Raw genomic sequence first — 144,179 nt, forward strand, 5'->3', positions numbered from 1 at the left:
CTGTAATACTGGGATCCTCTTACATACAGTATGTGGCATGTTGGGTATGAGTCTCAGCTTCCTGCGTTGGTTTAAACTGATATAAAATGTAACCGAGAGGTCCCTAACTGAGCTCCGAGCGGGGCTTCGTGGACAGGTCTTACACTGAGGCGAGCGTCTGGCTTAGTCTGACCCAGTTGTAACAGATGTTTACAGACGCAGGTACCTGCTCGTGCACGTGAAGAGAGTGTTGTTGTCTGTTTTCATGCTTTGGCACACTCCATCGCAAGGGGCCTTCACACTTCAGGAGGTGCAATTTGTTCTTGTCTGGAACACATAATATCCTAATATTACTATATTTAGATAGCACCTTAGCTCTTTCTCTCCAAAACAGAAATCATTCATGCGTTGTTATCAGGTTACTCTTGTCCATAAGACACTGCAATGCTATGTATACATGATAGTTGGTTTGTGGTGCTGGGAGCATCTCCATGGGGACCCTTGTTTTATTTATTTATTATCTAATGCTTTGATGGCTTATTGCTGTCTATGGTCCTGTTATGTTGGGGTTTTTTTAACCACTGGTCATGTCAGTGTAGTTGCTTTTTTTTTGTTGTCTAGTTTGTATGTTCTAGTAAGTGAGCACAACAAAACAAATTCCTATCAACTCCTGTACGTTGAAAAGGAAATAAAGTACTGAATCTCGAATCTTTATTCTTCGACCCATCAAGATGCCGGTTTTACCTTATTGTTGAAAATACCAAACAGGATGTTGCCGGATTTTGCTGGTAACTTCCTACAGGTTCCGATGTGCACAATTTGTAGCAGACAACGCTTCCTGGCGACGTATTATCAGCGAAACCGTTCTGCTCACCCGACCCCGCGGTTTTAGCAAACGGCGATAGCAAAGGAAACGAAAACGACCTGCCTCATGCTGGCGAAATAAACGTCAACCAGTAACATGCAGTACCAAGCAGCCGATGGTGTGCGCGCTGACTTGGCTCATCGGCGGGACAGTCAACAAACCCGCCGACTCTGCTTCCCAACCTATGACCGTTGGCCATAAACAGCTGTGGCAGATGCGGACCCGCGACAAGACAGCGCTTGCTTTTATTCTGAAAATTGCAGCCGGACGTGCCGGTCTTCCGTATTCTGACTAGCTTGCGATCTGTCATGGCTTAGCTAACGTGGACTAGCCTGTTATGGAAGGAGAAGGAGCACAACTGTGTGAGACAGCGGGACTGGCTGGGACTAGTTCTGGGACGTGATTTGGAGAGATAACGCTGCACACCGGAAGCCTTGCGGACGTCTTCCTAGCTGCAAACAAAAACACCGCAGCGAGTGCTAAAATCACGGGGCAGCCACAATTACAAGTAGAACATGGATCCGGCAGCTGCGGAGCGTCGGACAACCACCCGCCGCCGTCGAGTTTAGCTCTCCGCAGCCGCAGTTGGACTTCGGCGGCGGCGGCGGCGGCGGCGCGGAAGCCGCGGGAATCTTTGTTCGCGTTTTTTCATGGGACGCGGCCGGGCTCCCCCTCCGCTTCGTCGTTGTTTTACCCCCGTGACAGCGCTCCCCTCGGTCGGTGTCGACTGGCCGCCGAGGTCCCCGCATCTTATGGACTCCTCACAGTAGTTTCTTGGCTTTTCTGTCGCTCGGTCCCCCTCTGACGGACGCGGCAGTCATGTTTGCCGTGCGCATCGTCACCGCAGACTACTACCTGGCGAGACCCATTAAAGACCTGGACGTCTGCTACTCTGAATTCAGGGAGAGCGACGTGAAGAGGGTGCCGGTGGTGCGGATATTTGGAGCAACACCCGCAGGTGAGTCCCCTCTTCTGCTCGTTTCTCTGGCTTGTCTTTTTTTTTTTTTTTTTTTTTTATTAGTAATGGTAATGGTGGCCGTGCTTCCTCGCACCGCACCACGCGGCAGGTTACGGTGGTCGCGGCTGCTGTTTGAACGAGCGCGCACACAACACGCATACGTCCGCATTGTATTGTTTGGGGGAAATCTGACGGCTGTAGCAGGCAAAACGACGACAGGAAGATGATTAGGGTGTTGACACACCGTACCAACGTGGCGTGCGCCGCTGTTGCCCTGCATACGGGCTGCCTGCGGCGGTGGGAGACCTCCCCTGCTTCCCCCTCCTCTCCCTCCTCACACGGCTCGGCTTTGTTTTCGCTCCCTTGCTCCATCGTGGCATGGTGGCGGCGGACACCGTTGGCTCCCGGGGCTCGACGTATGCCTCAGCCAGCCTCAGCCTGCCTCAGCCTGCCTCGTGTGGCATTCAGGACCCGCTTGACGGTGGTTTTTAATGTGCTCATAGCAACCTGTGGAGTGTTTGACAGGCTAGACTACCCACTGCTGCCGCCCGTTTGGGGCTCTCCTCCATTTTTGCAGCTTAATACGAGAAAAAGAGAGAGGACAATAAAGGGAAACTTTGGTCACCACCGCAGTGAAAGTGGGGGACTTGCAGCAATTTCAGCAACCAAAGAAATACCGGAGAAATAGTATATCAGCAGCAGAGAATGACTCTGATTTTGGGGGGTTCTGTAAAAGCATGTGGTCCTTAGAAGACAGCGCAGTCTGAGAAGGCAGGAGCCATCAAGACAGCACATTATTATGCAGCAAATAAGAACGAGGGACTCATGATAAATGGACACATGTTCTGAGGTTGTGTAAAAACAATTGACAAGACTTATGTATGGAAATGTCATGGCTTGCAGATTGCGGCTGTAAAAATGGTACATGTATACACATTGTCCAACGAGAGGTTAAGATTTCCTGTAGATCAGTGTTTTTTTTCTGAGCTTTGGCACATCCACTGCTCTCTAATAAAGCCATTACAGCCGAGCACTCTGGGTATCTTAATCCCCATGCCGCAAAACAATAGAATCATTTCCTGCACAATGGCACAGCATTAACATCCCAGCCAAATCCTCTCGGTATTGCCCTGCCCCTCTCCAATCCTATTTGAGAGGCGAAAGCACCATTGTAGGTGCCTGTGTAAATTTTAAGAAAGGTTTGTCCCCAGCGGGAAAAAATGGCAGTCAAACTAGTCCCCGTTACTGTGTCGTTGGTCCTTCGCAGGACGACCTGGAGCGTCCAATAGGATGTACCTCAGTGGGGATTAAAGGCTTTAGAGCAGAGAAATGAAGGACAGGGGGTCAGGGTTAGGGTGTCAGGTCTAATTTCGTTCTGTCCTAAACCTGCAAGTTCGCATGTGGTTGTGCTGATGTGAGGGGGCTGCGCGCGCACACACACACACACACACACACGGTGCAGCAGAGGACGTCTGGGTAGCTTGTCAGTTGAATCTATCTGAATTGAGCAGCGATTCATCAACACTGATTCGAGGTCAATAAACCCAATTAACATAGCGTTGCAATTAGGCTCCCAAGCAGGGAGTTACCTCGTATGCTGATATAAAACTGATATTATCATTCAAGACCAGGACTGCTTGGGATTTTGGATGGCATCATGATATGAAAAGTATTATCTATATCATATAAACATTGGCATATCGTTGCTTAAACGTTTTCTTCCATTTTCTGGTCTGGTCTCAAAGGCTTCGATATAGTTCAGTGGTGCACTTTCCTGAGCTCGTGAGACAGCTCCAGTTGAGTGAATTAGTGTTGGGTCCAGAGCTAAAACTGTAAGTCAATGAATTGTTTGTTGGATCGGCAGAGAGTTAATTGACAACAATTAATAATATATAAGTACATTTTCAAGTAAAAATGCCAAATATTTGCCTGTTCCAGTCTTGAATGTGATGAATTGCTGCTTTTCTTCCTTATAGTATGACAATATATTGAATATTTTGACTGTCTGTTGGATAAAATAAGCGTTCAAGCGACACCCCGGCTGTAAGAAATTGTCATGGGCATTTCTAACCATTTTCTGATATTATATCTGATGCAGTAGACTAAAACCCGAAGATGTGCAATTTACAATGATATAAAATAGAGAAAAGTAGCAACTCGTCACATTTAAGAAGCTGGATTTTGGAGCTTTTGCTTTACCCCTAACTGTCTGTCAATCAACAAATTGATTAATCAACTAATCATTTTAGCATTTTTCAACTGGGGTCACATTAATGTAGGCACTGTTCGGTCATTGTTACTTTGCACCTACAGTAGCATGCTGGTTCCTGTGCAGTTAACTAAATAGTTAATCCAGGGCTTACATTCTGTGTTTACTTTTGTTTAGACTCAGGGACAATCATTTGAAATGATTTTGGTAAGTTTATTTAGAAAAGGCCTTTATATTTGCCCTGATATATACTTGGTCTTGGCATAGTTATTTCCTGAATCTCTAGCACAGAGGTGGCAAGTACAAAGGTATGCATGATCCATAGTCAGGACAGGAACAGTTATGAGAATAAGACCCAGGCTGAAAAATACTAGAATTTACCTTTTTAATAACAAGTGCCTTAACTTGAATTTTCTTGTGTGTAAATCTCTGCTGAAATCACCTTTATCCCCAAACTATTTTTAGTATAGTTTTAGAGAGAATTTGTTCCTAGTATGTAGAGATAAAATGTTTTTTTTTTTTTTGCTATATTACACAACCTGTAGTTTCCAAATTGACCTTTTCCACAGCAAACCGGGAAAAGTGCAGGCTGAGTTTCATTTATGTGTCCCAGTAAGCCATTCAAGAGCCATCCAATGAGCACAATACTAGGACTGTGGAAGAGGCTCACCTCCACGAAATGCAGTCGCTGTTAATGTTTTTAAAAACCCCTGCTACCTCTTGCCATGATGTGAAAATGTCTGCTATGAAAAAGGTTTACAACAACAAACAGAGGTAACAATGTAATGACCTGATAGCGGTGTGATATTTGTCATAATGCTCGTAGTTGGAACCCGGTCTAAATGCAGACGCCTCTGATCCTGTCTGATTGGTTAACATTCCTGGCGTTGTGGTATTGAAATGGATTTCAGTGTCCCATTGGAGCACTAAAAGATTTCACTGATTGAGTTCTTACACAAGTATGTACACAAACACAGCAGCTGGAATTGTTTCTCTGCTGTGTATGTGGTTTGAATCAGACTCTGTGGTGTTTCAAGTTTCAGTACTGACAAAGTAGCCTGTCTGTAGTTTGAGTGCTGTGGTGGGAGGCCCGCAGATTTGCACAGTTTGACTCTCCTCTTGCTCAGTTTATGTATCACTTGTGGCGAGCCAGAGTCAGAATCAGCTCTGCGTTTCCAGAAATAAAATTACATCACCATCTGGAACACATTGAAGCAGACAGGAATCTCTTTCTTTCTCTGCTTCCCCCGAAGCTCAGAATCAGGCCACACCTACCCCAAAAGAGTTTTTTTTTTTTTTTAATATTTCCTTTTGCCTTTATGGTGGTTGTCATTGTCTGGCCTGAAGGGAGGAGTTAATGAGCAGTTTTGCTAAATCTGCGTCTTCTTTTATCTCATCACTCTATTAACCCTGATGTAAGCGGTCAGCAGTGCATCCGCACCATGTGGCTCTGGCGACAACCCCAGGTCTCATATTCCCTGTCCTTTCCTGACCTAAGCCGCGCACATTCCCACCAATCAGCCCAGTGTAATTCGACGCCACGCTTCCTGCTTTTTTTCCCTCCCTTTTCTTTGTTAGCATTCAGTGGCTGGCCTGCCTGTGTTGCACTCATCCTGTACATGCAAGCCAATCTCTGAAGTAGCTCAAGGAGAGGAGGAAAAAAACAGGAATCCCTTTGTTGTGAAAATTGCAGCCGTGATCAGCTTTGCATTATGCTTATTAATAATCGCTGGTTGAAAATTTCCTAGGGCGGTAAACAGCGAGCATCTTCTCTCACTGCTGAGAATTGCTGTTGAGGCGGCTGCAACCTTTTGAGGTTTGACAGCATTGATATCCGTCCTTGATGCCGACAAGCTCGGCCCAGATGCGCTGACAGGCCCCGGGCCCCCATAACAACAGGAGGCACGCTGTTGTGGTTCTGTGCTTGAACATGTGCACTTGAGTGTTTGTTGGGTGTGTGGGTGAGAGCAGAGAGGGAGGATATGCCTGACCAAATGCACTGAATGAGGGGGCCAAGAAGTGAGGCGCAGCGAGGAATAAAACCAACCCCCCCACCCCCGGTTTAGCTCTCTCCAGGGGAACCCTTAATGCCATCTGAAGGAATTCCTCCCGGATCCATTAGTAGGATAATAGGGGGATTTGAACAGACTCTTTGGCTCATTAGGCTGAAGGTTATTGTCCCCTTAACTGTTTACTTTCCCTGTGTTTCCCCTATATGCACCTAACAGTGGCATTATGCTTCTGAAATATGACTGCTGCTGCTGAATTTTTTTTAGGAGAGGAGAGAGGGTAACGTCCTATCTCTTCATAAACTAACGTTATCTTCTTTTGTGCTACGGACGTTTCATATCCAGATCAATTCACACACCTGTGAGCAAAGCATATACATGAGAAACTTTGTGCTTACCTGAGAATGACAGTAGAATGATTGTAACAACAAGCACTGGGTAGATGTCAACAATGAAGCAAGCGATGCTGATCATGGACTCAGGATTATCAGTCATTATCAGAAAACAGTCCTGCAACTTCATGTGAGTATTGCACAACAACGTTTCAGCAAATGCATTAATTTGACAGGTATATGCAAGGAAACACACATCTGTGAAATAAACTATAAACACAGAAGGTCCATCTCGATACAAAGTTATTGGGTATTCCACATGCACCGACTGTTGTCTTCTTCCTGGAGACGGGCCTTACTATGCGCATGGGCCTAGGGCATAAAAGGGCATAAAAAATTGCATGCGAGCAAAAACCAAAATATTTTTATGCGTCCTTCTCTACTCCTACTTCTCCATCCTAGAAGAAACACTGTTTCCTCTCTTCCTGTCGATAACTCTGGTCCAGTTATCATTCTCTAACCACTGCTCTAGCTGCTTCTAATTACTTTATAATTGAGAGCGATGTTCTTTGTTGATATGGTGTCTCTAGATTTGATTTTCATTCTTTTGTCCTCCTCGATTTTCCAGTTTTGCTTCAGGCAGTGTCTGATTTACTCTTGATGAGTGATATATGTAATTGCTGCAGGTTTATCAGAGGAAAGTAGAGCCATACAGTTTTACTTGTAAGTTAGGACTGTATGTACAGGGACAGAACCTGATCACACTAGCATTTATAAGAGCAAAATTTCTGGCTGAAATCGATTAATTTAAATAGAATCCTCTTGATCACTGGGTCCAAAATAAGGAGGCAAAGTATATCCCTACAAAGTTCAACTTTGGTCAGATTTGACACGCAAAATTGAGTGCTGGAGAGAAAATGAAGGAAGCTTAGACATCTCTGCGGCCTGGGGTTGGGGCACATGTTTCTTTATGTATGTTATTATAAAATTCTGTGTTATTGCCATCGGTTACATTCTTTCAGCCATTGTGGGCTGCCAGCTCACCTTTTTGTGCCACAGCAATCCCTGCCTTCCTGTTACCTGATACAAGGAGTTGAGGTATCAGAATCAATGGTGTGAGAGAAAAAGCTGGATCATTGCATCCTTAGTTAGCAACTGAGAGTGTAAAGCCTTAATCGTACTCCAGGAAAGACGAGGACGTGGTTGTTTTTTTTCTTGTAATATCCATCATTATTGTTATTATGAGGAGGAGGCTTTGTCTCACTGAATGCCTTGATACCACAGGTTGCATTTGTCCTGGATTACAATCAGACAGGCTAAATAGACTGTGGTTAATGAGCACCATGTCAAAGGTGATATATTGGTAACGATACTGATGTCTTTACAGTCATTCAGCCATGTGATCAGTTATCTATAGGTAGTGAAATGTAACTGCATCTCTACTAACAGAACTACACTGGGAATTTACAGAAAACAAATCTCTCTGTCGCTCTTTCTTACAGTTTCTCTATTCTGTCCTGTGCATACAGAACTCTTTGGCAGTGCTTCTTTGTCTAATGCATCCTTAACGTCACGATCCTTATTCTGCAGTTTGAGAGTACACTAGGACCTTGAAGTCATAATGTGTTATTTGCTTAATCAGCTGGCATCAGAGTAGTTTTTTAAAAATGTATAATTTAAAGAGCCAAATAACCACATAAAGAACAAACTGTAGCACTAATACACTTACTTAAACATAAAAAACACAAAAAACACAGATGTAACTCAGATGTAACATCATATGCAGACATACAATGGCAACATGCTACAGTAAAGACTTGGTGATTGGGGGTTTGTGCAGAAAACAAAAATCTATATAATTACATGGCTCTCTCCACTGCCAACAAGTCCAAGAAAATAACAGTTCAATTTGCTATGTTTGAAGATTGTCAAAATTATTCGTTTGACTGAAAGGCAGGCCAATGGGACAATCTGGTGCGCAGTTTTAGAATGCATAGTGTCCATTTTTAAACCAAGTAAACAAACTATTGTACGGGGTTTGATGTGCAGGTTAAGAACACATGAAAGGTTTTTTTTTTTTTTTTTTTTTTAAATACATCAACCCAAAATCTCTTTACCAGCAGACAACACCACAATAGGTCCATCAGTTTTTGTTCTACATCACAACCATACCAGCATAGAGGAGATACTCTACAATCCATTTTCTTCGATATGAATGGTATAACATGTAAGTTCTGTGTATTATGTTGATGTGTGAAACTTTATATCTCACACAGCTGGTAGCTGGCAGTGATTTGCTTTTGTCTGGAAAGAGCTGTATATGTGCACCACCTGCCTCAGTGTCCTTGATGCTGCAGCCCATTCAGTCTGATTGATGGCTACAATAGCTCCCTATGGCTCCTCATTGGGTATCCGAAGGCGTCACTATCGAGGGCACACGCCTGACACTGCAGCAATACTCATACCCAATGTATTTCCTGTCACCTCGATTTACACTGAATCAGGTGGGAAAGTTGGCTGTACATTAACATCTGTGCTGTTAGATGCCTTTTTCCACTATTGGAAACTGGTTCCTTATTGGGTAAGCTTGACTAAAAGTGGCTTTTTGTGATGCGGCATCAATCCCCCCAAGGAGAATTTCTCCTTACTGTCAAAGCACCTGCTCAGCTGCCCGTGTTAGTCAGTGTCTTGCCCAAGGACACTGAAGCAGTGGTACCGTAAGCACTGTGAAAACGTCCATCTAGCCAATCTACACTGACTCTCTTACTGCTGTCACTGTCCTCTGAATCAGCTCTCCATTCAGCTCCAGGCTCTTGAGGTGCAGAGACTTCACCAGTATATATTAGAAATATTACTGGACAGGCCGCCAGTCTATGACAGGTTTTAACATATAAAACACATGGCCACATTCACATTTGAACCCAGGAACATCTGGCCTTACTTATTTATTTTTAGAAAATTAAAAATATTGGATTTGCAAAAAACAGACTTGATGTAGGGGTAAAATGTTGCCTAGACTAAATGAGATACATTTTCAGTGGCTAACAGATGTTTGTTGGATGTCACATCTTCACTGCCATCCGACTGTACATGAGATTGCTACTAGAGCTTGATAAATAGGTATAGCTAGTCACACTGTCAGGACCTTAGATCTGTTGTCCAGTTGACATATTATTCTGTCCAGAGTGTGCCCTCCTCTGGTGACATCAGTGTGACGGAAATTATTGGGGGGGGTTTGAATTGCCCTGCAAAAGGCTATAAGAAGATAGCAAAGCGATTTCAGGTAGCCGTTTTCTCTGTTTGTAATGTAATTAAGAAATGGCAGTTAACAGGAGCAGTGGAGGTCAAGTTGAGGTCTGGAAGACCAACAAAACTTTTCCGAGAGAACAGCTCGTAGGATTGCTAGAAAGGCAATTAAAAACCAGTTTGACTGCAAAAGACTTGCAGTGTTCTACTGTGCAGCAACACCTGCACAAATGTGACCTTCATGGAAGAGTCATCAGAAGAAAACTTTTCATGAATCCCCACCACAAAATTCAGTGTCAGGTGTTTGCAAAGGAAAATCTAAACAAGCCTGATGCATTTTGGAAACAATTCCTGGGGACTGACGAAGTTAAAATATAACTTTTTGGCCACAATGAGCAAAGGTATGTTTCTGTGTGGTGCACCTTTAGGTGTCTCTTCAGGTTTTTGGTTTTCTTCCCAGCGATTTTATAGCTGCAGGGCTTCTCTCCTGACAATAAGTTACTACACACTGACTTTTCTCTCAGCGTCGTTATATTTACAGTGGGTCCAAATATCAACCCCTTTTGTTGACCTGTGTTTCTTTTCCCTTCACTACGTGTTATCTGATCGTAGCTAGGTCCAGTCTAGTTCATGGGTGCGCTGGTGCGCTGCTGGTCCCCAGAATCTACACAAAGATGATTCAAGCATGCAGGAGGAGAAATGGCGTAGCCATTTAAAGGAGGACATTTAGATTATGTTATTGTTTGGAAAAAAAATGCTATGTGTTATTGAGTCTTTTTTCATCAAGGAAAATATAGAGAGATTTTGGTAAAGTTTTTATTCTTTAAACTACAGTTTAGTCAAGTCTATTTTTCATCATTTATATTGCATGTTGATATAGTCACAGTTAGTGTTTAATGACATCGGTGCTGTCATTTTCAGAGGCATGGAACCAAAGGTCGTTGACGAACATATTTAGTCATAGTTTTCATTAAGGAAATTAACACTTTTCCCACTGAAGACAAATGCCAGATATTAGAGGGTTTTTTTTTTGTCCAGTGTGAAAGCAGCTATACACCAAGGCTGGAGTTCGAGCCAAGGAATTGTTGTTGTTGTTGTTTTCTTGTAGCTGCATGCCAGATGGCTTTACCAATGTGGTAATGTGATTTAGTTCATCTCCATGGTGAGATGGCTTCCTACTGGTGGTGGTGGTGGTGGGTTTTTTTTTGTTTGTCTTTTGATGCAGCTGTATTAAAAAGCCAGAGTTTGATGTGAAGTGCCTTCTAATGCAGGGGCCTGTTGAGGGCCGCAGTTGGACAGTGTTTGTAAAGTCGCATTTTCTGGCAGCACCTCTTCTTTTTCCAAAGCAGGTTTCTGTAATGTGGTTCTGTGTGGTCTGAAGAGAGAGGCCTGTGTTGGCACGTGGTGTTGGGTCATTTCAGGTCCTCTGCTCAGTGTCGGATTCTTCCTCTCTCCTCCTGCACAATTGTCCCCACAGAGATAGGGGAGGAGCCCTGCTTTGTCTGTCCAGCCTGTGAGAGAGGGAGACTTCCCACTTTGTGTTCCCTCGGGGCCACTGGCAGTGCTGCAGGAGAACTCAGCAGTGTTTCAAGGCAGATTAAGACCTTGTTTAAAAAGAATGAAAGAATTTGGCAGGCTGAGGAAAGCTTGAATCGCTGCTTGAGGGGGGAGAATGCTTTGAACCGGCCATGCTGCGCCATTCAGCATGGATGTTAATGAGGCCTGTGTGTGTGTGCGTGCATGTGTATGTGGTGGGTGTGCACATTTGCACGCGTACACACAAAGACAAACAAAGCGATTAAGTTTTCATCTGTAGCATTGGGGGTGTATCTGCAAATTAGGGTACAGAAGCACTGCCTCCTGTTATTACAGGCATGCACCAATTCTTCAGAACGTAAGCATACAAATTTTCTATGCTGTTGTGCAACAATAGGATTCAGAGGATTTTTGCCTGTCCAGGATAAGTATTACTATTTCGCATATATAGCTCTAGATCAGACCGGATGGATGGCTTTAAATTACTGAGGTACAAAGTGATAGTAACATTAGTTTTCATGGTTTCAGTCCATGACATGTCCACCTATGTCCATGTATGCAATGTATAGTCTGTTAGCCTGCTTACAGGAGTTAGAGAGTACTGCTTTGAAAAAGTTTTTAAAACCCTTTGTGTCTCTAGAGGGAGCGATGTGAAGTCTGATTAGTTGCCTCATGTGGTGTCACTTGAGTCAGCGTCAGTTGGGGCTGAAGACTGAAGAGCCGTTTTCTCATATGAACTTCGGACAACGTCAGTACAATCAGGTCCGGACATTGTCTTTCACACATGTAGCACACAAGAGGAGACTGTCCGTGTCAGACGTGATCTCACCTAGTGGAAGTCCTCTGTCGGTTTTAGGCGAGGGGAGGCGCCTGGGTGGAGCGTGCAGGAGGCAGGATAGAAACGTCATCGACACGCCCACTCTCGCTGTGAATTCTCCGGACAGTGACCTGCTCTATTCTCTCATCGGCTCAATTCGGACAATACGCGGACTTTGTACTAGGGAGCTGGCAGGGGGAAGTCCGTTTAATGTCTGGTCCACCTGATTCGGACATTTGTGTTCTCACATACAGCTCCTTCAGGTAATGTCTACATCAGTGCAGGTTTGCGGTGCATGTGAGAAAGCAGCTCAGGTTTGAAAATGAAAAAAAATTGGGATTGTGGAATTAGATAGAAGTGAGCTTTCCAGGCCTCTGTAGCCTGCTCCTCATCTCTGTTTGAGCCCAGTGACCTGTATCTCCAATTGAACTGTTGACAGTCAAGTCGCACTGTGGGTAAAGCAGGGGCCATGTTTTCAAAGAGGAAGAATGTGTGAAATAAAATAAAAAAAAGACAATATATCTGGTTCTGCTGCATCGATTTTGATCCTTATTTTTTTTTGTCCATTGGGAGTCTGGCAGTGTGATATGACTTTGTTGTCGATTTATTAGTCAAGTGTCCTCATGTGAAAGGCTATGGCACATTTTGTATGAATTTCTTGTGAATGGTTAGAGCTGGAAAAAACATAATTCTGTGGGGAAAAAGTAGGCTAGTAACATTACCTACTATTAGCAGCTAAGTAGCAGTTTAGTCACTTATCAACGGATCCCCAGTAATGGTAATAGCCAAGAGTTGTTTTGTCAGGTGTAATACTAATAAGAAACAAAATCCCAATGTAAAGTTTTATGTTTTATCCAAGGCTAGAGACTGTCAATAACTTAATTTGCCTTGAAAAAAACATATAAGCAAGACGGTCAGTGTCTGTTAGGAATTTTAAGTGCTTGCTGATACCTGCATTTGGTCAGCTGTCTTTTTTTGGGGAAAACCCATATTAATATATATGTGTAAATCTTCCTGTGTTTTTTTGTCCTTTTAACAATCCCATCCCTAAATAACCTCAGATTTGCACACAGTAGAAGAAATAAAACTTGCGCCATGGTCACAGCTTAGTAATAAAATCCTTGCGGAATGCAAAGCTCTGCTGTCGGCATTGTCAGCCCAAGTGGCAAAAGTCCGGTTCCCAAGTGGTTGAGCTGACTTTCATAGCATCCAGTAGCAAAGTTGAGAAGATCAGAGGGGCAAGCAGAAAAGAGGTTAAAGAAAGGGTGAATACATCAGCATTGTTCGGCCCTGTGTCGAATCCCTTCTCAGTTTCAGTTAGACTTTGCTTTGCATTTAGGTAACTTTGAATCAGGACCCGGTCGGTAAAAGTTGATAACCTCTCATGCTGCTCTCCTGTGCTGTTCCTTGTATAATGATATAGCAAAGAAGGGGATGTAAGTTTTGACCGTCAAATGAAGTTTGAATGGGCTGGGGCTCCTTTACTGATGATGTGAATCATCCTAGTTCTGGGGGAAGCCCTGGAAACATGTAACAGATGTGGAGCTGTCCCTGCTTAGTCCAGGGATCGACTACACTGGAGGATCTCATATGGTTTGCTCAGATAGAATGAGGAGCAATGTTTTTCCGTGCTATATTCATGCAAATACTGATTGCCAGATTGTTTGTGCATTCCACATTTATTCACCACGGTCAGCCACTGTACCAGCTGGATGTTAGCTGTAGCTACCTAACAATGTGTGCATTGACTGAGTGATCCTCCTTCACATTGACCTTATAGGCTCTCGCTCTGCCTCTTAAATTTTCTTTGTGTTCAGTGTAAACAAAGCTTTAGATTACCCAGACATAACTTTCTTCTTGATGTTGGGTAGAATAACAGTTCAGCTCGGTCGTCCATTTAATGTACATTCCCTGACATTGTCATTTTACCCAGTAGTGCCCTCAAACTCCCTTAACTGTTGACTAAACCCAAATTTCAAAAATACTAACAGTGAGCTTGGACACAACAGGGGGATTTTGGGGCACTGTTGCACCCTAAAGTGTATCTTTAAGGTCTTGGGCGACTGGTGATTTTTCTCAGCTAGTTTTTTTTGTTCTCTTCTTATGATAGAGAACCGATTTGTCACTATTGGAAAATGTTAGTCACGTCTCCAATCTCAATACAATACAACAAACGTGCTTTGGTCTTTTATAGGCTCAAGATTGTGCTAGATCGTTCTGCACAGATTTATTTGCAGAGCATATTTGCTTAAAGTCAGTGCATTCCTGTACCTGTGCAAAATCCACTTTTCCTTTTTAAAAAGCTGTAGACCAACGCCCATCAGTCTTTCTGCCACTGCTTTTCTTAAATATGAGACTGCAGTGGGAACTCTTATTTGATCAAATTTTAATTCCATAGCTGTGTACAGTCAGTATGAGTGCAGGCTTATTAAAAAGGGGATGGGGAGGGAAATTCTGGGAGCCCAGCTCTAAAAATAGCACAGCTTTTGTGTGTGTGTGTGTGTGTGTGTGTGTGTGTGTGTGTGTGTGTGTGTGTGTGCCTGTGCGCCTGTGTGTTTTAATGCAACTGCACTTGCGTTTGTGCAGAAGACGGAGGGCTGGTTGTTGTTGTTGCCACTTAGCACAGGCCACGAACTCTTAACTGTCTGAGTGTCTCCAGTTGCTTTCTGTGAGCCGTCTCTTTTTGGGAGACTTTTAGCACCTCAGAACTAAAACCTTTTATTCCTCGAGGAGTTATGTCTGGACCTGCTCTGTTCTTTTGGTATCCGCTCTCTGTTGCCTGACTGAAACCTAGTCCAGTCAGAGCAATATCTCACTTGCAATTTAATGTGTCTCTCTCTGTGTCTTTATGGCTGTCCTTGTGTTACATTAGCCTCTCTTAAACAGAGAACCTGCTATATTGCCATTAAGAAGTCCCCTCATTATGCCGGCTTTGCATGTTTACACTCAACCCAACAAAGCCAACATAATGCTACCCTGGAGAGGAAGAGAGAGAGCACCTGTGTGTGAGTCTCACACGCCCAATGCACCAGCCGTGCTGCTGTCCCGACTTCTTGTAATGCGCGGCAGTGAGCGATACACGCCATGAATATCAAATTTCGTCCAAGCTGAGAAAAGGAGGACAGGCGGCGCTTGGAAATCTCTCCTGTTGTCTGGTGAGAGAATGCTGCCCCTTATCAGAGAGCAAGTCCGGACACACGCGTGCATACACACAGCATGTTCTAGCACTGTGGCAACCACTTGGCTCCAACCAGTTCTTCTCACACTCTTTGTGAAATCTGTAGCATCTCACTGCAGTTTTCGCTGTCACGACAGGGTTTTAGGGGCTCAAGATTTCTATTTTTGATTTATTCGTTAATACTTCATTCTAAATTTCTCTTAAATTTAGATCTCCTTTCTTGTACATTTTATCCTTGAATGCCCTTTGTTTCTTTTGACTCCTGCTGTCCCCATCATCCTTTCCCTTTTCTTCCCCTTGTCTTACTCTCAAGGTGGTCCACAGTAGATCTGCCACTTCCCCAGATATAAATCTACAGGACTGGAGGAACTGAATTGCGTCCCGAGAGACTGCTTAAAATGGAGACACACAATCAAGGTTCAAATTACACTCTGGTTGTGACAACAAAAAATGACGACATAGCTGAAATACAGTATTTTATTGAAGCTTATACAGTTTTGGAGGTGATATACAGTCAAGTCCGGAAGTATTTGGACAGTTACACATTTTTGTTCTTCAGGCTCTGTGCTTCAGCATACTCAATTTGAATATAGAAGTGCCATATAGAAAGAATTGTGTGTGAGATATAGCCTTTTAAACTCATAGTGCTGAGATTTTAGGGGTTCAAAAGTAATTGGACAGATACAAATTTAGTCAAACAAAATCATCATATTGAATATTAATTCTTTGCAGTCAAAGACTGACTGAAGTCTTTGAACCACAGCCACCAGCACACTTTTTGTATCTTCCCTGGTGGTCGTCTCCCAGAGTTTCACTGCAGCCTCCTGCAGCCTCTGCTTGTTGTGGGGGTCTCTCTGCCTCCAGTCTGGTCTTCACGAAGTGGACTGCTGCTCAGCTGGACTGAGATCAGGTGATTAACTCGGCCAGTCGAGGACATTCTACCCCTTCACCCTGAAAAGCTCTGAGGTTGCTTTGGCCATATGTTTAGGTTCATTGTCCTTCTGAATGATGAAATGCTCCTGTATACCTCTGCATTCATCCCGGTGTTTCCGTCAGCAGGGAAATCATCAAAAAATGCCAGTGGGCCAGATCCATTGGCAGCCGTACATGCCCAAGCCATAAACAGAACCACCAGCATGTTTGACAAATGAGGTGGTAGCTTTGGGCCATGAGCTGTTCCTTTGTTTCTCCACACTTTCCTCTTTCCATCATTTTGACAGAGGTTGATTTTTGTTTCGTCAGTCTATACAACTTGTTCCAGAACTCCACCGGTTTGTTTTTGTCTGTTTTTGTGAAATGCAGCCTGGCCTTCCTGGAGAGCGTTCTTGACTTGCTTTGCAGTCATAAAGGGGTTTTTCTTCACCATGCTGATGAGTTTCTGCTCATCCACAAGACTTGTGATCATTGGTCTTTCCTGTGCACACCTGCTTTTTTTTTTTTTAAGAGTGCATTCAACGGCTGATTTTGGGAAACCAACTACTTTCGATATCTCTCTGATAAATTTTTTTTTTTTTTTTGAGCTTGAATATTGTTTTCTTCCCTTGCATGGTCACCTCTTCACTGAACATATTGTCAGACTATTCCCACTCAATCTAAATGGCAACTGTCAGTCAACTCTGAGCCACTTGTGCATGAACTAACATTGAAATGACACACAGCTGCCAAAGAAACATTAAGTAGACAAGTGTCCAATTACTTTTGAACCCCTAAAATTTGGGCATTGTGTTTAAAGGACTATATCTCCCATACAGTTATCTTTATATTGATATAAACCTTCTAAAGCTGAGACTTGGCACTTTAATTTTATATCCATTATTTTATTTCAAATTGAATATGTTGAAGCACAGAGCCTGAAGAACAAAAAAAATGTGTAACTTTTTGACTGTATCTGTCACAAAAACATGTCAAAACCCTGGACCACTTCAGGAGGGGAGAGAGCGAGACACTTTATTAAGCTATCGCTCCCTGTAATACCAGATATTGCAAGAAAAATAAAATGCTCACTGTTTCTGTTTTAATAGCAAATTTTTTTCATAATTCATTTTTCATTGTCTGGAAAAATCACTACGGGGCGGTGTTAATGAGGTGAGAGAGATGCTGCTGAACTGAATTTTCTGTCAGCATGTGTGCTGCAGTAGCTGGTTGTTTTGAATCACTGATCTGACACCAGATCCACGCACAAGAATGGCACACGGGCGCACAAAAAAAAGCATGGAAGCAGCCCATGAGCCATGATAAATAACCGGTAAATTACAGATGGCATCACATTCCTTTATCATTCATACAGCATTAAAAATGTTAATGCCTATCAGTTTTCCGAAGCCCCCCCCCCAAAAAAAATAGACAGATTGTAGCAGACTGGAACAACCACTAAATAAAAATTGTGATTAAGTGGAATTTTTTTTTCTCCAGCCCTAATTCCGGGACTGTTTCTAGCTCCGAATAAAGCAAAGATGCATTATTGACTGGCAGCATACAGTTTCTGCAGCGTGCTGTCTTTGTGACCAGCGTTACTGCAGAGATGTTGTGGCCAATGTGTTTTCAGTGAACCACTGTGCTTGTGTGAATGAGAAATATCCCTGCATGTGTGTCCCAATAGCTGCAGGCGCCCTAAGGGTTTCCCCTCTGCTGGTCACTGTCTATGCCTGTCTCTGTTCTCCCTCTCTCTCTTCCTCTGCTATACTCGGCCTTCACTCATCCTCCACTCCTCCTTCTCCCCCTCTTCTCTCACTCCTCTCCTCCTGTCCTCCACACTTCTTTGTTTTCATTGACATGCCGCTCCAGTTTTGAGGGATTTCACTTTCTCCCTGAATCACATCAGCCTTTCCTTTCATCTCTCTCTAGCGCCCCTCCTCCTTCTCCCCGCCCACGCTCTCACCTACCCTCGGATTGTCCTGGACTGCCTCTACAGGAGAGCAGCCACAGAGAGCAGGGCACCGAGAGGGAGTATTTACAACTGGAGCTAGTTTGACCTTTGCCCTCATCCTGTCAACCCCCCTTACCCCTCCTCTCTGTCCTCCTCAACTCAAAGCTCCACAAACTCTTTAAATCCCCTTCTAACCTCCACACCCACCTCTACTTCTAATCTTGTAGCCCCATTCACTTGCATGCCTGAACATTGGCAGTCATTGAGGGCAAATTGAGAGGGGGTGTAAGTGAACTGGACAGGTCCTTTTGTGGGGCTGGGGTAGTCTAGGGTTTATTCAGCCCAGACTTTAATATTTGTCCCTTAAGCCTTCCTGCTGAGTGCTGGCATAACCAAACCTTTTATAAAGAGTTGTGTGAGTGGTCTGATTGAACTCCACTTGGACCTTCTTTCTTTCTGTCTTTTGCATTTTTTGCCTTTATTAGATGATAGACAGTGGAAATAGAGTCAGGAAAAAGAGGTTATGATTGTATGCATCTAAACTACAAAGCCCCCAACCATCATAAATTTCTGTGTGAACTGCAAAATCGTCTTCAAACCATCACATTGATTTTGTTCCCTGAATTAGGTGATTCACTAGCACTTGAGCTGTTTTCTTGTGCACATGCACACGGGCTTGTGGTTTCACCTGATCCACTGGTATATAGGTGGCGGTGACAAACAAAAAGAGGGAAATTTGTACTAAATAGACTGTAACTTTGAAAGATACCGGCTTGATTTAGCCTGGTGGGACTGCTGAAGCTTGAATGGAATAAGGGCTTTGCGTTTAGTCCCCCACTTCTTACAGTGCAGTATGTTCCAGGTGAAAAGGTTCAGGACCAGTATGGAGAGTAGGAATAGTTATAGTGACCAAGACCTATTCTCATAGAGAATACATGTGGGTTTGTTTTAAGACAGCCTTGAAAATCCTGAATCTATCCTTTAATGTTTCCTTATAGGGCTGGAGCTAAATTAGATTTCACTCCTCTTCACTTGTATAGAAAGGCGCTTTCATTTGTTTCACATTGCATGTTGGTGCAGCCTAATTGAATCTCTGCACTACTCTCCTCCTCACCCTTGCTGGTGTCTTTCCTCCCTCCTCCTTATCATGCTTCGCTGCAGGACTCACGCTTCCACCAGTGTGTGTCCCTCCTCTCCTGGTTCTGCCCTGCTCCTGCCCTTGGGCTATGCTTGGCCTGCATGGCCTACGCTGATGCTCCCCATATTTCTGCACAGCACTCTGGCCAAACAGTCCTGCTTTCTATCCCACCCTCCCTCTCTAGTCTGAGGAGTAGGTCAGCTGAGGTTATATGGGAATAAAGTGTCCTAGTTCACAGGGTTCTTTGTGTAAACTCTCAGCCTGCTAATTACACTCTCAGAAGATGGACTGCTCTTTTCTCTCAGCGCCTCTCTCTCATTGCTCAATTTGCCTCTCCCTCAGGCCCAGACGCTTGCTTTTTCTCTCTTCTTCTTTTCAGTTTGTCTCCCCTCTCTCGCTTTCTCTCTGGTTCTCTATGTCTCTCTGTTTTGTTTCTGTCCACACTGTAATAAAAGCCAATTTATTGGCTTTCTCTCCGGACCTATTGCCTCCTGTCTCTTCGCTCTGTAGCTGTTTCCCTTCAAAGGTTGCATTAATTTTCCGTGGATTTCCAAATTGTTGTCCAAATTGGATGAAGGACAAGATAAGATTACTGAACCTGAAACTTTATATGTGCCACATAAAGGCAGTTCATGGCTGCTTCGCACCTAGTATGAGAAAGCTACTGTTTTGAATGAATGAAATTTCTCTTTTTTTCTTTTTGCATTTTTGCCTTCGTTACTCAGTCAGGGTGGGGAAAGAGAGAGAGACCTCAAACCTCATCTGGTGACAAAGCTAGCCACTGATTGTTGATCTGTGGATGGACATTCTGCCTGATGCTTTGCCATCAAATGACTGCATGGTTGTGGTAGACTTATGATATGCTAGCTTTGCCTGGGAGAGGCAACTGCACTGCACCTCATTTTGGTTAATTTTTTTTTAAAGAGTTCCACGCAGAACTTCTTGACGGCTTTAGTAGTCTTTGCTATGCACGTTTCTCCTGTTTTGTACAATTGTATCTACTCTCACAACACCAAACACATTTTACTGGTGCCTCGTAGTAACGTCGTCTTCTTTGTTTTGTTATTTAGCGGTGGTTGGCAAACAGCTTTTAGGTGCATTACCACCACCTTCTGGTGGTAGTAATACATTACTTACTACCAGGTGCCGGTAAAAAGGAGGGAAAATATATTTTTGAGGACAAGATGATTGTCGCATCAACTATATGATGCGAACTATGATTACTACTGAACATTGTACCAGTTAAGGTTGTTCACTGGACTTGAACTGCAGAAATGTCAATAAAAACTGGAAAAGTGGGTTCTAAAACTTTCGACTTGTGTGTGTGTGTGTGTGTGTGTGTGTGTGTGTGTGTACAGTTAGGTCCATAAGTATATGGACAGTGACACTTTCATAAAGTTGCCTGTGTACAGTGCCACAATCCATTTGTAACATCGACAAATCAAATGTGATTGAAGTGTAGACTTTCAGCTTTAATTCAAGGGTTTTTTGCATTGCAGTAACTGTTCAGGATTTACAGCCATTTTTATACATACTCCTTCTTTTTTAGAAGCTCAAAAGTAATTGGAAAATTGACAATTGATCACTTTCAAGGCCAGGTGTGGCCTTCGTTATTTCATGACAAATTACGCAGATAAAAGGTCTGGAGTTGATTTCAACTTTTGAATCTGCATTTGGTTGCTGTTCGTGGGAACTCTCAATATGAGTCGAAAGATGTGTTGATGCAAATGAAGGAGGCCATCATTAGGCTGAAAAAACAAAACAAACCTATCAGACAGATGGCAGAAAACTTCATAAAAAAAACCTGCCCAGGTCTGGAAAAAGATTCTTTGGACAGATGAAAGCAGGATGAATTTGTACCAGAATGATTGGAAGAGAAGAGTATGGAGAAGGAAAAGAATGGCTCATGATCCAAAGCCACCACATCGTCTGTCAAACATGATGGAGGCAGTGTTATGGAATGGGCATCTATGGGTGCCAGTGGAACTGCGTCACTGGTGTTTATTGATAGTGTGACTGCTGTTAGAAGTAGCAGGATGAATTCTGAAGTGTATAGTTCTATATTGTCTGCTCAGGTTCAGCAAAATGCTGAAAAAGTGATAGGAGAGTGCTTCACAGCCCAGATGAATAATGACCCAAATCATACAGCAAAAGCAACCCTAGAGCTTCTCAAGGCAAAAAAATTGAATATTTTCCAATGGCCAAGTCAGTCACCTGACAAAAACCCAACTGAGGATGCTTTTCACTTCCTGAAGCCAAAACTGAGGGCAGAAAGACCCACAAACAAGCAGCAACTGAAGATGACTGCAGTAAAGGCGTGGAAAAGCATCTCAAGGGAGGAAACCCAGTTTTTGGTGATGTCCATGGGTTCCAGACTTCAGGCAGACATTGACTGCAAAGGGTTTTCATCTAAGTATTAAAAATAATCCTTATATTCATAATTATGTTGGTTTGACCAATTACTTTTGAGTCACATCTTGATGGCTTAGTTTCAAAGGCATTGTGGTGGTGTAGAGAGGCAGAATTACAAAAATTGTGTCACTATCCAAATACTTATGCACCCAACTGTATGTGTGTGTGTGTGTGTATTTATATGTCACTGACATGACATATGTCTATGTATATACAGATATATGTATATAAATGTGTGTGTATGTATGTATATATTTATTAGATAGATGCATACACACACACATGCATATATGTGCATATGTTTATCTTTTTTCGCTCTTCTCTTTCGATCTACACTTAATGTACAGAGTTCTTCTATTAATAGGGTTTGATTTCACACCAGGTGAGAGGAGGATGGAGAGGCCACCAATTAGCAGGTGGAAGAGTGGACAGACACCTGGCTGAATAGGTGTTACCCCGAGTGCCAGCTTTTCTTCATCTTTTAGAGGGATGGCTTAGAGCGATCCTAGAGGGGTTGGTTGTTAGAATGTGTGTTTCTAAGTTTGATGCACAGTACACAGGAAATCCCTAAGCCACAGTGAAACAGCTTTTCTATCTCTCTCTCTCTCCACTCCCCTGTCTCTGCACTGATTGTTAGTGATTTATATCTTGTCTGCCCTTCCTAAGACTCCTGCTCAGGTGACTGGAAACATTCAGGCTTTGATCTGTTTGACATGACATGAGTGTTTTACGGCCTCATTCTTTTATCCCAGAAAAGTTGTCTGAGCATGAATGCTCTTCCTCAGCGCTGACACCGCACTCATTCAAACCTGAGAGCTGCAAGGCCACAAGCATCCACTGTTGGCTGCTGACTACCTCTGCTGGAACAAAGCTGAAGTGCCTTGGCTGGGGGCACCTTGGCAATAGCTGGGAGAGGAATGGGGGCGTCAGCAGGTAAATTTTAAATTAAAAAATGCCGAGTACTTTTGTCCCTTAAGGGAAAGTTGGGCAGGGCGAGAAGCACAAGCAGTCAGTTGATTAGACAGGTCTCAGGAATGCAAATTGTAAACAATTTCCTTAATCGATAGTCGGCCACATTAACAATCAATAGTTGGTCAATCGTTAACAATTAATGAAGTAAAGATTTTTTCCCGTAATAAAACTGTTTAACTGTGTTTGACGCAAAATCAGAGTAAAGATCAAGTAAACCCCAAGATATTTGAATTCTAAATGAAACAACACAAAACCATGACTTTGTTTAAAACTGCAGCGCTTCTACTCCCATCTGTTGCTTTTCAACATTTGGCCAGATACAAACGTAGAAAACAATGCTGCACAACTTCCAAGCTTGATTTTAGAACATACATTAGATCAGACTAAATGTGCTGGACATACCTAACAAATAGGCTTCAACAGTAAATAACCTATAACGCATTTTGAATAAACATGAAACGGGTGAACCCAATATCCCCACAGCGGACTCTGGTTTTACCGGTTTTACATAAGATTATACACATACCCTATCTACAAATGCTGCTGTGCTAACTTTATCAGTAATAATAAACTTAATTGGGTCCAGTTTGGTATTAGCATGAGCATCAGATAGCTGTCTAGACCTGGACAGCGGCCAGACATTCACTCAGTGGAATTTTCACCACTTTATGCTGCAGGGTTAATCTACACGACTTGTCACAGCACGGCCATGATGCATCTTATTTCTTTTAGGATGGCACGGAGGTGTCTCCATACATGCACACCTTCCCAATTGTGATTGATTTGACTGATGCAGTTTGGTGCGTTGAGACCGGGAGACACTGGGAGATTTCCATTTGTCTGCCATTCTGTCCCATGCCTCCCTCCAGTGTGCAGCTGTCTGTGAGCTGACCTCATTGAGGTGGAGAACATCTGACTCACACATGATGAATAGTAATCTTGGTAACAGGGGATCTGGAGTGGACCAGCTCAGTTTGGACCATGATCCTCTTGTCTTACAGATCTCTCTGCAGGCTCTCAGTCCTCAGACAGATGACAGATTACTTGGTTGGACTGGACAGATTAGAATGCTGTCCAAGCGTTTGTAGTTTCTCTTTTCACATATCTCTTTTAGATCCACAGTTCTTGTCTTACATTTTCCACAGCTCCTAAACAGATAACAGATTAGTTAATCTGTTATGTTGAAGAAAAATGTTTTAATTTGAACCGATTTAAAAGAAGTGACACATTCTCCTACAAAATGATGTTTTGCTTAAAAATATAAATAATTAATACTGAATCTCTAAGTTGTTTCAAGAAGGTTGCTTTTAAAGCATAGACATTTATTTTCCCAGTATAGATTCAGAATGGACTTTTTATATCTTTTCCACTCATTACTTGTAGATGCACATACATATCTACACCTGTGCTGGATGTCCTCAAAGGGCACTAAGTGTTCGCTCAGCACGATGGAAGGTTACAGACCAAAATTCTAGGTCTGCAAATGTAGAAAATTTATTCCCAGAAACATAAAAATCACACTAAAGTATTGTTGTTGCATCTTCATATACATAGTCGGTTTTTCAGACATGTCAAAATTATATTTAGGCAGAAACTTTGACTCAGAGATACTTTCTTCTTCACAAATGTAGCCTGATAATCAGACTGCCATTTTGTTTGACTTCAGACTGACTATGTGTTCATATTAGCCTTTTTTGTGGTATGGAGGAGGTGTTATTTTGTCCTAACCAATCAGTAGCAAGTGCTGTATCCATGGTCAACATCTTAAACCCTTATGCCACAGGACACCCCTCAAAATCCAATTTCTGTCTGAAAAAACTACGTGCCTTTGAAATAGAAAATATTTAGATGCAGTGCAGCCGGTCATTTTGCCAATCACTTTGCTGAAACATAATGACAGGATCAAACCTAACAGATTTAGAGGTTAGAGGTGTCATTACATCCCCTATTGTTTTATGTTTTTTATTCGTGGTGTTTTTACCTTTACTTGGGGTCCAAGCACTGCAGGTGCTGGAACCCTGTTGGAATTGTAAAGATTATTATTATTATTATTACTATTATTAATATAATTATTAGCGATCTAGACACATGCCCTGTGACAGCAAGGTCACTGGTTTGAATCCAGCTTGACAACTTTGGTGTGTGCATCTTCCTGTTTCTCTGTCTGTCTGTGTTCATACAAATATTGACAACTGTGTTCATACACATATTGACTCCTTTCATGTAATGCATATATGTCAAAAAATGTGCTTGGACACATTGCGCATTGTCCAAGCACATTGTGGCTATATTTTGAGATGGGTAAGAATGATGGGGAATGACGGAAAGAGGGATGACATTTACCAGAGGCCCCAGGCCCGCTCTGAACTCATAGCTGCATAGGACATGCCTCAGACCAGCTGCTAGGATGCCCCAGTAACACCCACTGTTTTTCATGTCATGGGTAGAACAGGTGAGAGGTGGATGGATGGACAGTAGAGAGGAAAGAGAGCAATCAGCTGTAGAGTTTCTACTTTGCAAAGAAATCCAGGACTTAAGAGGGGGCATCATCATGTTACACCCGCTGTTCATTGTTTGAGAGGCAAAGAGCTTAAATAATTGAGAGTGGGATTCATAAGTCTAGTCTGATTGGAATGTCATTTGAAATTCCTGTAGGTCATAGATTGGGGGTTCTTGATGTTAAAGGGTATACATTTTCACAACTCTTTGATTCATTGCAAGTAGAGAAGAACTACTTTTCTCCTTTTTTTTTTTTTTTTCCTTCTCCTGGTTTTGGTGTCGTTCTAATAACACCCCTTGAGTTGTCCATCTCGCTTTTGTTTCATCCCTGACCCAGTCTGGATCTGTCGAGTCAGCTGCCTCCATCTGAGCTCTTTTCAACAGTCAGGCAGACATACAGGAATCTTACCAAGAATCAATGGCAGGGAGACCGGCCTGCACAACCACAGCGTAGGCTGGCCAACATCACACTTCAGCCAACCTCGATTTCGGTTTTCATATTTATGAAGATTGATATATCCTTGCTTTGTCTGCTTAACGAAGGTCTGGCATGAAGCACAACCAAGTCACCATCTGGTCAGCCTCATCCTGTCTGCTCCAATGACTGGCTCTACTGTGCTGTCAGGCATAGCTGGCATGGAGGTACGTCCATGCCTGTCCGACAGCAGGCTCAGTTTGAGCAATGGGGACATGCTGGCAACAAAGTGATCATTAAGGATTGGGAACTGATGAAACTGTCATTCCCTGTCATGAAACTGGGGCAGAGGGACAATTACTTGGTTGCCATTCATCCTGTCCATCACAAGTTTTACCTTAAACACAGCTGACAGGAATTATGCACTTTACAATTTGGTTCTTGCTTAGTCCAAATTACACTGATTTGATTAAGGTTGTCTGTACATTTGCAGGTCAAAAATATATTTCATGCATTGGTCTAGATGTGGAAATATCTGTACTGTTGTCTTGTTGATATGTGAGGATTTGGCACAAAATGCTGCTATCAGAAGGAAATATGTGAGAAAATACATCTTTACTTTGCCTTAACCAGGCCTTAAGCATTGTGCACAGGAGCAGTGTAGGAAGTCCTCCAGCTTGTTTGGGAACAACCAGGCTGGGACGTCATCTCTCCTCAGCCCTGGCTTGTTGCTCAGGCATCCAGCCAGGACAAGCCTGGCCGTACAGCAGGAGGGAGGGCCCACCTATTTGTCTGGTTAACAAAGCCCAGACACAGTTAGAGAGGGAGACTTACCCAGCAAGTTGCAGGCTTGGACACCCTGTTATTAGCTCGTCCTATTACAGTGTGAATTTATTTTTGGGAGACGCTTTGCTGATTATACTCAAAACATGTTGCATGTTATGTTTGAGTTTACATTTTTCCTTCACTGTACAGGACTCAATGGTCATCGTTGGTTGTTGGGAGGCAGGGGTGGTATATTAAAACAGTTGGATTCAGAACACTGTTAGCTGCTTTGCTTTTTACCAATTAAAGTTAAGAATCGGAGTTTCCTTGAGAATGATTTTGCATTCATGTATCCCCCTAAATGCTGTGCCTATCGTGCCGGCAAGCAATCGTGACCAGAGACAGTGATGTATTGGAGGTTTGCCCAGACTACAAAAAGCACTGCCTGCCTGTAGCTCTCTCAAGGTCACTGAGCCTGCCTCTTCTTTTACCTTTCTTTCCTTGCAGTATTTTAAGAAATCCTCTGACAACTTTGCAAACTCCATCTGCTGAGTAAGATCATATGTTATGATTGAAAGCTCCATTGTTTTCTATTTGCCACAACAGCAAATGCAGCGGATAGATTGATGGATTCTTGACATAAATACATGATTTCATGTCTCTTTCTTGCAGTAGCACTGCCAAGTTTTCCAGGATTTGTCTACGATCTGCATAACAGTGTTGAACTGTTCGATCTCACTGCAGCAGTACTACAGCCATTCTCACCACCCAGTCTAATCAGAACAGTTTCCACTCTAACATGCATGTGTTTTATACTGACCACTTGAGTTAAAATACTTGAATTGCCACATGCTGGGCACCTGAATTGGTATTTTTAGAAAGGCAGTCTCATAACTGCTTCGTCCCAGGATTGAGCGCCGTAACAGTCACTCTGTTTATTCACAGCCATGTTTTTTATATTTTTTTGGATGATCTAAATGTCTCCCTCTTGCATGATGTATAAGGGTACACATTGTAAGTAAGTTGAACCAGCATGTTTATATTTGTGGTTAAACTATTTCTAATACACTAAGCATGCACAAAATTTGTTACCTTAGGGCTGTACCAACTTTTGCATCATCTCCTTTGCAGCTGTGTCTGAACAATCTGCAGCAATTAGTGTGTACGCACTCCCTCAACACATACACTAGCTATCTGAATTCCAGTGTGTTTTTAGAAATAGCCTGTAGAGGAAGTGATACCACACACTAATAAACAAGGAGCTGTCAGCAGTCAGTGCAGCAGAGGTTTGCAGATGAGTGCGTGAGTTTGCAGTGACTGGTGTTAGAACCATGTGACAGGCTTTATTGTACACCCATAGCACCTCTTGCAAAAGTCCATTAATGAACCAGTGGATGTTGAGTATTGTAAAGTGCTCGTGTCAATCTTTACTCTTGATGGTTCATTGAGAATCCTTCAGTCACCTTCCCATCATGTTTCTAGAAAAGCTTAAAAAAAAAAAAAGCCCCCTCGACGTAGCGGTTCAGTTTGAAAACATAACAGCTCTCCCACCGTGGCCGGGCTTCAACAGTTTGACTCCTTTGCAAAGGTGCGAGCACACCTGGCCTGCATTTTTAGTTTCTAAAGCAGGGAATTTAAAGTCCTCTTCTGCTCTCATTCATACACTTACTGCTCATCTGCATATTTCATCACCTCTCTCCTCTCTGTTAATTCGAGGGGCAGATGATGTCACCCTCCTCTGTTCACGCCTCCTCTTATTGTGGTCATTTTGACCCCACCCCTAATAAGACACACACAAACGCACACACACATAAACACACACAGTATATACATCAATCAGCCACAACATTAAAGCTGGTATGTGGTTTTAATGTTGTGGCTGATAAGTGTGATATTTGTTTCACTGTTCCTTAGTGAATTTATGTACAATCTCTCTTTAAGGATCTTAATATGAGTGATGTACTCCTTAACATTTACTGGAATCCATTTGGAAAGCCCCCAACATCATGGAGGGACATAACCACACACCACCAGCAATTAACTCATTAGAACAGTGGCAGAGAATATGAGGGATGGTGCCAGTGATGCTACCCTGGCAGTGTTAGGGTTAGGGCAGTTATTTCTGTGCGGACTTGACAATATTTATACGTTTGCCGGGCAATATACACACACACAAAATTGGAGAAACACTTCCAATTTCCTCGAAAGGCTTAAGGATTTTGCGTGGGTGGGGGGTGTTTGTGTTTTTCTGTGTGGGCATGTCTTTTCTAGACCACCGCCAATATCAGGGAAAAATTGTTCCTGGAAGAGCATATTGGGTTTAGGATTGCATTTTCCATAAATGGAGTTGTGGAGTGTGCAGTGCTTGTAACCAGCAGAGAGAGAAATGCTGAACAGAGGTGCACCCGAACTCAGAATAACAAAGACAAGTGGTTTCGACACATACAGTGTTCACAGCGTTGTGTCATAACCCTCTCTCTTTATATTTATGTTTCCTGTCTGTATCTACACTGTAAGCTGCCCCATAATGGCAAAATGCCAGAAAAATTATCTTAAAAAAAATTTAAATGAAGCATCATATTGGCTCAAGACATGACATACTCAAATCTGGCCTGGGATCTGGTATTCTCCCCCTTTCTCTTTCTTGTCTGTCCACGCTTCAAAAATATTGAATACTAGAAGATTATTTTTGCACGGTGCAATCACTGCTATTAATGCGCTGCATGTCCATTCGCAAAACGTAGCATAGCAGCTAGTGTATTTTGCAAAACAGGGTCATGTCATGTCCTTGAGATTTTATTATTCACATCTCCGGTTGATTAATTAATTTGATCTTAACATCATTGTTTTTCTAATGCAATTTCACTTACTTTTTACTTTATTACTTCATTTGCTATGTCTGATTAGAAATGAGATGGTTTTCAAAATAATCATTTTTTCAGTAAATAGATTTCAATAAGTACCCCATTTATACTCAGCAACTTCATGTGTCTCATGCTGATTGGACAACTATCAGATATCAAAAAAGTGTTGTGTGAAGTGTAAATGCAGCCAGCAAGCATTCGAGATGGATTGAAACCTGATTGTTCAAACCATCTGTGGAGTTGGTTTGAGACACACTTTAGCTAGATGTTTGAAAAGTGTAAATGTATTCTTGTCTCTCAAAGTCACATATGCAATCTTCGGTCCTCCCAAGTGTAATGGTATCAGTAAGCGATTTTTGGAAGCAGCCACTTACAGTGTTTTGCCCAAGTAGTAACTGCAGCTGGAGTGACACTGGAATTGACAATCTGTCTCCTTATCTGAGAGAGTGGCTCCAGTACCTTTTAACACATACTGTCATGGAAAGATATAATGTACTGCTGCTGTGTTTATTTGATCACTGATCAATGCAACACCAGAATGATCTGTGTGGGTGAGAAAGAAAGGGGTTATAAAGGTGAGGGAGTGGTGTGACGTCCCACAAAGACAAGCAAAATTTTAGTCACGTTTCTGTGAGTGTCTGTTGTTAGATAGTTATCCCGAAAGTTATTGTTGTAACTAAACTAGTAAAGTCCAAAGGTGTTTTCCTTCTGGCATTTGTCAGAATACTGGCCCTTTATTTTATTACCTCTCTTGACCAAATGTGTGTGGTGTATATTTTCTAGTTTGCTCACCTGCGTGCTCTCACAGACCACCACTCTGTACATTTACATGAACATTTTGGCACTTGATCAAGTTCTTGAGGGAGAGGTGACCGCCCCCCCCCCCCCCCCACTTCGTCCACCACCATCATCGTGGATGTGAATAGTGAGCACATATTCTGTGATTCTGGTGTTTCGTCTCCAGGCGGTGGGAGTGCTCAGCCCTAGATTTCACACAGCTCTCCCTGTGCCTTTTTAATTAATACCAACACTGGTTTTATTAACATGTTCTTCCACTCCTCCCTGTGGCAGATGTCTGTCTGATTACAGACAGAGTCTGACTGCTCCCAAAACCTCTGAGAGTTAGGAATGAAAAATGAACTCAATGCACTGCGCTCACATGTAGAACACAGTGAGAGTGAGTGAACCTGAATGTATTTTTGCTCCTTTTTTTTGCTGTTTTTTTTTTTTTTTTTTTTTAATTTTACATTTTGAGCTTGAGGATAATTGCTGTCACCATATGCTACTTTCTGAACGTGATTATTTCTTATGGATCTCAGATAAGACTGTGGTTTTGCTGGGCATCTTTCAGGTGTGAATGTGTCTAGATGTGTATGTGCCTGGAAATATTCCTGGAAAAGAGCACTTGTACTCGGCAAACCTACCTTGGACCTCGAAGAAGTCTCTTCTTTCTGCTTCTGTGTTCCAGTAGGCAGTCATGTGTTTTGAGCTTGTAGAAGTAATGCTTGTAACAGAGTGAGAATTTGCTGCTTGAGCAAAATCAGTAGTTCTGGATATTGGCTCTTTTTTTTTTTTTTCTTTCATATTTTACCAGCCCCTGAAACTCACTTTTTTTGTCCTTCGGCACCATCACTCACTGATTCTAAAATTTGCCCGGAAATGTGACTGTTTTTCCAATAACAAGTAGGACTCTCAAACTGGATCGGAATCTTTGTAGCTGGTTACCAGGCAGAGCAGCTGACAAAGTCAACAGACTTTACTGCCAAGGAAAAAGTTAGCAGCATGACTGATGGCAAGTGCTGACTCTACTCTGTCCTGAGGAAACCTGGCTTCTTCAGAGCTGTGTGTTGCAGCTACAGAACGAAAGTTTACGACATGAATACACACCACTTAAACAGAACATTTGATGTGAAGCACTGCAGGTTGGTTGTGTGGTGTGCTTAGAGGTCAATGAAGTTTGAAACCTTAAATGCTGATAAGCCAAATATAGGACCACGGCCCAAATTTCAAAACAGACGCAACATTTCAGCAGCACACATGTGCTACTGAAGCATCCAGTCTGTTCCATTTACATTGCCCTCGGACCTCTGTTTGGCCATTATTCAGTTTCTTCATCAGACCGGCTAATATCAGAAAAACCATCAAAACTACTGATTTGTTCTTCAGACAAAATAGCTTTCAATAGACCATATAAAAATTTTGCAGAAGGAAATGATTGTTGTTTCTGTCAACTGAGTCCTCCACCAAAGCTTTACATGCCAATAGTGAAAGATTTGACATATGCAGTTGTTCACATCATGTAGCCAGTCGGAGACACGTGGCAGGGTAGCGCATTCAAACATGTCTCTGGAGTCCCTGTGGTAGATCTACAAATTGAGGAATATCTGTTTGGCGAGATGGGTGAGGGACAAACATCAAAAACACTTCAAAAGATGCTGGCGTTGTGAATTGCCCTTAATTTTTGATTTTGATTGACCAAAATTTCATCAGGTATTAATTCAGCTAGGGCTGCAACAAATGACAATTTTTATTATTCGTTAATCTCCCACATATTTTTCCAATTAGAGGATTCATTGTTTAGTCCATAAAATGTTGAAAAATAGTGAAAAAAAATGCTCATTAGAATGTCCAAGAGTCCAAGGTGATATCTTCAAAAATGCTTGTTATGTCAGTGAGGAAAAAGGAGCGAAACCAGCAGGAGCCTAGCATTTTTCTTTATGAATAACTTCAAAGGTTAATCGGCTGTCATGTAGTTTTCTAATGATCGACTCATCACCTTTCATGGTAGCTGATGTATGTATCCTATTGTCCAACTTAGAGAACCTGCTTAGTATGCATGCAGTTGTTCAGGCTCCAGTTTATACTGCAGAACGTATGTATTATTGTAGTGATTAAGAAGCAACTTGCCCAGCTATTTAGCATGTTTGTGTGTTTATTTCATTCCATTTTTTAGAATTACTGCTTTTCTTCTTTTATGCAATGCTTCTGTGCAAACTCAGACTGTAGACACTGCGTACAGTTTGCATTGTGCACCAGGTCTCTTTGTCTGGTTATATACACAGTCATAATACTGTAGATATGCACCATTCAGCCACAACATTAGAACCAGCTACCAGTTTTCATAGTGTGGCTGATCAGTGTAGATTGCAGGTCCCTTCTCTGTCTGTGGCCCAGCATGCCAACAACAGGTCGACCAACAACAGCTGTCTGCTTGGCTAAGTGGCTGATATGCTGTCTCACAGACCCACTTACTGACTGGTTTTATAACTAAGCCTGAGGCTGACTGCCTTACTGACCCAGTGGTGGTGTAGGGGTGCGCCTGTTGCGGGTGCTGAGACACGGAGCTGCGGTGCTGATTACTCTGAGGAAATGGAGTTGGGAGGAGAAGAGATGGAGGGAGGCACTTGGCAGAGCGGATTTCCTCTGCCTCAGTGCTCCTCCCCTCCGAGATAAGACCCCGAGGCTGTCACAGCCCCTCCCTCCCTCATTCAGAAATCCTCCAGCAATAAGGTAGACAGGAAACTGTAGATGTGGCTGAGTGGGAGAAATAGTAGTACTAGTGGGGAAAAACAATCAGGTATCTGGGTGCCCATAACACACAGGTCACCTCACACACACTCTGTTTAAAAAAAAAAAAAAAAAAGCTCTCCAGCAAAATGATTAGTTGATTTATTGACAAGTCAATTGATAGAGAATTAATCAGCACTGATAATAGATCCATCTTATAAGCCAAACAAATGTAAGGATTCACTGCTTCTCTCTTTTTATTATCATTCTAAGTTGAATATCTTTGGGTTTTGGGCTGTTTTTCAGACAAATCAAGCTATTTGAAGGTGTCACCCAGGGCTCTGCCACAGGCATTTTCACTGTTTCCTGACATTGTATAAACTAAACAAAAAACTGAGTAATTAAAGAAAAATGCAGAAATTCTTGGCCCCCTTCCTCCACAGAGCTGGGTCAAGATGTACATGGATTTCAATGAAAGCTATGAAGCGTCCAGTCACTGAAAACATTAGCTGTTATATTTATTGAGGGAAAAGCTACAACTAAAAGTTTAAGAGGGGCTTTACTGATATCACCTGAAATCAGCATCACCATTTATCATCACATTTTTCTGGACAACAGCTAATAAACCAGTATCTTTTTAAATACACTCTTATTAATGCTTTATACTGAACACGAAACAGAAAAACTTAGATTATGTCTCTGAGTAACATTTATTTAAAATGCTCTGTTAAGATCCACAGAATTGCTGTTGGTCCCAGTATGAATTTTTTCAAGGGGATTGGGCATTGGCCAGATGTGACTGTTCATATTAAGTACAGTTACTTCACCAGTGTCATTATAAAATTCAGTGTTTCCACTGTCTGTTACGATTCATACAGTTGTGGTCGGCCACCGACTTAATTTTGAGTCCTCCTGGTAAAAAATATCGCCATATTTATACTATATGCAAGGTCATGTCCTGAGTTGAGAATAGTTTAGGGAAAAAAAAAAGAAAAAAGATCAAGAGAAATTGGGAAAGAAATAGTTGAATCAATGTATCCCATGTGTAAATACATCTGTATATAACCCATCTCAGGGATGCTAGAGCATTTGCAATTTTCATTGACTGTTATGAACCCACAAAAAATAATGCAAACCAACAGTAATTGGCTGGTACTTTGTGTTTGATGTGTTTTTTGCTTTCTGGGGCATTAAAGGGACACTACAAATGGCAGAATGTCGGGAGAAATTTACTCAACATACTATCGTGACATAAGTAAGACCAGTTAGAGATTCAAAGTGTAAGTTTCAGAAGGTCCATGGTAAAATGCCCAGCAAAAATGAGCCATCTATCCATAGCAGTAGATGTTCTTTCCGTCTGACCAGGATTTCACGCGCTCCCTCTGGTCACCTCTTATCATGCTTACTTTTATCGCTGCAACCTATCTGCTAAGATCATCTTCTTTTTCACACACACACACTTTCTCTGTCATTAGAATTTTTTCTCCCTGTCTACTCTTCTTGTTTTTCATTCATTCTGTCCTGCTTTCTCAGACACACATGCACACACACACGCTATTTCTCCCTCTGTGTCTTTCTGTGGCCTGACCAGCTGGGTGGAAAGAATCACTTGTTTATCTCCTCCTCTGTCCGTCTGGGGTTTTTGCTTTGTCGGCATTGTTGCCTAGCAACTGCAGGAGAAGCCGGCATTGGCTGCCCGTGGTGTGCGTTGGCGTGTGCGTTGGCGTGTGCGTGTGAGAGAAAGAGTCCATGTTGACATGGAAGGCTGAGGACAGACAGACGCGTGCCGTCCTCACTGCTCTCTCACCGCAGGAGTGGCTGCCAGCCTTTGTGTAGCTTGCAGTGGAGCTATACACACCTTGGCCTTGTTCAGCAGAGACACACAAATACACACTGAGACCTACCGACCCCACTGTCTCACTTCCTCTCACTGGATACCATACCATAATCTATACATTTTTTTGTTTTGATTTTTTTGAATAACAGTTAAGTCACTAACCCTTTCATTCCCAGACCAAAAACTGCATTTTATCTCAGTACCGTTCATCTGCCTCTCACATTTTCTTATTAGCTTCCCGTATGGATGTATTACACTTTTTCTTTATCAGAGTTAGAGCTGCAATGACTAAGAAATATGCACCTATTATGATAATTGATTGATAAATGAAGTCATTTTTTTAAGCAAAGAGGCTCAACATTTGATGGGTCACACTTCTCAAAGGTGAGAATTCCCTGCTTTTCTTGGTCTTTCGCATCTTCCCCCATTAAGGAGAATAGTACTCCAAACTTCACCAAACTTCGATGTGCACATGTAGCTTGGATTGCCATTATGTCTGCAACAAATTATTAGTTTCATTATTGATTAATCTGCTGATGTCTTAATTAATCCATTAATCGTTTGGTCTATAAAACAATCAGAAAACAATGGAAAATTGTTATGGACCAAAAAATCTTATCTTGTTATTTTCAGGCTGAACGGCGATACTCGATGTACTGTATATATTGGTATCGTCTACGAAGTGGGTTAATGTTAGGCAGGGTTTCCTTCCCTGTTTGATATATTAAATAAAAACAAGCCCATCTTTGAGAAAACTCATTCAGTTGTTTTCAACAACGATAACAGACTGCTTAGTTCAGTGTTTCCCACAGGTTGAGAATTTTGGCTAAATCGAAATGTCCGGACTTCACCGTGGACTTGGCGGCGTTTTCACACGTACCTTCCAGAGAGTCCGCTTGGGGTGCAGACTTCACCTGATTTCACTGAATTAATTACCCACAATTCATTGCAGTACAGACGAGATTTTTCTTTTTTTATTATTGTAGTCCTGTTGTTATGGGACTTTATTAGCAACCCTTGAAGTCCTGATGTCAAGGACACTTGCTTTGAACCCTCTCAGCGATGACAGCTGTTCTTCCAGATGTCATTGTAAAGGTATGCCTATATTCCTAAACCTCTTAGCTTTTTGCAAATTCATTTGGGTAGATTGGTTGCATTGCACCATTATTTAAATTTTTTTATATGTATAAATATATACAAAATATATATGAAAGTTATTTCAACTGATTAATCATGAAATTACTTTCACAGTTAGTTGATTATCGAATTAGCTGTCGATTAATTTTTGACTAATCAACTAATCATTGCAGTTGTGATATGCATATCAACACTTAATGAGATCTTACAACCAAGTGGGATAGCTCATTTTGCTGAAGTGTTGTTAACCGGAGCTATTGATATGATGACTGACAGCAAGATAGACCTATTGGCTGATGTGCATGTTGCATTTTAATAGTGGGCAGATCACTAATAGGGGAAGATGTCCAAAAATGCCCATCACAATTTCCTAAAGATCAAGGTTGATGTCTTCAGTTGCTAAATTTGTGTGGCCAATTGTCCAAAACTAGGATAGGATAAGATACTCAATTTACTATTATATGAAAAAGAGAAGAGCAGCAAATCCTCACACTGGAGAGGCTGGAACCAGTAAATGTTTGGCATTCTTGCTTGTTAAATGACAATCAGTTATCTGAAACGTTGCCATTTTATTTTCTTCCATGAACTCATCATTTCAGCACTAATACGATTCCTCATCTCCGCTCACGATAATGTAACATCTTTGGTCACCAGTGCACATTGGACTTCACAGATCATGTGCTAGATTTTTCACAGTTTGGCGTTAAAAGGTGATTATTTCATAATGTAGCCCTGATTTAGTCGAGCATGGCATTCAGGTAAATATTGCTCCACTTCCAAGAAATTTCCCGTTTTATCTCATAATGATGATCCTGTGTGTGTTGCTCTCACACACAAACCTGTCTCGATACCACTGCCTTCCACAGGGAGCGCCGTCTGCGAGCCCCAGCATACGCTGCTCGCTCGGTCTTAGCAGTGCTGTAGATTTCTGATTCAGGCTTACACCAGGCCAGTTCTGAGAAGCTCATTGTCTTTCAACACCACATTCCATCTGGCATCACCCTCCCCTCCTGTTTGGAAGCAGTCATATGTATCCTTGTGCAGAAAGATGCTAAGAATATTTCTTCCTCATTTGGAGTCACCACTTTGGGTCCAGCAATCTCAACTGTCATGCCCAGGGGATTGCGGCATTGAATCGCCCACAGCATCTGTCATACCGTAGCATGAGGATGGACAGTTGGCAGGCTGTGGATGCATGGGTGTGTGTGTGTGTGTGTGTGTGTGTGTGTGTGTGTTCGAGGTGGAGGAATAGTGCCAAAAACCCCCCTTCTCGTTGCTCTCCTGAAGCTCCACTGGCAATTATGGTTGGGAAGACAGGGATGTCTGTGGGCATGTGCAGACACGTCTGGGCAAGAGTCAAACCTCTGCTCAACACTGCCTCCTCCTGTCCAACTCTCTGTCATTCTGTCACTAGTGCAAGATGAATGGAGACAGTGAAAAGCTTAGATTTATGTGAGCCTCAACACCCCCAGCCTTTGTTCTCTTAACTTTTACACTGACGGTATTACCCCGTATGTAACCTGAATAAACACATTGCAGGCTCCTACAGCAGTGTACAAATGCAAGCACTGGCCCCTTCTGATAATGGCTCAAAGGGAATGAATCGTAGCGTGGTTTCTGAAGCACAGTTTACCTCAGATGACTCTTGAGCAGTGTGCGTGTCTCTCTGGGAGTGATGATGTCACACCAGCCCCATTATAAATACTGCATCTCCCTCTCTCCGCGCCAGCTGACATCACTTCCCATCACTCAAGACCTCAATCCTCTCCACTCTGTTCCACCCACAATCCCCAGCAGTGTTCTTCCATCCTGTTTCCATTTAGTTATTTAGCTAATGGGCTGCTTTAACACAGTGTGCACGTACATCATGAATCATGGCATTACAGGCTTTTGTCGCACACATCCATCTGTGCTGCCTTGCAGTGATCGGTCAGAAAATGTACAGGTGGAAAGAACAGTTTACACAACCCTCAGAACACTCCATCCATCTCGATTGCACCTTGTCAGTAGATTTACTAGTGTCTGTAGAAGAGGTCAAATCGATGGTGGCTACAGCACATCAGCTGATTGTGTTTGTTCAGGACTGTGTCACTGCTTGCTGGGAAGTTAATGCTTGAGCAGAGTGGGTTGACTCATATTGCCCTGCCAGGCTGTTGATCTTTTTATGTATTTTGATTTGTTGATACTTCCTGGCAAACTTATAAACTTAAAATGAAACCACTGCTCCACCTTGTCATTATTGTCATGTAGTCTGATGTGCACCTTTTTATGCAGAGTTTTGACATCTGTTTTGTTTTGTCGGCATTTTTTTCCATTCTCTCTTTGCGGTTTCTATTCTACTGCTTCACCGGGCTCCTCCTATTTTTCCCAGTGAATATAGTCACAAGGTTTCGCCCATGAAATGGTTTAATGGAGGTGGTAGGAGCCCCCCATTTGTCTTTCAGCCGATGGTGGATTCAGCCTCAGGATGTTTTTGTGGAGCAGACAGTGACAGAGCTTTGGCTCTGTGCTCTAACTCTCTGCGTCATCAAACTTTAAACTATAACTAACACATTCCCCATCTTGTAAAAGCGTTGTTTTTTTTTTTGGCCCCCCCTCTGTCATTGCAACATCCTGCTATGGTTAATTACTGCAGCTTCACTGTCAAATGTGGTTGATCAATAACTGTCACCTGCTGAGCTTAACCCTGATGGCCTTATCAAATCAGTATTATACTGTATATTGTGTGTTGAAAATTGCGTTATTAAAGACCCAGCACTGTGGAAATTGTACACGAAACACTAACCGGTTGAAGAATAAATATACATATTGCAATATATACAGGAGACAGTACCATACAGGGGTCAGAAGCCAGAAAGATATGCCTCACCGAAGGTTAACAGATTTCAGCATTTATAATATTCCAACAAAGGCAAAATTACACGATTGGCCCTCTGTTGCTTACATTTGATAGTCACCCAATGGCAAACTGTTAGACCTCAGAAAGCATCGAAGTTGACATCAGCAACTTCTCCCCGAGAAAAGACTTCAAGCATCAAGTGACTGGGACAGGGTCACATCTCTGGGAGCCCCCTTCCAAGAATGGGCTCAGAATGTCTGCACAGCCAGCATGTGGTATTCTTAAAAAAACACAGTCACAGAGGCATGAAGAGGGGAAAACACAAACAGAATGAATAAATGATACAACTTTGATGCTTTATGCTTTTTTTACTTTCACAGTCAGCAACAGCAGCAACAACAGTCGCCTATCAAATAATTAATGACAGAGAACACACCGTTTGATTTGATAATAGCCAACATGTGTAACTTTAAAGAATCATATTGCATGTCTGGAATCCATTTTTTTTCTTTTTCTTTTATAAAAGAGGGAAAGAAAAATGTGTCTGAGGAATTACACACTACACTCTTGACATATTTGAATTGCTTTTCTGATTTTTCATTTTATTGTTTTTTCTTAATGAATATTTCTTCCAGTATGAATTAACATACAAAATGGAATGAGTGGGCTCTTCTATCTTTGGTTGTACCATTGTGATTTATTTTTCTTCATTTTTTTTCTCCTTTCTGCTTTGATCTTTGTGGGTCCCTTGATGACTCAGTCATGGACTTGTACCATGCTGATGAAATTAGCAGGCAGTTTTAAGATGATGCTGTCATTTTCTTTAGTTTGTGCAGTTAGGTTTTTGATTCTCGTTTTTATGATTATTTCTTGTGCTTGATATTTGTTTTGGTTTTTATCTCTCTTGAAAAGAAAAATAACTCGAATAACATAAAATAAACGGTCGCCTCCCTCATTTTCTATGTGGCCTTTGCAGTGGGAGGAAGCATCTCTGCTCTTATTCCATGAAATGGAATATTACACTTAAAAAAAAATGTAATCATTCATTTCAGGTGAGACGGCACTCGTTTGCTATATTACCCCTTCTCATTTCCAAGTTTCACTAAAAGACTATAGAATTCAAGTCTGTAAGGCTGGCTATCAAACCTCAGTTTCTTGGTACTAACCTATAGCTGAAGCACCAAGTATTGAAAACTGTCAAGTGCCAAAAGCTTGCCTCAAATGTCTGATCAGGATTTTGTCATTGTACTTGTACCTTCCTTGTGTTTTGATAATGTTTAAAATTTAAGAACTTGGACTTCTTAGAAAGTTATTTTTAAATGCTGTTGTATTTCAAGAACTATAGACTAGGAGTGAAAAAAGTACAATTTTGCTATACTGAAAGTCCGGTACCTTATCGCCACGATACCCAGCCCTAGATGTCACATTACTCAGGTACTATATCAGTTGTACTTACCAACATATATAAACTGAAAAAAGTGAATGACGATAACATAATTCAGAAATGGAGAAAAATTTGCATAATTGGATCTGAGAGCCAAATGAATGCAAAATAGAAACATTTCTACCTTTTTTTTTTTTTTTAAAGTACAAATCACAGGGGAAGATGGATGAAATGGAAAGAATTGTAAGCCTGTTGTTGAATAGATTTGTTGCTGTTGTGTTGCAGGTCAGAAGACATGTCTCCACCTCCACGGTGTGTTCCCTTACATCTATGTGCCATATGATGGCTACGGGCAGCAGCCAGAGCGCTACCTGCGGCAGGTGGCCTTCAGCATCGACAGGGCCCTCAACGTTGCCATGGGAAACCCCGCCTCCAGCGCCCAGCACGTCTTCAAAGTGGTGCTGGTCTCTGGCATGTAAGTGACTCATCATTGCCAAATTAACTGAGCTGATACAGTATAAAGTAGCTGATAAGATTTGCCCAAAATAGCAGTGCGAATGACTACAAAAGCATTTATAATTCATTAAACAACAATAAGGGGAAGTCCTTATCATGAATGAGGCTGGTTTATATGCAGTATGTTGATGTCTCCCATCTGGTCTTTTTCTTACAGGCCTTTCTATGGCTACCACGCCAAGGAGAAGCATTTTATGAAGATCTATTTGTTCAATCCTCAGATGGTCAAAAGGTAAGGTTACTGCAGATCGATGCAGTTTAGTGTGAAAGAGATCATCCCGGGCTCTTGTTGTTTGATGTTTCTGAATGCCAGAATGTGTGTGCGTGACTCCAGCTCACTAAACTGAAATTGATTGCTGTGTATTCAGTTGTAGAAATTGACTGGCTGTGTGTGTGTGGGTGTGTTTGTATGCGTATGTGCATGGAAGCGCACGGGAAGACAGTGAATTATTTGCCAGAGTGATCAGTGTTAGTGGTGACTGTGTGCGTGGAGTCATGCTGCTGATTGGTAGTTGGTAGAGAGCGTGTGACTCACAGGGAGGGAAAGAGGGAGAGTGACAGGAAGATGCTTTAAGAGAAGACAATATATAACAATGAGATTGGAGGGAGAGAGAGAGAGAATAGGAGAAAAGTGAAAAAAGGAGAATGAAATAGAGAGAACAAAAAAGCAAGATAAATAAAATAACTGACAGAGGGTAAGGTAGAAATTTAGGGAAAGGAAAAAAGGAGAGTGGAAAAGAGTAGAAGAAAAAGCAGGTCAGAGAGAAAAGGAGGGGAGGTTGAGTTGCAGGTCTGGCGGTCCTAAATGCCTCCTCAGTCCCTTGTCTCTGATTAGTCAGTGAGTCAGCACGGTGCTGTGACCTTTAGAGGGGAAACATGACTCCAGAACGGACCTTAAACATTCACACAGTGAACTGCTCCCCATTCACCTTTAAATATTGCGCAAGTACTGTAAATGTAAGGTTTGCTGTGTTTGACGATGGTTCTGGAAGGCAGGTTGTCCTTTTTCTGTGTGGACACTCACCACAAGGTTAAATGAAAGTATTGCCTCTATGTATTTAAAACGACACTCCACTGATTTTATATGTCAAAGTCAATTTGATATTCAGAACTACTCAGCATGTTTAAACAGTTGTAGTCTGTCCTCTGTGGCTCTGAGGAGGTCTCTAAATCTAAAGGCCTATTTGCAAAAAAATTCAGCTTCAAGTATGGGAAAGTTACTGATGTGACAGTGTCTCGGGTCAGACTTGGAAACCACAACTCCTACAAACTAAAACAGTAATCTTGCCTTAAAAATTGTGGTTGTGTAGTTTAAAGAGTCCGGTCTAGACCTGCTCTATATTAAAAGTGCCCTGAGATAACCTCTTCTATGATTTGGCACTTTATAAATAAAACTGAATTGAATTGAATCGTTTGAAAGAAGTGGGTGTTTAACAGGCAGCAAAGCCCTAAGTGGGGACTCAGACTGAACACAACTCTGCATTAAAACAAAGCAGGACAAGTTGTTTAAAGTACTGGTGAGACACTGAAATACCAGATGCCACACAACGTCATTTTGAGTTGCAGCAAAAGTTGAGCCTGGTTCCACTTTGTTGCTGTACGACCCTGTATTGTTTTATCGGAGCACTCTGTGTTGGTGCCCTGTTGCGCCGATGGACTGGCCTCATTCTAATGAAGGACAGGGCTCTGTTTTTTCACGCAGGGCTCAAGTCTGAGCCTGATGCTGCGTTTAGACAGCACCAGGAAAAAAACGCAGCCACTCATTCATTTTAATGAGGTCAGTTCAGTGGCTACACAGAGGGTTCCGGAAAAAAATGCAAAAAATGCAGCAAAAAGATGAACCTGATTAAGGTTTCACCAGACCACAATACAACATCATCCGGCAAGGCACTGTGTTGCCCAAATAAATACATACAAAAGGAGTTAAATTGGTCAGATTTCCTCGAAACATGCGTTCAGATGACACTCAGGTGAATTTGATCTACTCATCAGAGGCTTGTTCAAGTAACTCAACTTGCAGCCAGTGTTCACCTGTTATAAATAAGGCTGTGCCTCAAGGTTCCAGCAGATCATTGCTTACTAAGTAGGATTGTGATGGTGGGGAAATGACATCAGAGCTAAGTGAAAGTGTCAGAGGTCAAACTTATTATAGGCAAAGAGAGGCTTTCTCAGCGTGAAATCATGGCTAGAATCAAGGTTTCTACAGGGGCAGTGCATGGAACCCTACAATGCTTTGCAGAACCTGGATCAGTTGTATCCAAAGCACAATCAGGCAGACAAAAAGTGACCACACCACCAGAGGATCAATCCATCAAGTTTAGTTCCCTGAGAGGCAGAAAACTAACTTCATCCCAGAGACAGAATTTGCTAAATAAAGAAGATGAGACTCCAATCAGGAAAAGTACTGTCAAAAGAAGGCTGTCTTGTAGTGGTCTCAGAGGACGAGTAGCAGTTTCTAAACCACTTGTCAGGAGGGAAAACAAGCCGAACGCTTGGGGTGGGCTAAGAAATGACTGGAGAAAAAGGTCCTTTTTACTGATGAATCCAAGCTTGAGATTTATGGCAGTAACAGAAGGGTGTTTGTAAGGAGATGAACAGAAGAGAGAATGAGGCTGCAGTGTATCAAACCGACAGTGAAACATGCTGGTGGGAATATTCAGGTCTTGGGAGTGTTTTGCCTACTCTGGAGTTGGACACCTGCACCGAATTGACTACACCCTGACCAAGGAGAAGTACCCCTCTTCTTCAGAGACCTGCTACACCCTCTGGTTTGCATCTTTGTAGTGAAGGATTCATACTGCAGCAGGATAATGACCCCAAACCCACCTCAAAGCCTTGCAAGGACTACTTGAAGATCAAAGAAGTTCATGGATGCCTGACTGTCATGGATCTTCCTCCACAGTCACCTGACCTCAACCCCACTGGACATTTATGGGGACACCTGAGGACTGAGAAAGCCAAACATTCTGTGGCATTGCAAGAAGCTCTATGGAGCATTGTCAGATCGTGCTGGGATAACATGGGCCATCAGGTTTTGCACAAACTTGTGGAGTCCATGCCAGCTCCAAGTCAATGCTGTCATTAAAGTAAAAGGGTGATGTACCAATTACTAAGATATTCTGGAATTGTTGTTAAATTGTTAAAATGATATCATCATTTGTAAGGAAAAAAAATTACCAGCCACAGAGTAACAGCTAAACTTCCAGCGGAGAAGAGCCTTTGATTTCAAAGGGAGAAGCTAATCATTGCCTAATCTACACCGTCTCAGCTGCAGCAAGAGAAACCTGGTTTTGTGTATCTGGGGGGAAATGACTGCTACATTTGTGTAATTATCTCTAATCTGCAAGCATCTTTTTTACCCAACAGATATATATTATTATGGAATAACCCCTGTTTGTTGCAGGGTGTGCGAGCTGTTGCAGAGCGGAGCAGTGATGAGCAAAAGTTACCAGCCCCACGAGGGCCACATTCCCTACCTGCTGCAGCTCTTCATAGACTACAACCTGTACGGCATGAACCTGGTTAACTTGGGAGCTGTCAAGTTCCGCAGGAGCCAAAACAAAGGTAAGGGACGACGACAGAAAAGACTCGGCATTTAAACAACTCATCCAGTAATTTAGGAATTTTCCTTTTCCCAGGTTTTCTTTCCTGTTTATTTTCCTTTATCCTGAGATCATCTAACCAATAATGAATAGATAGTCATTGTTATCTAACTCTTCTTTTTAACATCTAACTAGAATGCTGACACCTTAAACTGATGTTTAAAAAATACTATAAATTAAATCTGACATTTGCCCTCACCCCCTATCTCCTTTCTCTTTGGGTGAGTTCTTAAGCTACACGTGTCTCTAGGTATTCCCCAGTGCTGCTGAGTAAGTGGCCTACTTTGGTTGTTTCATCAGCTTCAGAACAGAGGACACACCGCGGTTTTTGTCTTCGCTGGACAGTGTGCGCAGTGATGGGCTTCTTCATGCACACTGGATTGTTCCCTGTGGCTCAGCAGAGATAGAGAGCAGGCCAGGGATGGCTGCCCTGCCTTGTGTCGTATCGAATTAGCCCTGATCTCACCTCAGCCTCAGAATGCCACTTGTCTTTTGAAAGCCCTCTCTGTTTTCCTCCCTTATGTTGTGCTCTCTCTTCTTTTCACGTGTTTGGTCTCGTGGTCTGTCTTGCCCTTACACTTTTTGCTTTCATATTTCCTCTGCTTTACTCATACTGTCTGTCTTCTTTTTGGCTCGTCTTGCCTATTTTAACCGTTTTGTTCCTTTCATTGCTGTTCAGGAAGACAAAAGTAAAAACCAATGGAAGCACAAAGCCTCTTGGAAATTGTTTGGGAAGTGTCCACAGAAACAGGAAAAAGAGAGAGAGAGAGAGAGAGAAGAAAAATTCAAAAGGTGTTAGGACAAAACAAGAACAAGCAAGCAGATAATGGATGTCAGTAACAGGCACTTTGCAGTCTCCAGACTCTCTTTTGTTAGCCTGAGCTACCCAGGCACTTATATGCTTTCATATTAAGCAACACAATGTCTCTGCTTTTGAGTTACACAAAGGGAATACATCAGATATTATTGACTGAATTTTATTATTGAATGTAGTTCCAGAGCCCAAATAACAAGACACCATCATAATATTAAAGGTGATTTCTTGTTATTTAATTTCATTAAATGATGATTTTACATAATCAAAGTCAATGCCTTGAATCTTCAGGATTCAGTGTTGTCAGACTATGTGTTGGCAGTGTTAACCACTCTACGCTGTTTGCAATTCTCTTGGACTCCAGGTGTTATTTTATTAACTTGCTGCATAAGCCGTTGATTCTGTTGATTCTCCAGGCACACCTCTCTATAGGTCTCCTTCAGTTGACTGCACAGCAGCTGACTTAGCAGTGAATGAGCTTCTGACTTTCTCTCTGAGTGATCATTTTTCAAGTAAATACAGCTGAAATCACAGCACAGCCGTTGTCTTTAACTTATGTCTGGTGATTTTGTCAGATGGCGACGTGGTTATAAGATCAGGATTTTAGCAGTGCGGAGCAACAGCTTGGAAATGGCTTGTAAGTGACTGCTGGTTAACTTGTAGTCTTAATGGGCCACGTTTCAGTCACTATTCCATACTTGTTCCATTGTCTGACAACAGAAAGACAAAAACATGTAACTGAGAACAGCTTTAATGGGAATTCAGCTGTATTAAATTACTGTATATGTGAGCACAGAGAGTCGGAGAGAAGAAAACAGATAAAGAGCGGTCCAGCCACATAATGGGGTTTAACCTAGCCTTGTTATAATAATAATTTTTAAGCATTTAATGCCAGCATGCAGGAGAGAGATAACAAGTACCAAAGGGCAAAAAAGATGGGGAACAAGATGTAACAAAAGTCCATGGCTGGACGCAAACCAATGACACTGTGGTTCACAGGCTGTGCCTCAATCCCTAGTCAGCCAGGCCCAATGCTACTTAAAGTGTTGACGCTGCACAACAGATGTAGCATGGAGCTATTAAAGTGCCCAAAAGGGCCTTTTCCAGTACATATACTCCCTAATTCCTTTTGTTCTAAGGTTGGGTTGGAGATCCTTCTTTTTCCTTGTGCTGAGCCTGCAGACCTTTGAAATAGTTCAGCCAATTCACCAGTTAAGAGAAATCAGAGCCATAACAATTGTAGCTTCTCTTCTTTCTGAATGTCTCTTTCACTGTTTAGTAATTCTTGTAACCTCTGAATGTGTCTATGCTTTGCTGCTCCACTTTACCCTGAAGTATTTCTCAGAATTAACATCCGTCACCACCTACAGCAAAACAACACTGAGCTGGTCATTTGATATCTGCTTTAATATGTTTAAAGTGTGTTGTGAGTGGGGATACGGTTTGTTCTTCAGGCAGTGAACTCAACAGTCACTTTAGCCACACAGTGAGAGTGTCAGACAGAGGGTTTCCTCCTCAGATCTCGGGTGAACCTGACCCTCACAAATCCATCTGCACATCTTTCTTATGGACACTCAACCTCAGATAGCCTGCTCTGTTTGATCAGAGCTTAGTCCTAATCTCAGACCAGTACCTTGGCCCATCATGCCCCATCAGAGCTCTCTCTCCAAACTCCCAGAGAGCATCCGGCCCAGTAAAGACACCTTCACTTGTGAGGCCATTAATGATTCAGGACAGGAAATTGCACACTTGACTTTAATAAAGTTTCCTTTTCAAAATCCTCACGCTTGACCCTCCTCTGACAAAAGCAGGGTTCCCATGTTTGATCCACCTCTACACTGATGCAATCAATGGAAAGAGGAGTCCAATGCCACATACAACAAAGAAACCAAAATACTCCAATAATAGGTACACCTGTTTACATTTTCTTCTCCCCTCAAGCTCAAACTTGAAAGCAAGTTCTTAATCTGGGATCAAGTGAAGGAATGATAAAACGGGCTGGGCTGGTAAAATGGGCCATTTTAAGATGAATAGAACTCTTAATGTGGTTTGAAGTCCGTTATGCGGCTTGAACACTCGCCTACAAAAAACTTAATACCGGTGGAATTTGTCCTTGAAATGCCCCTATGTGACAAATGATCGTGCCAACCTAGTTTACTGCATTGTTTAAAAGGTCATTTTGGTCCATTATAACTGGATCTAATTTTTCGTAGTTCTGGCCATCATTCAAATCCATAATAACATTGTACTCACCCAGTTAATTGCGTGAAACTGGGAACAAAGCAACATTGCTAAGAAGAGGTCCAACTGAACAAGGAACACGAGTAGTAAAAAGATCAGACAGGTTGTTAACAAAACCCCAGGTTAGCCAAACTTGTTTGGAAGAAAACACATTCGTGAACAGTAAAATTATTTCCCAAACTGTCCTTTGTAAACATCCATCGCAGCTCACAGACCAACTACATGGTTCACCTTTGACTTAGTCAGTTTTTCTCAGCAACGAGGATTTATCACCAACATTTTGTTTGCGCTGACTCTCAATTTTACTTCCACTTAAAGTGAAGTAAAATTTGGCTATCTGTCAGCTAGTTTACAACCTGTCTGATTGACTGGTCGTGTTTCTTGCCCTGTCAGACTTTATTGTAATCAAGTTAACCTTTTCCTAGATCTCCACAATTTTATTGCCACCGATACAAAACTAAGACACAACAGTGCTGAAAAACTTCGGAGGTGGCTTATTCATTCCAAATTGCTGAGCATGAAAACATTAAGTTAACAAAGTTCACTTGTTGTGGAAAGAGCCCCTTTTTGCATCACGTGTCCCAAGTATGGAAATTGAGAGATCTAAATGTGTCACAGACACCTTAAGACGGCTGCTGGTACACCCTAAACAAATGAATGTTGTTGAAAGCTTTGGAAAAAGCTAATAAGGGGATATTAAGCTAATAATTTTACTTGCAGACTGTTGTTTCTACGATCAATAATAAACTTCACACTAAGTTCTGAGGTAGCTTGCCCTTTAATTCATCACTGGGGGAAAGACCTGCGTCAACAATCTCCAAATAATCACGGTCATTCCTCTTCTGTTGCCACCAGAAAATCAAGGGTAATCCCTTTTAGGCCTCCTGGCAGATCCTCTTAAGAGAAACACTCTAATACCATTCACTCTTCTCTGTTATGTCTGTGTGTGTGTGTTTTCCAGAAGTCCCAGACAGGCAAACTCCCAGCAGTCGTCCCAGCATCAGCCCCTGGAAGAGCCCCTGCGCCTCCAAGCTCAACGAAAGCACCCTGGGGGGCACGTTTGTCCGCTGGGAGGAGAACACCATACCTTGGTGAGTCCCACCTGCTCAGACTCTGCTGCATGTCTCTTATTGTAAGCAAAAGTCCTGATAGTAAAAGCGGAATCCAGTGTTTTTTACTTGATACCCTTCCTTTATTTGAATGTTTTTTTGTTTTTGTTTTTTTAAATTCATATAATAGTCCTTTAATTACAGAGACAACGTGTGTAACTGTCATGTCCCATGCACCAAAAACAAAGAAAACAGAGTAAAAATTGAAAAATCAAAAACAAAAAAAGAGATTAAGAAATAAATTGAAACAATTCAGTCATTTTTCTAGACTTTGCTAGCTCTTCAAGGATTTTATTAACACTTTTGTAACACCAGTTGTACATGAATTCACTGCCTGCAGTTCCTTAGTCCTGGATGAAGTGGAGAAGCAGAGCACCTGTGAGCTGGAGGTTGATGCTGTGGCTGTAGACGTCCTCAACCGGCTGGAAATGGAAAGTAAGTTCTCTCAGGACAACTTACTCACCTGCCTCAATCCTACACCAGTCATTGTCAGTATTATAGCCCACTCTGACACAGATGTAGGAATAAGACAGGGGAGAGAAAGAAAGATGAAAGGTCACCTGCTTAATCATCTGTGCTTAAGGTGCGACAAGTTAGGTTCAGAGCACTGATGGGACAATGCAGACAAGGCATGTCTCCGCACATCAAAACCGTTAGCGGCCCTAAACATTAACACTCTGGCCAACTGAGCAATGCTCTTAGTAAAAAACGGCAAGTTTGAAGACACAACTGGAATCACCAGTATTGGATCTTTTGCCTTTTTTCATCCCTTCAAACAAACAAATCACAGACGGGCCATGCTGGTAAACACATGATTTAGATCAGCCTGGACACAGGCGGGTAAACCACACTAAGCATCCGCCTTGGAGTGAAGAAAGGAAAGGAGAGGCCATTCCAGGGCAGGCATTGCATGTGTTCTGAGTCATGCTTTTCCATCTGCTCTATAAAAGTGTATTAAAACAGCACTGTTGAAAATAGAGTTACAGTATGTATTAGCTGCATTTTATGGTTTGTGTCCTGGCTTCGTGTTTACTTGTCATTGTAGCTTATACACAAAAACCAGAAAAGTGTTGACGTAGGGTTAAAAAATTCCATAAAAAGACAGTAATAAAATGTGATGGTATTGTTAGCTCACACACCGTGTTGTGACTCGTCTCTCTCCAGATCAGATCGGCAGGAACCCGGGCCTGCAGGCCATCTGGGAGGATGAGAAGCAGAGGAGGAGAGAGAAGAATCAGGCCACCCAGATCGAAACCCCTGAGTCACAAGGTGAAGAGATCCCGATGGAAACCCCGTTTGAGTTATCTCTTCACACGTCTATTCCTTTTCGTCATTAAACTGTAAACGTGATAGGAACCTATGCAATTGCTTATTATATAGAATTAAATGAATAATTCTGGTTTATTGCAAAGAAAATCCTATTTTGTTGTTTTTTGCCATAATTTCCCTCAGTTATGTTAATATTGTGCTCACAAAGTTAATAACTAAGATTTAGGAACAGGGCAACTTGTCCAACGGGGCAAGAAACGCAGCAGTCAGACCAGCCAAAATTAAGAAATGAAGGCCAATGGTAAAATGAATGCCCAAACTGTCCCACTTAAACATCCATCACAGTTTACAGACCAACTTTGTGGTTCAACTCACTATAGTTCTGTGTACACAAGGTTTCCCTGTGCAATGAGAAACCAAGACTTCCGTTGTGCTAACTTAGTTTGACCTTTAAATAAAGTGGTTCCACACCCTCGGGCAGGGACAGCAGGAAACCATATGATTCAGCAAAATCAGTTAAGCATTATATTATATATTTTGAATATTCTCATATATCATAGGCTGTTTTTTAGGAATGACCTTGCCGCAGTTTTTTCATTGATTCGAACGAGGGCAGCGCGGCAATGCAGCGGGGTTACCAATTCAGAGGGCTTTGGCCAGGAAACGCAAGGTCATTAGCAAAAAAGTTACACCAGGCTCAGTTTTTGGTGGATTGCAATGCAGTGGCATCCAGGAAGGTGCTACACTGGCCGAACAAATACACGCAAGCACACATTCCTGTTGGATTAATTTGTAACACAAGTGCCGTATTTCTACAGTTGAACTTGTTCTAGCCGTGAGAAAAAATAAAATAGATGAGGCCGTGATAACTCAGCAAAGAGTAAAATCCCGTCTCATAGTATTATAAACAGCAATCAGCAGTAAATGAAATATGTGGGAGGACATTAATAGTTGAGCATCAATGTCTATCTGTATTTTGTTTTTAAATTTTATTTTAGTAAGTAACCACAACGACACAGCAGATAAGACTGCATTTTATCAGTGCTTACTCTCTCTCATGAACTCTCTTGTATCCTACAAGCAGCCTTCAATATTTAAAAAAACAAAAAGGTCGGGAGGCCCCGGTTTAGGTTTCTGGCTAAGATGTCTGTATTAAACTTGTTTAAAAGAGTGGATACTTAGAAATAAGCATGATCTAAGTACATAATAAAAAGAACTTGTATTCAAAATGTTCAGAGCTTTACCAGAGCTAAAGTGAGCTGTTTTCATGTCAGTGGTGCCAGCCTTTCCACTTTTTATGGTAGTTAGTTATGGTAGTGGTTTGAGGTAAACTATAGTTAGCCACGAAAAAACTGTACTGTTTCATTATGTCTGGCTCCTAATTATCCATCTATGAAATCTGTCGTAGTTTTGTTTTAGAGCCCTGCTCCTGTAGAAGACAACATTTTCCGTTACCTACACAAGTCAGAGAATCAAAGCTGTCCGTGTGAGTGGTGATACAACTTTATCTTCTAACCACAAACAAGAACTTTAAACTTGCAAAACACTGAGTTATCTCCACACGCACGGAGGTCTCATGGAAACGGGGTGATAAATAATCACAGGATAATCTGCTGTGATGTGATGAAATGTGTTTGCTTTCACATGTACCGGCCTACATCCAAGTACACAGGGTTCCCAGGTCTGAAAAGTGTAGCGAGTGGAAATGATAACATCCAGGTCTTATACAGATTATAGTTTGTACCGAAAATATGACGAGTTTGGAAAGATTCTGCTGTTTAGGCCTGGTATGTAGAATAACATTATATTATTGTGATTAAGTGCTATAGATTCACTGACAGCAAAATTACCTAGTCACTACTAGCACACTTAACAGCAATCACTGACCAAAATGTTTTAATTGTAGCTAAGAATTTGAGGTCTGGAAAAACTCTGTTTGTCTGATGTGTTCCAGATCGTGGATTTGTCGATTCAACGGAGAGCGAGAAAGTCTTCATGAAGAGATTCAAGGAGATTCTGACGGAGAACAAGTTTGACGTGTAAGTTTCTCATCCTTCCTCTGATCTGTTGTTGTGCTGACAGTGTGGGTGGGAGCGATAGGCTCATCAGAAGTTTCAGAACAAATTATACCAGAAAGTCATTGTTGGACAATTATCCCATTCCCCTGAGGAAAGCCAGAGCAGCTGGCGAGGAATTTATGGAAGAGAGAAACAATGTTTGAAAATAAGCACAAGGTGCTTCCAGCCACATTCGAGAAACAAGTTTCTCACAGTCTCAGACCACAGGAATCTCAAGTTCATTTCATCTTTGGTTCTTTGTGTCGAACTATCAAGAAGCCATTGCATGTCCTAAATTTCCCAGTGCATCTCAGCTTCATGTCAGTGTGTTTGTCCGCCTCCTCTTTCCTGTCAGGGCAGAGAGGGAGGGAATAAAAACAGAGGTTGGAAGACTTGGGAAGAGGGATGGAGAAAGTGAAGTCAGAACAGATGTATGGGGGGGGTGGGGGCAGAACGGGGGTAATGCAGAGAAAGGGGGATGGAGAGTGAAATTATGTTGATGAGGTTACACACCCCTCCCTCCTACTCCCGCGATGTTCAGGCAGAAAGTATTTCCTGTTATAAATAAAGGTACAGTCGGCCTGGCAGCCGTGCGTGCATCTGCATCAGATCCAGATGGCTTCTATTCACTAACTCCGATATAAAACAGGAACAGAGGAGAGGGGGAAAGCAGTGTGGTCGTGGAGCAGTGTCGGCTTTCGGTGTAGAGTGAGGCTTGTCTTGAGTGATGGAGCACACACAGTTTGCTGGCGGCTCTCCCAAGGCCTGGCCGTCTCAGTCCTTCTCTCTCTGTTGATACTCACACACAGTCTATCACTTTGTTTCTGTTGGCTTTCTCCTACTCTGTTATGCACCACTACAGTTGCTGCTGCATTCTCCAGGTCTCACTCTGTGCTGCAGCTTTCGTTGGGAATTTCTACATTCGCTTTTACGCAAACTGTTACACAAACATTTTTAGTGGAATATCTAATCACTCTTGTTTTCTTAACCCCCTATTGCTTGAATTATGTTTATATTTATGGGTAAAAAAATGTTGAAAAAAATTATTTATTTATTTATTCATTTATTTATTAAGCTTAGGGTCTTCTGATAATGTATCATTAAAAAAAATGATTTTTTGTTTTGTTTTTGTTGCCTCAGGGCAAAAATCTGCCATATGGGTATAACAACACCAAAAAACTAAAAGGAAAGATTTCTGTAGGACAGTAGTTGGTTAAAAACAAGCAACATAATCACTGTATCTTCAGTTAGGTCCATAAGTATTTGGACAGTGACATAATTATTATTCTGCCTTTATCCACCACCACAATGGATTTGAAAAGAAGCCATTAAGATGTGACTGAAGTTCAGACTTTCATCTTTAATTCAAGGGATTTGACAGAAATATCACATTAACCATTTAGGACTTAGACATTTTTATACATAGTCCCTCATTTTCAGAGGCTCAAAAGTCATTGGAAAAACCAACATAATTATAAATATAAGGATTATTTTTAATACTTGGATGAAAATCCTTTGCAGTCAATGACTGCCTGAAGTCTGGAACCCATGGACATCACAAATGCTGAGTTTCCTCCCTTGAGATGCTTTTCCAGGCCTTTACTTCAGCCGCCTTCAGTTGCTGCTCGTTTGTGGGTCTTTCTGCCCTCAGTTTTGGCTTCACTACATGAAAAGCATCCTCAGTTATGTTGAGGTCAGGTGACTGACTTGGTCATTGAAGAATATTCCATTTCTTTGCCTTGAGAAGCTCTTGGGTTGCCTTCACAGTAGGTTGTTGGTCATTATCCATGTGAAGTACTGTCCTATCACTTTTACAGCATTTGGCTGAACCTGAGCAGACAATATAGAACTATACACTTCAGAATTCATCCTGCTACTTCTATCAGCAGTCACACTATCAATAAACACCAGTGACCCAGTTCCATTGGCAGCCATTTATTCATACTCCATAACAGTGCCTCCATCATGTTTGACAGACGATGTGGTGGCGTTGGATCATGAGCCATTCTTTTCCTTCTCCAGACTCTTCTCTTCCATCATTCTGGTACAATTTAATCCTGGTTTCATCTGTCCAAAGAAACTTGTTCCAGACCTGGGCGAGTTTTTTTAGAATTTTCTGGCAATGTCTAATTTGGCCTTTCTGCTCTTGAGTGTTACCACTGATTTGCACCTTGTGATAAAGCCTCTGTATTTTCATTCATGAAGCCGCTTTTAATTGTAGACTTTGACAATGATACGCCTGCCTCCTCCAGATTGTTCTTGACCTGGCTAGATGTTGTGAAGGGGTTTTTCTTCACCAAGGAAAGAATTCTGTGATCATCCACTTTAGTTGTCTTCCTTCGTCTTCCAGACCTTTTGATGTTGCTGAGCTCACCAGTTCATTCCTTCTTTTTAATATTTCACCAAATTGTTGATGTGACCACTCCTAAAGTTTCTGCCATCTGCCTGATAGGTTTGTTTTGTTTTTTCAGCCTAATCATGGCCTCCTTCACTTGCATCCCAAATGCAAATTCAAAACTTGGAATCAGCTCCAGACCTTTTATCTGCTTAATTTGTCATGAAATAAAAAGGAAACACACCACACCTGGCCTTGAAACTGTTTGTCAGCCTATTGTCCAATCGCTTCTGAGCCTCTGAAAATGAGGGACTAAGTATAAAAATGACCTTAATTCCTAAACCGTTAATGAGATATTTTAGTTAAACTCCTTGAATTAAAGCTGAAAGTCTAAACATCAGTCACATCTTGATGGCTTTGTTTCAAATCCATTGTGGTGGTGTACAGAAGCAAAATTAGAAAATTTGTATCACTGTCCAACGTCTTATGTACCTCAGTGTGTGTGTGTGTGTGTGTGTGTGTGTGTGTGTGTGTGTGTGTGTGTGTGTGTGTGTGTGTGTGTGTGTGTGTGTGTGTGTAAATTTAAATGTTGCAATTAGTCAAATGAAATTGTGTTCCCAAACCAAAATGAAACATTATACCCACTTATAGCTCCTCATTCAATTCATCAGAAACATGTCATCAGATATTACAACATGTAATAATTCAAATATTTATAACTGGAGTGTGTGGGAGTCAAAAAGACCTTCTGTTACCACAGGGCAACAGTACGCAGTAGAGGGTGATGTTTCCTTTCTCCTTTTTGTCTTCCTTCTCCACTAATCAAACTCTCTTAGCAAAGCAGAGCAAGCCAAGGCAGCGAGGGGGGCGGTGCTTGGTAACGTAATGTTTTAATCGCTGCCGTAGTCTCCAGGCGCCTGCCAGGCTCCCTCCCTCGTCGCCTCTAAAGTCGTTAACTAGCAGACTAATTAAGAGACAGCCAGACAGTGGCACGTGCACACTGACTCTCTGGAGCCCTTTCCTCATACAGCCCGGCAGAACAAAGTCTCTGAATGACAGTGAGACTGCAGTTAAGTCTAAGCAGGAAAATGTCAGCTGATACAATCTCCAAAACATTGGTTTCATATATATTTACAGCCATGGTTTGATCTATCATCACCTTTGAAAATCATTCGTCATTTATCAGCCTTGCTGCCAGGTTGGGATTTATCGTTTGGAGCAGGCAGTCTTTAGCCCATTCATCATTTAAAGTGAGTGAAAGGGTGGCCATGTGGCTTGTCAGATCTGTTTTTGGTTTATACTCCACCAGTGCTGTGTCTCTGTCCGGCCTGATTCAACAGGATCGTTTACCTCATTCCTCTGGGCTGCTGCTGGCCTCGGACATCATGTTAAGTAGCTTTACCTGTCTGTCCACACAGCCGCCCTCATTGTTTTCAGTGTGTTTCATCAGAATGTGTGAATTTATCCTGCAGAAGTTGACAATGCACATCTGCAGTTAGAAGCAACGGGGAGTTTCATATTCAGTGGGATTTAAACCTGCAAACCTTTGGCCATGAGCCTCTAACCTCCAGGCTGCTGCTGCTCAGTCGGATCTGAAAATCCTTCCACCAGACAGGGTTTGGATCAGTTCAGAATCCCTCCTTAAAATGGAGTTCATTTTTTCTTTTTTATGACCATTCCTCTTAAATTTGTTCCACTTGCAAGAGGCGGCCACCTGCCTGGTCTACATTACAGTATTTCAGAGTCACTAAGTGGTGAGTTGCTAGGCGACGCAGAAGGGCAGTATGGGTAAAGGAGCGTGATAGGCAGCTCGTAGCTGAGAGCGATCTGGAGGGATATGGAGCCCAGTTGGCCGCCTGCCTGTTTTCCATTCTTATTCCCTCTTCAACACACAGACGCACACCCTTCAGCTGAACACTCTTACATGCTCAAACACACACTTATCAGACAAGAGACACTCTTCACACTTGTGCAGCCACCTACACACCCACACGGTTGCACGCCACCTCTGTGTACACATACACCACATACACACAGAGCAAACAGATCACTTCCCCTGATTAAGACCCACAGTAAAGAGGTGCTAATAAAACATGACTGCATGAGGGCATATACCAGAAGGTCCCCTGCTTTGTGATTCAGTTAACAGCCAAGTTGACAGCTCCGCTGATTTAATAGTTCAGTGCTCATATTCAATTAAAATGGGAGAATTAGTCCATCAGTACCCTGCAAATGGGATGCATGGGAGTACAGTTGTGACATGTATTTGATCAGTGTGCTTGTTTTGAGTATTTGCATCATTTAAGCTTTGTTGTCTAAGCTCAGTTACTGCAAGGCCTCTAATATGATGTGACAACTTTTAATCAACGATTCACAGTTAGTGTTGAAATAAATAACCATCACTTAGTTCCCAGTATTTTTGAGTCTTTGACCCCATTAAAAGAACCTACAATTAACTATAAAATATGTAATTAAAGCTCTATTTACTCATCATCCTGCAGAAATGAACTTAATTTCTGTTCCTCTGCTCAGGACACAAGCTCCATCTGTGGGTGTTGGGGAGGAGGACCAAGAGGATTTTCCTGCTGACCTCACTCTCCATTCTGACCCCCCGACCCCAGAGGGACTAGAGTGTACCACCGCTAATGCTGTGGAGGTGCACAGGGACTCGCAGCCAGGTGAGGAAAACCTACTAATGGGATGAATGAAACCACCCACCACGTTCCCAATAACTAGTCACATTTTTGAGGAGGTACACGTTAGCTACACGGTAGCCTACAGCACAGCACAGCAACAGAGCTTCATATACTGAGCAGCTATAGCTATGCTATAGACTAACCCATAACACATATGTATAAAGCCAGCTTTAGTCTTTGCTGTCCAGTTATATATACTGAATTTTACTCTGTCTTTACTGTCATTTCACGTAGTTGGTTGTGCCATTGAAGTACATTTGTTTTCTGCCTCTTCATATTACCCTGCTGCTCCGACCGTGTGTCTAGCAGGAGAGGTAGTTGGTGAAACTGACATTTGTTTTCCTTCTTCCTGTCACTCCCACAGTGTCAGAGGTTGAAAGTGTGACACTGTGTGATTAGCTGTGGTCTAATCTGCAGGCACTCTCTCTGCCAAGTCTCCCGCAGGAGCATAGAAACTGCCAGGGACAGCAGCGGCACACACACATTGACCTCATACTGAACCATAGGGCTACGTGTGTATTTGTGTGTGTGTGTTCATGGACCTCGCCTTTTATGTGATTTCGGTCAAGGCCTGATGCATAGCGAAGTGTTCAGATATGCTAACAGGGTTTTTATCTGCATCCTCTCTCCAGACTCTGTGAGCAGCAGTGGTAAAATCTCAGAGGAGGCTGTGGTTGACGAGGAGGCCATCTTGAGTGTCCTGGAGAACAGTCACACCTTCCTCTCGCTATCCCAAACATCCAACCACTCACCTCTGTTAGGTACGGGAGCTACTTGAAGAAATTCTTTTCAGATCAGATCCACACACAGCTCTGTTCTTTCTGTTTTTCTTTTGCCGTTTAATATTCTCCTAAATACATAGATTCACTGTATTTGAAAGCCTCTTTAGATCATAAATCAACTTATTTGTTGTCCTTTTTCTTTTTGTGTTGACAGTCTATGGACATACAAGCTATTTTTTTTTTCCAAAAAAAAAAAAAAAAAAGGTACAAAATGCAAATTGAAAGCTTTTCTAAATAGCTTATCCCAATCTATCCTGAAAGTATCAATAAATTACATGCCTGGCTAAGACATGTAGTGACCGTGCCAAAAGCCTGTGAATAAAGGGAATACAAATTGAGCAAAAAAAGTAAACTATAGGGTTCCAAAGGCTAAGCCAATTTCTAGGTTTTAATTGATGAAATGTTTTTTAAATACTTTGTTTTTGTTGTCTGTGCAGACAGCAGCCAAGACCATGCCATCATCGATTTGCTGGCAGGCCTGGAGGATGATGGATTCTGCAGGACCCCCATTAGGCAGAATTCCCAGTCCCAGTCTCTTCCTGGTGCCAGGAGCTACCACTGCAACAGTGATGAGGAGGAGGCAGGACCAGAGCTGGACAGAGAAGAGGCAGAGCTCAGCGTGATAATGTCTCAGCGATGGGACAACGAGGCTCCTGAGAGTTCATCCTTACCAAGGCAAGTTTTTTTCTCCGTTGTAATTGAGTGAAACAACTTCTTGTTTTACAGAATGATCAGTTATTTGTTCATCTAATCAAATGTTTTCTTTTTTTCTGCCCTTTTGCAGTATTATCTGACTCAGAAATGGCTCAATTTAAAAACAGATGAGGCTGAACATAAAAATGACAAATGAAACACAAATTAGTGTATACGGCCATAAAACCTGTCAGCATACCCTGTGCAAATGAGACAAGGGCTGGGTATCAAGTCTCAACACTTTTTCAGAGTATCGTATATTGTTGAGACGGAAAGCAGGAATTGAATGTCTGGTCAGGTTTGTAATTCTTTACTTATTCTATTATGAGATCATTTTCAATTTTTTAAAATGCTGCCAGTTTATTTTTATGGCCCGTCTCGCTTACAACTTTGCGAGATTTGGTTACTTTTTCTTACAGTACTGTATTGAAAAAAGGAAAGGAAAAAACTGGAATGATAACCAGCTCTGGCTGAGACTTATAAAAAACACTGAAGACAGATGAAGAAGACATCTCTGTACAGACGCAGTGAAGTTTTATTAACATTGCTTTTGACGTTGCATGTAGTGTGAGTTAACACTCCATGTTTTAATTAACATTTCTGCACAGCTGAAACCTAAAAACTTCTATACTCATACTGTACAGATCACTCATAAGCAGGGAACCCCTAAATTAGTTCCCTTTGACAATTGACAGTTCCCAAAATGATTTATTAAAACAAGATGGCTGCATTCTCTAAAATATTGATATAAAAGAGTCAACAAAATTTCTGACCCGCCAGAGATCCCGCCGACTTTCTGAATGTCAGATCATTGATTGTATGGGGACGATCTGGCAGTTAGGCACAGTGACCCCTCTAAACCTGAATGCCAAACAACCGCTGATCTGACCGAAATTCAGCCCGATTCTTACAGTGTCTTGAGCGATTGAATTGGGGATAAAATTGGGCCTAGTCTGAACAGTGTCTGCCCAGCTTAAAGAATAATATAAGTTATGAACAACACAAACATCACGATAAATTAGACATAAGTGTATACCATTGAAACACTCGTGTTTTTGCTCCACAGACACAAGCCAGCAGACACTGAGCAGTCATGTGAAGGTCATGCACAGTGAGCTTTGCCTGTGCATTGTTTAAAGAGCGTTCCTGTCATTCCTGTGTGTACAGGCCTGGTGTGAAGGAGGCAGAGGACGGCTTCAGTGACGAGCAGCAGGAGTCCTCCGATGAAGACATGGAGTGGAGTGGGAATAACTCTCTGTTCGCCAACCTCTCCATCCCCCAGCTTGACGGGGCGGCAGACGAGAACAGCGGTGAGTCGTCTCATGCTGACATGTACTGAGATAGTACTTAAATGTCAGTTTACATCTCCTGCTGCTTCATGTTCCATCAAGGATATCAGAATACGGATCTGACAGCAGCTGCACAATAAAAATTTGGGTTGACACCAGGTTTTGGCTTTATGATCTACTTTCATGATGAGGGAGACGCTATTTGATACTGTATAATACAAGACTTTGGGATTTTGTTGAAGTAAAATTGTCAGAACCAGGGCATGTTCTCACCCATTCCTCATACTCGGACATGTTTCATCCTGAGATGACAAAAAAGGTTGCTTGTATTGCTTGTACACTCTTCTGACATCCCAGTTTTTAAAACCAAACCATGTCAAATCTGTGGATGAAGCACACTTTTTTTTCCACCAATTTCTTTGTTCTTCTGCATTACTATCTGTCTCTACTTCTCCGCCTGCCTTTTCTTAAAATGCAAAAATACAAATGTTTTGTTTCAGCATAGAAAGCAAGAGTATGCTTACATTCAATGAGATATGCTAATCGGGGCAAACAGTACAGCCAAATCCATATCATGCCACATAGATCCATTGTACCATATCTAATGAGCACGCAGTCCACCTGTTGATGAGATCAACACCTATACACCAAACATTGTACATAACTGCCATTAGACCAAACTAAATTGAATAAATTAAATTAATTTGAAAATATACAATACGATGTCAAAGTTTTACGCACTAAAAGTAAAAGTAATGTTTGCAAAGTACAAAGAGAGAAAACCTAAATCAGATCAGTATTTGCTGTGACCCCCCCTTCTCCTTTAAACCAGCACCAGTTCTCCTCGATACACCTGCGCACAGTTTTTCAAGCTTGGCAGGAAGGTTGTTCCAAGCATCTTGGAGAACTTGCCACAGTTCTTTTGTGGATTTAGTCTGTCTCAGTGTCTCCTGTCTCTTCATGTGTTCTCAGACTGACTCCATGATATTGAGGTCAGGGCTCTGTGGGGACTCCTTGTTCTTCCGGTCTCAGAAGACATTTCTTTATGACTCTGGCAGTATGTTTGGGCTCGTTGTCCTAGTGCAGAATGAATCTGTGACCGATCAGATGATGGTATACCCTGATGGTATTGTTTGATGGAAAAGAATCTAAACATTTCAAGTGTCAAAAACGTTTGCACAGTGCCATATATACAGTATGTGTCTGTGCAAATGCAAGACAATAAACGTTAAACAAGAAAATTAAGCAATGTGCAAAATACCTTTTGGCACTTACTGGGAGTGGGCAGAATTGCTAAAGTCGTCAATCGCAGTATATGTAATTTTATGTCATGATATGTATATCTTGACATAGTAAATTTACTTTAACATTTATTGAGAAACTATGGATAAAAATAAACACATCGGAAATCCAGATGTGATTTTTGTGCGGTCCAGTGAATTAAGTACCTGCCAAGGAAAGTACTTTACTGGTCCAACGATCATATACAAATCCCCATATTGTCATAAAGAATTTCTGCTCGTTCATTTGCAGCTTTTCCTACAACAGCTGATTACACCCAAATCTATTGAAGCAATAGCTACCAAGGTATAAACAGTATGGTAGAATATCTGACAGTTGACAAATGTATGTCCTCTCATAGTATATATTATCATTATTATTACCAAACCACAAATTTATTTAAATCGACAATGTTTCATGCGAGTCAGATAAAATGGGGTCAAAATAGTCACTTTGCAAGTGTGACTTTTTTCATCAATGCTAATTTTTAGCAGCCTTGTATATACATGCGATGCATATTTAATGATGACCCTCCTTATTTTATCATTTTGCCCACCACTTGACCTTTTAGACACATTAGTAGGAAAAATTAAATGTTACAGTCTGTGTAGGCATGCAGGCCAAGCTAGTCACATTTGACATATACATTGTACTTTGACATCTTTATATTTGGAGTAAAGGAGTTTTCAAGTGTCTGGGTTTGCTAAGTAATCTTTGTAGTTCTTGTGCTGGAACCACTGGAACATTAAAATTTTAAGTGTCGCAACATTAAAGTTATGCGCCTCAATTTTCATCATACATAAATGTATGGAAAACGCAAAGCCCCTTTGAATATCCACAAATTAAGATGCAGCAAGTGTATTCAGTCAGCATATACACTAAACGTATACACTTGCATTTTGTAAGTAGCCAAGTTTTAATTTATCATTCAACTCATAAACCTTTTCCAATGTCAGGCGACAGTCATTAGTAGCTCACCTGAACTAATGGCATCAACAGCCCCATCATCAATACAATCAGACCTCTCTGTGAACAGCAGCAAGTGAAGGACAAGCTGTCTCCTTGATGAGAGATAAAGGAAAAGAATACGAAACAACCTCTATTTTAAATGTCAGAGCTGGGATTAGATGGTGAGAATTGTCAAAGCAGAGGATTGCAGTCTGACTATTTGTAGTACTACTGGAGGTAGTTCCTTTATGGAATTTTTTCAGGTCTTTTTTTTTTTTTAAATTCTTAATAGATCAGAAGTTTTTAAAATATTATATTTAATGTATATTTAAAAAGAAACGAGTAGTCATATTTGATAATATGAGCTTTTAAACTATTTCTTGCATCTCTTTACTCTTAATGAGGCACCACTTCTTCCCTTGTGTTGTCTCTATAGATTCATCCTTAACGGACAGTAGTTCCAGGACCCAGTCTTCTCTCATAGTAACAGAAAAGATGCTCGGGAAAAGAAATCCCTTCCCTGGGGAGACAGTACAACTGGAGCCACCTTCTTCAGCTAAAATCCTTCTGGAGTGCAAGCACCCTGAGCACAGACCAGTTCATGTGCTGGACACAGAGCAACCACTTGACAAGCACTTTCAATCAAAAAGCAGCCAGGACAGCAGTAGTGAATGTTCGACAGGGTTCAAGGTTAATAAAGAAATCCCCTACATCCCACCAGTCAAGCACCCTATCCCCTGCAAAATAGCCAATCACCCCGAGGTGTCTCCCATCTGTGTAGACAAAGAGGACATCCGACCCCTGTACACCTTTGACAAGAAAACCTCTATAGCCTTGGATAAGACAGATCTAGAGAGTTTTCCATTTGGTAATGGAAAGGTGGCCAAAACCAGGAAGAAGTATGGCAGCATAAAGAATGTAGAAACAAACTGTCTGTCCATTCTTCAGAACCACCGGACCTTCTCGCTCTGTTACTCAGAGCTGAGAAACTGCTCCGGGAAGACAGATCTGGAACTGAGCCAGAAGGACAGTAAAAGCCCCATCCTGAGGAACATCTCCGCCCCATCACCCATGGAGGAGGATGAGTTCCTTGATCCTCAGGAGGAAGAAATGGGCCAGGACAGTGAGGAGGGTGATGTTGGTGAACTCAAAATTAGGTACGAGGACTATCAGGAAAATAAGACTGAGCGGACTATCGTGGCCCAGCAGGAAGCGCACTACAAGTTCTTTCCCAGCGTCATCCTGTCCAACTGCCTCAGTAGGAAGAAAGCTGGGAGCAAAAAGCTTACAGATTCCTGCGGCAAACCAGTAGAGGCCCAGCCTCGCAGATGTAGGCTGAAAGTGAATAAAAAAAGGTTAGGAATGGCCGGACAGAGGAACAAATTAAACATAGTTGAAAGCTCATCCTCTGACAGCCACGTTAGTACTAGCCTCACCTCAGTCACATCTGCTTGTCTACAGACTGTGGACAGAGAGATTTTAGACGAAAACTCAAAAGAGCCTGAGCCAGTTAAAGATGGGCCTGTCACAGAGGGAAAGCCAAACACGAAAGAGGAGCCACCGATTGAGGAGAGGTCTATAAATGAAAGGACAGAACCAATTTCAGAGCCCCCTGCTACCAACTCCACTTGTTTTTCTGAAGAAGCTAAAGACACAGCAGAGGATAGGTTAAGCCCATTGCAAGATTTATCTGCCAAAGTCACCTGCACCAAACCTTCAGCACTGCCTGGTAGTAAATACACCCTGAGAGCCAAACGGAAGATGATCTATGATAGTGAAGATGGAGAACACTCAGGTTCCACTCGTTCTAAGAATCCAGCCTCTGTGAAAGACGGCAAGCTCAAGGACAGCAATGTACCCAGTGGGCAGGAAGTAAAATACCAGAAACGGCGCAAGAAAGAACCCCCAATCATCATCAAGTACATTATTATCAACAGGTTCAAAGGACAGAAAAACATGCTGGTGAAGATGTCCAAAGTGAATGCAGAGGAACAGTTGGTGTTGTTGACACCAGATAAGCTTGAGCTGTACAATAAACTGGCTCCACTCAAGGATTTCTGGCCCAAGGTGCCAGAATCAACTGCAGTCAAGTTTCCCGTGACTGAGCCAAAGGCCAAGAAACACCCCAAACGAAAGGCAAAGGTCAACTCCACCAATAAGAAAACAGTCAGCAACTCTTCCAAACCTCGAGTCAGACAGGGTGAATGGGTCAAACGGACTAAAGGCTCTCAGAGAGGCACAATTCTATCCTCTCTACTGCCCCCTCAGCCATCTTACTGTGAGCTAGCTGATGACCATGACACCGAGTATACCGATGTCATGTTGGAGTTGGGTTACCTCTCTGATACATCCCCAAGCCTTACAGAATCAACACCCCCGCGTTGTTGGTCCCCAAGTGACCCTCTTATGGACAGCTCAGAGCAGCTGATAAACCCATTCAGTGACCCATGTCTTAGTTCTGCTTTGCACAAGCCATGCACTGTGTCTTCAATCAAAGGAGCACAAAATAAGTTTCAAACTGCCAGATCCAAGAAATCTGCAGATAGTAAAAGGAAAGTTAATAAGTCAGCTACTAAGCCTCCAGAGGAAGGAGAGCCCAAAAAGGAAAAATTAAGACAAAGTAGTGGCGTTGCTCCAAGGCAGAGAAAGAAAGCTAAAGATGTAGCTGAAGGTACTGTCAACAGTTCTACAAACACAACAAAACCTAAAAGGTCTCGCAAAAAGAAGACTGAGGAACCCAAAAGCCATGAGCTAAGTAAAGACAGCTCTCATCTCCTTTTCCCAGAGGATGAGCTACCTCCTTCTGAGAGTTCCTCTCAAGAGGTCCCTCCATTTCAGCAGCCAGTGAGCACAGATAGCAACAGCCAGTGCAGTCCCCAGACTGCATCTACGCCAGACTCTAACTCAGTAGCCCAGTCTATAGAACCAAAGGTTGAGTACTGTGAGACTTCAATCATGGAGGTCAACCAAAGTTTTTCACCACTGGCTCAGCTGAAGCAGCAAAGTTGCCAGACCACTGTGGTGAAGGCAGAGGCTTCACAGGAGGAGTGCACAGCTCCTCCACCTCCTCTGGCTGGACTACTCTTAGTGGAAGACAGCAAAGATGCCCAACCAGTGGTAGACTCCCCAATCTCAGGCCCTAAGAACGGGGAGATCCCCACTCTTTGTGAGACCCCTTCTGGCTTGGCTGTCCTAAAGCAGCTTCTCCAGAAGAGGCAGCAAGGACAGACCCTTCCCTTAAAAGTGGTTGGTACAGACAACCACTCCACTGCCATAGCTCAGGCCACAGCACTACTAGATCCTACAACTAAACCAGCTAAATCCAGAAAAGCTCCCTCTACCACTCATCGTAAACCAAGGGCCGCAAAATCTACCACCCCCAAGGATAAAAAGCCCAGAATTAGGAAAGGTAAGACAAGCAGCACTCAGCCAAATCTGACAGTGAAGCAGGAGGGCAACATGTCAGATGACTGCCCCCTCTTTTTGTCAAACCCATCCCTGGAGACTTGCAACTTCATAGAGGACAGCTTGTCACCAGAGCTACCACACAACTATACCTTTGATATAAATGTTATTGATCAGACTGAGTTCTCCAGCCCATATAGCAGTAGCCAGTTTGTCCTGACTGACAAAAATTTACCAGTTAAGTTCCTGAGTGATGTAAGCCAGGAAGCTATAACTGCTCAGACTTTGGGGTTTGAGAAGAAACTTGATAGGCTGCTTGGTTGTGGGGAGGAGCTTCAAAGGGGCTCTGACTGGCACAAAGCAGGGCCTATCAGTCCTGACCTCTTTGATAGACCTGAGAACCGGGAGTCTGTATCAAATCACCTCACATTCCTTGACTCTGAGAGAATCAAGAGCAGAGAGTGTGACTTCTCTATATGTAAAGCCCATACCCTCAGCCCCTTTCAAGACTTTCACTGTGAGAGAAAAGAGTTGCTCTTTTCCGTCTGTGATCCTGTCCTACCACTGACTTTAAGCTCAGCATCCTTTGTTGACCAGGAGGGCTCACCGACAGCAGAGCTTCTAGATGGCATTGATGGACTGACGTCCACCACACCCAGTAGCTCTCCCCGCTCCATCGGTTCACTATCCCAGGTGAGGGCAAGCCAGCTGCTGCGGGGGGCAGGAGGTGGAGCCCACATCCTCAAACCCCTCATGTCCCCTCCAAGCCGGGAGGAGATCCTCAACACTCTGCTGGACCTGGAGATGTCGGAGGCTACCTTCCAGGAGCCTTTCTGCAGCGACCCCTCTGATGCTCCAGGAAAACCAATGTAAGGCTGTATACACCAGGGCCATAAGCTGAAATAAAAATGACTTGTACTCTGTCTTGCATATGAATAAACTGTTTTGTCTACTAAATCTACATAGATAAAAATGAATCTGAAAAGCCTCCTATATAAGAAACAGAGCCCAACTGATACATCAACATGGTCTATTTAAGCTTCATGCAGATATATCGTACCAGCATATTTGCTGGCAGAGAAGTATATTTTTACTTAAAGGTACTCTTTAAGTAAAAATTTACTTTTAAGTTAAAGGTACTTTTTGACCACTTCTAGTGTCATGGAGCCATGCCTTTAGGAATGTATCCTCACTTTTTTTTTTTCATGCACATGTTCAAATGGGTGGCTCGATATGCATTCTGGCCATAGGTTTCATGTCGTTCTTCAGATTGATGATTGTCAGTTGCGGGAAAGCACCAAAAAATATAGCAATGGACCAACAAAAAATGTGAGGAAGTCTAAAAAAAATCAGTTTTAAAAATATTCAAAACAGTTGGCTTGTTTTATGAGAGATGATATGTACTCAACTCCAGGACACACGCAATGCTTTTTCTTTGTGTACAAAAAAGCCGGCACAGGGCAGCTTCCACCGAAGAGGAAAGTTTTAAAAGCCGTGTTTTTACATACAGTAGTTAGTTCACCAGAGACAACTGACAAGTTCAGTTTTAGATTTTTACCAAATTAAGCGATCCTTTTCAAAAATGGTGAAATGTTAATATGGTTGTCGGACAATATATTTATCAGATTAGGTAAACTTTCAGATCCTAAAAAATCCTTAAAAAAACAGTATTATTTTGCATAATTCTATTACAGTGATCAGATTACAGGAAATTTATGAAATATAAATAAGTCAATCATAAGCACCTTTCTTTTCTCCAGGGAGGTTGGTGGCCGTAAGCTAACAGTGGGTACCAGACTGGCTAAGGAGCTAGCAGAGTTCAGCGGAGACCTGTCTTTGGAGGGCCTCCATTTCTGGAAGACAGCTTTCTCAGCTATGACACACCCCACCACCATTACCTCATCTTCCCAAGCCCAGGGAGCCGAGGCCTCAGAAGCAGGTAAAGAGCTGGCCAAGCCCGACCCATCCTCAGCCAGCGACAAGAAAGTCGTTCTTTTGCCCTGCAAAAACCCACCAAGCCGAGAGTGTGTGCATCTGTGGCTGGAAGCCAGGAAACAGTATGAGTGTTTACAAAAATGGAGGAGAGACACAGGGCTGCTGAAGAATGGGAGGGCTGGGTTGGATGTTGAGGAGGAGAACCCAGAGAGAACCACGCAGCCATCTGCGTCATGCTGCCCAACAGTGAAGGTTGAGCTGTGTGGGAACCTTTCTAGTATCAGGACTCAAAGAAGAAAGAAAGGGAGCCTGTCCTTAATCATCTCTCCTATGAAGAATACAGGCTCTCAAAGTAAATCCTCAGAGGTGAGTCCAGTTTCAGATGAAGGTGCTGTGGGACAAGAAAAAGAAGATGATGATGATGATGATGACGACAATAAAACCACCTTTCCAGGGTCCCCAGAGCTGCCTCCATGGCAGCAGTCCTCTCAGCCCAGCCCCTCAGGTCCAGACCAGCTCAGTGAAAACAGACAAAGTGAAAACTTTTCAGAACCACTGTCACCTAGGCTCTCTAACTCCCTAGAGAGACTAGGAGAGAACTATAGTCCCTCACCCCTTCATGTCAGTAACAGGGAAGAGGGCAGGACTAGTCCCCATCTCCTTCCCAGCACCCCCTTCTTAAGAAAGTGGCGGAGAAGCCAAGAAGATCTAGAGCCAGTGTGCAGCACGCCCATATCTGAGGGTAAGCAGTCGTTAGTTTCATCTGTCTTAAGAACACAGGGCAAAAGGTAGTTACAAATGTGACTACGATAAACCGCTGTGGTCTGCTTTTAGACTTTTTCGCTACTTTTTTATGCTTTTGCTTCACTCGACTCTGCTCTTCCTGTTATGTTCCTGCCACAGATACTCCCATTTCTCAGAGACTCCAGCAGAGGAGGAGAAGCCAGGCTGACCCACTGAGAAGAGTGTTACTGACCACACAGACAAAGGTCAGATCACATATGTTGATTTTTTTTTTTTTTTTTTTTTTCCCAGACCTCTCAACACATCAACCACCATTTCAAAAGTCTAGCCTTGTAAGAGAAACAGCTTTGGAACAGTGTAGAGCTCTGCATGGAGAATGTTGAGTGAATCAGTCACTTTTCAGTTCACTTTATGAGTTGAACCTTGATAGGTTTCCTTTTCATCTGATGTGCCTGCGTCTTGTTCATTTAGATATTTCTCATACTGTCATTGTCATCCACAGAACCAGTTTGCTGCTTTGAATGTGCCAAAGAAAGATAACTCTCAGATTGAAGGGCCCAGTATAGCCAACTCTTACGGCTTCAAAATCAGCATGCAGAACTTGCAGGATGCCAAAGCTCTGCATGAGGTGAGCTGCACCTGGACTCTCTTTGGTAAACGCAGTGTTCTCATATCATAGTTTTTTTTTTTTTTTGGGGGGGGGGGTTTGAAGTATGCAAAACTTGGGGGTGACAGGCGGGTTCATAAACTGCTTCATGCTGGGGCTAGTTATTAAACCTCAAAACTTTTTTGGTACCAATCAAAATGTGTCAAGTACTGAAACCAGTTGTCAACTCTGGTGAAATCCATACAATTGTTTACTTATTTTAAGGTAAGATTTAAGGCGTTCTTGAGTTCAATAATAATTTTGCCAGTTTTAGACTGTATTTCTTTAGGCAACGTTCTTGTATGGCTGCTTGTATTTAGATAGCATTTTACATTTGAGAAGTTTGGCTCCTTATAATATATGAAAAGGATGTTGTAGGAAAAAATGTTTATAGTATTTCACAAAGCAACACACTGAAAAATATTGTTTTGGCATAAGTATCAAAAAATGTCAATGATATCACAGTCTGGTTATGTCAGTGCCATGTAAGACCTTCAAAATCTCCCAGATTTCTTGTTGATGTATGGGATCTGTATATTCTCTTAGGTGAACCTTTTATTTTGTAGTGTTAAGAAAGCAGAGAAAAAGAGAGAGAATATTTGAAAACACTAGATAGAAAGTTGGGCAGAGTACAGTCCTTGCCCAGCAGGTTGACACATGGTTTCAGGGTTTTAGAGGTGGTGGGCTCAGCCACCAGAGTATCTCTTGGGATGTGAACTTGTGTTTAAGTGGATGATTTTCACCCCTGAATCCCATCCTCCATGGAGCATGTAGGCATTTAATGGATGCAATTATCCAGTGAAACTTTGAGGGGATGCATCAGTAAAAGAAGATTCATTTACTCAGTCATCAAAACTGATAAGCGGCTCAGGAGGTAGAGCGGGTCGTCCAGTAACCGGAATGTTGGTGGCTGGATCCCCGGCTCCTCCAGTCCGCATGTCGTAGTGTCCTTAGGCAAGATACTGAAACCCCAAATTGCCTCCGATGTATTGTGAGAGTGTGTGCTTGTGTGTGTAGAAAGCGCCGTTTGTATGGAAAAGAGCGCTGTATGAGTGTGTGTGTGTGTGTGTGAATGGGTGAATGTGGCAGTAGCGTAAAGCGCTTTGAGTGTTCGATAAGACTAGAAAAGTGCTATATAAGTGCCGTCCGTTTCATGAGCAAGGCCTGAAATAGCGTGGTAATATTCTGGCTGCTAGAAAAAGAAAACATGAGCACTGGGGAAGATATAGGTAATATCTGGAAGTAGTCTGGGTGAAGAGATGAAGGAATATCATTTAATAGGTATTGGGTGACCTGATGTGCTTTTTCTAAAGATGAGCTTTTAGCCCTCATTCTTAGGTCGCACACACCATAACCACAAAATCCAAGTCTGAGGATTATCGCTTCAGATTGATTTTTCCTTTTGACACAACATTGGCCTTCTGTCCTCAGGTCCAGTACCTAACACTGATGGGCATGGAGCTCCATGCAAGAACCCGTCGTGACCTCGAACCTGACCCCGAGTTCGACCCAATATGTGCCTTATTCTACTGCCTCAGTTCTGATGCTCCCCTGCCAGATGTAGACAGCACCCAACTGACTGGTGCCATTGTGGTGGACAAAGACTATCAAAGTTGTGACCAAGGTGAAGTCTTACTTTCTTAGAGCACAGGAAGATATTGGTTCTACTTTGTACAAAACCTTTACATTTGAGCCTTTGAGTCTTTGTACATTATTTTGCAGTACTTTCCTCCCCCTGCACTGAGAAGCTGTTCAAAGATGTTTGTTGTTATGTGTAACGAAATTCAGCAAAGTTTAAATGTTACCGCTGGGTTGTTGAGGCTTTACAAATTTTGCCATAAATTGTTCAAAGTAACCGGATCAGTGCCTGTTAACAGTCAGGCTGATGAGTCTATTTAAATGCCCCCAGGAGGTTACAAAGGAGCAGCGCCCCTGCTGGTCAGGTCGGGCATCTCTGGGCTGCAGGTGAAATACGCCACCGATGAGAAGATGCTGTTTCAGGAGCTTATCGCTATCATGAGGAGGTGTGTGTATTAAGTGGAACTGAGCAGGTTGCTACAGCTTTGCGAATAGCAAGTATCCAACCATGACGGCAGTGTATCACTCAAGAACTTTTTTGAAGCATAGTTTTGATCCTCTACTGTGTTTTAAATTGCTTCCATCATAAATTTGAAAAAATCAGTGTCTGCCGCTGGGAGCAAAGACAGACATTAATATATGTGATTCTTTAAAACATTATTCAATATATGAAAATGCTAAGAATGCTTTACATTTCAGAGACCCTCTGCGATATAATAGAAGCGGCAGCTATATATTTAGATCTTACAAACGAACTCTCTGTGCTAACATGGCCGCTTTCTGCCAGGTTTGACCCGGACATCCTGTTGGGATACGAGGTGCAGATGCGCTCCTGGGGCTACCTTCTTCAGCGTGCTGCGGTGCTCCGAGTGGACCTGTGTCAGCAGCTGTCACGAGTGCCAGGTAGGGCTGGCCGTCACCAAAGCTGGTGCTAATAGCTAATGTAGAAGCTTAGGTAAATGGTCGGGGTTAAAAGCAGATCTATGTATGCATAAAGCCAAGTATTGTTTACTCTTGATAGACATAATGTCTCTTAAAAATGTTGTTTATGCTTTTTTTTTTTTAAAGTTACACTCTGGTTTTATTTTAGTACCATCAAATTCTAGATTTCCTGGCAGCCCACTGCTGGTGTTTAGAAGCCCACCTTTGAATTCTGTGGAGCTTTTAAAAAAAGCAACAGTACTGAGCTATGGGGAAATATGGGGATTTAGGGGCAAGAATGTGTTCCAGCCAGCATTAGCGCGAGGCGAAAAACACAGCCCTCGCATGTATCTCAGTCGGGAGCAGTGGTCCTAAAAAAATTGAACCTGGCCTCATGAGTTGAGTTGACTGGTGTTTGGTCAGCCTTCAAATTCATCAGTCTGTGTGTGAACTGAAAGTCAGGCAAATTCCAACAGTTGACCAGCCTGCACTATACAACGAAAAGGAATGTGAAAAGCAACTAACGTTATTAAAAATGTTGGCACTGAGATGATCTTATGGTCAGAGAACCAGAAGTTTCACCCTTTAAGTGGCAGCGATTTAAACTAAGCAGTCCTGTGGTCTGACACTGTACCTCACTGGAATACAGAGAAAGCCAAGATATGTGGCAGAGGGATGTCAAATAAACCTTCAAAAGTAGAGACTGCCAGGTTAAATGTGAGCCTGCAGATTTTTGCCGGACAGGACCAGGTAACTACAGAAACTGCTTACCTGTGTTTATCTAAGAACTGCTGTGTGTGTGTGTGAGTGAATGTAGGAGTGTCTGTGCATGTACACATTTTAGGTAGTGTAAGTACAAACAAGTGGCCCTGTGTGTTTGTTTGTGTGTGTGTATATCTGTGCACATGAGCACAGATGTGTTGGTACAGAACCAGTGTTTGTTTGTGTGTGTGTGTGTGTGTAGTAACTGAATGGGGAGTCTCTGGCAGTTCTCCTCCTCCTCCTCTGTAATTGGCTGTCTGTCTCTGTCCTTAGGTGACTCCAAAGAGAACCACTTCACCACAGACAGGGATGAGTACGGAGCCGACACCATGACTGAGATCAGCATCACTGGACGCATCACCCTCAACCTGTGGAGGGTGATGAAGACTGAGGCAGGTGTCCTGACGTGACCTCCACCCCCCTCACACACACTGCTGTCAGCCATCACTGCTCAGTGGTGATGGCTGACAGCAGTGACCTACTTTCTCTCATTTGCCTTGTCTTCCAGGCAGGATTCTCACTACTGTTAGTTTTTGTTTTTTTCTTGCGTGCTACAGAGGGCATCTGTACCATTGGATTTGTTTTTGTTTTTTATATCAAATGTTATTTAAGTCTAGTAAACTATGAAATAAAATATTTGCATTGCATATCAGCAAATAAAAATTCAACATGTGGCACTAAAATTAGTTTTAACTACTACTTTTTTTTTTTTTTTACAGTTTTCACTGTTTTATTTTAGTGGAACCCTTGAGTTTGCATTCTCTGCTGCTGTCTGCACAGTGGAACAGTTTCCAATGCTTTAGGCTGCAAGCTCAGTTGTTGATTTTGTTTTTTTTCTTTTTATAGTAGCCTACAAATGACCAGTAGTAGCTTTCATATACGGCCATATCGCAGCTAAACAGATCCTGGTGTGTGATATGTTGTGGCTGGCAAATGACTGTAAATGATTAGGGGGAATTTTCAGTCATTTCAGACTCATGTCTTGGCCCTGCACCCCAGCAGTCATGGGCTCTGTGTAATATCCTAAAACTAGGGGTTTGGGAGGCCTCAAAGGGTCCATGGTGTCACTAGATGAATAAAAGCATAAGGAAGGAAACACATCTACATTTCTCCTTATTTGTGTTTATTTTTTTACTTTTTTGAAAGGTTCTGTTTTCTTGTGAAATACTGGATACTTTCACCTCCTCAGGTGTCAAAAAAATCCTTCAAAAGAAACAATCCAAAACCGAAATTAAAAACAAAGCGGTCTTTGGTTGACCTGTTCACACAAATGCCATAAACTGGGATTAGTGGCTACAAGTAGTTTCGTTTCAGGGCTCACAAGCCAAAAATGTTAGGACCCACTGTCATACAGTGGTTCATTCAGAGGTGGGATTTAGACAAGGAAAGTCCGGGCGTTACTATGCTGCTTATTATTTTCCACCTGCTTTCACCCAGTATTGTATCAAATGGCTGTTTTCAGTCTGTTCACCACTTCAGCACCTCTGACTTTGATCAGCAACATTAACAAAGGAGTCAGGCTCTGACTGGCTCGTTGGTAATGTTTTTGTATTTTCTCCTCCAGGTGACGTTGAACAACTATAGTTTTGAGAATACGGCTTTCCATGTGCTCCACCAGCGTTTTCCCCTGTACAGCCCCCGCACGCTGTCCGACTGGTTTGACCACAACACCGACTTATACAGGTTTGTGCCGCACACGTCCTAAATGTGAAATGTGATTTATTTATTCTTTTTCTTTTGGATGTTCTGATGATGTTCAAATCACAGAGCTCAGTCTCTATTTTTATCTGAAGCAGCGTGACCTGTGGCTTGGCCAGTACTTTTTGAATCTTTTTTTTCCCCCATTAATGGCCCTAAAATGCTAATGGTATATACTGTATACCATGAACATGATCATGAAGACGAACATCATACTTAACCCATACGTAAATAGCCTACCACATATACATTAAAAAGTGAATGACTGTTACCCTGTCCAGCACTCATGTAATGTGCTTTTGCTTTATCAAGAACCTTGTAAAGATGCGGTCTATAAGAACGTGGTATCACAGTGAATATGCTGATGCGTGTGTTACTGCAGGTGGAAGATGGTCGATCACTACATGAGCCGAGTGTGCGGCACCATGCAGCTCCTGCAGCAGCACGACATCGTCGGCAGAACCAGCGAGCTGGCCAGGCTTTTTGGGATTCAGTTCTTCCATGTGCTGACCCGAGGATCACAGGTACCAACACACACACTTCAAATCATTTCAGCTCTTTGTTCCAAAAACAGTGGTTTTTCAGCCCTCGGACACATTTGGTAATGGACACATCGTGGATTTTGGACATCGATTAGTCCACAGTTTTCTGCTCTGTAGTCTTAAAGCTGTCAGAGAGCTACAGATGGTTCCACTGATGATCCTGGTTCTCATACCAGTAATGTTGATGAGCGAGAGTAGATCCATCCCAGTAGAAAATGATATATTTTGGGATAATGTTATGACTGCTTATAGCTGCACTTGGCAACATTTTTATTTTAACAAATGAATGTGTGTAATTTGAAGGGGTAACTGGTGCTGACGAACCCACAGAGAATTGTCACCCAACGCAGCAGTTCCCCTCAGATTTACAGAGCTTTTGGCTCATTGCTGTAGGTTTAGGGCCAGCAACATTAGTGTTTTGGTTCAGTCCAGCCACCCTCATCAGCCTGGTTTCCAGCTGCAGGAGGCAGCGGTTTTCAGTGAAAAAGCCCCGATAAAAACGCAGTGCTCTACCTAACCAGCACCGAACGACTTCAAGGCAGGTAGCAACCAGCTGGTGAACATAGTGGAGCATTTAGCAGCCCAAGAGCCAGATACTTTTTTCCAGTTGCCCCCGTGTCTGCTGTCGCAGTTATAAGAGCTTTCTAATTTGTCAGCGTTGTTGATTTTCCAGCTTGTTGGGCTGTTAAGTGGCTAAGAATTATTGAATGCTGCTTAAAGTTTATCTGTGGGTTTGGCGTTGTCAATATTGAGGGAGGGACCTCCTGGGCTGCAGTCGGCAAAGGCTATTTGCATTTAGCAGTTCTAGCAACCAGAGTGCTCAATGGATGATGGTATCTCAGTGACATCAGATGATTATCAGGCTTTACCAACTAATTTGCAACATTTTGCTCCACGGGGTTTTAATATGTAATTTCGAGAAAAGATTGAAAATAGTCAATATCATTACTTTCCGCACAGATGCAGCTGCACTGAACAGCTGCGCTTGGATATAGGACTGTTTAGCTGTTGTAATAGTACATTGAATAATAGATTAAATCGATGGCTAGAGACTCAAGCCGTTTTCTCATATGAACTCATGTCTGGAGAATCAGGATGTTGCCCTTTCACACATGTAGCACACAAGAGGAGACTGTCCGTGTCAGACGTGATCTCACCGAGTGGAAGTCGGTTTTAGGCGAGGGGAGGCGCCTGGGTGGAGTGTGCGGGAGGCAGTGTAGAAACGTTATCAACACGCCCACTCTCGCTGTGAATTCTCCGGACAGTGACCTGCTCTATTCTCTCATCGGCTCAATTGGACAATACACGGACTTTCTTACTAGGGAGCTGGCAGGGGTAACGTCTAGATCGGTGCAGGTTTGCGGTGCGTGTGTGAAAGCAGCTTCGAAAAGCAAAGGGAAAAATATGAAAGCAAGAAAAAGGAATAATATACCAGAGAGACTAGTCATTTTCAAAAGGTCTTTTCTGTTTCATCATGCGCCTCATCTTCTCGTCCCTACAGTACCGCGTTGAGTCCATGATGCTACGCTTGGCCAAGCCTCTGAACTACATCGCCGTGACACCCAGCATCCAGCAGCGAGCCCAGCAGAGGGCGCCACAGTGCCTCCCGCTGGTGATGGAGCCCGAGTCGCGCTTCTACAGTAACTCAGTGGTCGTGCTGGACTTCCAGTCCCTCTATCCCTCCATCGTCATCGCGTACAACTACTGCTTCTCCACCTGCCTTGGCCACATGGACAGCCTGGGAACGTAAGGGCCACACACCTGCAGCGCCGAATGAACTCCCCCCACTCCTTGTAATGGAACAGGCATGCTGAGAGCTCTGTATGTTGTTTACAGCTCGGAGCGCTGCAAGTTAGGAAATCTTTCAGCTTTTTTCAACAGGATTATTGTGGTTGCCTAGCAACAGCAGGAGCCACGAACACTTCTTTCCAACATGCATATTTCAACTACTCCGGCATAACAGAAAAGAGTAGTGCCTAGCAGGCACAGACACTGGCTCCGTGGCTTCTAATTCTCAGCACAGTGGAAAGTGACAAATTAGCTCAGGGGATGGTTTGAAATTTTAGCTCTTCAGTTTTGAAACTAGTTTTCTTTTCCAGTAACGTTTTTTTTTCTTTTCCCCAGTTATACCTGACATCTGCTTTTTCTTGCTATATTTGTGTGTAATTTTATCAACATAAATGTCCAGAACAATATAAGAAAACAGCCTCACAACATGTTTTTGAAAGGAGCTGTTTTTCGTTGAATGAGCACTATATAGTTCAAATGATAAATGTTCTGTTAGCATTACTACATGTTTATTTTATTCACAAATGCCGTTTTAATTTAAACTATGCTGGCATTTGTACAAGTACGCCCATTATGTATGTGCGATATTTTAAGACATTGTGGCCTAGCTGCAGTAGGACTGTTAGGTGACAGTCACCGACAAAGGTCAACTCCTAACAACAAATAATGGTCACAAAAAAGATTTTTGCTCTCAACTTCATCACAGGCTTGAAGTTATCCACCAGGAAAGGAGAGATTTGCTCCTATAAATTGGTCACAGTATTTACTTTCAATAGCTGTTTGAGGCTTTAAGAAGTAAATACTAAATAGAAATTCCGAAAAAAGTCACGATTAGAGAAAAGTCAGAGAGGGGGACTATACATTTGTGTAGCAGAACAATGATTTGTCTTCTTTCCTATCCCAGAAATCTTCCTGCAACCCCCCCTCCGCGATCGATTGGTGGACAAAATAATAACTCGATTAATCAGTTGATAATGAAAATGTCTTATCTCTGTCCTTTTAGCCTGACTGTAATTTCACCTTGACTTTTTAACATGTCTTGCCACTCTTTGACCAAATTTGGCACTAATGGATCAACAGCCAGTCCCAGAGCTGTCTGGCTTTTACCTTCGACCAGTACGATGTGGTCAGACCTGCCGTCACTGGCGCAGCTCTGGGGCTCAGTCTTACACACCTTTCAGCCTGTGAGAGAAGAAGCTTGCAGACTCAGCCACGCGGCGTCACACGCAGCGTCACGTTTCGTCAGGTTTGGGTGGTTCAGTGGTAGTTCAGTGAAGATGCTGCAGTGCTGTCAGCAGCCCGGGGATAGCGGGCACTGACGACTAAGGATGAGAATTCATATCCCTGAATGATATTCATACGCATGTGTCTCTGTCTCAGGCCTGATGAGTTTAAGTTTGGCTGCACCTCCCTGCGGGTTCCTCCCGATCTCCTCTACCAGCTCCGCAACGACATCGCCGTGTCACCCAATGGCATCGCCTTCGTCAAGGTACCGCCCCCTCTGACTTGTCCACTTATGAGAGTTCACCAAGGACTTAATGTTGTCCTTGAAAACCACTTGGACCTATCACGAACCGTGTCTCTGAGTCCTCCAGCGGCGCAGATTTATTAAGGGTCATTAGCTGCTGTGAATGCCGAGCACGTCTACAGAAAGCCTGCATCCCTCCATTCATTCTTTTCCTTCATTCACTCATTGCTCCACACTCCCTGGCTCCTGTCCCACAGTCTCATTACATAACACAACACGCACACACACCACCTCGTGGCCACAGCACAGTGAGCACCGGTGTGTAATGAGGTTATTAAAGGGCACCGAAGGAAACCAGGTTCGGTTGGTTTGCCAAAATATCGGCTTCCGTGCTGTTAACTTGGAAAGCAGATGTGAAACAACGGTGTAGTTAGCGAAGACCGCGCATCAGAATGCTGCTCGCTTTGGAGATGTTCTTCATGTCTGTTCTGGGATGTCACCCATCGTCATAGTCATCTGATAACTACGTCACAAGCATGTGCAGGGCACTCCTGCCTCTGAGAAGCACTTCAGTTATTCGCGAAGCTTCCTGCACTGACTTTCAGGAAGACAACTGCTGCTAGGAGTGTGATGTCACTGCTTTATAGCACTGAGTGGCCAAGTAGAAATTAGGAGATACTTCAGTTTTTTGGAGTATTAGGAAAAAAAATGCAGAATATAGCAGCACAAGTGTCTCTGTGTAGGATAACCAATATGATAATTATTGACTGAGATGTCATATGCATAGCAGGTTGTAGGTAAACATTGACAAGCCGGTCGTGTGGCTTCAAAAAATGGATGTATGGTGCCCCTACCACAGAACCACGATGTCCATGGTTCAACCCCCAGGCGGGGAACCCTTGTTGCTTGCCATACCCCTCTCTCTCCCACAATTCTTGTCTCTCTACACGGACATTTCAGTAAAGGCAAAAAGCTCAAAAAAACCCCCCAAAATGTATTTAAAGAGAGAAAGAGCTGTGTAGATTCGTTTTTTCCATCCCTTCACACTGAGTTAAGCACTATCAAGCTGTGACATTTTTACCCAAAGTAATAGTTGTAACAGTTGCATCTCCCCTATTGCCAAAAAGAAGAAGGTTGTGAAGACCTTGTTAATGGAGCGACTGCCTCCTGCACAAGGTCAGTCAGAGCGGTATTTTAATAAGTTGAGTGTCACCGAGCGTTCCCAAAATATTTCCTTCAGCTCCTAACGGGGTAGAACGTCTCCTAAATTTCAGCACAGACAGCAGTTATATCCTAGATTAAGACAGTGGATCAAATTCTTTTACTCCTTAAAAGTAGGACAGAATATGAGGATTTCTCACCAAGGACTGACCATCTAGTCTAACAGCCTCAATAAATACGAGCCAGATCTGTATCACCTGTTGAGGGATAAAAATCAGACGTTTTCACCTTAAATGCCCCACTGCGCCTGTTCTCATCTGTTTGTTCTTTATGTCCAGTCCTCAGTGCGTAAAGGGGTCCTGCCAAGCATGCTGGAAGAGATCCTCAACACGAGGATCATGGTGAAGCAGTCAATGAAAACCTACAAGCAGGACAAAGCCCTCACGAGGCTGCTCGAAGCCCGACAGCTCGGACTCAAGCTCATTGCCAACGTCACCTTCGGCTACGCTGCGGCCAACTACTCTGGACGCATGCCCAGCGTGGAGGTAAGCTCATCAAAAGTTACTGTCGGCCGTCTGCTCCGCGAGAGCGGGGAAGGGGGAGAGAAAGAGGAACTGACATTATTTAAATGATGCCACGGTCTACCAAATCTTGGATCTAGAAAACTCTTGCAAACCTCAGTGGAAAAAGTTAAGACAACAAGGACGAGGACAGCAGCTTTGTTTTGGTTAAGTTTTCAAATTCCAGCTTTCACCATAGTTAAAGCCCTCCGTGCTTCTTTTGGAATGGCTGTTACAACACACATATTTATGAGAGATAATTTTGAAGTTCCACTGCTGTTGTTCTTGCAAGTGATCTGGACCGTGGTTTCCTGGAAGAAGAAAAATGCAAACTTAATCTGTGTGAAACAGACTTTCTGCAAAGCCGTTGCACCGATATCTCTGAAGCCTCGTACCGCAGCATTTGTTCACTGGGGTCTTGTCACGTGTCGTCTCCAGGTTGGAGACAGCATCGTTCACAAAGCCAGAGAGACCCTGGAGAGAGCCATCAAGCTGGTCAATGACACTAAGAAATGGGGAGCGCGTGTTGTGTACGGAGACACGGACAGGTAAGCAGTCAGCGCCGCTTTCTCCACTGTTCCATCGTCAAAGCAGTAGCAAGTAATACCTGCTCTTTGTGACTGATTCAAACTCATGAATCTGCCAAAGCCACAGCCGACACACTTTAACAGTTTCACTCTGCTGTGTCTCTGGGCCTGTGTTAACGCTGCAAGCAGCTCTGTTGATGTGCCACTGTTTTCGCTGATTGCACCTGAGCTCCGACATTCTCAACAATCAAACACGTCCCGGTTTCCCGTCATTATCTGTTTTATTGTTTTGACAACTAGCTCCAAGGCGTTAATCACTTCTCAGGATCGAGAAGGCTGCAACCGCCGCATTTTCTGAGCATTGATTTGGAGAGTTTTTATTCCTGGAGTGTTTCGATTAGAAGAACTGTGATGTTTCTAAACGACAGGAATCAACCTTTTATCTCTTTTGCACTTTGGTAATTAAGCTAAATTGGTTCGGCGGGGAAACAAAAAGAAATCTGGGCCCACATTTATCAAGTGTGTCAGCAGGAAATCAGTCCAAAAATTCTAGACTTCACTCTACATCACTCGTTAACGAACGACTTGCCATTTCTTACTCGCAGCCCATATGCAATTGGAATATCTGTGAATATCATTGAGATTCCAGCGTCATATCTTGGGATGTATAAGAAGGTAACTTTCTTACCCGGTTTAACTTCCTACATTAAGCATGCACATAAAAAGTAGTGCTGTAGTCTGCATTTAAACATTTTTACATTGCCTAACATTTCTTCCTTCTGCTTCGTGGCTGCGGGAACCCTGCTAGTTATCTCACTGACCCCACCGCAATTTTTCCTGTCCTCCATGGGTTGACCGATAATGGGTGTAACTGACAGAGTTAAAAATGAGGGGACCCTGTACACGTGCTCAGTTCAACGCGTGAGAAGAGTCGGATAGAAGCGGCGTGCTGAACAGCCCCCGGGCACCGCTGACTGACTTTGTTCAGCCGACACACTTGTTGACCACTGACGGGTCAGCCGCGTTCCGCTCATCGCCCCGCTCCGTGTGAACGGACTGTGTTCATGGTGACACGTAAATGGACAGAGGTAACGAGCTGCTCTCTGTTTTTGGCAGCATGTTTGTTTTGCTGAAGGGAGCCACCAAAGAGCAGGCCTTTAAGATCGGCAACGAGATCGCTGAGGCGGTGACCGCAACCAATCCCAAGCCTGTCAAGCTCAAGTTTGAGAAGGTGACGCTTCGCCGCAGGACCCACTACACACACACACACACACACACACACGGCAGTCCGTAGTGTCTGTGCACTTTGATTTGGATTTGTGTCAGTCTGTGCCAGTTTTCTTTCTCCGTTAACACGTAGACACGTTTCGAGGTAATAATTTCTGTGTGCGTGTGCGTGCGTGTATCCAGGTGTACCTGCCCTGCGTCCTGCAGACAAAGAAGCGCTACGTGGGATACATGTACGAAAACCTTGACCAAAAGGAACCCGTGTTTGACGCCAAAGGGATCGAGACAGTGCGCCGTGACGGCTGCCCCGCTGTTTCCAAGGTAACAAGCAAACCTCCCTCCCTTCCTCTGTGCTCTACGACAATCGCAGCCGTGCCAGCTTTCTTCCTGCTCTTGTTTACTCAGGCCGCTTCACACGTGTCCATCAGGGTAAAGGGCCCTGGCAGCTCAGGGGGCTGGTATTGTGTTTGGACACGGAAATGTCCCAGCGGTAATCATGCCATTGAGGCTGAGTCTCTGCAGTCATTTCTCATTTAAATATCCAGGGAGTGAACAGCAAGTCAGTCACTTCGTCTCTCAGTCTCCCACGTTTCTTCTCTCGTGTGTTCATTCATTAAATCCTGTCCTCCCCAGATTCTGGAGCGTTCCATTAAGCTGCTGTTTGAGACGCGGGACATCAGCCAGGTCAAACAGTTTGTGCAGCGTCAGTGTGTCAAGGTTCTGGACGGTCGGGCCAGCATGCAGGACCTGACCTTCGCCAAGGAGTACAGAGGCAGTGGCTCGTACCGGCCCGGGGCCTGCGTCCCTGCACTGGAGCTCACCAGGTGTGTATGCGTTGGTGTGTGTAGCTTGTCAGAGAAAGAGCTTAATTTCACTTGGATGAATATATTTGCCTGTTGACTGTGTGTGTGTGTGTGTGTGTGTGTGTGTGTGTGTGTGCGTGTGTGCGCGCGCGCGCGCGCAGCAGAGAGCAGGAGAGAGAGAACGAGCACGCTGTCAACTACAGTTACAGTACTCAGTGTGAATCCAATTACTCCCTCCCCACAGTGCTCATTGTGTGACTGCACTAGCCTGGTGTACAGTACCTGAGTCTGTTGCTAGGCAACCCCGCTCTTAATGGGTGAAAAAAAAAAAATCCGATTTCAGAGACATGGCTAAGAAGGAAATACTCAGCCTCGCTGGTGAGCACTAGTCCAGTTTATCTGCTGTGTTTACCAGTCCAGCAACACATAGAACAACAACGTAGGCTTGTTGCTGCGTTTATTGTAAAATATGAATGACTTGCTGGAGCTGCATTAGCACAGGTTTAAAAAAAAAAAAAGCTTTGCAGCCCAGCAGTTCTGAACAGGTTTGTCACTAGTTTGGATAAGTTTTGTCAAGTCTTTGCATCTTGGTTCATCTCAGGCGTATGATGGTGTACGACCGTCGCCTGGAGCCGCGCGTGGGAGAGCGGGTGCCCTACGTGGTCGTGTACGGGACGCCCGGCATGCCCCTCATCCAGCTGGTGCGTCGGCCCATGGAGCTTCTGCAGGACCCCGGCCTCCGACTCAACGCCACCTACTACATCACCAAGCAGATCCTGCCGCCGCTGGCCCGCATGTTCCAGCTGATCGGAGTGGACGTGTTCAGCTGGTACCAGGAGCTCCCCAGGGTGAGAGGGCGAAGCCGCTGCGATTTTTGTCTCACCTCTACAACATGGAGGCAATGCAGATCAGTGGTGATGATAATTCACTCGTGCAACAACACGAAACCCTTCAGAATAAAAGAACAGGGACGAATCTGAGACGAGCTTGAGTTTGGAGAATTCCTTCTCGATTAATTCACTTTCATGTCCGACTAATAATTGACAGATCAGTTTGCTGGTGAAGCGAGAGAGAGAAAGAAAATGTTGGCCCTTGCTTCCATTCCTGTCAAAATAAAAGCAGACCGACTGTCAGAGGGTTTTTTTCATTCAGTCTATTTAGTGGAGAGAGAACAAAGGACTGCTTCCTGCTGAGGATCGAATGAGACTCATCGAACTGCAGCGCTGCTGCCTCAGTCTTTGTGTCAATACTGAAGTCAGGTTCTGCTCCGACAGAGCACACATGCCATCTGCTGGTAGAGCTGAGGCAGGGTTCATCACAGCAATGAATGTGAGCAAAAATTTTAATGATTTTGTTTATTTACTTATTAATTTATTGGCATTTTGGCCTTCACAGGAAATCTCAACAGTAGAGAGACAGACAAAAAATGCCACATCGTAGTTGAGCTCATGTATGTGAGCTTGCATCGCTCTGCTAAAGCTAAACTCAGCTCGGCAGATTGTTAGATGTAAAAAGAAAATGCTGCAACTTCAAAAACATTAAAGCCTCAATCTGTAACTGGTGTACAGCAACATTTCCCGCCTACATCATAGTCCACATCGTTAGTTCCAGTGCGTTTAGAAAATCCTCAGACCCCGTCACATTTTTCACATTTTTCCATGTTGCAGCCTGATGCCAAAGTAAAAAAAAACAAAACATGTCCACCCAACTGAATGAACGACAGGTGGAGTCCAAACAAGGTGTAGAAACGTCTCAGAGATGATTCGGGGAAATTGGAGGCACCTGAGCTAAACTTCTAGTGTCATAGCAAAGTGTCTGAATACTCATTTCAATGCGATGTTTGTTAGAATTTAAATGATTTTAGCATCAGGCTGCAACATGAGAAAATGTGAAAACGGTGAAGGGGCCTGGATACTTTCTGAATGAACTGTGGCTCCATTGCATCACCACGTAGATTTTACTACACGGGCTACGAATGAGATGTGGACACATGGACTGACGTTTGAGGTGGACACGCTGTAGTCCCTCAGCAGATCACACTGGGCTGTCCAGGGGCACAGAAATACAAGAAGAAAAGGAAACTCAGTGAGAGTAAAGCATCAGTGGTGTTATGATGCCTTCTTTGTCGGTGCCGGTTAAAGTACGTCCCTTGTCTCTCTGCAGATCCAGAAAGCGTCCTGCTCCTCCGCGATGGGTGGAGAGGAAGCGGGGAGGAAGGGAACCATTTCTCAGTACTTCACCACGCTTCATTGCCCCGTGTGCGACGAGCTGACCCAGCTGGGCGTATGCTCGCGGTGTCGTGCCGAGCCCCAGCGAGTTGTTGTTACACTCTACCAGGACATAAGACGGTGGGAGAGTCAGCAAGACCAGCTGCTGAAGGTGAGAGGCTGGAGCTGGGTGGGAACTCAGAGTGCAGCCAGACCCCTGGGTTGAAGTTGGATATAAATATTGCCTGAAAAAAAAAAAATTTGTCCGATTTTTTTTTTTTAAAAAAAAAACCAAGACCTATTTATTTAAAATTTTTTTCTTTTTCTTACATCTACTCCTTCCTTCTTGAAAAATAAAAAGAAAGAAAGAATATGATTTTTTTTTATTTCAATAGTTTCACTGAAAGGTTCATTGTCAGTGTACGTTCACTGAGGGTTTCCTCATCACACACGTGCAGTTTGCATACTGGACCATGACTGGCTGCAGGTACATTCAGGTGTTGGTCAGATGTCGAAGCTGAGCACAGACAAGCTTTGGTTCTTCAGCAGATGAATGTGAAAACAATTCTGCACAAGTGAAGGAACAATAAGGTGCTATGTGTAGTGTTTGAGGACATTAGCACAATAATAAGCCAAAAAAAGCGGATCTGGAAGCCTCCTTCACCCTCTGTGCTGCTTAGGTCAGATATGAGTAAGAGTCTGCTTGTGTGCATTTTGAGAAACGAAGCACTGCACTTCGCGCCTTGTGTCTTCTGTCTTAACAGTCGTGTGGAGATCTGAGGATATGAAGGTGGGGAAGTCTCCACTGTCCGTCTTGTATCGGACAACAAGGGCCACGTCCTACCAGCATTTTTGTCAGCTCATACCTGCTTTACTGCCTGTCCCTTCTTGGCAAAGTTCCTCAGTTCTTCCAACAATAAACGTTTTTAAGCTTTATTGATACCGACCTTTGACCCGGTCTCCGTGGGCTGTTTTGACAGCCGAATAGAGAAAGCCACGGCAGAACTGCGATTTCACTTGGAGATGAAAGGGCAGGAGAGGTTAGGGACTTTTCTACAAAGTAAATAAAGAAAATGTCAAACGTAGCTCAGCCTCTGGAGTCACTCGTCTGCGCTCACCCTGCACTCATCGTATCTGTGTGTTTTTGTTTTTTTTCTCCAGGTCTGTAGGAACTGTAGTGGCTGCGCAGACCGGCAGGTTCCCTGTGTGTCCCTGGACTGCCCCGTCCTGTACAAGCTGGCCCGGGTCAACAGACAGCTCTCCAAGGCCCCCTACCTCCGACAGCTGCTGGAGCAGTTCTGATTGGCTCCTGAACCCCGGCGCTCCCCGCTGATTTGGTGCTAATCGTCGCCCCCCACCGCCTTTCACCCCATCTCAGTGTTTGATTGTCCATTCAGTTGTAATAGTTTAAATGGTGCTTCGATTGAACCCTGTTGGGTTTTCATTCTGTCTCGTAACTGTTATTTGTTATACAAGTATTTCTCTGCGTGTGCAGACTGTCTGGTTTGCGCCTCCTGTGGGGAGGCTGTGTGGGGAGTGTCCCTCCCCCCTAGGGCCCGTGTTTGTCTTCATGCTTGTTTGCTGCCATCTCCATTAGCTGCTATGGGCTGAGTGAAGCTGAAGTCTTTGGTGACACAGCTACAGACTGCCTGTCATGGAACTACGTGCAGTCCAATCGAGGATGACTTGTTGTGTCTTGTATGCGCTGTAGCAGTTTGAAGTCATTGGTTTTTAAGGAGCTTCTTACAAATCTCAAGACGACCTACATTCAAACCACTAATCCACTTTTCTCCATTTTTATATGACGATTGCAGTCTTGTAAATACTTCCTGTATAGCTCCATCTATAATCTCACTGAGCATTAGCACCAGAAAAACTAAAGCGCCGGCCACGAATGCAATCAAATCTCTTTTCAGGCGTTCTGTTAAAGGATGCCATTTTTCATTCAATTAACCTTGATTGTATTGATGTCCATTTTGGCAGATTTGACACTTCATACTCTACAGAGTGTGGAAACTGGAAACATTTTCAGTTTTTTTTAAATCTGGGACTGTTGCAATACTGTATTTTGATAATTTATGTCATGAAGAGTCTATTATTTCCTTGTGCATATACATGTAGGGTTTTGTGTACGTTTCCAATTTTATGTGCAAAAAAAAAAAAAAAACAACTGTCAAAGTCAAGATCTGATCTTCAATTCCCCATACAGCTGTACACAGGGTCTGTGTATTTGTATAAATGTAAAAAATGATGATAATGAAGGTGTTTTTTTGTTTGTTTTTAATGGACATTGCTGTGGGTGGAGGTTTGAGATTGATATAATAAAAAGTCAATGTATTTAAACATCTTTCAGTTTTTTAAAAACTTCAAAAATCACAATAACAGGTGATTTAGAGAACCACAAGCCACGTCACACAATACAGTACAAAAAAAACACTCGAAACCAAAAGATCTGATCTTTACAAAAGTGCAACACAAACACTTCATTCAAATCTTAAACAAACAACTCATCATCACACATTCACTGCAATAGTGCAAAATTAAATGACATTTTCCAGTTTTTGGCAGAAGGATGGCATGATGATGAAGAGGGCGCACGTCCCTGGTTCAACTCATTCGCTCTGCTCATGCGTGCCTGAGCAAGGCACTGAATTCCAACCAGCCCTAGGGCTTCTGTTCTACAGCCTACCCTGACCTTTGACCTCACTGTGGAAGGGGCCAACACAGAATCCTTGACATTTACACAAATCTATGGTGCAGCAGTGGCGTTCAAAATCTTATCCTTCATCATCCAGCAGGAGTCCAAAAGCTCGAGAAGACGCTGACGAATCTTTGTGCAAACTTTTGTGTCCACATAGTGCATGTTCTTCTGAGCTGCACCATTCAGACAGTCGCCAGTGTTGCATTCACTGCACTGTAAATGATCAGAACCGTACGTAAAAACTTGCAGGTTCTGAACAACAAGTGAGAACAGACAGTTAAGTGAGAGATCAACTGCACTTGGGAGTCGCAGGAGGAGGAGAGTTCAGTCTTTCTTCTCTCTTTCAAGAGAGAGCAGCAGTTTGCGTCTGGGGGAGTCTCCTACCAGAGAGAGGATGTCTGAGAACGAGGCTCCGCCTGCAGGCTCGGCCACCTGGGTGTTGGAGGCAGCGGAGCTCCCTGTTAGACCGGTGACCTCAGGGGATGAGGAGGCCTTACTAGGTGAATTAACGAGACTGGCCGTGTCATCCATCTCAATGACCTCAAAGTCTGCGTCGTTCCACTGATCAGCCTCATTGTCCGGCTCCTCCTCCTCTTCGTCGTTGGCTCCCGAGTCCAGCAGTGCTTGACGGAATTCGCTGTCGTCGGCTTCAGGTCGGCCCCTGGTGCGGGGCTTCCTGCTCTGGCTGCTGGGGGCAGAGGCCAGCTTGTACATGACCGGGAACAGGATGGAGGTGAAGGTAGCGGTGATGAGCGACAGGTACATCAGAAGAGGCTGATCCTGGAACTCCCCCAGCAGAAAGCCCAAAAGAGCAGGCAGAACCATCTCACCCAGTGCTGCACCCACCACAAAGACTGCTGCTGTATGGCCCGTCACTGTGGTGTACTGCTCCACCCAGGAGATGCCACTGGGGAAGGTGGTGGCCATGGAGGCTCCATAGAGACCCGTGCAAACCCACAATGCCGCCTTCTCCCTGCTGAACAGGCAGAGAAGCAGAGAGGAGACAGTGGAGCCCACCAGGCTGAGCAGGATCAGGGTGCCTGGGTACACGCAGGCTGCAAAGAAGATGGCCAACCCCCGACAGGCAGCAAACGTTGCCCAGAACAAAGAGTTCAGCCCGGCTGCCTGGGACTGATGCATGTGTGCATAGTCCTTGGCGAAGGTGAAGATGAAGGAGCCGTACGCCACCTCAGCACCTACGTAGGCAAAGAAGAAGAAGAAGAGCAGGGCGACGAGAGCCACGTGATGTTTGGCCACCAGGGGCTTTCCCGACAACGTGCGCGCTCTGTCACGTGACATGCTGCTGCGAGTGTAGAGGACGAAGAAGAGGAAGGAGGTGAGAAAGACAAAAGAGCCAATCACGATGTAGGCCCACATGGATTTGAGGGTGCTGCTCCTGCTGTGGACGTAGCGGATAATTGTATAAGCTTCAGGGGCTTTGGTGACCGGTTCTGTGGTGGCAGGAGGTGTGGAGTCGCTTGGTATGGTTCCCATGCTGCTTTTCCCGTCTGGCCCAAACAGCAGCTTGGCTATGATTGGAGACACGAAGGCCCCAGCTGCAAAGCTGAAATGCAGAGCCTGCATGTGAGGGCCTGCCTGCTCGCCCCATGTGTTCAATATGAGCACGTTACCACCTGACAGAAAGAGGAGAAAGACACGGATTATAAGACAAGCCACTGTTAACATCTATCATGGTGACACCGTGGGAACTACTATATGCTGGTGTCCTGCATTGACAACACATTTCCTGATCCAAAAACCTTCCCTGCCTCTGATGAACACCGGAAAACGTTGACTAAGTTGCTACAGAAATGTTCAAGTATAAAAAGACAGAGATCAGCAGGTATCAGAGGTTCATTTTTAATAATGTTAACGCAGAAATGAATCATTGATACCCTCAAAGTAATAGTTTGTGGATAAAAGTTGGTGTGTTTAATGAGCGGCAAAGATAGTACAAAGTGTTGTGTGAAATATTACACAAATTAAAGACATATACAGTGCGTTCAGAAAGTATTCTGACCCCTTCACTTTATCGTGATATAAATTTAATTTTAAATGGAAAAAAAATGCTGTTTTTACCCATCGATCTACACTCAATAACCCATAATGACAAAGTGAAATAATGTACAGACATTTTTGCAAATTTAAAAAATCAAAAATCAAAACCTGAAATCTCTAATTTACAAACGTATTCAGACCCTTTGCTGTGGCTCCAAGCTGTGGTCAGGTGCATCCTGCTTGCTTTAATTATCCTTGAGATGAGTCTAGAGCTTGACTGGAGTCCACCTGTGACAAACTGAATTGTTTTGACACAGTTTAGAACGAACACACCAGTGTATATAAGGTCCCACAATTCTCACTGCATGCCAGGACAAAAACCAATACAGAGAAGTCCAAGAACTCTCTCTAGACCCCTGAGATAAAACTGTGACGAGGAAGAGATCAGGGCAAGGTTGTAAAACCATATCTAAAGCTCTGAGTCTTCCCAGGAGAACCGCCGCCTTTATAATGGTGAAGCAGAAGAAGTATGGAACCACCGGGACTCTTACTAGAACCGGCCGTCCAGGCAAACTGAGTAAACAGGCAAGAAGGGCCTTGGTCAGGGAGAAGACCAAGAACCCAAGTCTCACTCCAACAGAGCTTCAGAAGTCCTCTACAGAGATGGGAGAACCTGCCGGAAACAAGACCATCTCGGCAGCACTGCATCAGTTTCTCTGCCTTCATGGTAGATTGGCTAGACGGCATTTAAAGGACTCTGAGAGCATGAGGAAAAAAGAGTCTCTGGTCTGATGAAACAAAAATTGAACTCTTTGGCCAGAACTCAAACCACGATGAGCATCGCTCATCACCTGGCTGATACCATCCCTACGATGAACCATGATGGGGGCAGCATCAGTCTAGGGATGGGAGGGATGAATGCAGCAGGTCCTTGCAGAAAACCTGCTCCACAATACACGTGACCTAGGACTGAGACGATGGTTCACCTTTTGGCACGACAATGACCTGAAGCATACAGCCATTAAAATGATGCTGGAGTTGCTTTGGGACAAGTGTCTAATGGTCCTTGACCCGGCCAAAGGCCAGACTTCACCATAGAACGTCTGTGTCTGACAGAGCCTGAGAGGATCTGCCAGGAAGACTAGGATTAACCGCCTTAATCCAGGTGTGTAAAGCTTGTAGAAGTTACCCAGGAAGACTCAAAGGTGTAACTGCTGCCAGAGGGGCTTCTACAAAGAACTGAATTAAGGGTTTGAATACTGTCATAAATGAGAGATTTCAGTTTTTAATAAATTTGCGAAAAATGTCTAAAAATGTGTTTTCACTTTGTCGTTACGGGTTTATCGAGTGTAGGCTGATGAACAAAATCCATTTACAATTAAATGTACAACACAGTAAAGTGCAATAGGTGAAGGGTTAAGAATACTTTCTGAAAGCCACGGTATCTTAGTCCAAAATTCAAAACCGTATGAACCCCAAGTGGCCCACTCAAATTATCCCTGACCTCACGCCTTTCACTGGTTATTTTCCTCTGCAGCATGTGCAGTTTCTCTGTGATGACTAAGGCTATGGTCATTACCAAACAGAGTGTACATGTGTGTGGATGTGGATGAATAGACAGACCACTGAGGTTAAAGACATAGAATGCTGGCTCACTGTGGATTGTTTGGGGCTTACTTTACATTGCCATCACAAATGGCTAGCTTAAGCAGAACCCCAGTAGCCCAGTAAGGTCAGTGAGGATGCATTCATGTTAGCAGGGAACTCCTGAATGGAACGGAGGCGTCATTAATGTTGGTATTTACACCTGTGCTTTTCGTGCTATGACAAGTCACAATGTCTGCTGTCAAAAGACAGATCCGTACAAACCTACTGCTGAATGTGATCATACTAATAATATGTGGAAGTGAGATCAGTAACAACAATTGGTGCTAGCCTGCAGCTTTTCCCCTAGGGACAAACCTAACCACAGTGACATGTAACATCAGTTACCACAGCACGATGTCTTCACGCTATTAGTTTTGAAGAGTTAGGGAAGTTACTTGTGAACATAGTTCAGTATTATGAGAGAACTAATTAAAGGGCCTTCACACGAACGCAGGTGTTTTTTGATGATCCCCATCAATTAGACCTCATTGCAGGAAAGTTTCCTGAGGTCAACGAACTCCATGCACTACAATAGGCCTTTTTCACGGCAGACATTTTGAATTGTCATTACAGGAAAAGCACTTGTAAAACAAATTTCATCCGCAAAAGCTCAATTCCATCAAGTTTCCCAGTAAAGGCCCCTTCCCGCTGTGAGCTTTTAGGCCGACTGAGACGTACGTTGAGAGTAATGAGAGAAATGTGGTGACATTTGAGGTCGTTAGTACAAAGCGGTGATCTGAGAGCTCACTGTGAGACACGTACATCGATGGCTGATTGGGAGCTTTGACGACCAAAGACGGCCTGTGGCAAAATTCAGTGTCAGAAATTTAGAATCAGCTCCTCAGTGTTATGCCCTTACGCCCCATGTCGTCCTAGTCAGAATATGCCATGGAATGAAGCAAAATACACTGGACAAATTTAAGTGCCGTATTTGTTTTAGGAGTTTAGGAAAAAACACACACACACACACACACACACACACTTTCCCTAGCCTCAAACAGTTCCACGATCTCCTTCTCCTCCTCCTCTTTCGTGCCCGCAGCTTGGTTATTGTTTGCAGAGTGGCAAAAGTGAAAACGCGTGTGAGGGTGTACTGCGTGTGCAGGATCCTCATTAAAGAGGCTAATACTCAACCACTAGCTATATGTTTTCCAACACGGCAAGCAAAGCTTGTAGTATTCGGACATGTATTAAGTGCTGTCTTACCTGTATCCAGAACACCCATAGACATCCCAATGCTGGACATGAGCCCGGTGAGGAACAGAGCCTGCTTACAGAAAGGGATAGCACACATTCCAAACGCCGTGACCAGCATAGAAAAACCTGGAAGGAGAGATAATCAGGGTCTTTATTTTAGCAGAGTAGGTCCAAAGGGTCAGAAGAAGTGTGATGTAAACCGAGCGGACGTGCAGACTATAGACACCTGTCACAGTGTGGCTACGCACGGTTGTAAGACATAGACTACCACGTTGGAAGACTGACAAAAATGGATAAATTCCTCATCCTATCACAGCCTGAAAATCAGACGGCATCTCTGCCACAAACCAGAGCCCGTACAGTTTTACAGAGAAGAAGTGGTCGATCCAACAGGCAGCTGGGATTTGCAGGAATGGGTCTGGGTATGCAGCGGGGACCCTCAACACCCCTTACACCAGCACCATTTGCAGCTGCGGTACAGTGTCTGTAGAAAATACATACAATCAACACATTTGAAGGAAGGGTTACCTAGCAGGAGGTGGGGGTTCATGCAGTCGAAGAGAATGCCTCCTACGAGGGATCCCCCGATGTATCCCGCAGAGCGGCCGACGAAGATGTAGGAGATGTTGCTGATGTTCTTCTTCACATTCACGGCCAGGTCCTCGAAAGTGGGACCGAGAACTGAGATACTCATCCCCTAGAAACACAAGAGAACGCTTTCAGTGGTTGTTACAACAAGTTTATGTGACTGGCTCTACTCTTTGAAATATCGTTCAGCTGTGAGCTTTGCTGCATTCAAGCAGTAATTTATCCATGAAGTGCTGATTTTTCAGTCTACACTTTCCCTCCTTCCTCTTAATGACTAACTACATTAACCAACCCGGCCTATACCTGTTTCAACGTATATGTGTAAGGGTGCGGGTCACGGCAATATCGGAGGTAACATGCTAAATGGGCATGTCCCTGACCGTTAAAAGCTAAATACAGGCTACTCTTCACGGAGAAATTGGCATCTCTGTCCCTTCTATGATGAGTGTCTCACTGTACAAACACTGAAGGTCAGTGCATAACAGAAGATCTCCAAAGAAGCCCTGAGGAAGTCACACAATCGGACCTCTACCGATCACATTTTCTACTCCTAAAGCTGTTTGCTAAACTTTACTGTACATGTAGAGTAAGAATCAGAGAGACATCACGTACACAGGTCTGTTGTTGTCCTCTCGTGCACTGAAAAAGACAAAAGGGGAGATTTTTTTTTTCCTTTTAACGACCACTGTGCTGCCGTGGACTTTCTGAAAAGACCGACAGGGAGGGGCAGCTCCCTTATGTCCATGACGTGTACCTGAATGACTGTGAAATAACTGTGCGTACACACGTTTTTCCCAACCTGAATGAAGTACGCAGACGCTCAGGTGTATGCTGATGGATTTCAGTAATCTGATGTGGATACAGTGGCTGAAGAGCCAGTTGGACAGCTTTGTAAATCCTGTCTGTGCAGGATACTGGAGCACTCACTTCTGACTCACTGCCTGCACATCACAAGGGGTCTGTTGTTCACTGATAGGTTGACTCTCAGGCAGCAGTGGCGCCAACTCTTTCAATAAAGGTGTCACTGACCAGTCGGTTGATATAGACGTCTTTTTTCGTTAGACCTGTGTAACAAGGTACAACGTGAAAGAGTGGATACAGGTAATCCACATGGGTCAGAATGCTGCCCATGATACAGGAAGGGGCCCATCAGAAATACCCTGAAAGCTGTTATCTATTCAGGGAGGGTGCAAGTCAAATTAAACCGAATACTCGGGCTGTGGGTTAATACGAGCAACGTAGCTTGTGCCACGAAAGACTATCTCGCGACGACGCCTCGTTGTAGTCCTGTTTTGCTCCCTTCACTCTGAAGAGCTGTTGGCTATGCTAACATCTGAATAACCTCGGCCCGTTAACGTTAGCTAGGTAGCCTAACGCACCGCGGGCGACGCTAGTCCCTACACAACTTGTATTTAATGTAGAGAAGGCCCGAGGAGACGCGCAGGCATTTCATCCTTCCATAAAACCACACACGGACTTTAGCTACCGTGCCCTCATTCGCTCCCACATTTACCAATCCCAGGAAGGAGCCACAGAGCGCCAGGGTGACGATCCAGCGGCCGCACGTCCCATATTCGCCCCTTCCTCCGCCGACCACCTCCACCCGGTCGTCGCATCCCGCTTTCGTCGTCCTCTTGACCGCCTTCAGCGCACTCTTCAACCCTCGCCCGGTGTCCTTCCTCTTGTCAAACAGGGTGTCCTCCTCTTGGTCGTCGTTGTCGTCGTTGTCCTCCATGCTGGCAAACCGAACGTGCTTCTTTTTCACGACGGTCTCCCGTGCGGCGGACGAAGACATACCTGTCAGTTGGTTACTACGACTGCGGGGAGTGATGCCGCGCGGTCAGGCTGCCGTTGACGAGCGAGTAAACATCTACAGGCGACCGATAACGGGCCTGCTCCCGTTCTGGCGCTTCCTGCTTGGAGGTTTCTCGGGACTAAGACGTTAGATTGAAGCCCGTCATCGTTAAACACGCCGGACGGCTCAGAGAATGACAGCGGACTGCCCGGGATCCCGTATGTCAACAGCGAGCGTACGGCTGCTGGAGGTTCGCAAAGATCGTCTATCACAAGAGGGGGGGGCTCACTCGGTGTTTTTTTTGTTTGTTTGTTTGTTTTGCTTTTTTGTTTTGTTTTGTTTTGTTTTTAAAGTCACCCACCTTGCGAATGACGCCAAAGAGCAGGACCATATCCAGAATCCCTTTTAATTCACGTATCGTTCATCATTTAACTACAGCAGGGGGACTTCGACCGCAGTAATCGGCGGGTTTAGCTACAGCGTTGACCGCTTTGGTTGAGCACGTCCTACGTTTCATCCCCATAGTCGACGGACCAGAGTTTTCTTCTCTGTCAGCAGCTCATTGCCATAGCAACTCTAAAACGACCGCGAATATTCATGCACCACTCCACCCGTCTAAGGCGATAAAAACTCACTGACCACACACCGGTGCCTGACATCAGTGATGCGGAGTTAGTCGACCGTTAACCCGGAGATAACGGTGCAGTTTCTGCAACGTAGGGCCGCGTGTCACAGACCCGTTCCGTCCACACGCTGTCACGCTTGTTGACGTTCTGAGTGTCCTGAACCCAGAGCAGAGTAACGCGTCTCTCCTTCTTTCCGCTTTCTGATCCAGCTGACGCGTTAGAAGTGGCCCAGGCCCACAGGAAGTAGCAGCCACCGGGCGAAGCATCTGGAGAAAATGGCGGCCTCTAGTGTGTCCTAACTGGGGATGTAATAAGAGAGCTTTCCCTCCAGTGGACCATACCCCGAGGTAAAAGGGGGTGGAAGCAGTCACTGTGCGCTTTCACATAGGGAGAGTTTTAGTTTTACAAATGTAACATTTGACGGATTTTCTTTTTTGGTAAAAATAAATAATAATAATAAAATGCTGAAGAAGTATCTTTGATATATTTGTACACTTTAATACCAGTTACTTGCTAATGGTCATACAGTAAAAATTGCTCCATTATAAGTATGAGTCCTACATTTATAATTTGACCTAATAATTATGGGATTATTGTGTTACTGTTAGATGTATTACTGCATATGCATGCTGAAGGAATTATATAATTATCATTTATATAAAACCATACAGCATACTTAATTTATACAATCATCCATCTTATATGTATATTATACATATCTATCTATATATAAGAAATAAGTCTTAATCTGTAAGGTAAATTGTAACAATAGCTTTCAGTAAATAAGTACATTTGTAAGTACACATTGAAAATCAGTTTTCCTCTAAAATGATACGTTACAGTGATAAAGTAGCATAAAATGGAAATTTTCAAAATACCTGAGTTATGTAGTCCTTGGGTGAATGAGCTTCGTTAGTTTACAACACTGTAAATTAACTACAAAAACTTTTTTAAGTATTCCTACTCTTGTCAGAAACGGGCCTTTAACTTAATCTCGGCATTAAAATTTTATTTTATTTTTTTCTGTGTGTGCACTCTTTGTACGTGGCTTTGGACACAAGCATCTGCGAAATGAATGTAAAGCAATGGACAGTAAAATTGAACATATTATTGTGTTGGCAATCTTTAGAGGCCCCTTGGAGGACTCTTGGATATCCATGGACAACCATTACTTGGGTTGCCACATACATGTGAATATTTATTCCCTGAGTTGGCCCCCACAGGTAGCACTTCTTCTCAGACTGCTTACAAACCCTGCTTTCCCCAGTAAGATGGATCCACATAAGTTAATGTAACCTGATAAAGCATGTAAATTGTTAAGAACATGCGGATGGCACATAGCATGGGAAGAATCCCTAAGAGAGCCTGAATTCAGGTAAAAAAAAGTCCCTTAATCACACAAATATGGTTGAAAAGATCATAAAGAAGCAGCTCATTCACAGTCCATTCATCGTGTGAGGAAGTGGCAGTTAAATGTTTTACGTTTGAAGATGTTAAATGTCATGTTCAGTTTTACCGTACATGGCTTTTGCCTAAACCGCGCTGATAGTGACACTGTGGGCCGTTGTTTGTCATCACCAACGTGAAGTGAACTCTGCGTCTTTGGCTGCAGAGAGAAAGCCTGTCTGCCATGGAGGAATAGCTCTTACACCTTCCAGCTAGCTGCGTGAACATAGCAGTGGTTCACATTCTGTACACAGCTACGGGAATCGATGAAATGCTCTGAAGAGCTTGTCTGTCAAATAAATGAAGGGCTGAGGCTCAGTAACGACATCACCGTACCAGCCACGGTCTTGAAATATGTTGAAATCTGATAAGGTTTACATACACTGCATAAACTGTAGTTCACCACACATCCTGCAGCTGATAGCAAATATAGGCAAACTAATATTTAATCGAAAAACATTTTGGTTAACTCGTGAGAGATATGAATAATCAACCACAAAAATACATATAAAAACTGAGCATTAAGGAAACAGACCAGACAAGAACAGGATGACATTAACAGAGATGTAATCTTGCAGTAAAGCTTCAGGAAGGAAAACTTTATCTGTACTTGCAGCAAAAACAAGATGCATACATATATACAGATACTCTGAATCAATCCAGCGGTTGGATCGGATGTGCCAGAGCCAAAATAACAACAGCAAACAATATAAAGCTATAAACATTTGGGCACATAAGCTCATCCAAAAAGCCTCCAAAAAAGGGCACAGGAGTCCTGTTTGCCACATTAAACCTCTGTAGACACTATAAGATAGAAAACATTTTGTATGTTAAGACAGTTTTATGAGGCTGTTTGTCTCACAGTCGTGGTCTTAAACCATTACTCAATAAAAATAAATCATGCATTTTTTGATGTTTCTTTGGATGGCACAGATCATTTCAAGAAGCAGGTATGAAGCAATAGCTAAATTCAACCTTTAAGTAAAAGCGATTAAGTATAATAAAACAAAGATGTTTACAATCAAAATTCAGAGGTACAAATTAAGTCATTTCTCTGACAGGGAATTACTTGAGGCTCTCATTGGTGAATAGCACTAGAATTTTCATCAGTCTAAAAATAAACTATGAGCAGACAGAGTCTGCTACCAACAGTCATGCATTTCATTAAAAAAGATAGGCTGCATAGAAAAGCAACTGATGTGATTTAGTCATAATAAAAATATATATTTAGAGAAGAGGAAAGATGTAAACGCTGATGCAGTTTCTCAAACCTGTTGCATAAAATAAGGTATTTGTTAAAGAGCAAAGCTACGGGCAGCTAGATCATTTTCTACGACTTTGTAGTTTATTTGCGTTTCTCTAGTCACGCTGCTCAAACATTAACACTGCTGGACTGCCTCTGATGGAGGAACAGGGTAGTCCAGACTGGGGCAGTTCTACTTTTTCACAACATCTGAGGTAGAGAACGTCACAGTTCCGCAGAGGAAAAATCACTGACCCACAGCAATTCTGTAATGGTGCATTGTTTTCCATAAGGTCTCTTGAGTTTTCCTTAAGCAATCTATCACTGTCAACAGCAACAGACCGATGAGTGACATGTAAAGATGGTTCACTGACACTACCTGTGAAACTTTAGGCCGATGTTTGACAACAAGCAAACAGGATTAACACACTTTCAGCCATTTTCAGTTCTGTACATTTTGGTCGTCATTCAATGAAATCGAGGCTTTAGGTAAATGCCCGTCAATTACAGCATTACATTCTCCACAAAAACTAAAAAATAAATACAATATGGAAACATAAGGCACAGTTTTCTATTAAAGGTTAATGAACTGGGCACAGACTTAATGATTAACTTGACTTTACTCAACTGATGGGCACATGGTCAATGATCGGTCAAACTCAAATCCTCAGTTCCATCTCAAACAGTGGAGACTCGGTCTCTGAAATGATAAGACACTGTAGGTAAATGTGTTTTTATAAAGTGGTGAGGGTCTACATATGCACCAGTATTTTGTGTTTAGTTGTTTTTTTTGTTTGTTTGTTGTTTGTTGAGATCCTCCATCCAAGCTTGTTAACTTAGTGACGCTTGTTCTGTGACCTGGACCTCGCAAGTTAGTAGAAGAGTCATTATATTTTAAATGTATGTGAAAGTATATGGTGAAAATGTTGGACCAAATAACAGAGAAAAAAAAGAAGCAAATTTAAAAACAAGTCCCTCAACTGCTTGTTTTCAAAGAAATACTGCTTAAAGTCACTACTACAATCAATGAATGTAGACTTGAACACAGACACAATGTTAATATGTTTAGGTTCATCACCGAAAGTGGGTGTATTAGTACTGGTTAAGTGACAATGTTAAAGGAACAGGCCTACAATTTTGGGAACTATGGGAATAAGACTAGAAATTCACCGCACCTGGCTAAGATATTGCTGTTTTTACGTTTCTTTCTTTTTTCACATACAAACGCAGATACAACATGTTCACTAGTGAGTCCAACTTTGCTAGCCAGGCTAGCAGTCTTCAGTCTTTGTGCTAAGCTAAGCAAACCAGCTGCTGTCCGCAGCCGTGTATTTAAAAGACGGAAGGTGATATTAATGTCCTTAAGAAAGTGAATAAGTGTATTTGCCAAAATGTAGAACTATTCTGTCACAGTACAGTCTGGGCCAGATGAACACTCTATGCCCCCCCCCCCCGCAGATACAAGCACACATTTGGTAGTTAAGCAGTAAGTACAGTCCACTGTATAAAAGATCAGATTTCCTGGATCCAGTCTGGGGGACAGTCCTGCTTGTCTTGAGATGATGTGTCAGCATTTCAGACGGGATGTAAAATCATTGTGCTTAAAGCTGCTTCCCTTGAGGTGTCCGAGCACCTTCCCAGCTCAGATGTTCCCCCTAACAACGAGCTCCTAACTCCACAATCCCTCACAGCACTTCTCTGAAGTGATAGTTGCTGTCCCTTTGAAACACTATGCACTCACTACCCCGACATGTACATTTTGGCATGCTTTAAGACTGTTTTAAGAAGGGAATTGTGTCTGAGCGCACACTGCAGACGACAAAAAAAGGTGGCAGGCTTCCATACAGATCTTAAGCAGACCAGTTTGCCTTGAACCGACACGAAACAAAGATGTTGATTGAGGCTAAATGGTCCTATACATGACTGGTTTCATTTCTTGTGTAATTCAGTGTGTTCTTTATGCCATATTTCTACATCTAAAAGTATACGGTAGGTTTGGAAACTGACTATAAAGAGTAATGTAGGTCCTCCCTTTCCTTTAAGAATGCCCTCTGTGGCAAGACTTTGATATAGCTGTCACACTGGATTCACTGAATCCAAAGTACAGCATGCCTTCTTTCCCTTGTGACAAATGCGAAACGTGCAGGGTTTTTTTTTTTCCATTTTCATTTAAACTTCAAGTTTTCCTACTCTAAGATTAGTTTAGTCTCATTTAATCAATCTAATGCATAGTTCTTCAGGATCACATTCATGTTAAACTGTACTTCAACCTGTTGCTCTATCTGATATGTTTCATCGCTTTGGCATGTTCTGACCTTTCTCTTTCTAAAGACAGTCATTATGATCTGGGCTAAACACACGCGCACGCACGCACGCACAAACACACACGCACGCACAGACACACACAGACACACACACACACATGCGCACACACACGCACACACACACACACACACACACACACACACACACACACACACACACACACGGTATCTTAATGCTGCCTGTAAGCAACAGTGTCAGTCTGACCCTGTGTGTCTCTCTTTCAGTCTGTTCCGCAGTGCACTCAGAGGACAGACTCTCCAGTTTTGCATTGCGCGTCTTCCTGACCCTTCTCATGCTCTATCATCTTCTGGGTAAGGTCTTGCTCCTTGTTCAGGACCTCCTTCTCCGCCCTCTTGCGCCGGGCCTCCACCCAGGGTATCAGACAAAGCACAGCTCCTCCGAAGATCGGGGGGATGCCTGCCAGGTAGAAGGCCACATCATAGCTCCCCAGTCTGTCCCTCAGGAAGCCTGCAACCAGAGACAGGGAGAGAAAAAAATAGGGATATTATCAGGATTCCAACAGGGGTCCAGAAGGTCAAAGGTCAAAATTTACTTAAACCCTCCTTTTAGTGGAACACCAGTAGAAACAACTGCTGTGTGAGACATTAAGGCAGGTTATCACTTGGAGTTTGTCCTGAGGCTTTGACCCACAATAACAAAAAATGACCTTACTGGAGCCAGACAGAGTCATTAACAACCAGGATCATCTGGAGAACAGTTGTGTGTCCATTCTTAGCTAGTTCAGTGTCGCTGATTTTGTCGGCTGGGGCTGCTGACCACTTCACGAGACAGGGGCTCCACTCTCACTGCTAAGACCGATACTTTTCACCCCATGCACTTCCTTTAGGCAATATTATCAGGAAGCACCACATAAATTTCCATTGCTACGCAATAGTCAAACTTCAGGCATGTCTTAAAGGTATAAAGACCTGCATGATCTGTAAGTTTCTACTTCTAAATTCAGACAAATCTTAAGTTACTGTATTTGGCCCTAAACACCTCAGTATAACATTATCAGAAAATAGAAAATCATTCGTCATTTTTGACCAGGACGTGTTCTTTGCCTCACACATAAAACAAGTCTCTCGGACTTCCCTTGGGGCAATAGAGAATACAACCTTTCTGGGATGTATGCATTCTCTTCTGTGTGCGGTATGGGGTAACGTAATCCCCCAATCCTGGCTTGTTCTATACCTGGGACAGTTGGAAGGAACTGTGCATGCAGACCAATACCTGGTCAAGATTCTTCTCGTGGCCGGAAAGAAAGCCATCACTAAGAACTGGCTCAGGACTGATGCACCAGATTACAAACAATGATATCCTGGTGATGGAGAATCTCCCATATAGGTTAAAAATGAAGGAAGAATATTTTGTAAAACGCTGGGCAAATGGTCAATATATAAATCCCAAATTATTTTTTAAAAAATCTATAAAATTCTATAAATAATAAATACAATAAAGACATAAACAATAACTAATAATGCCGTCTAAATAGAATGTAGATCTGTACCTTCCTATGAGATCTGTTCACCTTTATTTTTTTTCATTTAATTTTTCTCCCTGTAGTTAAGTATAATATAAAAAGAAAACCACAGAGATAGAGTTAAAAAAAGAAAGCCCAAAATAGACACAGTTAGTAGTACAAAGTCAAAGAAAATACCATTGACTGTATCATATTATAAAAGGCCTGTAGTTTCAGTAACCACGAGGAAGGAGTTTGAAAAAGATGCAGAAAAACTAGTCCATGCTTTTGTTATGTCCCAGCTGGATTATTGCAATTCCTTATTATCAGGCTGTCCCAACAAGTCTCTAAATACTCTCCATCTGATCCAGAACGCTACAGTACCAGTACTGACAGGAACCAGAAAAAGAGATCACATTTCTCCTGTGTTAGCTTTTCTACGCTGGTCTCCCTGTAAAATCCAGAATAGAATTTAAAATCCTCCTCCTCACCTACAAAGCCCTTAATGGTCAGACACCATCATATCTAGAACCCTGTTACCCGCTCCCAGAAAGGAGGCTTGCTCGTGGTTCCTAGAGTCTCCAAGAGTAGAATGGGGGGGCAGAGCCTTCAGTTTTCAGGCTCCTTTACTGTGAAAACATCTTCCAGTCTGGGTCCAGGAGGCTGACACCCTCTCCAGGTTTAGGAGTAGCCTTAAAAAAAGGTTACAGTTAGGGCTGGTTTAGGTGAGCCCTGAACCACCCCCTGGTTATGCTGCTGATTATGATATAAGCACCAATTATCATTAGTATTATTGTTATTATTAGTAGTTGCAGTATTAGTATTGTAAATAATAATAATCGTCATCATAATAATAATTGGTGCTTCTATCATTATCAAAATTATTATTACCATTATGACGACCAGTCTGACGGTACTTGAATACAACAGTATGCAAAGCTCTTCCTGGTCTCCCCCCCTTCTCCTCCTCTCCTTCTTTTCTCTCCTCTCAACCCGACCGGTCCCACCCCGAGTCCAGTTTTTCCTCTCCACTGTCGCCAAATGTTTGCTCACGGCGGAGCGGTTGGGTTTCTTTCTGTAACGTTGCGAGGTCCTGACCTTAATCCCTAAAGAGCCTTGAGATAATGTATGTTATGGTTTGGCTCTATATAAATAAAACTGAATTGAACTGGATACTACAAATGAGGATGGAGGTCTGGCTGGAGTCAACTATAACCACATTGTGCTCACGTTATGATGGATAACGGACAGCCAAGTTGTAAAGCAGCTGTAGTGGAAGAGTGGCCAAATAAAGAATTTCTGATTTTGATTTTCATATGTCTAAATAAGTCCGTTTCCACAGCGCACTTGATTATTTACCTGCTGCATGTAAACACAGATTTACAGTAACCGGATTGCTTCAGCGCATGTTAATATGTTGTCAGTTTCCTCCATAACTCAATCTATCCCAGTAACACGGTTTCTCTTGTGCAAGTAAACATTACTGGGGAGATTCACCGGTTAAACTACAGTGAAGCTCAAGCCCTCACTCAGATGAAGTTTCCTTCAGGGTTTTCCGTCTCCGGCTCGTGCACTCGGCACATGAAGCTCACATGAGCTGATGTGCATGTTACCGATTCTGACTTATATGGTGGGAAACCTATGAACTTACACAATGCAGCTTAAGTCGTGTGCATTCCAGTGTTGTCCAAAGTTTATGCATGTCCCATGGAATGAAACGACTCTGGCTAGACACGACTACGAGCATACAGCATGCATGTACACCCTTCAAATCCAGCAACTACAAGGTGCCGAAATAAACACTAGGTGGAGCAAAAGACCTATGAATATCCTTGTGAAAAGGGATCACGCTTCTTCTTCATCTCTGGATAGTGACTACGAGCCTTACTAGAATGCTGCTGGAACGTGTTTGTCTGAGGTCCATCTTAAAAATAATAAAATTTGCCTTTTTTTTTTGTGAGACCTCCCAAAAGAAATGGCAGGAAATTCTAGACATCTTCTGTAAATGCTACATATGTAGAAGATCTTACAAAATAAAATATTTTCTGCAGCAAATTAAAAACCAATTACTTCGCCTACAACAGTAATTTGGCCTTAAATTATTAAATAGATTTGTGATCATAATTGAAAGACTGGCTTTACAAAGACGGACAGATGATTTATTCATTGAAAGATGGAAAAACTGATCTTCTTCTTCTTCCACTTCTTTCTGTTGTCGTGAATTATTCAAAGGAAACTGAGTAAAAGCATTAAAAACAGATACATGATCGCAGGGATGGACGGTGTAAACAGTACACAAAGCACACCGGTAAGGATTCGCCCTACTTGATGGATTTGGACTGTTCCGTGCTGACCAGTAGAGCCCTCGCAGACCTAAAGTGGCAACGACGTAACTGCACCAGGCGGAGGCAGCAATGCACTAAACCGAGCGTCGTCTGCCGGAAAGAAGAAGAAGAAGGAACTTCGCGAGAGAATCGTCTGGAGAACGTCAGAGTCCACGATGTTGATACTGACATCATAACAGCAACATTACATAAAACCGACACCTTCCACTATAATTTCAGTGTCAAGGCTATATCTGAGTATGTCACTGGCATAAAAAATATGAATATTTATATTTATATATATTTGGTTTAAAAAAAAAAGACGTTATATGGACGAGGCTCAGGTTTAAAAAGTCAGACAACAAGCAGAAAACGATAATCTGCAAATTATGTGGAACAACATTGGTTGCGTTGGTTTTAAGAAGAACGCATATACCATGATATACAGTACACCCTTACCGTCCCTGCTTCACATTCAGTGTTTCCCATCAATTACCTAGACTTGTCCCGCCAAACCGCCAACAATAGCTTACCAAAAATATTTTTCCAATTATACCAAAATTTTAGGCCATACCACCAAGCCTTGGCTAGATAGACAGACTGATTCACTATGCAAAATTCAATAAACTGCCATGAATTACCAGATCTGAACGTGGTCAATATACAGTAAGACTTGAGACAGTCATATCCATACTGTATTCAATGGCTTATTGTGAGAATTGATACGGGCTATATTACCTGCGATGGGGGGCCCCACAGTCATGGGCACAGACATCAGGCCCAGCAGGAAGCCGATGGCCTGGGACACGTCTTTGGCCCCAACCAGCTCGAAAGCGATAGGGGCCATGATGCAGATGAAGCAGCCGTCAAACAACCCCATCAGCAGACAGACGGCAATCAGCCCACCAAAGATGTTGCACAGAGGGATCATCATGGACATGAGGCCAATGACGAAGAAGGAAGTCACCTGGGAGGAGGTGAGAGAGGGTTGTATTCACATGCAAACTGTTCAAAGTTATATTTGTAAGTTTTACATTTTTTTTTTTTTACTTTCCATATGAGGGTACAATTTCCTTCCAAGTCAAAGTTAGTTTGAACTGAAGTGAAGAACTTTAGTCTCTCATGACATCACATGATCATCTAAATGCTGTTTCAGAGCTTTTTCATGAAAAGAGGAATTAAAAATTTGGATATCAGCATAAATTGGCGACTATTAGCAACTTTAGCAGAAAAAAGTCAGCCTTTAAAAACCCACACTGATTGAACCTAGGCACACCATATAAACTGGATATTCTGGAGGAGACAACTACAGTAGTTCTAAGTACGTTCTTGTGATCGTCAAAGCCAGGTACTTGCCTGCAGATAGACTTTGCTGACTCCACTGACGTAGTCTGCCACCCTGCCGAAAATGAGACGGCCCACACCGGACGTGATGCCAATGCACATGAGCAGAACCTCTTTACTTGCTTCTGTTCCAAAACGCTCCTCGACGTGCTTCATCTGTGGACATGAAGAAAAAGAGATGAGCGCAGCTGTCTCATGGTTCTTATCCAGTGTAAAAAGAATGTTGAAAATATGGAAGAGGAAACAGCAAATACAACTGCAGTGGTGGAGATTACTTTTAGTAATCAAAAATGGAAGAAATTTTGGACAATCTATCTAACCAAGTATTTACAGTACTGTACTTTATCCATTAGATTCCTGTTGAGAGTATGGATCGGACTAAGAACATCAAATCCAGGCTCTTGTGAAATGGAAACTTTTGTATTTCTTGAGCTCAGAAAAAGCTTTAAATTAATAAGAGGTCTGGAGGTCAGTAAACTGTAGCATGGAGAATGTTTGAGGTACGGTCGATGGCATAAATGATGGTCTCGTCAGCATAAATATAGACATTGTGCATGGACTGAATAGCAGAAGGCCTAATACTGACCCTTGTGGGACACCTTTGTCCACCATCTGCAGGTTTGATTGGAAACCATCTGCAGCAACAGTGTAAACTGAAATCACACTAACATAATTTGACCCAGCTGTAAGGAGAGCCATCAAAACGAATGAAAAGCAGCTTATTTAACAAAATGTTATGATCAACTGTGTCAAAAGCCTTGGGTAGAACTACAAAAAGGGCAACACAATGTTGCTTTTTATCAAGCGAGTTTATAACGTCATCCACGACAGCAGTTGTAGCAGTTATTGTACTATGGCCAAATTTAATGTCTGACTGCTGTGGCAGAAGACATTTTCTTCCAGAAAGGCACATAGTCGGGTGTTGACCACTGATGCTAGGATTTTAAACAGACACCAAAGTTTAGATCTAAGCAGGTATTTAATTATTTGGCCTACTTAAAGCAAGTAAAGTGACTGGGTAAAAATGAAAAAAGGAGGACATTTACATACATCCATTTCTATGTTCTGATTGCACGACACTTGTCTTGCATGGGATACTCAGCATTCTGCATTCTTTTTACTTTTGAAATCTGGGTGTAATTATAAGGGAGGTTTTGAAGTGTTTGGCAGTGCCAACGCCAACTTAACGATTCCTAGAAATTCACAGTTTTCCAAACAGAGTGGGGCTTCCCTCCGCTCTGTACTGTATCATCAATTTTCACGCAGGAGTTTGTTGTTGCTACCCTGTCACAGCCTACTACTCCTCAGCAGCCTTATCAAACTTGTCCATATTTCAACATTCCTCATTTGTCTTATGTTTTTGCTGCCAGTGAATTCTAGTTTCCACTTCAGACTGTGAGAAAAGCAGCCCAGATGTTCATATTCCAGACTGCTTGCTGTATCTGTGTCCTTCCTACCCCAAAGCACCAAACTGTGAGGCACAGCGTTTGAGAGCCAGAGGAAAAGAGGGGCCTGCTGTGCGGAGTCCTGCCAGCTAGTTCTACCTCCAGGCAGGCTGAAGCAGTCCTCCTCAAAGGGCCTGTCTGTCTACTGCCTCCGCACTCCACTTCATCACCCCCTATCCCCCTTGCAAGTTACATATCCATCTGCACCGACCTCTGGATGACTTACCATCTGTATCCTGCTCAGATGGGATTCCCCCATCCAAGAAGCAGTACTAAACAAACTGGAGGCTCAGTGAGTGTACAGTATATGCATACATGCATCAGCAGAGTAACTGACGATACGCACATTCAATTGAGGCTAACGTCTGGGGGAGGTGATTTTCAGAGAGGTGCCAGATGTGACTGGCAGTCTCCCAGCTGGAGTTCTGTTTGAAAGGTTCAAATTAAATTTACTGCTGCCTCTTGGCTTATCATTACCACTATCAGGCATATAGCAGTGAGTGGTTGATAATCAGTGGTGTTCAGACATATCCTCACTCACAGTCACTGGCGATAAATCATGAAAAAAGAATGTTGAAAATATGGAAGAGGAAACAGCAAATACAACTGCAGTGGTGGAGATTACTTTTAGTAATCAAAAATGGAAGAAATTTTGGACAATCTATCTAACCAAGTATTTACAGTACTGTACTTTATCCATTAGATTCCTGTTGAGAGTATGGATCGGACTAAGAACATCAAATCCAGGCTCTTGTGAAATGGAAACTTTTGTATTTCTTGAGCTCAGAAAAAGCTTTAAATTAATAAGAGGTCTGGAGGTCAGTAAACTGTAGCATGGAGAATGTTTGAGGTACGGTCGATGGCATAAATGATGGTCTCGTCAGCATAAATATAGACATTGTGCATGGACTGAATAGCAGAAGGCCTAATACTGACCCTTGTGGGACACCTTTGTCCACCATCTGCAGGTTTGATTGGAAACCATCTGCAGCAACAGTGTAAACTGAAATCACACTAACATAATTTGACCCAGCTGTAAGGAGAGCCATCAAAACGAATGAAAAGCAGCTTATTTAACAAAATGTTATGATCAACTGTGTCAAAAGCCTTGGGTAGAACTACAAAAAGGGCAACACAATGTTGCTTTTTATCAAGCGAGTTTATAACGTCATCCACGACAGCAGTTGTAGCAGTTATTGTACTATGGCCAAATTTAATGTCTGACTGCTGTGGCAGAAGACATTTTCTTCCAGAAAGGCACATAGTCGGGTGTTGACCACTGATGCTAGGATTTCAAACAGACACCAAAGTTTAGATCTAAGCAGGTATTTAATTATTTGGCCTACTTAAAGCAAGTAAAGTGACTGGGTAAAAATGAAAAAAGGAGGACATTTACATACATCCATTTCTATGTTCTGATTGCACGACACTTGTCTTGCATGGGATACTCAGCATTCTGCATACTTTTTGCAGAAATCTGGGTGTAATTATAAGGGAGGTTTTGAAGTGTTTGGCAGTGCCAACGCCAACTTAACGATTCCTAGAAATTCACAGTTTTCCAAACAGAGTGGGGCTTCCCTCCGCTCTGTACTGTATCATCAATTTTCACGCAGGAGTTTGTTGTTGCTACCCTGTCACAGCCTACTACTCCTCAGCAGCCTTATCAAACTTGTCCATATTTCAACATTCCTCATTTGTCTTATGTTTTTGCTGCCAGTGAATTCTAGTTTCCACTTCAGACTGTGAGAAAAGCAGCCCAGATGTTCATATTCCAGACTGCTTGCTGTATCTGTGTCCTTCCTACCCCAAAGCACCAAACTGTGAGGCACAGCGTTTGAGAGCCAGAGGAAAAGAGGGGCCTGCTGTGCGGAGTCCTGCCAGCTAGTTCTACCTCCAGGCAGGCTGAAGCAGTCCTCCTCAAAGGGCCTGTCTGTCTACTGCCTCCGCACTCCACTTCATCACCCCCTATCCCCCTTGCAAGTTACATATCCATCTGCACCGACCTCTGGATGACTTACCATCTGTATCCTGCTCAGAGGGGATTCCCCCATCCAAGAAGCAGTACTAAACAAACTGGAGGCTCAGTGAGTGTACAGTATATGCATACATGCATCAGCAGAGTAACTGACGATACGCACATTCAATTGAGGCTAACGTCTGGGGGAGGTGATTTTCAGAGAGGTGCCAGATGTGACTGGCAGTCTCCCAGCTGGAGTTCTGTTTGAAAGGTTCAAATTAAATTTACTGCTGCCTCTTGGCTTATCATTACCACTATCAGGCATATAGCAGTGAGTGGTTGATAATCAGTGGTGTTCAGACATATCCTCACTCACAGTCACTGGCGATAAATCATGAAAAAAGAATGTTGGTTTTTTTTAATGTGTTTTCTTAGCCAGAAAATCACAAAATATGGAAGAAATATTTGTACTTTCTATATTTTGGACTCTGATCTCTTTCTGTAATGACACTGTTTTTTTTAAACAAATTACCAGTTGAATTCTACATAATTTACATTTTATGGTAAAGCACTCTGAGATCCATCCATCAGCTATACTGCTTATCCTTGAGGGTCTGTCTATCACGGGGCTGACACAGAGACAGACAACCCTTCATGCTCACATTAACAGCTACGCCGCCATTTAACCCAACCTACATGTCTTTGGACTTTGGGAGGAAGCCGAGTACCCAGAGGAAACCCACGCAGGCACAGGGAGAACATGCAAACTCCACACAGAGGGCCCCAGGCAGGCCCGGCGGCTGGCAGGCTGGCTAAAACCCAGAGCCTTCCTGCCGGTAGGCGACAGCGCTAACCACTGCACCGCTGTGCCCCCCGGGGTTATTACTCAGTATTTCTTCTGTAAAGAAAAGCAAGGCAAGCAGCTCGATCTATCAGACACACAATCCCTCTGCTTTGATGTCACACTGTTGATTACTGGACAGACATGAGGAGAAAATCAATAAAACATGGCCCCTGTCATAGTGACCAGCTGGGTGAATGCTAATGGATGTTCCAGGCAGACACAAGAAGACTCTCGCTATTGAACTCTGACGCATTCACACACTGTATCAGTTATGTCTGTAATGAATTCGAGGCTTCCTGCGAGGTTGCAGGATGGTGCTGTGTCTCGTGTTTAGCCATTACAGATAAAAAGAGAGAGAGTGCAACTTTGCTCCTCCTCTGTCTTTAAAGAGATCAGATGGACTTACAGATTCAGCAGCGACCACACCACCCCCGTTCCAGCCTTTATCATACTACTGTTTATAATGGAGATCTGGAATCTAAACACAAGCGGATCAGTCTTTACCAACTATCAGTCTGTCTGCAGTCTCCAAACACTACTGCACCCTATCTGTCACCCCCCTCAACAATACACTGAAAAACCTTGTCAAAAAAGTCTTTGCAAATATTTAGAAAAGTTAATTATATTTAAATTGATGAAGCACTGTTTCTTATCAGCGTTGCGTTTAAGAGCAACAAAGATTGCAGCAGGATGTAGGTTGACAGTGTGCTTTCTGAGGGCGTGCGTGTCTTTGATCAGGTTTTCAGGAACACAAGCTCACTTTCGTGTGATGCAACTCAGAGCCTGGCAGGTGGCCTTCTGGCATAGAACGTTATAACCTTGCAAAATAAACACACACAGACACACGAATGCATCCGATGCAGGCAGAGCAGTTCGACTTCTAAGTCCTTTTCAGCTCTGTCTCCCTTCCTGATGAGTGATGCATGATTCTGCATGACTTATTGACCTTTATGTTAAAGTGGATAGATGAGTAACACCAGTGGTTCCATAATAAGAGTGAGAGAGGTGTTTAAGTAAAAAGAAAGAAAAAAGACTCCAAATTCTCACTCAAACAGCAACATGCCTTGTGGCTGCAATGGATAATGGTCTCGAGTGTAGAGGGAATATGGAGATTTTGGAAAGGTTCCTCATTTGTTCGACTTTCAGGGACGGACAGTAGCACATGGTGTCGATCTTTTAAATGTTTGTTGTAGAATAAGGCTGGTGATATCTCACAATTTTCTTACTGTCATTCAATCCCATTAAATGATCCAATCCAATCCAAGACATTAGTTTGTCTCTTACTACTTTCTGCTTTCCCTACACTGCCTGTGGTAGTCAGCCTCAATCCCACTGGTTCCTGCTGAAGATGTAAATCTTACAAAATGTGTCATGAATATAAAGTTTCATTTTAAAAAAAAAGGCAAAATCATTTCTTGACAGCTGGGCACTGTAGTTTCTGGAAAACATTGCTCATACAGGAGGAAATAATGCATTTGTTGGGGAACTTTATCAGTAGCGCATTAATCTACATTTCATGGTCTTTGTGAGTATTTATGGCAGCAGGACGGTGTATGTGGGACTGGGTCAAAACAAAGTAGGACGTGTGTTCATCGTAATGATGGAACACCCAGTGCAACAGTGTCGCTCGTTAATGTGTATTGAATAGTTTTTGGACAACACACACAATACTTCCTAGTAGGAACAATTCATTGTTAATTTTGATCTTTAAATGGGATTTGCTGGCAACAATACAGAATGTCGCCAGACTTATCCTTTAAACTCCACCGTAGAGCTTTCTCACATCAGGCAAACGCAGGTGTAATTAATATTAATAACATTAATGGTGGCTGAATGTCATTCACATGCGACAATTCCACAGCCCTGGTTTTGTGTTCACTGGCATGGCTTACTGCAATACATACATGTATCACAGCCATTGTTATGTTATGAGCAACACCTGTTGCTTCTGCTTCTATGATGAATGAATATGTCCGCTGTGAAAACAAAAATCTATAGTTGCTGGAATTAACATGACATGCTGCATTCACTTAACCACAGGAATAATAAAAAATAAATTACAAATCGGCACACCCTTAGTACGCTCTTGAAACTGGCTTTAATAGTATGTTTTAGGTTGAACTTTCAGAACCTTAGTGCTGCAACAAGCCACATTCTCTCAGCTGTCTCGCCTTGGCTGTTTTTAATGGTCATTAAACATCTAGCACTCTTCCAGCCCACACACCACAGCCCTGCAGGTGCTCCTCATTAAACACACTGAAACAAGCATAATCTAAAAACAAAGAAAGCTTTGTACTGAAAAGTACCATTCTGTATGCTACTAATGTGAATCCATTCTGATCTTCCATTCATTCTGATCTAAGCGGCAGAGAGAGTCTATTCAAATTCCTTTAGCACGGTGCCCTTGGCAATACCACACCTTTTATCAACTCACTTATCTCCAATCAGCAATACCCAGAAAACTGGACTCTTTTACAGTCTTCAAATATGTACAGCTTGATGTGGAAAGAGAAAAAACACACACACACACACACACACACACACACACACACACACACACACACACACACACACACACACACACACACACACACACACACACAGAGCTGGGGCAGTGTTCCTTCAAAAGGCACACGCCACACTCTCTCACTCTCACACACGTTCACGTCAGAGAATGAAAAGCATGGAGAGGTTTTGAGGGCCTGATAGGACTCACTTCCTGAAAGGCTGAACAAAGTGACGTTTGACCCATGTTTTTTTCGTGCTTTTTCTTAGCGTGAAGTGTCACAAGGCTGGGGCTTGGCCTTAAGAGCGGGGGGGGGGGGGGGGGTACTGTGTCTAGGGAAGAACAGCCGCTGGGGGTTTAAAGGCCAGGGGTGGCACTGAGGCTGCAGCCGGGCCCCTGTGGTGTCCCAGTCTGAGTAGCAGACTGAAGAAAGAAGTGTTGAGAAAACAAGCTGGGATCCCTCTGATAGGCTGATCTCCCTCCAATAACAGAGTCACCATGTCCAAATAAACAGTCACCTCCTAAGCCCGTCTGACACATCCAGGCTCTCCTCCACAGCCCTCCCAAGAATATGTTTTCTCCAAAGTCAGTTCCCCATCTTTTAACCAAAATAAAGGCTAATTCAGGAAAGAGACACCTGTTTACAGAACTGTGTCTTGACTGCAATTCGAGCTGAAGGTTGAGTCTTCCTGTCATATTTGGCTACATTCTCCGGGACCGCACAGCTAGTATCTCAGTATCTGTGAGACATGATGTACAGTTTGTGGGATGCAGTCACGTTAAAGGTTCAAGATTTGGTATATAAACATTCAGACTGAACATCAGTTTCTGCTTTTGGCTCAGTACATCCAAGTTACTTAAAATCTCTTGCTTGTGACACAGAAAGTTTTGGTTTTATTTGTCCAAATTTTGATTTATCTGTCTTTAAGATTTCTGCCTTCATTCAGTACAATGAAAAATGAATGGAATTAACTTTGGAGCTCACGGCATTGAAAAATTACATGTTGAAAAGATTAAAAGTTCAACATCTCTTTCCAGAAACAGGCTTTGCACAGTCATGCCAATAGTTATGTGCTATTCCACTGTGCCAAGAAACGCAGCCATGCACCCACAGTGATGAGGAAGACTGACAATTAGCAAAAAATGTAGGATTCAGAATATTTAAAAAAAAAAAAAAAAAAAAAATCAGCTTCGCAATGTTAGCGAAAAAAAAATCCTTGTTAGGGAATAAAGAATACACACAGTGTGTTTTTGTGAGAAACACTGGATGTAAATATAACTTAAAAAAACAAAAACTCCACAAAATATCTTTAGGCTAAAGCTTGATAGATTAAAGATGAAAATGTTTTACACTTCATGTTATGTGAAAACATTTTTTCTGAGCTGTTTGGAGCATGATCAGGGGTTTGTTCATTAACACCAGTAACGCATCAGACTCACAAAGCATAATAATGATGCAATGCACAGCTTGGCAAAGACCTTTCTTTAAGAAAAAAATCCAATCTCAAATGAGAATCCACATATTATTCCCGCTTCAGTGCATTGGTGCGCATGACTTATGTGACTCAATTCCCTGCATCCAGTATACTCTGTCTGTAAATTAGATTTCTTAAAATGGACCCGACATAAGAAAATATCATTTTTATCAGTACAATGAACATCATAGTGAAAAGAGCAGTGCCGAAGAGGCTCTAAAAATATATAACTAATTAGAGTATTGGAATTTAGTCTTGGAGAATGACTGTCCATTTCTGCAGAATGTTGGCATAATTGTCTAAATAAAAGATCCAAAAACAATATTTGCGAGGTGTTCGTTAGGTTAGAATTGGATGTTAAATGAAGTGTCTTCTGTCCACCTACAGTATATTAAAATAAAAACAAATGTCTCATGCTTTATTGTTCATTTCATAAAAGATTTGAAAGAGTTCTTAGAGTACCTTTGCCTTACTTAGACCTTCCTAATGGGCACTCATACGTTGTATACCGTATGTTCCTAAGTTCTGAAGTACACATTAGAAGTCATAAACCTTCCAGTGAAGGATCCTCACCCTGCGGGTACGCTCCGTACCGTCACTGTATGCGTGCAGGACCCTGGCTGGGGTTTCAACTTCCCTTCTTCTCACCTTACACATTAATAAAACTCACGTTGCTAGTATGTGTTTTGATATCTGTGTTGTTGAAGCTCCCTAGTTGACCTCTTGCCCTTATTCCACTCTCGTGCCAATGAACACATCCAAAACATGGGATTAAGATACTGGGAAATTCCACCATGGAATCCCTCTGTTGGCATTTATGTGCTGTTATTCGTCATCAGACTGACCTTTGGCCCAGAGAGTGGGGATGATGAGACCCAATCAGAGAAAAAACACATAAATATGCAGCATGTCTGACAGCCAGTGAAAATGAATTTGATTGACAGCAGATGAAAGAAGAAAGTAGTAGAAAATGCAAATTTACCAGGTGAACGTAAGGCACAAAATAGCCATAGAGGGCTGCAGGGACACCGAAGGCCCAAATGCGATATCCCACAGACTTCCAGATGTTAATGTTGAAGACCTGGCCCAATGGTGGGCACTGTCTGCCTGTTTGGGTGTTAGTGGATTTGACAGGCAGGATGGGCTTGTAGGTGAAGCCGGCCAGCATCAGCACAAACATAAGGATGCAGAGGACGCGCATGGTGTTCTGAAGGCCCACTTTTTCCAACAGGCCTGACAGAGCAAATGGTAAAGTAATGGTGAAGATGCTGCTGCCAGCTGTCACGATGCCGTTCACCAGGCCCAGGCGCTTCTTGAAGTAGTGACCCAGGATGACCAGGCTAGGTTGATAGGCGAAAGAGCAGCCGCAGGCAAACACGATGCCATAGGTGAAGTACATGGGACCCAGGGACCTGTGAGGGAATAAAACAACAAGAAACATCACTGTACAGCCTTTTGACTCACTGCTGACAATGTTTTTCCAGGACAAAAATGAATTCCCAAGACATCTCCCAGCAAAGAATCGGCTACTGATTTGCATTAGTGCTCCTAAACAAGTTCTCATGGCACTGGCTGTGAGAAAAGCTAAAAAAAAAAACCTTATGAGCTGTTTGCATATGGCTCATTATGCAGTGTTTTTACTACAGGGGAGCTCCATTATCCAGATGACTCCAGCAACATGATTAAGCAAGTAAAAACGTGTTGTATAATGGTTGTCTCTTGCTCTGTTTCATTATCTTTGTGTTAAAAGGTTTTATTGATAATACTCTAAGAAACAGGAAAAATAAACCTTGACTGTTATTGTTATTTGATATTTTAAAAATGTGGCTTAAAGGTAGAGAATAACTCGGACATAGCCTCCCAAACTATAGCTTTTGATCTGTTTTATTTTATTTTGTCATTTCGTTGCGTTATTGAGCCATTTTATTGTGTTATTCGTTGTTTTTATTTTTCTACTCGGCTGCTGTAACACAAGAATTTCCCAAATCGGGATTAATAAAGTACATCTGTCTATCTAGCTATGCTGCCTACTTACCCACCAACAGCTCAAATGAAGCTGCTTAGTTGCAAGCAGCAAAGGATCATGGTTGTTTTGTCATGATCTTTCAGGTGAAGACATTACGGTTGTTAATTAGGCTGCTTTCCGTTGGTTTTGATGATTCTATTTACAGCTGGTTCAAATCATATATTTCAGGGTTCAAGCTCAGAAAGATAGTTTTAAATCAAATCTCCAGATGGTTGATAAAGCTGTCCCTCAAGGATCAATAGTAGGCCCCCTGATATTTAAATAACTAAAGTTCATTTTCCAACTGAGCAATGCAATGTCCATTTTTAAGCAGATGATACCATCTTTTATGCCACTGGCTCTACCAAAAATACTACAAACCAAGACTTCTGCAGGTTAGTCTTCTTGTGACAGCCTTCAGACCTCTTTTAGTAATTAAGCTTGTTCTAAACTGAAACAGAATGTAAACATTTCACAAGAGCACAGAGCTTTGATGTTCATACTCCAATCCATACTTGTAATGCAAATCTAATCAATACAGTGATGTCTGGACATTTAACATACAGTATATATTCAATTCACTTAAAAGAGATATTGATCTCAGTGACACTTCCTGAATAAAACACACAGGTCAGATCAGTCCAAATCCTGCTGAAGTAACAGACATATGTTTAATGCCACCAATATTAGGTACAATGTTCTGATAAGTGGTTGACTTTTGTCCTCTCTTTCAACATTAGGAAATTACATCAAGAAGTGCATTCGACAAGTGAGGTTGAGAATAATTTTTGTCCACTGGTGCAGATCCAAATAAATACAGGATTGAGCTCCCAGTTGTTTCAAAGTCCTGCTTGAGGTCATTTTATCTGCTTTATAAAATGACTTTCCAACAGAGAAATCAAATGATTAAGAAATGTTGCACCTTGCACTGTCTGCTGCAGAACTCTGCTGTCAGCCTGACCTGTGTTTGTGAAATGCTGCTTGAGAGTGACTTGATAAGCAGTAATTCACCTATTTTATTACTTATTTACTGCACTTAAAAGTGATGACAAAGTGAGCGTGGCACAATTGGTGCTTTATTTGGATCAGATATTTCTGTGTGTTGGTGGGAGTGTCTCCTCATGTGTAGACAAGTATGGGATTCCAGGAAATTATTCACAATGGAGTGCTAAGTACAGAGCCTCTTACCCACAGAGTAATGATAAAAGCTAGAAGGAGCATGCCTTGTTTTGGGGGATTAATTTAACAATTACATGCTTAAGTGTTTCCCAAATTTAGAATAAGTTAATACCTCTATACGGGAGTTATAAGCAGATATATGGAAATTTTTTAGCGTTTATAAGTAAATTAATCACAACTATAACTCAGCCTTTCAAAGTTCTACTATGAAACATCTATAACTGGTATATAAACAGTTAATGAATGCTAGCTAATATAGCATTGTTGTCGATCCAATAGATTGTCTTCATATGTTTTAAAGCTGCTACATGCTTTAGCAGGTAATACATGTTTTATAGCACACTACAAGGACTTGTAGTTTGTTTGTGGTACTAAATCATTATATAGGATTACATTATACCGTGTTATAAATCATTCATTAACTGTTCATTAACTACATCAGTTTCAGAGGCTTCACATGAGCTTTAATTGTAGAATAATAACCATATCTATAGTGTCCTTATATTTTCTTACAACTAGCTGTGCTGGAGTTTTCAGTTGTATTACATGATCTTCCTCAACAGCGGGAGTTGATCATGTGATATCATCAAAAGCATCATACAGCTACTTAATGGACTTTGTGGGGATATTGTGTTGTTGACTACTGTTTCAAAGGTCAATCTTGAATGTTCCATCTTGCCTTTTAAGCGAACATGTACAGGAAGTCTTTAAAGTGCTCAGAAAAGTGAAAATTTGACTGCGAAATTTAATCTGCTAAGAGAGATCATCTAATACAACTGGAAGCTCCAGAATAGCTACTAAATAGACTTTGTTGTGAGACTGTGTCCAAGGTCAAGAATTAAAATTTACATCTCTACATTATAATCTGTTGTATTGATTTATAAGCCATATTTTTTATGTTTTTAGTAAATGCTTCTAAATGTTAAAAAGGTTAGAATAAGGGTTCAAAATAAGTGTTACAAGTAAATTCTATATTTACAGAAACATATCCAAATAGATATCCAAACAAGTGAAGCTCCTGATCTTTTAATATAAAGGGTTAACTACATTTTCTGGCTAAGTGATGTCATATGGTATATGGCTTGTGTAGTGATAGCATGCTCTCATTTTGAATTGACAAACTTATTTGCTTCCTTACGTGACAAAGGAGCTGGCCAGGAGGCCGACCAGGCCGACTGCAGCGCCACCGACTGCAGTAATTCTGCAGCCGAGGATGTCGGTGAAGACGCTGACAATGGGAGAGCAGAAGAAAATCATCCCCATGGAGAGAGAGCCCACCCACGCTGCAAGAGACACAGAGAGAAAGCAAGAGAGGGTGAATCAATGAGGAAATCTGACATAACAAGCTGTGAGTCAGAGCGACTATCAAATCACATTCAAAGCAGAAAACTGCTAGAGACACCAAACAAAACTGTCTACGGTAAGATGGTGTTTAATATTATTGCTACAGACGTTGACTATAAAACAAAGCCCAATGATGCAATTATAGAACACTGGTACTCTTGTTTCCATGTACACATTCACTCACGCACACAAACACACACTGTACAGTCTAATTGCTCAGGGAACCAGTTGCCAGATATGTTACACGTCATGAGTTTCCTTTCTTAGATCTTGGGCATTAATCACACTCCACGTTGTTTCCGTATCAATTTTTCTTTGTGACCTTGAAGAAAACAGCTATGGAGATGCCACTTGCCTACAAGACCAAGTGTACGATGACTAAGACCTGAAATAGCAGGAAAACACATTGAGTGGACAGGAAGAAGGGATAAAGAAAACACATTAGGCCTAATCTCAACACTAAACACGCAGACACCATGGAGATATCATTTACCTCTTGGGTACAGCATAATGTAACATCTTACTAACCTTCCCTAGTAGACTCATGATTTACTAAAAATAATCCAGGCAAATAAATACTGTACATCAAATATGACTATAAAGGAGTCCTGCTCATAGTGCAGCTAGAGATATTAAAGGGATAGCTTCATAAACTTTACAGCATAATCTCTACTGGTTGACAAATCTCTATTGTGTCATGGTTAAAGGGACACTCCACCAATATTGTACATATAGTAAAATTACGCGTAAAATTGGTGGTCAGTGCAACTCAGCCTTTGAAAGACAGTTGTATTATGTCTTCTGTGGCTCTGGTGGAGCTTTGTTAAATTTGAACTAGAATTACGGCCTTGCGGTTGTATGCCTCTGCCAACCAGTCAAGTTGCAGTTTACATCCATGTCTGTCCAGACTCATATAATATATGTAGTGAAAACTGTGAATAAATAAAAGCGTATTTTTGGGTGAGATGGAAGTTATCTATATTTTGACATGTCGGATTCCAGTGAATAATTTCCAAAGAGAAACATGCTGTCTTCACTTAGAGACTATTTTTACATAGTTACATATAATTATCGTATGAATTCTTGAGTTATGGCCAAAAACCTTTTTTTGTGAGGGCACAGTGACCTTGACCTTTGATCTTTGACCACCAAATTCTAATAAGTTCTTCCTTGTGTCCAAGTGAACGTTTGTGCCAAATTTGAAGAAATTCCTTCAAGGCGTTTGTGAAATATCACGCTCATGAGAATGGGTCAGACGGACAGACAACCCAAAAACACAACACCTTTGGCCACGGCTGTCGCCGGCACGGAGGCATAAAAATTAACCCTGACGAGGTCATTGTTTTTTTTCAGCATGGGCTTGGATTACACATTTATGACAGAAAACCAGTTTTACCAAGTGGGGTGTGGAGTCTGAAAAACCTGGGTTCTTACCAGGCAGAGAGCGTCTAATGAGGAAATGCTCTTGGTGCATTATGAATAATGTAGGATTCAGTATGTCTGGAGCTTCACCTATACTGGGGACTAAATTTCAGGATATCTCTGCTGCTTCTTAAAAAATTTTCTTGCAAATCCTCCCACTCTAGGGACATATACATTGATAAGCAACAACGTTTTAATTTTGTGACTGTATACATACAGATATATATATGTGTATGTATATATATATATATAAATATATACATACACATATACACACACACATACACATGCACATATATATATATACGTATATACACATACACACATATGTGTACATGTATGGCTTTCCGTTACTTGAAGAAATTAAAGTAACGGAAAGCCAAAGGTAATTGCTAAGTATTTAACATTTTCATTCTGCTGTTTGCAGAGCAGAAAACTTGATATTTACTGTTCAAGTCAGCTAAAGTGATTATTTTTTGCCTCACAGAATGTCAGTAGAACTACAACTGCGACCAGCAGGACAACCACAGGGACCATTTGCAGTGTTTGCTCAGTGCTTGTTCGGCAGTGTTCTGTTAGTCTAAGGTTAAATAGCACTGTCACAAGCTGCAGCAGGCCTCTAATATATGTTTAGCTGCATGGAGCACATTTACAGCAATGCTGACAGGCAATTCTGGAATTGTAACAGCACAGAAGGACTCGATCATTTTGGGCTCTAACAAACAAAAGAAAAATCAAGAGGTATTTGTAGATGACTTGTATATTGCTATGGCCTTATGCCAAGTTGTTTTTTTTTCCTTAAGACAAATGAGCAGGCATTATGTTCTGACATATCCTGGAAACAACACTTGTTGCTCCAGAAAGGATTCATAAATAGAAACAGTGCAACCTTTAAATACATTGTTCTCGGCTTTTGTTCTTATCAAGGAGAAGAAGTAAACATGAAGATGGGGAGGGGAAAAACCATGTAACAACGCTGACAAAACACACAAGCACACGAATTGTGCAAGCCCTAATGGAGCACCCTTTGACCATAAAAAGGATGGGGAAGCTAGGAGTGAGTGACATGTTTTGGTCGGAGCGATGCCAGGGACACTTTTAGGTCTCCGATGATATCACAGTCCAATACTAGATAACAGCACAGGTAGGATAAAAACGACTAGACTTGACAAACCTGCTCAAAGAGAGACCAAAGAGATGTAGAATTAAGTGTTGAAGTTGTTTTTCTCAATTCTGAAGCTGGGTCAGGGCAAACTAGTGGGAAGAGATAGAGCAGCTGGAGTTTCAGTGTTTTTGTAGTCTGTTTTTCACGTGAGTAATGGTAGACCACTGTGCCAGGTTTCAGGGTTATTACTGGTTTTACTGCTGTCCGTACTCTCTCTGAGTCTTCACCTCGCCCCATGCTGTCACACTATTACACACTCTCAGGTTTCCCCAAGAGATAGAGTTTATGAAGCAGTGAAGCAGCTTAGAACAAAAACACTCCGCTACCCTGACAGGATTAATCATAACTGCACTGTCTAGCCCAACCTGCAAATCTGTGAGGCCATAGTGCAAATTGTTAACAAGGTCAGACTGTAAAATGAATGAAAAGGTTAAGGTCCAAAATTTGTTGTTATTTCTTAACAGTGCCAGTGTAGTAAATGTAGTTGTTGTCACCCTAAAGCTCTCACAATAACAATGTTAACGTGGTAATGTTTAGCAAGAAATATTTACCATGGTTACCTTCATTTTTGTGTGTTGCTATGCTATGGCTAACATTTGCTAGTGTGCAAAATTGCAATAAACACAAAGAACAGCTGCGGTTGATGGGAATGTCATTAGTTTTCCACGCATTTGGTTATAAACTAAATTACTGGACAAATTCAAATTGATCTGGTGATGGCGCTAGAGAAAAAGTCCGGGATCAGCAAAAATAATTTAATTCAATACAATTCGTCCTGAGAGGAACATTAACATCTTTACTAGAATCATCTGCAGGCTGATTTTATATGAGGACTGAAGCTAATTGCAGATAAATTGGTATCGCGATTGTAATAGCCAATAAGTAACAAGAAATTAAAGTAACGGAAACCCAAAGGTAAATGCTTGAGTCGTTTTATTACCAGTGTTGCTACACCAGAGAGCACTGCAACTCCACTACTGGCAACGCTCTACTCTGTGACTGACCAAAGGCGTCACAGCTCAGCTGAGCCCTACAGAGCAGAGTCGGCGTTTATGGATCTGTGTCTTCGTGGTAGCCATGTCCCCTCATTTCTCCTTTTGTTTAACCTAAATAGACCTGACAGCAGTCGTGTCTGCTATGCCTGGTTTTGCTCTTCTCGTGCACTTGACAGCAAAGCAGTTGAGCCTTGAACAAACTTGATTTTACTTTCAGTCTTGAAACAGTCAGTCAGACAGCTCTTGTTAGTAAATGAACAAAGGTCCTATTGTTTTCTCCCTCATCAGTCTAGCGCTGACAGACGCTATCAAACACATACCTGCAGTTGATCTGTTGCTGAATTAGTTAGCCACAGCGCTAGCCAATGCCATGGCTTTTGAATCTAAGACGACTAATGAGCCGTTAACGTATAGTGTTATACTCATTCTGTCAAATGATGTAATTGTAACAATATCTGCGAGTTGCATGTCAGTACAGTTACAGTTTGTGCATTTGGAAACATATGTCTGATTTTCACCAAAGACTCGGTTTGCCTCAAAAATATTTAAAGCTGAGGTACAGTGGCTTTTCAGAATTAAAGCTAACCCTTTAACCCTAATCATTCTCAAAAATCTTTGTTATGTGTTTCTGTTAAAAAATGAATATCAGCTGAAATATCGTTATCAAATTTTTGTAAACACTTTAATCCTTTTTGTTAACACAAAAATCCTGTATCAGCTGGGCTCTTGTCTGTACCAAATTTCATGGCATTCGATCCAATACTTTTGGAGACATTTCACTCAAAATCAAAAATTTCAACCTCATAGTAACACTAGAGAAAAGATCAGGGGATCACCAAAGAAAGCATGGTTTCATCCTCTGGGGACCAAGAATGTCTGAATAAGCCTTCATGACAATCTATCCAGTATTTGTCAAGATATTTCAGTTTGGACCGAAGTGGTGGACCGACCAACTGACTGACATTGCCTTCCCTAGAGCTATGCCTTCAGTGTGGCTAAAAATACATTTCTAGGGCATTCCAGATTGTTTCAGGTATTATATTCTGTACATATTTTTGTGCAGCTTTGTCAATGTCAGCTACACCAGAGCGAGTAAATGTCTGAAATATTTATAAATGTACATTTCAGGATTACAGTAAGCATTCTTGTACAAACACTTTGGGATCTTCCCTCCCTGTTTCCCACACTATTTTATACATTGCACAGATGCTGAAGTTTGAGTGGTTAGACACTCATTTTTAAGCGTCAAAAACAGAGGCAAACTCACAGGACTCTGAGTTAAACCAAACCTGACCTGATCAGCAGATGTTTTCTGAGCACAGAGCAGCGATATCCCTTGGTCTAAGGCTACACAAATTTATGCTTCCACATGTAAAAATACTGATGTGTAAGCTACATGTAGTTTCCATCCTCTTGCTCAATGCACCACTCTGGTTTCCCCAGTGTGAGCCAACACGCTGCCAAAGCTTCTTAGGAACTCCTCCAGACACTGCAGTCAGAAGAATGCACCAAATTCAATGGGATCTGCTCTGCTTGGTCTCATATTTGTGGGGATATCAACTCCCTTTAAGCAACATAATGTAATAAATGGCAGTGAACAAGAAAGGCAAAGAATCCCTCAAAGACAACAGGAAATTGTTGTTATGGTTTCATCTGCCGGCTCTCTTGATTTAAAAAGCATTTACGCTTCAGACAAAGAGGAATTCCAGATTGAAAAATGTAATTTCAGGATTCTCTCTGTCCCAGTGACATCCATGGCTAGCCGCGGGCCCGCTTGGACACTGTAAGACAAGGCAGAGTTGCCCTAAGTCGTCTGTCTGCTTTGTTAAAGACTCCTTGCTGGAAACCCCTCCACTCTGAACCCAATCACCCCACAATGACTGAACCTACAGCAGTGAACACTGCATAACACTCTCCCAGCAAACCAGAAAGGATGTATACAAAAGCCCCTGAGGTGACACTACTCACAGTTGAATTAAAACTCAAATCCTCGGTGTCGAGTTCATCTGCATGCACAAGTCCTATCAGCAGTAATCATGCTGTTTGAGCCTCTTATGCTGCCCAGAACAACGGTTCCTAACCTTTTTTTTCCTGACGTAAACCTTTATCAAAAACACCCATCATATTCCAAATAAGATTTTTTGAATAGATTACAAGCTGGATCTTATTTAACAACATTAATTATATAAAAATTGATATTGTTAGAGTATTTTTATACAGTGGAATTGCCAATGTTTTTCATGTTTTTGGTCAAATTTGCATTTGTATAAGTATCCACTTTTAGCCACCTATTTCAACTGTTTATTCATTTCTTCTATTTATTTCAAAGGTTTATTCATTACTTTTAGTGAATTATTTCAACTATTTATTAATTACTTTTAGCTAGTTCCACAATTTCTCCATTTCCTTTTAGCAAACTACTTCAAACAATTATCCATTACTTTTCCCTAACTATGTAACCATGTCTCTTCTCGTTTGCTAACTAGTTCCCACACACTCTTAATCACATCACGTGGTGTTACCGTGTTACACCTGACTCAGGTTAGTGATATATGTACTGTGCAGTCAGCCTATCATAGGTGGTAGCTTACTGGCTATTGTAAGTGCACTAAAGATCACCATCACACCATTTTCTCCCTCCTAAACACAATCAAATAATTTTTAATCTAATCATAATTTGAATTCTTTCCAATTAGTTGAGCTTTCCATGAATGCAGCCACTTAAGTACAGACAGGGGTACATGGTTAGCAATCGCTGGCCGAGAACATCAAATGAAACCAAGTGTGTAAAGCACAGAATGGCCCTAATGGATCCCTGATGACTTGACTTGAATTTGTCAATAAAGTCAGAAGGTGTGCATTAAAGCAAGGGCCTGGAGAGTTATCTATTCACCAAAGTTAATGGAAACAACTAATGGACAAGCATACTTGGGTCATATTGCAGTGGTGTGACAGGCCATTTTCCCGGCTTGGTCAAATAAACAACTTGTTCCTGTAGCACATTCTAGGAATCTGTTGACTAAAGATGCTCAGGCTAAAATGTAGTTACAACATGGAGAATGAAGTCAGGCTTCATTTAACACCAGAGACCACTTAAAACTCTCCCCAAGGTCTCAGGCTGTTACACTGGAATAAACACAGAGTGAGGTGAAAAGGTGTTAATAAATCAACTAAAAAAAAACCACAGGAACAGATGTCCCACTCTATCACCCCCTCAACATGGAACCTTGCAGTAGGGTTCATCATTTCTCTCTGGGTGTTTTGCCATGATGTAACTAATGTCAATGAAACTGCCTTTTTTTTAAAAGAAGTATGGGCTATACATCTTATTATCTTATTATCTCTATCTTATTATAATGAAAGTCAGTGTATTTTCATTAGAGTGCACATTTCAGTATCTTACCAAGAGGAAAATCTTTCCCGTTTTCACAGATGGAAGAGTTGGTCAAAGAGCTGCCTCAGCTTAGAAATAGTGTATTTCTGTAACAGATAAAGAACTATTGAATAACATCTGTTTAGTCCATTTAAGTTATGGGATGTCATCGGAAAATCAGGAAGATGCAGAGCAGCAGCTTTCAAAGACAACCATAGGCTTGGCTAGATGCTAACGTTTCTGCACTGGACAACTGCAGCTCCCACATTTCTGTAAGAAATCACCCTATCGTGTTTCAGCTTTTCAAATGAAAGACAACAACAGATTAAAGACACCCTCTCACTCAATGTGGGACGCAGACCAGTAGAACTCAAGCTAACGCTACAAGCGGATGGGAGGTGATTGCTTTTTTACAAACAACACATTTCAATTATCAGTTCAAGCACACACAATTTGATCCTCGGCAGCCAACGATCAATATGACCAAGTTTTTATTTGACCATAGCTTGACGAAATTGTAGTTGCCGGGAACAAATATTGTAGGAATACTATGACACTGAGGAGATTAAGAAATGCTAAGGTTGGGACATTGGTGATTTTTTTCTTTATTTGTATTCTCAATCAGACATTTTAAAAAGTTGGTGACCGTGGAGGTATCCTGAGGGAACACTTGGTCTTGTTTATCTGAAATGTTAATTAAGTTAAAAATTCCTAATTTAGCTGGAATGTCAAATGTTAATTGGCTAGAGTCTTTATCAGAAGCATCCAGTTTTAAACGTAACTGCAGTGAAATGCTATTTGTCAGACAGACGTATTGATTTAACTGCTGAACAGTCGGCAAATTGGAGTTAGATAAGAGACCTCTGTTTAACCTTACAAGGAGACTACCCATAGCAAAGATGTACAAGCTCAGGCATGCTGTGTCTGCGTGGGTTGCTCTTCTTTCTTCTCTAAATTGACCCACTGAAGTGTTATTTTTCCCCTAATGACGTGAAGATGAACAGGTGAACCTAACGATAAGGCATTTTGTATTTCTTCTTTTGGCAAGATGAACATATCTTTGCATTCATTCAGAGAATACCTCGCAATGTTCTTATTTTTCAAACCAGAACCCAATGTAAAACATAGCACATCATAAAAATATTGCTGATTGTAGATGGTTGGTTTTGACATTCGGAGGAAATGCAAACTACTTCAATGACCATTTGTTTTGCTAGAAATATACAAACCCTAACAGCCTGTGGTGGAAAAGACAGAGCCTTTCTGTAGCTCGACTTCTTCTAGTGTGAAGAAAGTTGGAGATTAATTTGAGGTGTTAAGCTACGACTTACTTCACATTCACACGTCCAGTGTTACCTACAGGGTAACATACACCTCTGGCCTTTCCTGTACTGGATGGAGACACAGACAGTACACAGGACCCAGACTGACTGGATCCGCACAGACAGAGGTAATGATGGAGCAGCTCAATGGGCTGAACTGTTGCTGCATTAGAGCCTCCACCCAACAGCCTCACCAGCCAGCTCGCATTACAATCAGAGTTTTAGACCCATGGGGTCAGGAAGTGAACCACACTGTACTGAACTCTCTGCTGGCTCCCGCAAGGCAGAGCAAATTTTTCTCTGGTGAAGACAGTGAGAGAAGAGGACAAAGGAAGAAAAGGAAAAAAAAGAAGTAAAGAAAAGCCAAGTAAAGGTGTAGAATTTGGTGTTGAGACCCTTGTGTTTCCCAGCCGGCCTTGGATTACATCCTGACAGAGCTTTATTTCCTACAGCTTGTCTCATTAGAAGAAAAATGGCAACCCAGTCTCCTTCTTACAAAAAAAACAAAAAAAAAAACAAAGCAGGCAAGCGGCAGGGTTAATGGGTTTACGAGCTGTGGTCTATGTTAAGCTAAACATGTTTGGCACATAGCTGAGACTCATTACTAATGTCCCTCCTGAGGGGAATCGCAGTAACAGAAGCTACGAGCTACGAGCGCTGGAACATCTCCACAACTGGCTTTTGTCTGCTCTGAAATTTGAATCACTGGCCAAGACAAACGATAGATGACATTGTTTAATGTATAATCTGGATTTGAGTGGGATCGAAGACCTGAAGTTAAACTAAATTGTAAATTGACGCCAAGTATTCTCTCACTACTATTCACAGAAAAGTTAGAGAGTAAGTGGGAGGACAATATTAAAAGCGGTGATTTGGGTTTTCTTTTAGTTTACAGGATTTCTTCATTTGAAACAAAGCCCTGCGATGCAGGGCTATGTCCATGCACCTTGGTGTGATACTGCTCCATTCAAGCCCTCATCAGAACAGCCCCAGTTATTAATTTATTACAGATCCTGACCAATTACACTTCATAATTAATCCCTATTCAGACAGGATTAGCTCAACAGGAGGAGGTACACTGCAAAAAATATCCACTTGGAGTCTGGATTTTGTTAAGACATGAAACTAATTTATGTAATATCTCATGCTTCATCATGACACTAATAAAGGGTTTTGTTTTTTTTTAATTAGATGGAATTCTCCCTCTGCACTGACAGACAAATGTACAAATTTCAAAGGGTGAAAAAGGACAAAGAGTTCCCCTTTAAAATTTAATATGATACATCATTACTTGTTCAAACTGATATTTTTGCAGTGTAGGGTGGTGTCATTGTTACTGACACGGGTCCATGGTTTTAGTCCCCTCTGCATCTGTTGAGTCTGATAAGGTTTTGCCATCTTTTACAACAATAATTATTCCTGAAATAAGTGGATCAAGGAAAATCAGTTGCAGCCCGAATGGATGTTATAAAACAGAGACCCCTGCAGGTGGAGCCTGCAGGGAAGTACCTGAGGAAATTCTTGCTGCTGTTCTCAGGTCAAGCTTCGGCCCCATGACAAACCTAAAGTGGTGTTATTGTATAACAACCATCCCTGTTTAAGTATGACTTTATAGCTGTTCAATCACAAACACCCCAGTCAAAACCCCCAGTCAGGGCCTCACTGTGCTGCAGATACACATCTGGCCCTGAGGGGATGATATAGCATCACAATCATTATTCCATCTCCTGCTTCGAGCAGCTGGAAGCCATTTACACAGGGCTGCTCCACCGGAGGCTCTGGAGGGGGAGAGGTAGTAAGAAATGTCCTTTTTTCTGTGCTTGCATCCCAAGTTGCCACTCGTGTCCTTCATGCGTTTTCTGGCCTTACACCACAGGAAGCCAAAACTTCTGCTTGGTGACTCAAGTTGCGGAACAGCTGCAGAGTAATTTATGGCTGTGTATAAAAAGGAGAGAAAGCACATCATACGAATGCTTGGAATAACTTCTCTCTGCAGTAGAGGTCCATCTGAAAAATGTTAAATGGGAGCTGTGTTCTGTGAGAGAGGAAAGGAAAGGGGGTGGTGTGTCAGAGCTGGTTGGTGATTGGGGGAGCTTTTCTTCCACCCCATTTTCTATTGTACAGTATAGAAAATGGCAACGAGCCACTGAGTCTTTACTCAGTATCTCCAAACTTACTGGTATCTGCATTAAGAACGAGAATGAAAAAGTCACATCAGAGTTTTGCACTAGTTCCTTCATCCAGGTTACTGAACTGCAGACAAGCGTTGACTTTAGATAAATATGAAAAAAATGATTTCATCATTTTTTTCAACATTTTTACGTCACAGATCCCTATTCTGTGTTTAGTTGCCAAAGCAGATGCTTTTGACTCACTTTGGTTTCTCATGCTAACTAAATATTTATTGAAGCTGCTTGTGCCCTAAATCCAATAGATGTACACAAATGTGATGTGCTGACCACTAGCTTTGTCATGGAAATGCCCAACAACGCTTTATAATCGGTGAAGGCACAAACTATTCAGTATGACTGCATGTAGTTTGTCCTTGTTAAACTAAATGTAAACAGGCACTCGACAGACATAAACAAACTACCTTGCATCCTTCAGAGCTGAGCGATAATTCTGTCGGCTTATCGCTATAAGCAACACTTTGCGTACACATAGCGATTTGAGCCTTTGTTAATATAAGAATATCGATTAGAGCAGCTTTTACTATGTACATGTAGAGAGTACCCACTCTGAACATCTTTTTAATGTCTTCGATAAATCTGACAACTCCATGTAATAATAGCTGGAAGAAAACGCACCTTAGCTAATAACCAAATTAGCCCACCCGCACTCACTAAGACAAAAACTTAAAAAAATACAATGCGTATATAATAAAACCCCGGGACAGAGCTGTAATACTAGGAATGTTGTTTTCTATGGCTCCATCTGTGCTTACAAACTGTGTCTTCTGTATGTCTGGGCTGATCTCTCCAAGCACATGCACCGACCAGACCGATCATATACCCCTGAATCTCGTTAACGCGCCAGTGTGGTTTGGTATGGTGCTGCATGTGATGTGTGTTGTCCATGCTGAGTTCTGAGCTGTCATTTACCAAGTGAATTACCCCCCGGGACAATAGATCTTTTTTTTTTTTTTGTGCATTCAGGGATGCAGCGGAGAGTCAACTGAATAAATCAGAGTTTCCTCCCTCCGCTTATGGGCTTTTAAGAAGAAGTGTAATGCTTTAACTTTCATGATGGGAGCTGGAACATCTTTCTTTTACACATACCTAATTGCAAAAATAGCATAACTGTAATGGAAGCGCTATCAAATCCATCAAATTGCATTGGCTGAATCAAATTGTATTGACTGCACTACCTGTGTAATATCTAGCTAATATCTCGGGGCACTGCCTTAATGATTGCGTGTGGAGATGAGCACTGAATCAGTATCAGCAGCAGAGATACAGAGATACAGCACATCTCCCACCTTCAATGCCCCGTCAACCAACCCGAAGTCGCTCGACAGCAGGTCTTTATGTCCTTTTGCTCATGTGTCTTCCAGCCCCTCAGGCTGTGGCCTGATGATGAGTGTCATGTGCAGGAGTTCAAACAATTGGTCCTTCTGTTGCGACTGAAGTGGTGCTCTGCTTCCAACGTGTTTACCTGCTCCAGGCTTTATCTCTTGACAACCTTCACCTAAACTCAAGCTTACGAACGCGCCTGAGATCAAACGGCCAGTCAAATATTAACCTGTGTATGCTTTAAACTTGTGAAGGTTTTTTTTGGACTGATTTGATCCACGTAATGTTGTTTTTCTATAACTTAAGTTGCTAAAGCAGGCCAGAGGTCCTATTTGTAGGATATACTGTGAGAGCTACTTGAAAAAAAAAACAGGCTGGGACGATACCTAGGTGGGATTCAGCTGGGACAATGACAAGAATATACAGAAAAAGCAAGACCGTGTATCTTTCCAAATAAAGAAATAACACGGTTTTACAGTACAAATGAAAAGCTGAATTTGCCAACAATAAAATGCACCCGTAATCAATCGAATAAACTCAGAGGTCTTGCTGCTACAGCCTTACGTGGTCTGGTATGACCAGTAGCTTATGGTAGCTGAAGTTAGTAAATTTTATATTGGTGTGTAACTGTCGTTACTGAGTCGAGTGACTGACTTTATGATCTTCTTCTGCTATTGTTACACTACATTTGCATTTACCATTACCCTGCAGCCACCAAATGGCCATTGTTGCGCAAAGGTTACACAGAATCGCTTTAATGAAGGACTATTATTCACATTTTAAACGGCAATCAACTGATGGAGACAAATCACATATACTGTACTTACATGCACTGTTTCTTGGCCAGGCAACCAGTGGAGACTCCTGAAAGTTACTGCTCACCGTCATTTCTACACTTTGTTTTTGTGTGAATTAAACAAACGAGATTCCAGTCTGGCTAAAAGAAAAGCTGCTGACTGTATCTTCGTAGCTAACGGGCCGACATGAGAGTGGTGCCGATCCTCTCATGAGACTCTCTGTCAGAAACAAATAAGCGTATTTCCCAAAGTGTTCAACTTTTGGGGTTTTTTTTACTTTTTTTTTTTTTTTTTTTTACCTGGCTTTTAGCAGTGACACCATTTAAACGGGCTTCTCTTTTTACGTTAAAGACACTATACGTAAGAATGTGAAGCATCTGACATATACTGACTGAGAATCTTCACAGACATCTAACCTGAAAGTAGCACTTTGCATTGAGCTGCAAAGAAGCAGGACGAGGCAGAAGAAATCCAAAGTGTGAAAAACTAGAGAGCGAAAGGAGAGGGGAAGGCTTCACACAGAGAGTCCTTCCTCTAGGATCGGATCAAGCTTCACTGGGTTCGGTCTCAAAGGACAGGCCGCCTTACAGCTGTAAGTCAGGCCGGGGGCAAAGACTCTTTGGCGCTACTGAAAAATAATGTCATTTATGATCCCTCTCGACTCGAAAAGAGTGTGCGAGCATCGGCAAGAGAAAATAACTGTACTACCTCTTGTTAATATGTGGAACATCCAGTCCGCGTTGCACAAGCACACCGGGGTCAGGGTCATATTTCTTGTCAGTAGATTTATGGATACCACGCTTCATCTAATGTTGTTGGCAGAGGCAGGTCAAACTCCAACCAATTACTGGCACGTCAGCTGCTTGGCTGCAGTGTAGTCTGTTATGAGCCTGTGGGTGATTGTGAAACACGTCTCCTAGCCACCCCGCACGCAGTGTGGCAGGCTCTCACCGGCAGTGACACTGAAACAATATTTTCAGCTACTTTCAACCGTACAGTCGCTGTGTCATGTTCACATCTAGGCACAAAATATCAGCTTCAGCTATCTCGCTTCCCTTTACGTTTTCCTTTGATACTGAGGAAAAATGATATCCAGCAAAAACACGGGCACGCCACTCCTTGTTATTGACATAGGAGTCAATCAACCACATGGGGTCAGGTTTCTTCCGATTGGTCAAGACGGCATCATGAAGCACTCTAAACTCTCTGCTACGACATTAGATGACTGGCAAGCGGTTTTAAAGGCATGTGGCCCAGGAGTAACCCCATCTGGCATTCCCACAGGGAGGGAAGCTGAGCCTGCTACACCGGTTTGAAGGCCACTGACCTGACAGTTCAGACTGGTCTATGAGCTGGATCTCCCCGCCCCAGCCTTATGCACTGTGATTGGTTGATTAAAAATTCCACTTTTTGTGCACGTTATCTGCGGCACTAGAAAAGATAACACCTGCCATGTGAGTGCTGAGGACGTCAAGCAGCCTGTCACGAATAACTTGTCTTACACAGAATGTGTCCCATTTGCGAAATGCATCAAGATCCCACTTGGTTTTTTTCGAACGTACTCATGTCACAAGACCAGAGAAGTGCATCTGGCATTTTGTCTCATACAGGATTTTATCGAAGGAAGCTTTTCAGTGGTTTTCTTTAGTGTTGATAATGTGACAGGACAGGCCTGAATGCTGTAAAGAAAATAGGGGATTTCTTCCATTGGAGATATGATCATCCTGCTTAGGCAAAAACGTGCCTTGCAGCACAAGTTTGCAATATGCTTTGTGTTTAAATCTCCTTATGGTTAATCATGAGACTAATTCTAAAGCCATCAACCAGTTTAGTGTTAGTTAATTATACGACACTGAGCTTTGCAGGTCTGTAAAGAAGTAATTTACTGCCTTATCAGAACAGAAAATTGACTTAAACAATAAACCATACGGTAAAGCATACAAACTACTGACAGTAATTAGGCTGCATGATAAATAATGCACGCTGCAGTCACTGCCATGTTGTGGCAGAGGTCAACTACAGCTTCTCCAGATGAACTGTCACAGCTACAGTATGTCTGCATCAGGTCAGAAGTAATCCAGGGTCATATTCAGCTGAATAGGCATCAGTCGTTTTTCATTGTGTTTCCAGCTGGAGTCCATTAACAGCCAGGTTGTGGTTCCCAGAATGAAAGGACACACATACTAATTTAATTACAACGGGACTCAAGGGAGATTTTAATTTCTGGAGGAATTTCAAATGCCACCACAAACTGACCTGCTGTGACAGGTGAATTCTCCTCTTTAAGGCGCCTTTCACCAGGAAATGGACTTTCTGTTGGAACCCATAGAGTGGTCGTGACCAAAAGGTGTTCAGTATTCAGTTACAAATTTTTGGTTTATTATTTGGACTACAAAAATAGGAATAAGGACGTTGTAGGACATTAACTTGACTGATTCAAAAAGAAGACAATGGAACTTCCATATAAGTTACTGAGGAGCTGGTAATTGATACTGCAACATTCCTGTGACTGCTCGCATTTCGTTGAACATATAAAGACCCCAAACACAGATTATTCTTTTAATAACTTATCCATTTTGAGTTGTGTAGTATCATACGTTTTTCATCACTTAAACGTACAAAATACGAGTTTATGAAAGAAAAAAAGTCATTTCAAGTCGAGGTAGTTTGTGAGCAGTTTGAATATGAGACACGTGAGTTGGTTTGTCTCCGTTGGGTCTCACAATGCTGGGAGCTCAGATGGGTTTTCAGTGTGTAACCACCTGTATTTCAGTCCCACAGACAGACGTGCTGTCAAGAAATATGCAGTGCTATTTGTACCAGTGAAGAACACAAGTATGGAGATACCTATGACTGCACTTTAAAGAGCAAACACTAAACCGTAAATGAACAACTAGGGATTTGGTAATCGCTCCATTTTATGTGGGATGATTACTCGGTCTCTTAATGCTTGCTCCTTTTGATTACATACGTACAGATTGCCCCCATTGGGGTGAATAAAGGAGGACATCAGGCAGAGCCACAACAACACTGGATCACAACACTCACACACTGTTCCAGCCTTCAAAGGTCAACCCCATACTTTCCAGCTATAGTGTCTGCTAACTTCTGCAGAACGGAAACATCCGAGCCACTTGGCTTTTTAATGTCACTAGTTAGAGGTAACGCAGTTTCATATCTTACGCACAGCAGAGCCAGTGCCTTACATGTCTGAGATAAGAGTCCCACCCCGGTATAGAAGTTGTGCCCTAAACATGCACCATGTCATGAGAAACATGGCACGATGAAAGTAAAAGCTGTATCCATAAATCCTCAGTTGGTTTACATGGAGATGTCTCCACAGCAGTGCCTACTCTATTATCCCTACAGCACTGTACACTGATCAGCCACAGCATTAAACCTGGTAATTGCTGATAACAAATCAATTCTGTGTACGCGCAGACAGCAGATGGAGAGGACGGGCCGAGGGCTGCAAGTGTTGGTCTGTCTTCAGACGGCAGTTTCTCTTGAAACTGCCGTCTGAAGACAGACCGAGTGTGCAGATAGGCGAGGTCATGTCCTGAGCAAGGGATATGGTGTGTAGTTCCTCTTCCAAAACACTGTCACTGTCATGTGAAGAAGACGAACAAATCGTCAGGGAATACTGGACAGGAAAACTAAACTACAGGTGGATATAAGAAGGAGTAAATCATATTAGTCCTACTTAGATCAACTACAAGTTCATTTGCTATTGGCCTGATGGTATTTTTTAACGTTCATACAATGAATCTATCAGTCCTTTTGAGTAAATTTTTCATTCCATAAAATGCAAAAAAAAAAAAAAAAAAAAAAAAAAGGAAAAAATCCCCATCGCATGTTCTGAGGGGTGATGGTGACCAGTTCAAAAGACTTTTTTGTCCAACCAAAAAGTCCAAAACCTACAATTACCTGACAATAACATAAAAAAAGAGAAAAGTTGCAAATTGAGAAGCCAGAACAAGTGAATGTTTCACACTTTTCCCTATAATGAAATGACTTTTTCAGTGATTTGTCATAAATTTTCTGTAACATCGACTAATCAAATTAAAAATGATTCAAATAATAGCAATAATTGAACTTAGTCACTTGTTATATGGTATATCTATTTGTTATATCTATTTGGTATATCCTTTCTAAAAAGTTTGGGGGACTTGAGAAGAACACATTTCAAAAATGTCTTCTGTCTGGTCAGAACTGAACAGAAGATATTAAAAAAAGTGCAGCTGTTTTCACGGGCAGTGTAGACAGACCTTCATGTGTTTCATTTTATGTCTAAAATATTCCCTTATTTGTCTTAGAACTATCTTTGCCTTTTTACTCGCCATGTTGTCATTATTTCCTATCATAGCAGCTCACCTCAATAATGAGAATATGATTACGAGAGAGAGGAATCACGCCGATCAAATTATTCGTCCGGCTGTAGGTCATGCCCAAACATCACCAGGACGTCTCCCAAAGATATTCGGATCCCGCTGCACTGACAGTCTTAACAGCGCTTGTTACGGCGCTATAATCACTTTTAGTTCTGTCAATTAAGAGCCATACTTTCTTCTTGGTCATACTGAGATAAAAACACCAATGCCAAAAGGAAAGGGATTCCATTATAATGATTCATGATGTTTATCAGGTCTTTCTGGCTTCTAATTCTGGCCGTCAAAGTGGCGGGCCCCTCCCACTTCCTCTTGCCATTCTTGGAACTTCTTCCACGCCGGTGTCCAACTTCAAAACCACTTCACTAGCCGATTAATGCCCGTCATTCCACGGCTCAAGACAGGAAGACCTGCTGGAGGCAGTGGTTGACATGGCTAAAGTGGCACTTCACGTTAACTCTGGGAACAAGCAAACAGGTTCTGGAACAACACCCAGATGACTGTGCGCTTATGTCAGGAGTTATGTCAGGAAAAAAATGCCTAAATCCCAACCCCTGTCATCATCACAAGAGCATGAGAACAAGAGCCAGTGTAAACTTAACCCTCTAAAGCTAAACTTTACATCCTTGGTGTCAGGCACATTTTCCGTTTCAGCTGCAGATCTTTAATCCAAAAAAGGGGGATATTGCCACAGTTCTGTATCATACTATTGGGTTTTGTGGAGGTTTCAATATCACCACTGATCTAGACTTCACACACACAGACAACTGAGAAAACCCAGGCAACCCAACAGTTGCAAAGGCTTATACCAAGGTGGCGATGTCACACTGCAGAAGACAGAGCTTTTTATCTTCTGCTGGTATGACATAAGGGAAGCAAAGCTGACAGACGTTCCGAAAAAGGTGTGCGGTGAGTGGATCCTGGACATGACACAGCAAGTAGAACGATCAGGGAGATTTTAACACTACAGCGCTGACTGAATGAAGCTTTGACAGCCAGACTCTGAGAGGTTGGGGTGGGGAATGACTGCCGGGAATGATGCAGCTCTCATCTCGGATTCCGATATAAGAGCACCAAGGAGAAGACGACACATCGTACGTGGAGACTCACAAACACATTTTTACAACCATAACCACTTGGTTTCAAACACTGTCTCCGAGAGGTGAGAAAACCACATTCCCACACGCGCGCACGGCCATTTGGGGCCGGTGACCAAGTCTGCCATTGTGGTAGAGGTGCAAACAAATAGGTCAACCGTGTCGAGATTGTAAAATCGATCAGTTATCGCTCTGAAAGTTCGCTGTTTTTCAGTCTCATTCCCACAAATAGTAATTCTTGAGGATCATTCGACCACACGTCGCCGGGCGAGCTGTAGGGACAGTCCTTCAGTCCACAAAGTTTCAAGCTTTGTTTATGGCGAGCTAGAGCTTTTGGCTGCAGCACAGAGATGTGATCGGATGACACGTTGACATATTTGCAAAAAAAAAAAAAAAAAAAAAAGAGATGAGTATCAACTTCATATCTTCTTCGCATTCTCAAAAAGGCATGCATAGGGTGTGATTGTTAGCATAGTTAAGTGAATAGGAAGTGAAGCAAACTAAAGATGCGTAGGAGGTGGAATACAGAAAGATAAAAAACACTTAATATGAAAATAAGAGCGCTGGGATAGAACCTGTTACTTCTGAGCAAAATCCAGATCTCTCAACTTTTTTCTTGTAAACGAACTAAAGTTTTGTTTACATTCAATATAACTCAACAAAAACGCACTGCGCAACCTTGAGCTCTGACAAAAGTGTTGAATGCATTTCATTTCTCATTAAGCACCGCCAAGGCCATTTTCTAAAGCATTTTACATCCTGCACTGTGCACATCCATGTTTCGGAGCTTGCAGTCGTCTTCTTACCCGTCTTTGTTGGCACATTACTGCCACCTGTAGATCAGTGGAATACTGGGACATCATTGGCAGGACTGTGTATCACATCAAACAATATAAACATAACGTGACATAATGCATTATAACATATAGAAAATGAATTTCAATTGCGTGTCCATATGTGAGCCGTCTCGACTTCTAATCTGCTTGACATACAGGTGCGTGGAGGAAAGGTCAAAGATTCTGGGGCTTTCTGTAGTGAATCACAGTATCGGTCTACATGGCAACCCTGTCACCAGACCAGAACATCTCTATTGGACGGTTCTGCTAAATGAACACGCTCCGTTGATTCCAGTGCCAACTTTTTTTTTTTAAATCCTCACTTTCGACAATATCAGTAGCTGGTGAACACCAACTACCTAAAAACGCCCAACAGCGCTGCAGTCAAGAACACCTTTGTCCAAACCACATGGATTCCAAAACCAGGTTCAAAGGTTTCAAGAGACCTAAACGATTACATAACATGCTTGACTTGAACCAGATCCAAAGGCTGAGTGTGTCCTATTTCATGGCGCAAAGGGAAAAAAGAAGAAAAACTAATGTGACTAATGAAAAAACTAATGTGGCTATGGGAATATAGAGGCTAACTTACCTGCTTCATTATTACATTTATTCAATTGGATTTTATTGGAAGTTATGGAACGGCAGTTATGAAAAAAAAAAACCCACTCGCATTCTTTACTTAACTCATTTGTTTTTCTCATCTCTGTTGCCTCCAGTCACGATCACTATGATAATTCCAGGTTCACTGGATCGAGACAGTCCCCTATTAAAGGAGAAGAGGCATAAAAGGTGGGCAAATAAATGCCCTGACTATCCAATGACGTCTCGTCCAAGAGTTCGGTTAGTAGCCTGGAGTTATCTTTAGCAGCAAAGCCGTGCCCTGAGCCTTGGCGGTGGGTGGTGTGCACTGGGGTGAGGTGGGGTGGGGTGAGGTGAGTGGAACCTTTTGATAACAGACAGGCACAAATGTATTGGATCTACGTGGATGTGTGTGGACTCGTCTGTGAGACGTTGAAGACTGTGAACACGGCTTATCACAAAAAAAGCCCTGAGGAGGCCAGGGTGACCTTTTTACTGCCTCACGGCACAAGGCAACCACCTGTGAGGTTCGGGGCCAGGTCCTCAGAGAGGACTTCTCTCTTGAAATGGAAGCTCTTGCCAACAGGAATTTTCAAGATCTGCTAAGTCGCACAGTGTCTCTCCACCTTGCTCAATAGAGGGGAGACGGTGTGGAGGCGTCTCTTCTCCCTCACACTCTCCTACTCCACCCACGCACCTGTCACAAAGATGGTGGCGGTATGCGAGAGATTTTCGATGACCGACAAAAGGCGATCAATAAAACTCAGTAACATCACAGTACTAGCACTGCTGCTACTTGCACTCTTGCAACATTATGTCTTTACCGCACATTTCTGTAAAAACGTTGCTTTATTTGTAGTGGCCGAAGGGGGGGTGAATGGGCGACCTCTGTCCCTGTCGCCGCAGCTGCCGGGATGGGGGGGATTTCCCGGACCTCTAAGTTATGTGGTTCATCGGTGGCTGCTCTGGCGTGAACATCTGCTTCACGTCTTCCCCCTTGAAGGCCGAGAAAGCAGGATATCGGTGGAACGGGAGGAGCGAAACGCAGGGCCCGGTTCACAGCGCGACAACCGTAGAGGTCTACTCTTGCTAAGGTGCCAACCAGTAGCACCAGCAACAGGTGGTCGGAGTCGCAGTAGAACGACACGTTACTCGTCGGCGAAGTTTCTCTCCCTCTCTCTCACACACACACAGAGGAAATTTTTTTCTCTGTGACCTTTTCCTTGACCCCCCTCCCCAGTCTGCTATCTACAGTAACCACCGAATGACTTACACAGGCTTTTCATGGAAGTGAACACAGAGAAACATGGGAACTCTCTCATTCACATTCACTGTGCGGGTTTTGACTTCACACAGAAAGAGTGGGCACAGACTGTCGACCCTTTAACATCCTCTACGCCCCTTATTGCTATTTACTTAACTGCCCCACAAGAAGCACAACATGCCGCCTGCTCCATGGCTGGTAAAGTGAAAATGAAATAAAGGAGATGGCAGAGCGTGGCCACAGGCAGTGGCGGCAAAACTGGTTTACCCGACGCGAAGGTGAATCGCCGGTTTGTGGGCCTCGAGTCTCTGGAAGCATGCGGCAGCTGCCGGGACCACCGCTGGCTTTCAGACAGGAACCAGCACAGCCACTGGCCAGTACCGGGCCGTTTCCTGGCGGGACACCGAGCGTCCCCGCACCGCTGCGCCCTTCAGCCACGCGCGCTCTCCCTCTCACCAGGAAACGGCGTCGCAGGCTGGGCACGAACCAAAGCAAAGGAAACGCGTTTTGACACTGCGGGTCAGGTCCCCGCCACCTACAGTCTGACGCGAAGTGCCCCCGAGGCACGTTGGCGGTGACTCTGGAGGAGACTCCTTCGGGGGAGTTGGCTCCCACTGACCACCGCGGACTTCAGGCGCGTCGACTGACCTTCTTCCGATGCACTCGGTGGTCACGCCGACACCCAGACGACCTCGGCGGTCAGCCGGGACCGACCCGAAGTGGGGCGCTGCGTCGCACTCACCTGTTCTGAAGCGGAGGTCTTCGTCGTCCTCGGAGCCGAACTCCCGGAGGAGAGAGAGGAAGAGTATACCGAAGGCGTTCTGGATCCCGAACACCGAGCCGTTACACCACATGGCAGCCAGCATGACCAGCCAACCCCAGCCGCCCTCGGGGTGCACAAACTCGACCTCCTCCGCTCCCGGAACACACTGCGGCTCCGGGACTGTCACTTTCGTGCCCCAGTCCTCCTTCTTGTCCTCCTCCTGCCATCGGTTCTCTGCGGGGACGCCGGCGGGCACCTCATCCTTACCGGCCGCGTCGCCGTCTGGCATTTTAGTCCCTTCTGTCATTGTTGTTAGGTCGGGTTTACACTCAAGAGCCCAAAGAAAGAAAAAGACCCGCAGCGGCTTCTGTGCTGGTCTCTAAGGCTGGACGTGGGTCTCCTACAGTGACGGGCAGGAGACACAGGAGTTCAACCACGGCGATGGCTTTCGGGTCAGGGAGAAGTGGCGTCCGCTGAAGTGAAGCGGCGGCATGTGTTCCTACAGTTACCGTTAGAAAGCTGCTGTTGCATTATTATAAATAGACAGCGCAGAGGGGCGGGGCTCGGGGGGATCCTGCGGCTGATTGGACACTGTCATATACCCGTGATGACCACATACTGCACGACTAGTCATAAAACACCGATATGTACGCAGGCTGAGGAGCCATCCCCCCCGGCAGCGGCCTTACTGCTGTCATGAGGTCTCAGTTCCCCTTCCCAGCTGCCACACACACACACACACACACACACACACACACACACACACACACACACACAGCGAGCAGCCGTGCAGATCCGTGCGGCGGCCGGAGAATTGAAGGAAAAGTGGGCGAGATGTGAGTGAGTTGTGGCTGGACATCACAAGACAACGAATCCAGGAAAAAAAAAAAAAAAAAATGCAGACACTTTATTTAATAGAATCGCTTTCAGAGGTTAGCCGACATCCGAGCAGGGCAATTTGATTACAAAACTAGGAGGATCCATATACTCGGTAAATAGTCTTAAATGGGACTGATCGAACAAACGCGGAGTGCGTGCGATTTCTGGCCACCCAGTCTACTCGGATGGCGGCAGATCAGAGTGTTAAAGTGGATTTAACTCGTTATTAAAACATTATTACATTAGAGAGTTTTAGTCTAACTACTCCTGTAGTTAGACAGATAGAGGAACAGGTCATATATGGAGGATAACAAACTCTGTGGTGTTACAGTCTTATGAGATTTCGGCATTTTAGAAAACACTACATGATTTTCAGCACAGTGTCAAAGCGACCATGTCCCACAAAGATTTAATACCTACATTCAAACTTTTATTATTACATAGACAAAATATCATATAAAAACGTTATCATCTGCAGAAACAAAGCTGGATTTCCCTAAAGTTCAAGTCTAACGGTCAGGAAGCAGCATCCGGGTTTAATTGCCGATCCTCGGAATTATGCGCATGGCCGCTTTCTACTCATCCCAAATCCCATAAATGCTAAAAGACAGAGTCCACAGAAATACATTTAAAGATCAATTTTTAAAAAAACTGCACGTATATGCACTCTGATCTACTCCCTCTGAGTTTCAAAACAATGATGAGATCATCCATAGACCCAACAGTGAACACAGGAAACCTTTTTTTTTTTTTTTAAATTAAAGCTCTCAAACAGCCCCAAAAAGTGGAGAGACAATTTTATTTCCTTTACAGTGAGTGCTGCAGGTGAAATTTCCTTTTTGCACGCTTCAACTTATAAAAGAAATCGGCTGATAATTCAGTAGACAGATAACATTTGTTAGGACAACTGAGCTGACACGTTCATTACACACCAGACAAAGAACCATCTGAATGTCACATGGGAAAATACAAATGAGAAAGGCCATAATAGATCTGGACCCCGATTGCCCGGTGGCAACTCACACGCCAAGTCCATACACAGTACTGATAGGCGCGTGGTCGCTCTTCTGAACGAGTTGACTGTCCAGTACCAAAGTGATGGACACTGACCTGTACTGGACAGTCACCCACATGCACAGATGGTGAAAGCAGTCCAGCAGACCCATCTCAGACCTCAGCTCTCTACCCTGGCCGCTTTGGGTGCCTGTCCATCCTGCTCTTCGGCGACCACCTCTCCCTTCCTCTTCCTCAGGCCCTTCATCTTGCGTGTGTGCAGCTTTGACAGGTCCTGTTTCTGCATGTGCACCCGACCAAACTTGGTACCGAAGGCGTCGTGGGAAATGTTCTTCTTCTTCTTGGGCTGAAACGGTGAAAAACAGAGGCATTAATGAACTTTTACGCAGAGAATTGTTTTGCCTGATGTTTTGTAATACTTTGGTCATTTTGGGGACATTTTACACAACAATGCACCTACATTAAATCCTGCTAAAGAAACATTCAGTTCCTACTACTGATACACCGAGTGTACTGCAGAGCGCACCTTCCCCCCGAAAGATCCTTCCTCCTCAACTTCTCAATTACTGAAAATTCGGTGAAATGGGTTTGTTATATTTTCAGCTTTTTGACACAGTGGTTTGTGTGGGATTGGCATTTTCTTATGCGGCTAGATTCGGTTTTTCGGCGTGGCTGGAAAACGTGACAATGTTGGTCATTTAATCAGTCCGCTGGTCAGTCCATCATCTCCACGTGACAGTCATAGCTTTACAGTTGTTAAATCATCTTACTCCACACTGTCTGACAGTATCTTATGTCAGACATTTACACCAATTACTCAAAGCCAAGGCTCCATGATTTGATGGCCGCAAAATTCCATCAAATAGAAATATCGTGTGTTGCTAACTAGAATTACCACCTTGCAGTCTTATGCCTTCGCCAACCAGTGAAGTTACAATTTAAATCCATGAGCTATGAGACCATAGCAAACTCTAGGTTCCACATTAAGATGTATAATGAGACTAATAATTATAATAATAGCGCTAATAATAAGTAATAATAATACTAGTCAGACTCACACATGGATAGATGGACAAAACGAAAACATAATGCCTCTGGCCACAGCTGTCGCTGGCGCAGAGGCATAAAAATCTCCTCTAGATGTTAAAATAAGGTTGAGTGGGCTTTAGCAATGATTGGCTGCGCAGCATGAGTTTGTATTGACTGGCCCAAAGTCTGGTCGGTGGAATTTAGGGAGTTTTCATGCTCATGTTAGCATGACAGCTGGACAGAGGTTAAATTTTATAAATTTAGGCAACAATATGGCCTTTGCTCTGGCGCCATCTACAGGAGAAACTTTATATTTTCAATCCAGTGGCAGTCAGGATCTAAGAACAGAAAAGTAGCTTTTGAATTTTTCAACCATCCAACAATTTGGTTTTTTCTGTGTGGAATAAGCATTACAGCCTCATGGGACCATTAACCTGAAAATGACTGGATTTTAGTCTGGTTTGTAAACGATGACTTGGCTATATGCTCAAGTGGATCAACATTGAAATGAAATGCATTTTCCCAACCCGTTTTTTTTCCCCCGTTATCCAGAACTTTTCCAATGGAGGTGTCTTTTAATTTAGTTTAATTCCCATTTGCCATCAAAGGAAGGCTGAGAGTCAGCAAAGATGATTTTTACCTTCAGGGCCTTGGGCTGTTTGTGGGCCAACTTGTACAAGTCATCTGAAGCCAAATGCGTTCTTCTCAAGACAAAGTCAAATGAAGGCCCGATCTCCTCCAGCTCTATCCGTGGTGTCCGGCACCCAGACTTCTTCAACAGACACCTGCAATTACACAATCCATCCATATTTCGGTTATGGCGGATGTTATCGGACAAAATAACAGTGGCTGGTTTATACCAAAACCAAACAAACTTAATTTTTTTTTTCTTCTTCTTTTTTTTCCCCCAAACCCATCTCTAAAAAGGATTAAAACACAGCTTAATCACTGGCTTCGGTGACAGGTAAATTCACCAGCATTTGTGATGTGTTCATTTTTCACCCAGAACACAACTACTCTGACCAACTGAGACGCAAACAGGATTTCTTGAAACAATTTTAATTTCAGTACCTATAGCTGCGCATGAATATTTTCCCATCCAGGGCAGTGAAGTGCAGAACATGTTCTAAACCTGCCAGACGCACTGCAGACACAGTGGGACCTCTGAAGAAGTCTGAAAAGCAGGGCAAAGAAATGGACAAGGGCCAGTATTAGCAGACCAATGACATACCATTTTCACCTATAACAAATCCAAATACACCTTTATCATGAGTGTATACCTATGAGCAGACTCTTCAAACGTTTGTGCTCATTGTCTGTATCAAAAGCTTCTCCCGCAAACACAAGCATTGGTTTCGTCCCCTCAGGACATTTACTGGCCTGCAACAGAAAGGACACAGTATGCTTTAGGAGACTGTACGTTATTGTCATTGCAAAACAGGGCAGTCCTCAAAAAACATGATAGAAAAATACTGGCTCAAGATGGGTATGTAAATACAAATAAATAAAGTCGCTTTTATACTTCTGTTTGAGCTCCTCTTTTCTCGCAAAGCGGGCTGTATCTTCGACCCACACACCACAGACACTCCTGGGATAAAAACAATTTTCAAGAAACTTGGACAAGGGGTCACTGTGGCCTTACTTGGTCGATCTGGTTTGGTTGTAGATGTAATATTTCAGTTCAGTCTGTTATGTTGCTTTAGAGTATCTGAACTTGAGGTTTTGTTATTTGATCCTATGACCTTTCATTATGTTTGGCTTGTATGGAAATGGCCTGTGCCATATCCACACAAACCCGTGTGGACGATATAATGTGGAAATTCAAAAGGATACTTCTGCCACACGAATGGGAAAGGGCCAGACCAGCGCTCAGACACAATAAAAGGGAGATTTGTACTGCCTCTTGTCTCTCTGCTCCAAACACCGCAGCTAAACACAGATCAACATTTTTGACTCGACCTAACCATTTCAGGTACAGCCACAACCTGGTTGTCTGGTGTTGCTGTTGAATCTCACAAACAGTGAGAAACTGATGTAACTGAGCAATCAGTTGACACACCTAGTAATTATTAGGGGTGCAATCACCAACGGTGCTGGAACCTTATTGTTTTCATTCAGATTTATTATTATTATTATTATTATTATTATTATTATTATTCTTTTTATTACATATATAAAAACGGTTTTGCATACTAAACTGTAATCAGTGCAAAAGTGAAATGGGCAGTGTGCAAATAAGCTCAGCGGGAAAAAAACAAAACAAAAAAACAAGCCCATGTCAACCGTAATGAGGGCGCTATAATAAACATTAAAGTATTCTGTTTAATAACACCAAACAACCACTAACTGTACATTGCACATTCAAATATTTTATATCCACATGTTCCCTATTTTGAGCTGCATCTTCTGGCACAGGCCATGTCGATTACCGCTTACAAAAAGTTTTTCACAAATTAACGAAATATGCAAAAACAGCTTCTTCCTAGTAGGCTGTGGATTTGTGACTCAAGGTGAGAGAATTGGTGTCAAAATATTCTCTAGAGCCTCCTTGTCAAAAATAATATTGCATATTTTTGATTTTGTACTTTGTTTGCAAGCTACATGACTTTGATCAGTGATGGCACAGTGTCATTTTTGGAAGACCACTGTATCTTACCAAAACAATTTCTAAATTGCATGAGATTTACAAGGACCTCAAGGATGCGTTGCTGATTTATCATGCAGAATTTGGTGTCAAAATTAATGGACATCGGTCAAACAGTGGTGCTTTGACAGTTTTCCAAAAATTGCCAGACCCGGACATGGCAAGCTTGAGTTTTATGCTCAATTCAATTTCATATTGTTTTTCTAGCAAAATACAAGGTTGCTATTGCTTTAAGCGGGGGATCAAGATTATCTTTTTTTGCATTTCACCTGTCACTT

The 144,179-nt window shown here is 42.7% G+C and overlaps 4 protein-coding genes across 15 annotated transcripts in view; 1 reads left to right on the forward strand and 3 right to left on the reverse strand.

The window, feature by feature from the left end:
- Positions 1–909: 909 nt before the first annotated feature.
- On the forward strand, positions 910–85,711 carry rev3l (REV3 like, DNA directed polymerase zeta catalytic subunit). Of its 3 annotated transcripts, none has more exons than XM_040125547.1 (32): positions 910–1,802; positions 40,050–40,239; positions 40,438–40,512; positions 43,684–43,844; positions 47,902–48,028; positions 48,387–48,481; positions 49,211–49,315; positions 51,270–51,354; positions 56,240–56,385; positions 57,036–57,164; positions 57,623–57,860; positions 59,046–59,188; positions 61,833–65,670; positions 66,562–67,478; positions 67,640–67,725; positions 67,983–68,108; positions 69,558–69,750; positions 70,036–70,150; positions 70,492–70,607; positions 71,661–71,779; positions 72,952–73,070; positions 73,468–73,609; positions 75,129–75,373; positions 76,796–76,904; positions 78,383–78,589; positions 79,043–79,152; positions 80,248–80,362; positions 80,542–80,679; positions 80,992–81,182; positions 81,763–82,009; positions 83,325–83,540; positions 84,530–85,711. In XM_040125547.1, exons 1-32 carry the CDS (start codon positions 1,664–1,666, stop codon positions 84,668–84,670), a joined length of 9,123 nt encoding a protein of 3,040 aa, XP_039981481.1. In that variant the 5' UTR covers positions 910–1,663; the 3' UTR covers positions 84,671–85,711. The 3 variants fall into 3 exon arrangements, with proteins under 3 accessions (XP_039981481.1, XP_039981479.1, XP_039981482.1); XM_040125545.1 differs by having other exon boundaries at positions 911–1,802; positions 47,899–48,028; XM_040125548.1 differs by lacking the exon at positions 910–1,802 and adding an exon at positions 15,473–15,546 and having other exon boundaries at positions 47,899–48,028.
- On the reverse strand, positions 85,657–94,140 carry mfsd4b (major facilitator superfamily domain containing 4B). 8 transcript variants are annotated; one of them, XM_040125553.1, is made up of 5 exons: positions 92,427–92,997; positions 92,112–92,138; positions 91,440–91,608; positions 90,921–91,037; positions 85,657–87,703 (listed from the first exon to the last, which is right to left on the reverse strand). In XM_040125553.1, exons 3-5 carry the CDS (start codon positions 91,603–91,605, stop codon positions 86,394–86,396), a joined length of 1,593 nt encoding a protein of 530 aa, XP_039981487.1. In that variant the 5' UTR covers positions 91,606–91,608; positions 92,112–92,138; positions 92,427–92,997; the 3' UTR covers positions 85,657–86,393. The 8 variants fall into 8 exon arrangements, with proteins under 8 accessions (XP_039981487.1, XP_039981489.1, XP_039981483.1 ...); XM_040125551.1 differs by lacking the exon at positions 92,112–92,138 and adding an exon at positions 93,941–94,140 and having other exon boundaries at positions 85,658–87,703; positions 92,427–92,563; XM_040125550.1 differs by lacking the exon at positions 92,112–92,138 and adding an exon at positions 93,934–94,140 and having other exon boundaries at positions 85,658–87,703; positions 92,427–92,563.
- Positions 94,141–99,061: 4,921 nt separating this feature from the next.
- Positions 99,062–138,694, reverse strand: slc16a10 (solute carrier family 16 member 10). 3 transcript variants are annotated; one of them, XM_040126222.1, is made up of 6 exons: positions 138,315–138,694; positions 116,614–116,758; positions 113,274–113,703; positions 104,077–104,220; positions 103,459–103,687; positions 99,062–99,402 (listed from the first exon to the last, which is right to left on the reverse strand). In XM_040126222.1, the coding sequence occupies exons 1-6, from the start codon at positions 138,640–138,642 to the stop codon at positions 99,176–99,178; spliced, it is 1,503 nt and encodes a 500-aa protein (XP_039982156.1). In that variant the 5' UTR covers positions 138,643–138,694; the 3' UTR covers positions 99,062–99,175. The 3 variants fall into 3 exon arrangements, with proteins under 3 accessions (XP_039982156.1, XP_039982158.1, XP_039982157.1); XM_040126224.1 differs by lacking the exon at positions 138,315–138,694 and adding an exon at positions 130,114–130,264; XM_040126223.1 differs by lacking the exon at positions 138,315–138,694 and adding an exon at positions 129,436–129,649.
- A 1,260-nt stretch (positions 138,695–139,954) lies between these two features.
- The window catches only part of rpf2 (ribosome production factor 2 homolog), a 12,103-nt gene continuing 7,878 nt past the window's right edge, over positions 139,955–144,179 (reverse strand). The window contains exons 7-10 of the mRNA XM_040125660.1: positions 142,538–142,637; positions 142,329–142,431; positions 141,898–142,042; positions 139,955–140,574 (exon numbers count right to left, since the gene is read on the reverse strand). Of these exons, the coding sequence (XP_039981594.1) occupies positions 140,389–140,574; positions 141,898–142,042; positions 142,329–142,431; positions 142,538–142,637 (534 nt within the window). The 3' untranslated portion in view covers positions 139,955–140,388. The remainder of the gene's footprint in view (positions 140,575–141,897; positions 142,043–142,328; positions 142,432–142,537; positions 142,638–144,179) is intronic.

Source organism: Xiphias gladius, chromosome 4 (assembly GCF_016859285.1).
Source record: "Xiphias gladius isolate SHS-SW01 ecotype Sanya breed wild chromosome 4, ASM1685928v1, whole genome shotgun sequence".
Taxonomy (NCBI): Eukaryota; Metazoa; Chordata; class Actinopteri; order Istiophoriformes; family Xiphiidae; genus Xiphias; species Xiphias gladius.

Bases quoted from the DNA above. Each gene is read 5' to 3' on its own strand.
- slc16a10 (XM_040126222.1), bottom strand. From the start codon at position 138,642: ATGACAGAAGGGACTAAAATGCCAGACGGCGACGCGGCCGGTAAGGAT. The intron at 116,759-138,314 runs GTGAGTGCGACG...TGTCTCTTGCAG, and splicing joins AGACCTCCGCTTCAGAACAG to CGTGGGTGGGCTCTCTCTCC. The intron at 103,688-104,076 runs GCAAGTACCTGG...ACCTCCTCCCAG, and splicing joins TCAGCAAAGTCTATCTGCAG to GTGACTTCCTTCTTCGTCAT.
- rev3l (XM_040125545.1), top strand. From the start codon at position 1,664: ATGTTTGCCGTGCGCATCGTCACCGCAGACTACTACCTGGCGAGACCC. The intron at 70,608-71,660 runs GTAGGGCTGGCC...CTCTGTCCTTAG, and splicing joins GCAGCTGTCACGAGTGCCAG to GTGACTCCAAAGAGAACCAC. The intron at 80,680-80,991 runs GTAACAAGCAAA...TGTCCTCCCCAG, and splicing joins GCTGCCCCGCTGTTTCCAAG to ATTCTGGAGCGTTCCATTAA.
- mfsd4b (XM_040125549.1), bottom strand. From the start codon at position 93,294: ATGTCTTCGTCCGCCGCACGGGAGACCGTCGTGAAAAAGAAGCACGTT. The intron at 91,609-93,012 runs GTAAATGTGGGA...TTGTGTTTCTAG, and splicing joins GTGGCTCCTTCCTGGGATTG to GGGATGAGTATCTCAGTTCT. The intron at 91,038-91,439 runs GTAACCCTTCCT...CTCTCCTTCCAG, and splicing joins GAACCCCCACCTCCTGCTAG to GTTTTTCTATGCTGGTCACG.